Below are 101,382 nucleotides of genomic sequence, written 5' to 3' on the forward strand. Positions count from 1 at the left end.
AACAAAATAATTCCAACTAGCAACAGAACTGTAGAGTTAATGTTAAACCTGCACAATACCACAGAAAACTTGAAAAACAATTTATGTTGTGTGTAGAAGTCTGTGCTCGGAGGTCTATTTGTCAATGTTGTTCATTCAGAATATTACTAGTATATCACTAACACATTCAATATAGTATGAATATAAGCTTTGTGTCAGTTTGTACTGCTCTGGCAAACACTAATGCCAATAATAATAATTCCACCTAAGAAACATTTAGCTTTTTTCCCTCAGCAATTTTCTATCTATTTATAACACTACAAACAGATGCCAGTCTTCCTCTACCATTTCAGTTCAGAGCTGACTGACTTGCTCATGGATATCAAGGCAGTGAGCTAAACATGTACTTTTCCTGTGCGCATTTTTTTGGCAGATTCATCCAGTCTCAAGACCACCTCTCTGTTCTGTAGGCACCCACTGCCCTGTTCCTGTAACCCCCCTGCCTCATCTTTAAGGCACTGAGCTGCTGGCTTTGGCCTGTGTTATAATGAGTGTGACCATGACAAACCGCTGTGAATTCATTGGAATATCTTCTGGAGGTGTTTAGCACTGCCAGCCCACTATCTCGTCACACTAATCTTCAATTAACTGATGCAGCTGCTGATGCCATTTAATGTATTTTTCTTTCTGAAAGGTTTGCTGACACTGTTTTATGGTAACTTTGATTAAGCGTGATACTCTCGCAGTCAGTTTCATTTCCTCTGTTTGACTCGCAGTTCACAGAGTCGTGACGTTCTAAAAGATGGATTTGCAACACACAGAGTTTATAATGCAGACTACAGACATAAAAATCAACTTTCTGTACTTGACATAATGGTTCGGTACATAAAGTCCACACAGACACACAGTAAGTGTAAAGTGTTTACTTCTCGCAAGTTATTTTCCAACAGTTTGTGGACACACACAACAAAATACCACTGACAGCTTCTTCAGACATTCCAATCTTTAAAACTGATTCTTGATTGATCCAGTTTGGTCATGAACTCAGTCTCTGTGTCCAGTGAGAACAAAGAGGTGGCGTTTACGAGTGTGGTGCCTCCAGTCTGAATGTGGACAGAGACTGTGTATCAAAGAATTTTCGTTGCTCTCCAACGTACATTTCTCACTCTTTCATTGATCCAAAATGGCCTACGAAAATACATGTTACATATATTCATATTCTTCCTTTGTATCCTATTTCTTTATTTTTCATTTTGTACTTGTAAAGTACTTTGTAATCTCAAGTTTTGATAAGTTCTATATAAATAAACTGTATTATCATTATTATTTAATTACCAATAACTCATTGGCTTAAGCAATGTGGTAAAAACCCAGGACATTTATCAGGTTTAGTGGCTGCAGAAATAACCTGATGGACATTATGTGAGAAATGAGAGGGGATACTTCTTAACTCTATGTTATGGAGAGCAGAGCACCCTGCATGTTGGACCCACCAACAGACAGCCTCTCCACAGAAATGCATAGAAAAACACAGTGATGGCAGGACAAAGTGAAAAGTCAGTCATGCATTCATTCAGCCCCATGCCTACCGTCCGATAAAGCACATCTAGGTATTTGGTTTACGCCATTTATCTTCTCTAACTTACATTTTCTTTCTCACATTACATCCCATTCTGTAAAGTTGAAGTGATAATACTGAAGCACTTGTTGTTCATCCACACAAACACTATCCCGTTGCTGTATATAAATAACTCATCCTGCTATGCCCCGCTGAAAAACATGTACCTCGAGGGAATGTCAGCTCTTGTCAAAACACCTCTCAGTCATCCAACACAATATCAAAAATATCATCTCTTTAAATGTTAAAGTCTCTGTAGAAAAATGCCTGAAATATATAGATATCAAACATGTACATGTATATTTGTATACAAAGAAAATTTGATGCAAATTATTACTTCTTCAAGGATCCTTTAAAGCTGTAACTATGCCACTATACTGTATCTCTGCATGTTATTGTGAAAAAAAAAACATAGTTTGCATGGCACCGGTTGAGCACATAGATTTTGATGTACAATGAACTTAATGTCTGGACACAGATCAGTGACCACATCACCATCAATTTCAAACCATTAGTTACAAAATACACTGTGATTGTGCATACTGACATAATATTTTCTCCTTATCTGCAGTCCAGCAGAGCTGCGGTTTGCTTGCAGGCAAAGACCTGTCGGGCTCTCCAGACACAAACAATTACAATTCTTAAAAGGCAAATTCCATCGGTTTAGTGGAGCTATTGATTTCCATCTGAGTATGCACAGAATGAAAGTCTGTGTAGACATCAATCAAATACTGGCTGACATCATTTCACCCCATCTTGTACCTCTTCATCTAAACTTGCCTCTTTACTTTTGATGATAGGGTTTCAGCAGCATTCTGAACTTTATTTCAACAATTTAATATGTAACAAAAATATCACCTCCACAACTATAAATGCATCTATCTGTATGCATGGACATACAGTGAAGACTTTCTCCTTCCCCCGTTTCACAGCAACATTACCCCGGCACAACTGTGCCCGGAGGTCGCTCAGTGCTCAAAAGTCAAAGTAAGGATTTGTCTACATGGTCTCGTCTCCTGGTGGTAGAGCGCCAATAGCGCTTTATGTAAAAAGAAATGTTGATGCTTGGCTTCAGCTCTGGCTCCTCGCTCCCTGACTGACCAGGGTCAATCAGGGTATGAAACAAGCATCCCTTCCACTTGTATCTCAAGTATCTCAATGGGCCCTGCAGAGGAAAAAGAGGAAACACATTAGTGTGAATATCTGACTGCACAGAGGAGAGCCACTTGACACAGCAGTCACAGCACCAACAGTCGCTTATAACAGAGCAAAATGAAAATACACCAAGGTATCACTACCCACACACAAGCACCCAGACACGCATACGCAAGTCATCAAAGTTAATAGGACTGAGCCGTCTAACACATTTTCCTCTATGGATTAAAAAGCCTTCCCTTTTGTGAAAAGACAATTGCCCAACCTTGTGTCTCTCCTTAAATAGCTTCTTTTTTTGTGTGTGTTTCCTAGTCAAGACTGGAGTGGTTCAATGAGCAGAGGACCCCATCTGGGTCATTTAGGCTCTTACAAATCTGATCCTGTTGTTGAGATATTGTGTACCTTCCCTGCGTAAGGTGCAGCTGATGCCTCTAACTTTCAACGATCTCCAAAGGAGCGTGAAATCTTCCGATTACGTTTGCTTCACCCCCAAAGCTTTCTAAGTTGCACTGAGCCATCTCAGTCCCTTTTCTCACTCACATGGCTGCATGTACTCATGCATGTCTTTTTCCACTCCCATTCACCTTTAAACACAGGCACATGTATCCCCTTAACATTAAAATGTATGCATATGAGTGTGCGCACACATTTTGACAAGGACAAGGACACACACACACACACACACACACACACACACATGCCCACTCACTTTCCCACATCATGACTTTGTCTGAGTCACAGATAAAGAAGCACCAAGACGAGCCAGTATCCATGCCCAGTGTGCACCAGATTTACTTTTGAATGCTCTGATGTTTGGCAATGTAGGTCATGTCTATTTTGTATTCTAATGAACTTTGCATACAGTATCTCGGTTACAGATGTAATGCATCTGGCACGCAACACCACAATTATTTGGCTTTCATTTTCTTTAATGCTTTCCTCGTAACATTTTCATTTTCAATGATCATAATGAAATGTGGTCGATTGAGGGGAACTAAAATCAAAATAAATGATGCATGCAGAGTGGGGATGAGCAAATAGACAACTGTGTCTCTTGGCAGACTATCACCACCAACAATCAGACGGAGAAACAACAGCTAATTAATATTCACTGGCAAAATGTGCCTCACTCTGACACATTTATTGAGTTTTATTCCACACTGTGCACTTGCCAGGTTGGAAAATGGGTTGAAGACAATACAGTCAGTAGAAGAACTATAAGCACACATTTGACTATTGTGTTATAAGACAACAAATCAGAGTAACAGGTTTACATTTACAAATGTAACTGTAACAATCTAACCATTGAGCTCTTTGAGATTTTAAATTAATTATGGAAGCAGCAGGTTTACTTATTAACCCAATTAAATGAAATGTTGCACTAGTGACGACAGCAGGATGTGGGTTGAAATTAAATGGAGGAGCTACTGTACACAGTAATTTATTAGTGACTGCATAACAACCAGGAGTGGATGGTTTAATTCAAGGTCATTTGTAATTCAAAGGTAAGAAGTGAAGGATAGACAGAAGCTGCTGCAGCTCTGCAAAGAAGAAGTCAGTGAACTTTTTAATTACACATAAAAAACATAATACTGCCAGATATGTTTGCTGTACAAAGTGTCAGATATGTTTTAAGAATAGATACCCCACCCACATGTATATACAGATACATGTGCACAGAGAGATTGTTATGCATACAGCTGCTGCCGAGTGGGAGTGAAACATCATCCAAGGGGAGAGGAAGAAAGAAATAAAGACAGAGAGAGACAGAGACAGAGAGAGAGAGAGACAGAGAGACAGAGAGAGAGAGAGAGAGAGAGGTGGGCTATGAACTAGAGCTGTGAGCTGTAGGGAGTAGGTCAGTACAGTTGAGTCAGTCCTGACTCATAATGGAGGCGGTGAAGATCCACCTCCTCCCTGCCCATTACAACTTCATCCTCAAGCCTGGAGCACTGGAGCTCCGATAGCCATTACAAAAACAATAAAAAACTCCTACACCCATGGTCAGCAGAGCAGTGGTTTCTATGTTACAGGAACAATCTGATAACAAGTCATGGATGTGTTAAACAATGAACGATGAGTCCACAGATGAAAACAAGAGATGGTCAGCCAGTGCAAATGTCAAAACCGCTTCTCCCACCTTCCGCTGTGGGTGCACATTAATGTCTTTCCAACACTCAGCCCACTGAGGTGGCTGTAAATGTTTAAACTGATGTAAGATAATGATCTGAATATGCAATCTAAAATACATTTTGACTGCATATTGGAAGAATATACAGGAGATTATATCTCTTATTTAGATCTTTTATTTGGACTTTTAAGTGGTTTGTGTTTAGACAATATTTTTTTTAATATTATATATTTATATTATACTGTATTTCTTAAGGTTAGTTATTGAACATTTGTTTGGTACTGGTACTGAAACTCAGGTATTGCATCAAATAACTGTACACATTTCGCAACCCAAGTGAACATTTTATCAATGTCTACCAATTTCACTAGTCAAAAGGTCATAAAAAACTACTATAGACCTTTTTCACAGCAACCATTGTAACATGAAATAGTAGGGTAAATGTAGGTGTTACCAATGATATTATTAAAGGTTCTGTTCAATTCAGGTAAAACAAAGAGTCAGGGTGTTGTTATTGTGCATGTTGGCTCACTGGAAAGGCTCTGTTGGACTAAATGAAGCCTAACTTTAATGAGTGTCACTGACACACACCTACGTTTACCCTACTATCTCATGTCAAAATGGCTGGTGTGAAAACATCTATTGTGAGTTGGATAAGGGACATTTGGACAGTGAATGTTATTATCAAAGCTTTTCAAACAACTTTGCGTCTCATTTCTGAGTTACAGCCTGTACCCATCAGCAAGGTCTTTTTTCTTTAGTGTTGCAGTGATTAGTCAACACAATTAAATAAACCTACAGACATCAGATTTAACTTGGTGGAAAACATATAGGGGAGCAAATACTTTTGAATAAAACTAAAATAAAAACTGAAACACTTAAGCTTGGAAGATCATGCAATGCCAGGTCCACCGTGTCAATTTTCCTCGATTCATTGAATGGTGCATTAGATAGTTAGGCAGTTATACAGGAGCAAAATCCTCTACGAGCTGCATCTATTGATGATACTGGCTGCACTCCATTCTGTAGCACACTGCTCCATTCAGCCTGAATGTGTATCTGTGTGTGTGAGCATGTTGCTGCCAGATTCATTAGGATCCATTAATACAAGGTAAATACAGCGAATGTTCTGCACTGAGAGCAATCATCTTGAGAACAAACATGCATCCACTTATACTCCTGCATAGTAGCAAACACAATACAGCCGAAACAGCATGAGCCCCTCCACTGCATTGCCGTTTCTTTTTCACCATCTCTCTCTCTGGCTCTCTCCATCACACATGTCCCCCCTCTCTGTCCCACACTTTCTCTCTCCCTCTATGTCCTTACCCCCCACTCTCTCACTCTCGTTTTTCCACATATCCACTGATCCCTAATCCAGACGCCGATTTTAGATTTGTAAGGCCAGCGAGGTCATGCATTGGATTTAGTCATCAGTGTGTGCTATTTCATACCCTGATTTTCTCAGCCTTAACCTCCTAGCTTCCCAACCCCACAACCCTAAACACAAACACATGATATACATACAGCGGGTAAAATAAGTATTGAACACGTCACCATTTTTCGCCATTCTAGCAGCTTTATTTTCTTTCTCTGAAACCAATTGAGAGTTTCCTTGGCTGTGTGTTTGGGATCATTGTCTTGCTGAAATGTCCACCCTCGTTTCATCCTCATCATCCTGGTAGATGGCAGCAGATTTTTATCAAGAATGCCTCGGTACATCTTTCCATTCATCCTTCCTTCAATTACATTAAGTTTGCCAGTGCCGTGTGCTGAAAAACAGCCCCACACCATGATGTTCCCACCTCCAAACTTCACTGTTGGTATAGTGTTTTTGGGGTGATGTGCAGTGCCATTTGACTTCCAAACATGCTGTCTATTATGGCATCCAAAGAGTTGAATTTTGGTCTCATCTGACCAGACTATATTCTCCCAGTATTTCACAGGCTTGTCTAAATGTTGTGCAGCAAACTTTAAAACGCGCTTCAACATGCTTTTTCTTCAGCAATGGAGTCTTGCGCGGTGAGCGTGCATACAGGCCATGGTGGTTGAGTGCATTACTTATTGTTTTCTTTGAAACAATTGTACCTGCTAATTCCAGGTCTTTAAGCTCTCCACAAGTGGTCCTTGGCTCTTGGACAACTCTTCTGATAATTCTATTCACTCCTCTGTCAGAAATCTTGCGGGGAGCACCTAGTCGTGGCCAGTTTATGGTGAAATTATGTTCTTTCCACTTCTGGATTATGGCCCCAACAGTGCTCACTGGAACATTCAGAAGTTTAGAAATCCTTCTGTAACCAATGCCATCAGTATCTTTTGCAACAATAAGGTTGCAAAGGTCTTGAGAGAGCTCTTTGGTTTTACCCATCATGAGATGTTTCTTGTGTGACACCTTGGTGATGAGACACCTTTTTATAGGCCATCAGTTGGGACTGAACCAGCTGATATTAATTTGCACTGACAAGTGGCAGGATTGCTTTCTAATTACTGATAGATTTTAGCTGGTGTCTTGGCTTTCCATGCCTTTTTGCACCTCCCTTTCGTCATGTGTACTTTTTCCCTGTGTTATTTCACATTGTTACACATAACTTAATTTATGGACATCTATGGTTTGATTTCTTTGCATGTGTGGATTACATGGGTTGTTACAGACATCTGTTGAAAATGTCATGTCAATATCACCTTTAGAAATATATTTACTGAGAAAAATGGTGACGTATTCAATACTTATTTTACCCGCTGTATAACTGTAAATACTGCTTATATAACATCCAGCCACCTAAGCACACGCAACTGCTCCCACACCTCTTTACCTTTCTGACCCCTTTCTTCCTTTGTTAGTTTGCTCTCTTTCCCTGTTTATCATAAAAAAATATGTACAGCAGCAGTCCCGAGCTTTGTCAAGTCTAATGTTGGAACAAAGGCAATCTGAGGCAGTACTGTTATCTCCTGTAGTCTAATTTGGCTAATTAAGGGCATCGCTGCGAGGAAGGTGCTACTATTCTCATCCAACTCCAGGGTATGCTGTCTCCACAAGTCTGCCAAACTGACATGTGCCTTTACACACACCTATGTGCACACACTGTGCACAGACTTACACATATACTTAAAGATTTCTTAACACACTCTGAAAATGATTGCAGACATTATTTTGAATTTTAGCCACATGCACACTTAGTTCGCACACACAGAGGAAACACATGCTTTATTAAATATTAATTAATAAAAGCTAATAAAGTGGGGAATAACTGCTCATATAGACTGAGATGGTATTACATTACTGCTGATTTATATTTCTTTAAGGAAATGAAGTATCCAACACATTTTCTGCCTGATTCTCTCTACTCAAGAGTAAAATGGATTTGCTTACTGTCCCTTTAGTCTCATATCACAGTGAGGGATGGGGGGGGGAAAGACGACGACACATATGGGAGTTGAGTTGCTAAACATGAATTATATAACTACATGATATTCAGGCTTTTTCACTTAGAATTGGCTATAAAGTTATCAGACACAAATCAAAATGGCAATTTTGTCATTTAAGACCTCTCCCTTCTCACCCTCCCTCGCCCACCATGTCACTCTCCTCTCATTTTCTGTTCCTTCATTCGCTCTTACAGTGTTACGCGTCAGCAAAATGGGACTTGTAGAGACAAGAGGTGATGAAGGAAAAGGAAGCACGAACTCACTTGTCTGTCTCACAACCCTTTGTATTTGTAATTGCTTATCTAGGCTTGTGTGAAGGTTTAGGTACTACCTGTCTGAAAATACTTTCATTATAGAACAGCCTTTATTCATGCATATTAAAGGTCGACTAACTAGTCAGAGCCTATTGCGTGTTTTATCATTATTGGAGGTTCTCGGCTGCGATAGTAGTAGGTTATGTTGTTGTGTGTACCTGAGATCATTTACATTTAAATATAAGTTAAATAACACAGCTTTATTCATAAATGATGAGTATGATAAGGATGCTGGTTATAGTACAGCATCATTAATGCATTAGACTGAAGATAACTGCTGCTCTGCCTAAAGCATGGTGTTTCTGTTTTGCGAGCAAGCCTGAAGTGGAAGGCAGAGCAGGAAGTGTGAAAGGAAGAGCAAAGAACAGCGCTGAAGGCTTTTCTCGATGGATGAGATGTTTTAACTCTTCTCCTGACTAGCTTCTGTAACAGTTTGACTACATTATATGGTTCATTGATCTGATCTGTTGAAGTTAGCTAGTGATAGACAGATGGCTCATCCAAACACCTGCTGAGTTTTTTGCCCTGCCCTTTTCCAAAGTTTCCCCAGACGTCCCAGATGGTTCCGTATAAAAACCACCCATCACAGTCAGGTTATAGCGCTAAACCTGAAGGAATATCTGATTTCACACCAAGTCTAACAAGTGGTATTCGTGTCTGGCCTGTTTTCAGTTTTACACTTTGTTCACGATACAAGACAGGCAAACAGGGAGAAAGACCAATTGCCCTTTGGGGAACGTAAAAAGAAACCTGTTACTTTACTAACCAATTTGTTGTTCTCTCTTCCAAATAATCCAGCCCCTGAACTATCCATTCATGCAATTTAAGGATCATACACAAACATTAATGTTTTGAAAGAGAGGCAGTTAACATTGTAAGGGGACGCACAACAGAAATAGTCCTGGCCTGTCATAAACCACAGAACAGCGCATCGCTCCTAAATAGTTATATTCCAATGATGTAATCCATCAAATCACACTTCAGGATGTTTTCTTACTAATGATTAAATTTGGAGTGGTTCATGCAAAAGTAGCCCAAATTGGCAGTTGCAAGTAAATCCTGCATGACAACACCACAAACTCTGACTGATGTTGATGTGATAAAGAGATAATTCACTTTTTAAATAAGATAATTAAGTTAGCTTCTTTGATGCTGATTGATTCTGTCTGCTGAATTATATAGCGTTTTGGCAGGGGTTATTGACCGATTAGCCGCTATTGGCTTTTTACTGCTGCAAACTATGGTCATTACATCGGCCTTTAAAAATCCACTATCAGTCAACCTCTACTTCCTGGCAAAGTTGTGCTAGGGCAATGTTATGGTGAAACTGGGGAAATAGAAAGGCCAGCATGTGTGGTGGAGATGTAGGTGTCAGTGTATGGGAAGATCTTTAGGGCTTTGGATGAAATCGGAGGGAAGCAGGTTTTCTTGTTTCATCCAGAAGGACATGAATTAATTAAAGCCCCTCTCTGAAAGAACTTCCTGAGTTTGAGTCTCGTTAGTACCGAGAGCTTCCAGAAAGACACAGATACAATTTACTTTTAGTGTAGTCAGCAGTCTATTGTGAAATTTTTAAAGTCCCTGTACATTTTTCAGTCAATGCTCACTGCCTACAAACACTCTGAATGCATATGCCTACGCATGCACCCACAAATGAATACACACATGAATATACAGTACATAAACAAATAAACTTGTATGCAGACAGACCCACAGATATGCGTCAGTGCACACATGCAATTCAACACACTTATGTATACACAAACACTCACCGCTTCTTCCTGATCTCTCTGTGTACGTCTCAGCACCCATGGCAATGCTTTTCTCTCTGTTCCACTCACTTCATCCATCCTTTTGTTTCCTATTTCCCAACTCTTCCTCTCTTTGTTTGGATAATCCAAAGTTCAACTGGAGTAGAAAGCGCTCATAAAGTAGAAAACACTATGAATGATTCAAGAATGTTTAAGTTAGACAGAACAAGGGGTTCGGTGTCAAACCGTGGTTGTTGTTGATTTGCGTAAGATTGTTTTCTGGGGCTTGAGGGAAGGCGGGTGAGGAGGCACACAAGGTGGAGGAGTGTTTGCTGTTGGCGGGAAACTGTGGCTGACCGAAAGGCCGCCGTTTTCCAACATTAGTTCGTAAGGAAGAGCATGAGGAGGAGGAGGAGAGGAGGAAGAGCAGCAATGCACTGGGCTGAGTCTCAAGTCGTTCAGCTCAGCCTGTAAGTGTAGTTCTGTGTCATCTACATCATATTGGAGATCACAGTCCGGGCAGTAGCCGTGGTACTGGACCTTCTCACTGAAACGGACGCGCTCCCTCTCACGAGACTCCCTGCCAGGGTTCTTGGGGCATTTGTTCTTTTCATGGCGGAGAAGAGGCATGGGCCGGGGTAATGTAGGAACAAGACCCGACTCAGGGATTCCACTGTCATTAGAAATGAAACACGGCATGGAAGAGAATAAATCCCTGTTTGGCTTCAGTGGAAAACCCCCGCCATTTCTCATTAGAGACCCGGTAGCCTTGGATATATTCCCTGATAACACTAATGTTGGATGAGGCAGATTCTTAATGTTGTGATCCTCGGCTCTCAGCGGGGTAAGTCTGGGTGGGGGTAGAGGAGGGTGGGGTTTCTTGAGTACAGTCAGGACTGTAGGAGGGTTGGCGGGGACCGGGGCGATGGTTGCAGGTAGTTTGAAGATGCAGTCATCAGGAAAGAGCTTCATCTTCTCCAGGCTGGAAGCGGTGGTAGTGGTGGAACTCGAGCTGGAGTTGAGTGTGTCCGTCTTAGAGCTGTCCGTCAGTCCGTCCTCCTCCAGTTGTAGGTCACCAGTCAGGGTGTCAATGTCATGAACAACCTGGTGACAAGAAGAGGAAATGTCAGTCCGACAGCTGACGTCAGGAGAAATTAACAATGTGGCATGAGAGGAAGAAACACAGCCTACAACAATCTAAGTAAAAAACAAAATGACTCTATTAACTGGGACAAGAATGATGATCCAGATAGAAACTTGGAGGGAACAAAAAGGTAGTTGAAAAATTATTTCTTAATGAGCTGATGTCCTGATCTCGTCAAGTTCTAGTTTAATTAATTGAAAACCTCCTTGGATAAGATTTAAAGAAGATGCATGTGGATTTAGGAGATTGGTTAATGAGATTTAAGATTGGTTACTGTGAGATATCGCTATGACAACCACACCAGGGGGAAAAGAAATATCACAACAATTTATGGGAACACCCATGAGCCAGCCAGACTCTGACTTAAGTGATATACTACAACAATCCCACGCACCATCGGAACAGAGATAAGTAACAATATCAACCATATCTTGTAAGTCAAGACACACATAGTATCATTTATGAAACAAAACCAGTGTTAGAAATGAATAAAAAAACACATCCTCTACATAAAGCAAAATAGTGCAGAGGAGGACAATACAAACACAGGGATATAACAAATAGAAAAGGAGGCTGATAAGAAAAATCAATACACTGTCAGTGTCCTATTGGGAAAAATTTGCAAATCAACAATTTCCTGAAATATTCTGCTGAAAGTGAGAAGGTTGGAGATTGATAAGAATTGTTAAAATATAGCAAAAACAAGTACAACTAACTCAATCACACAGAAACAAATGCTATGAGAGAGAAGATCAATTTCTACTGACAAAAGTGTAAAATTTCTTACCAACAGCACAGGAAACAATTCATCATGTCATGAATTAATTTCAAGCAAGCAACCTTGGTACGACAGGAAGGCAAAGAAAAAAACAGATATTTTCCCAAAAGCAGAAGACATGCAAAATCACATCAGAAATCCACTCTCAATGCAATATGAAAGAGCAAACGCTCTATCAGTTGCAGTGGTGCAATAGTGTACACAGTGTGCCAGGGTGGAAAGGAGACAAAATAAATGCACTGTGACATAGCCCAGTGAATATGTTCTGAGAGAGGAACTGGGCCAATCAGACAACTATGTAAATATTTGAATGGATTTGCAATCTTGAACTTTAAGATCATTTATGAATAGAGTGCATTGCTGACCATGACCATGACAAGAAAGAGGGACAATAAACAGAATTGTAATAAAGAGAAAATGGCAGAAATGTTCTGCTCAGTGTAGTAGAAATGAAAAGAAGATTTTTTTCTCAGTACCCCGTGCATACAGTAGATATTTAGATCCAAAGATACTTCCTTTGTCATCCAAGAGGAAATTTGTTTTCACAGCCTGCATAGGGACTTATTAAAGAGCTGCTGGAGCAGAAATGTGGTGTGCTGGCAAAGGCAACAAGCAATACTGGATATAGTTGTAAGGATGCAGCAGCACGAGTTGAGACAATACATAAAACATACACACAGTACATACATCAACACATTTTAGGGCATGGTGCTTAATTCAAGTTGACGCAATAGCCACCAATCTATATGCAGCAAATCAAAGGCAAACAAAAGACTGACTACACAACTAATGAGTGCCATCCAGCGCTATCCTTAGACATGATACTTCAAACACCTCCGGTCACTATCTCCTGTCCCACAACACTTTGTGTACTTAAACCAAGCACTTGCATTGGCCATGGTTACTCTCACATACATTTACGTCTTGCACTGCTAAGACAATGCCTGGAAGAATTGAAATTACATGTACACATAATAAATGTTGCACAAGGAGCCATTAGTAAAGTGGATTGCATTTTTAAAAAGCAGTTTAACAAACACAATGAGCCAACTCTGCTGGGAGTTTTAACTGATATTCAATGATAAAATGTCCATGTTCTGCAGCCAGGTCTGTCCAAAAACCTTCCCTCTGGAGAGGAGTTTCTTCCTGTTTCCCTTCCCTTGGTGTTCAGTCATTATTGCTTCAATGCCCAGAACTGGAGCGCAATGCTGGACATTATATTACTGGCTGCTTGACTATTGAAGAGCCAGCACTCAGTGAGTCCAGAGAAAGTCGAGGCTGAGCGCACCTACGATCATAGATGAAACACAGTTGAAATAACCTGTGAAGAAAGTATTTTTGTTCATAAAATAATTACGACAGTGAAAATATGCGCATATTAATTTTCTGAATTAGCAATGCTCATCTCAGAGTACTCAGTACATTAGGCCACTGCAAAACACCATTGCTATCATCTAAGGGTTTGCAGTGCGTGTCCAAACAGTGGCTTGAAAAGGGGCTTCGAGAGATACAAATACAAGTGGTGAAGAGAGAAACAGAGAGCGAGAAACAGTGAGTGAGAGGGAGAGATGAAGAGAAAGATAGAAGGCTATAGCAGAGAAGGCGATGGAGCTAAACTCTCCATGCCGTCTTTAAATGGATAATTTGTTGGGACACACAGAAGAGGTAATACCAGTATCCCAGTGTGCAGCCTCTGCTGTAGGCCAGGCAGCGTCAGTGGCTGTGCCAAGCATCTGGGCAGGGTCACTCCTCAGAGCCAGGCTCGCTTCCAGCCCTGTATGTGAGTTATAACAGATAACTGCATTTCAAATGGATTACACCCCAAACACTGGCTTTGATAGTAACAGTCCCTCGAGGTACGTGTTTAGTGTGTGCGGTGTCAAAATAACTGATACTCTACTCTAATTTACTGCAAGCTAAAGGAAAGGAAGAAAGAAAAAGAAAGAGGGCACATCACAAAAAAAATCACAATAGACAGATTACAATGCCTTCTTGTTCTCGTTTATCTCTGGCTCCTCCTGTGAGACATTGTAAACTGCTGAAAAACACAAAAGAAGTCTAATTCGGCTCAAGTTATGAAAACAGAGTAAAGGGAGCAGAGAGGCAGAAGGAGACAGATGCTGTGTCGACTACCCATCCATAATGTAGGAACCAGAGGCTGTACGCAATAGGGTTTTATTAGAATGACAGCCAGTCATGTCAGGGCGAGAGACTTTAGCACAGCAGGCCGGATGCCTGGTGTGCCGCCGGTAGAGGAATGTAAGCAGGTAAGACTGCAGGTTATTACAACTGAGGTGGCAGCATGGGATTCAGTGAGTGACTTAGAGAAAACACTGATTTGAAGCAAACACTGTAAAATGTGAATGAGGTGAAAGACAATGTGTCTCTGTGCAGATATTCTTGGTTCTATGAGAACAATTTGCCATCAATAAAAACATTAAACATCTTAATATAATCCCCGAATCCTCCAAAGACCCCCGTTTCCCATTCAATACCCCCTATCTCTGCGTTGCTGAGATTTGAATGGCCAATCAGACAGCTCTGAGAGTTTGATCTTTAACAAGGACTCTGTAGAGAGAAGGAGAAAGAGAGCAGACAACAAGAGATAAAGAAAGAAAGAGGACGAGTGGCTGTGATGAATGCAGACATGTGGTGAGAGATAATGAAAGACAAAGAGGGATGAAGATAAAGAAACACAGAGCCACCGCAAGAGATCCAGAGAGATGTTGAAAAGTGACAAGAAAAGAACAACTGCTCGATTATTTGGCGAGAGATACTTCCAGCAAACAACACTCAGCATTAAGATGATGAAATGCAATGCAAAAGCGCCTCCCTGGTTGAACCAACTTGTCCATTAAATATTAATTGTGATTAAATTTTTCTCACTTTCATTAAAGCCTGTGAGTCAGGGGGGAAGGAGCTGTCCTGTCATTTCACACCCCACATCCTCCTGTGCCGAATGTCTTCATGTTTCATGTTGGAGATAATAATCACATACATTAGTGGGTTGGGGGGAGGGGGGAGGTGCATGTCTGTATGTTTGTGTGTATGTCATAACCCTTTCCAGGCCCCAGTGAGGTGGACGTCAAGAGCATTATACCCAAAACCTGCAGACATAACATAACACATGGTAGGTGTAGTGCTCATGAGCAAAAAGGCGTTGCAAGGTGATTCCTGTTTACCTCTTTAAGCTCTTTGGCTACATCCTTGAGGTCTCCCAGGATGGTTTCCAAATTCTCCACGATTGTCTTGATCTCCTTTTTCACTTGTACTTTGGAGACTACTCCTTCAGCGTCCGCATTTGGTGTCCCTGACATTCTTCAGCGTGTGGCACAGTCTATTTCGTGAAGGATCTAAAGTCTAATCCTTTGGTCGCCACGCTGCCACTTTGCCAACGCATTATTATTTAGTCCTCCGCTCCCTTTCACTTTTTTTTTTCTTCCGTGCTCCTACATCACGGCCAGGACAGAGCGAAGTGGCGTCGGGCAGCGTTCTCTATCTACCACTAGGCATGCGCAATAGAGCGTAACACAAAAAATAACGCTTATGTCAAAATATCGTCTCATAGTGTCTGCGAGAAACAACGGCGCCCGTCCACAGGTTAGTGCACCTTCATGTCCAACAACACAAAAACGACGTGCCACGAATATCCTTCACGTCGAGAGAGCGCTAAATTCAACATTTTTTTTTTGTTTGTTTGTTTTTTTGTGAGACAGTGTCCAACACGAATGCGTTGAAAAACGAAAAGAAGAAAAAGAAGATGAAGAAAAGAGTATGTGGGGCAGTTTGTCCAAACCGTTACACCGCCGGTCGTTATTGTAAAGGTCCATAATCCTCTGGCATCGACAACACTGTAATACACTCCTCCTTTTTCCTCAAATATGCGGTTCCGGTAGTGAAACACCCTGGAAAGCCGCCAGGTAACGACACCCCAGAGGCACTTTCCTCCAAAAAACACCCCGTCAGTTTCATCCTGTCTCCATCGCAGCCTCCTTGGAGAGTCTGAGCAACCAACGTCCGGGCGCAGAGGATGCTCTCTCTCTCTCTCTCTCTCTCTCTCTCCCTCTCTGTCTCTCTCTCTCTCTCTCTCTCTCTCTCTCTCTCTCTCTCTCTCTCTGTCTCCTCTCTCTCTCTCTCTCTCTCTCTCTCTCTCTCTCTCTCTCTGTCTCTCTCTCTCTCTCTCTCTCTCTCTCTCTCTCTCTCTCTCTCTCTCCTCTCTCTCTCTCTCTCTCTCTCTCTCTCTCTCTCTCTTTGCACGGCTGCTGTTAGTTTGTTATTTCATCACACAGGCATGCCGCCATTGGTCTCTCACTTATTAGTTTTATGGCGCTAATTGTTGTGTTTGGTGTGATAACATAACTTATTTACTATTGTAATAATGTCTATATCGATATTGTTGGGAATTACCTGAAGAAGAGGTTTGGTAAATTTACTTAAGCTTGAACAAACAAGTAAATAAGAACCACGACAACCTGCCTAACAACAACCTGCTAACTAATTTTAAACGTGCACAATTTGAGGTCTTTTGTACAATTGTAGCCTAAGAATGTATGAATGAATGTGGTACCCAGAACACTTGTCAAAGACTCTAATAAACTCTATATTAATTTATTTATTCATTCAACGGATGCTGCAAACAAAGGCATGGTTTATCATTTAAATGCAAAAAGGGACAAACAACAAAAATACAGAATAAAATCAAGACAGGTTTGAAGAAACACAGTTTGAAACATCTGGGTAAAACCGATAAAGTATAGTTAAATGTGTCTGTTTATGTTGAACAGACTGGGGTTTCTGGCAATCATTTTCAGGAAAGGTTTTAACTTGAATGACATGAATGATTGTACAGACAAAATAAAAAGCATTTAATTCTCTAATTCTCAACCAGGTGACATTTTCTGATAGCTGATGCCAGGGCCCGAGGAGGGGCCCACTCTAAATAAACAGACTTGAGGCCATATTATGCACAGGGGCCCCTTTGTTAACTCTACTGTGTAGTAGAGTACAGGGGTTTTGTTTCTGGGTTGCTCAACAGGTAAAGTGTGAGGACTTGCATATGTTTTGCCCCAGGGCCCTCTAGAGCCTTAGTTTGGCCATGGTTAATAGGAAGTGGACCTTCAGTAAACACTTTACTTCACCAGAAAAGGGACATGTTATCAGATAAACCTGTGTGTCTTCTATTATTTTTCTCTTTCTACGATAAGTTTCACATGTTTGCTGTGAAAACAGTCATATTACAGAGTTTATAAAAGTGGAATCTTATCTCTTTATATTCCTAGACAATCCTGATTATCACAAAAATGTAGGTATCATACTGGCATAGGCTCCTCATCTTTCTTGGCCAGAATATAAATGGTTAAAACATGGCTGTGCTACCTAAAACACTATGTTTCTTACTTGCAGTCTTTGTGGCATCCACTATGAATCAAAAAACTAGTTAAATGTGGCTGTTGCAGGTTAATAAAGTAATTGGTAATAAAGTATATATCTTCTTCTTCATCTAATAATGAACATCATATCAAATGGCAACCTCTTATTGTTCATTAATTACACAAAACATGTGAATGATAAGCAAAAGCAGTCTTTAGTTTTACAGCTTTTAAAATTTAAAAATGTTTTAATATTAAATAACTCAAAAACAGTGTATTACAACATTTTAACGCAATATACATTCATTTGTTTATTTATTTATTTGTTTCACTAGCATCTACATCTACACCTGCCATCCTCATCACCACAGACATGGTAAAAAGTTCTGTATGGTTATAAAATCTACATATACATAATGTGTTAATGGTGGAGGCTTATAAAATAGATACTGCCATTCACAATAAACTGTTTAAACATTAAAACACAAGATCAAAGTGAACTACATCGACAGTGATGAACCAGGGGGTTAATGAAATGCTGCTTTCTGATTGGTCACTGCTGAGCCCGCCCCCCGCCCCCCTTCGTAAATGCGGAAGTGAAAGTTGTAGTTCACCCTGCTGTCTCTGTCAGACGGTGTTGCTGTTGTAGCCGCTGTCCTGGTAGTATTTGGGAATCAGAGAATAATATCTGATAGGAATGTCTCTGTCATTCGAGGGAAGAGTCGTCCTTGTCACCGGAGCCGGAGGAGGTAACGTTAAAATCAAACACAAGTGAACGTGAAGTAGCTTGTCCTCGCTGCTAACTGTAAAGACTCTGAAACACGGTTTGTAACTTTAGCTCCGAATGCTAATCTGCTAATTTCGTGGATTTGGTAAAACACCTGAGCCAGATTATTATGCCAGCTATTGCATAAGTCTTTCTTTATGTGGTTTGAGCTGTCCAGCTGTTCATCTCGGTATCTTCCTGATCGCTAACAGCTGCAAGTTGCAACTCGTATAAGTAAACAAGCTTAGACCACAGTATCCCCTTCTAGTAACAACGAAACACACTGGTTGATAGTACACCAAGCCCTGCATTGGTGTGACTTGCAATAGATTCTGGTCAGCCTTGCCATTTGAAGAACACAGGGAGCAAAGTACATGAAACGTAATGGCTTATACTCATACCAGTGCAAGTGTGTCAAAGGGCACAGTCAACCACACTGCAACAGTGGTTGTTGATGAAGGTGTTTTTATTCTGTGAAAGTATGCTTTGCATGCATTTTACTCATCTGTCTTTCTTTCTGCAGGCCTTGGTAGAGAATATGCACTGGCTTTTGCTGAAAGAGGTGCCTCGGTCATAGGTAAATAAAAGATCTTATACGTCATTGTTTGGACGGGTGCAGTGAAAACAATGTTTAGTGAGTGCAAACACCTTATGTGCCTTTTAAGAAATGCTTGCTAAAATGTAACAATCGTAGTCATAACTAGTTTTTTTTGGTTGTATTTTGTCTTTGCCATCATGTCAGTGTGCATGGTTGTCAGTTGTTAAAGGCTGGACATCAGTTTCATGTCTCATTAATCAGATGCCCTTCTTTTTTTTTAACAATCATTGAAATGCATTTTTAATTTATATGACAACATTTTTGCATGTTTCACTGTTACAGATGACTTTAGGTTTATGGGTGTCCTGGTTTTTATTTAAGTAGGGATGCACAGATCAGATGCAGTGTATTGGTATTGGCACAGATACTGACACTATTAAGTGGATCAGGTATCAGCCTTGACAAGACTGATCCACAGTAAATGTAGAGTCTTGAATTAAATATACAAAGTCAAAACTGAAGACCCATCTCTTTCTATGTGTTTTGGTGCGTGAGTTACGTGCACCATTTTGGATCTGTAATGCTTTAAACTGTATTGAGTGTGTTTGGATGTGTACGTGTTAACTTTTTATCCTTTTGTTGAACACTTTGAAACCCAGGTTTAGAAAAGGTTCTATATACATAAACTTTTACTTACTTTCTTCCACCAGTTACATGTATTCAGTCACATTGGGCGGCAGACTCAGTTTTTAGTGTCACAGCATTACCTAATCTCATGTTCACTTACTCAAATAAAAAATATTCAGATGACTTTTAAGGAGTACTGGTATCAAATTGGTACTCTGTATTGAAATTGGTATTGGGAGAGAAAAAGTTGAATCTGTGCATCCGTAGATTCAGAAGATAATTATAACTCAAAATGAGGCATGCCATAAAGAAATGTGCAGTGCATTGCATTAGACTACACAGTTTCCGATGTTGGCATAAACATTTGTCTCCCCCCCACCCCCAAAAAAATAATAGCTTTCCCTGGTGCCTGGACTGAATTTGCCCTTGAACTCTGACAAGGAATCAGCTTAGCTGCACTCTTTTCCTAACCTAATCAGTCCTGGAGAATTGCAGAACTCACCCCATTATTGCTAATCTTTTTCTTCTTCTTGCAATAAAGTGAATGACCTTGGGGTAGACACTAAAGGGGGTGGAAAGAGTTCTGCAGCTGCTGATAAGGTGGTGGAGGAGATAAGAGTGAAAGGAGGCAAGGCCGTGGCGAACTATGGTGAGAAGTTTGGACTAGCCTTGTGTTAAGTCTTTTTTTTTCTCTCACACATCATTATCTCCATCTTGTTTACCTTGTACTATAACTTGTGTAATGTTAGACTCCAAAACTGTATTGATTTCTGTCAGTCTGAGTAGCTCACTGATGAAGCTGTTAGTGAGTATTGAAGACAAATGTGTCTGTCCTCACATCTTTGTGCATCTCGCTTGTATAAGAATAAAACCTTGCTTTAAAGAACAAAACATGACAATGCTTTGATCAGTGTGTTTCATAGGTACTTTGAACAAAGCTGATTTGTTTGTGGATGCAATACAAAAGTATCAAAGCTATGATGTGTACTATGACTACTTTGAAAAGGTGACGCATCATATATAATTTCCAGACATACTGAGCAAGTGAGGGCTATCAATTTTCTCTAGTACATAATAAAACTCATGCCTCTCTTCCTGTCAGTTATAGTATCGTTACAATAACTTTATTTCTATCTATAAGCCTAAATGCAGCCAGGAACAATGTAGCCTAGAATCAGATCGATAACTGAAGATAAACAACACATAGATACAGATTTCTGGAAACCCAGTTATGCAAAATTATTTAAGATTCTTCACTATATCAAATGCAAAAATATAAAAAAAAATCTATATTTCTTTTTCTGTCATGCACACAGATTCTGTAGAAGATGGAGAAAAATTGATTCAATCTGCACTGGATGCATTTGGAAGAATCGGTGAGTATTGTCTTTTTAGTTTATATTTATACCAAGTATTACATCAATAAATTATTTCAAATTAAGTGATTGTTATCAATGTGCTTATTGCTGTTTGAACTAATTATTGAACTAAATCTGGTAAAATATCTTTTTTGTCTAGATGTTGTTGTAAACAATGCTGGGTAAGTCATTTCACAGTTGTTTTTTTTACACACTTTCTGCGAGGTCTAATCACATCATCTATTTTTTAGAGTGGCTCTGATTGCAGTTGTGTGGGCCACTTAAATCATGTTAAAGAGAGGCTTAAGTTGTGTCAAAAAGACTGGAAAGACTAAAAGCCATTCCTACTTTTCTATGCCAAGGATACTTCGTGACCGATCGTTTGCCCGGACGAGTGATTTGGACTGGGGTAATTAAATTATTTTTGATCTTTACATTCCTCTCACATTAACTCCTGCTGTGTTTGGGTTAATCTTATATGATCACATTATTTCCTTTTGTTTGTCTCACCTCGTAATCGCACCTTGCCACCACGCTATAAATAGAAGAATGCATTTAACAACAACTTGGGTTTCATTTACTTTCTGTCTATAAAAACAGATTGTCTGTGTGGGAGTTTAAGACTCTACTGTGTGGATCTGATCCACAATGTTGTAATACTGTACTGTGTCATTCTTCTGTTTCAGACCTGATTCATAGAATTCACTTGAGAGGCTCCTTCTTGGTGACACGAGCTGCTTGGAACCACATGAAAGACCAGAAGTTTGGCAGGTGAGGAGCCCATCTACTAACAGCTATTATAGTTGGATAAAAACTGTGCCATCCTCCTATTACTTTAGTAGGATTTTTCTTTTATAGATCCAACAAAGTTACAGTATCCTCAGCAGACGTTGCTGGACTGTAATCAAGAATTTATCTGTATAATTTTATATCATAAAATGCTGTGTGGTAAGATCTGATTCAAGATGTCAGCAAAAGTAGAAAAGATACCCAAATTTTCTTTTTTATGTGCCCCACTTTAAAGGGGCTTTTGAAGATACACACTTGAAGTAATGAGTATATAAAGTATGTCTTGGATCACATTATTATACACATATTCTGACTTTAGTCACTTGATACTTCTTAATATGTTTAGCTCCACTGGTTTCATAGTGTAAAAAAAAAAAAAAATCTGCATATTAATAAAAGCCCAAGACAGCAAATTTAGTATGAATATGTAAATGACCAAAGAATGAAGGAGTTAGTTAGGTTATATTGCACTGTAGGTTCATCTCTGAACAATTTGAGTACTGTTTAAATTGATGACTGAACAAGAAGCAAAAAGATGTCTGTTCAGGCTTAATCTTATTCTTCAGCAGTACACTGTAAAGAATTTAAATATCCACTTGTCTGAAGTTGTCATCTGAGACTCTTGATTTGCCTCTTGAATCAGAAGCGAAACATCCAGTGGATAATTTGTAGTGACTTGAAGCTGTGAGGATGTATGCAGTTATGTGTTGATCATTTCGCCCACTCGGTTGCTTATGGAAGATGAAAACGTCACTGACTTAGACATCCAATGCACAACGTGTTATTTCATTAACAGGGATTTGTTAACAGGCCTTCTCTCTTCTCTCTTGGAGCAACTAATAACATTACTGGTGGTTGCTTAATGCAACTGAACTGAAAACCTGCGCTTCTCCTATTTTGGCAAGTAAAAATATGTGCTGGGAAAAAGAGCCTATTGAGGTTTAGTCTTATGAAACTGGACGATGGGAGCTCTCGGTGTGTACCAATCGTCTGAGGATTTCTAAATTCAAAGTAGTTGCTTGAATGGCTGCCAGAACAGCCGCTAACAAACATACGCCCCCTTACTTCAAGGACATGTCTCACCTGAAACGATGCTTTCCCTCCGTTCTTCTCTGTAGTGAAAAAAACTGAAGTTATGCCGAATCACTCTGTAACAGAGAGAGATTTTCTTAAAGCATTGAAACTGGATGTACCAAGCAACAATGGTATGACAGTGTTTACAAGCACAAGACTTCTGCATGTCACCGCCATAAAAACTTTGGATTGGTTCTGCAGTGCAGGTTTTTTAAAACCAATTGTTTTCAGCCAGTTTTAGCAGTGTAAGCTGAGAAAAAGTCCTCATTCTATATTGAGCGAAGCATTTAGAGACTGGCTTCTGAGTCTAATTGAGGTTTGCATGTTTTGAATTATAATTAGCAGAAGAAGGTCACACAACCTCCCATGATACTCCAGGTAACAGATGCCCTTCACAAGTGCACACACGTTATTCTACATGAATGGTAGAAGACAGTAGTTCGTAAAATGCAAGTGGCATTTTGCAGTTTCACTGCATTGAACTCAAGAGCAGCTTATTACTCAGTAGAATACAGAACAGTTGCAAATCATTCAGTTGGTTTTATATCAAGGTTTTGATGTAGTTTAAAATGTCTGAGGTATTTCATGCCTGTTATGTTGTATGTAGAGGAGCAGGTTTGAGGGAATTTCCTCTAGTGAGAGGTACTTGACCCATTATACATTTCTAGGCCAGACAAGATAGTTTTCTTCAGTCCTATGTTCAGTTGCTTTACTACTGGGTGTTCTTCACTGGTAAAGAGAATTCATCGTAGGTTATTTGAGTGAGGCAGCAACATTTTAAAAAGGACTGCAACCAAAGTTTTGGTTACTGTAAAGGTGTAAAATTATGTGTTCTGTATATCTAATATTATTTATCCTGAAAAGGAGTGTGAACAAGGTGTTTCATTTCAATATATTTTCTTTTACCTGAGAATTAAATGTGAAATGGGGACGTGGGTCGGTGGTGAAAGGCTGTCAGAATATCATGAAAGATTGAGAAAGCATGCATGTATTTTTTAAATATTCTCATCCAATTTCTTCTAGGTTTTGCAAATACATTTACCCTCATACTGCCTGCAGTAAGAGTCATTGCTGATTTCTCTGATTTAGGTCTGCATCCTCTTGAGAGTAGGGGTGTTTTCTCCTGGACTTAGGGAAGTGAAGGAAAGCAGACGTAATTCTTTTTTGCTTATATTCCAGTCATCTAAATATCACTCTCACCTGGCAGATAACTCTGGGTTATCCTCATGACATTAACCACTCCTGTAGTTCAGGGCGTCTATCCCAATTAGAGAAGGGTAGAAAACAAATTGTGTTGGTGAGGTCAGTACACAGATGCTTGGCTCTACTGCCGTCTAGAGAGGTTTGTTTTTACCATGGGAGTACAGTTCTTTTAGTTTAAATTCAATCTTTGTGTGCAGTCACCCTCAGCAAAAGTTGCTGGTGTATTTAAAGGTAAAACCATAACAGGAGGAATGGAAAAGTAGAAACCCTCATGGCATGACTCTTGACAAGATATACAAGCCAATGTTGTTGCAACATGCAGACATAATTATTCTCAGTTCTCTAATGCACAAAAGACAGTTTGTCTGTTTGCTACAACATTTTATCTTCTGATGCTCTCTAAAAACTGAAAGATGTATTGATAGTCTGAAAGGTTTCCTCAGTAATTGAATCGTAGACTTTAGCACATAAAGTTATTGATTTGAAAAATATTTTATCATTGCCAATCCTCTGGTTCCATTGTAGTATACAATATGAGCGTGCTGTGATATGGATCATTGCTTTCTGATGACCAGTGAGAAAGCGTGTTTCAGATGTCTCCCACAGTTAATGTAGCGTTGGTGGTTAACCTCATTACTTTTGCTTGACTGAAGTGAACTCTTGTTCTGCGTGAGATTACTAGCAAAATTGTATGTGCAAGACTGTGTCTGCTGTGCATACATGCATTGTTTCCTGCATAAAGCCTGTGCTTTACAGTTGTTTAAGAAAATGTGCAGTTCAGTATCTGTGATGAAGCAGTTGGGGCTAGATGCTTACATATGTGTGTTTATGCATGCAAAAAAAACATGTACTACTTTGTGAGATTATGTTTGTGTGTGCATTGGGCCTGTCTGTGTCTCCTATTACTCCATAGAGATGCCTGTCATTGACTTGTTGCCTCTGGTTGTCTGTGTCCAGAATCATCATGACGGCTTCAGCCGCAGGCATATATGGTAACTTCGGCCAGGCCAACTACAGCGCTGCCAAGCTGGGCTTGCTGGGGCTGGCAAACACCCTGGCCATTGAGGGACGCAAGTACAACATCCACTGCAACACTATTGCCCCTGTTGCTGGGTCACGTCTCACAGAGACCGTCATGCCCCCAGGTAAGCAGAGCGATTAAACAACATACATAACTGCATGGAGTTGTCTGTATTATGCAGACTGTGGGATGTGGGTGCACACATTCTCTCACATATAGGTTTCTTTGTGGACTCGCAAAAATAGGCAAATAGAGCAGCTGCATAATGTAATGCCCATGTAAGGGTGATTTACAAAATTTGAGGCAACAGCAGTCCCGTTTGACATGCAAATTTGTCATCTAATATTCAAGAGCTGTGTTTTTTTTTTTTTTTTTGCAGCCATGATGAAACCATGCACCCTGTAAGTGCTTTAAAAGTCCTTGATTTAAACAGATGGCTCTGGCCTCCTTATTTTACTGTAGGTGTTAGCTGTGCTCCAAAATATGTGAGTAAGTATGCTAATGATACATTTAAATTTTTTTTATGTTAAAAATGTTTGTCGAGACAGAAAGTAATGCAGTATTGGATTCCTACAGTGAACAACATGAAATATAGCTCAGAACAGCTTATGATGTGGGTTAAGTATGTTGTATATGAACATTACATCAAACAAAAAAACAAAATATCAGCCTTTAAAATGACAACTTGTCAGTGATTTTAAGAAGGCAATAATATCTAGCACTACTCTCTAGCACTGTCTGCTCATAAATATGGGGAATGTTTTTCCAACCCAGTATCTGTAGATGTCTATACATCATGAGCATATTGTGCATGCTCTGTGACAGCAGCCCTGTTGACAGGGGTATAAAGTGACAGATTAAAGGAATGGTTTTGTAATCCTGCCGTGTTGGTCTACAGTAGCATCTGTCACACTGCAGCGTGCCAACTGTCACAGGATGGCCTCACCTTAGTAAATGACTTGGTTCCATATGTTAGCTTTCACTGACTCAGGCCTTTCTAAAAAAAACAAACAACAAACTCATCTTGCTAAACATTGCAGAGAGCAGTGAAACAGAATGTCTGTTCTTCTGCCACCATGTTTTGTTGATTGAAGGGTACAGATATTTTCAGCCCTCGTATGGTGTCTAACTTTACGGGTTTATACAGGGAGTTAAAAGCCTGTGCCATATTTACTTGACTTCATTCCAGCATGTTTAGGAACATATTATTTGTACTTAAGGCTCGTTTTCAGTGTTTACTAATTTTCATCTAAAAAATACACAGACCTTTTTAGAGATCACTTTAAACTATAGATTGTGACTGGTACCTATGTTCTTATTCATTCAAACTCTGTGCTGTTTTCTGCTATTTGTCTCGCAGAAGATTATCTTAATAAAGCACACAGATTAGTATGTGGTAAACAGTTCATACTGTGTAATTACAGGGCGGTGACATAACAAATATATCGCGTGGTTTTTTATAAATTAAGAGCATGATTTCAGACCATGTTGATTCATCATGCACATATTGTCTACTTCAATGCTAGTAAGGTATATTCAAAAATAGAATGAAGGGTATTTTTTCCTATAAATCCTTGTCATGCAACTTGGCATGTCTATTAGCTCTGTAGCAAAAGGAAAAAAGCTTGAGGCTTAAAACAGACCATGTACTTGTAGTACTTTGAAACTGAGCACATTACACAATCGCAGCATCCTTTTAATTATACACTAACTACCAGACAGGGACAGTGAAGCAGAAGAACCCTTTTTCTGTTTAGGTCAATAGTATAACGGATGTGCAATATAAAAGAAGCTCTTCTGTAATGTATTTATATATCTTTTGTTTTATTTAGACCTTGTGGCGTCTCTGAAGCCTGAGTATGTTGCTCCCATGGTCCTCTGGCTCTGTCATGAACAATGCCAAGAAAATGGAGGACTGTTTGAGGTATGCATAAAATTTTTTTTGCCTGTAGCCTTGTGTCTGCTTTTTTTATGTTGTCATTGAGAGCAGTATTGTACCACTGACACATTCAGTTTCCACAAAGAGAAAATCTTTATTAGTATCTGTTTGTTTGCTCATCTGCTCACGTTTCATGTCCTTTCAGGTCGGTGCAGGCTGGATTGGTAAATGTGAGTACTGTGTCTTTTTTCCTGAGGAAGTGTCTGTATGCATCTATGATATTCATTAGCCCCTGGTTCACTAGTATTGTATGTGTGTGATTTTCACTATGCAATGACCTCTTTATTTGTGTGTGTCCATGTGTGCAGTGCGCTGGGAGCGTTCTCAGGGCCACACTGTGAGAGAAAAGAACCAACCCATGACTCCCGAGGCTGTCAGGGACCAGTGGGATAAAGTCTGTGATTTTACAGATGCCACCAAGCCTTCTACCGTACAAGGTCAGTAATGCATTGGGTTGAATACACGTTCTCACAATAACCTACAAAATATGGGTGTATGGGTGCATGTGTGTACAAAGCGTACATACTCTGCATAAGTACCATACAGAAGATGCCATGTTAAGATTTTCTAGTCATTTATATCTTTATGAAAACGTAAACCACATTTATTAATTGGGGAATTAATGTAATTCCTCTTGTCTGTTATGGCCATTTATTGTTTGGAGTTGAGATGTCACTAAGATTTTAATTTTTACACACATTTTCTTTATTTGAGTCTGAATCTGAGTTGGATCCCCCTCACCCTCCTCATAGTGCTTTTGGTGTGCTTTCACACTTGTTTGACTCATTCTGTGTTGAATCAGAATGATTCAGATTGCTGTATCTTTGAACTAATCAAAGCCATGACATACTAACAATGAAGTAAGCATGATTATTGTGCAGTTTGTTATTTGGCTTTGTGTAGGTAACTCTCTGGTTGTCTAAAGAAACTTATCTTTCATGTTTAAAAAAGTGGGACAGCTCTTTAGCTTCATAAAAGTAGTACTGTTGCCTCCACAAACTCATGAGAAGAGAGAGAGAGTGTGTGTGTGTGTGTGTGTGTGTGTGTGTGTGTGTGTGTGTGTGTGTGTGTGTGTGTGTGTGTGTGTGTGTGTGTGTGTGTGTGTGTGTGTGTGTGTGTGTGTGTGTGTGTGTGTGTGTGTGTGTGTGTGGACACCCAGAAATGTGTGTTAAACAGGGTATCTGCAGGTGTGGAAAAGTCCTTAACCTTAACGGAATGTTTTGTTCTTTATTATTGGACTATTGACAGCTATTTTAGTATGACTGTGTGGCATTGGTAGAATATTCGGATATGAGAAGAAAACAGGAAAGTTGGTAAATACATATAATTAAATGTGTAATTAGCCCTTGGTGGGGTGGACCAGAAGGCGTAATCCGAACACCACCTTTTTTTTTTTTTGGCCTTTATGCCTTTATTTGACAGAGACAGCTAGGTTGTGATTAAGAATGAGGAAAAAAAGCACATGGTCAGTGTAGGCGTCATGTAGTCACACTGTATGACTGAGCTTTTGTGAGAGTGAGAATCTTCTGAACCAACATGAGCCCTTTTTACTATCAGCTCAGCTGTATTTACAGAGAGTTCGGTAACATCGAGCGAGGACAAGATGGTGTTGGTGATCAAGTGAGCGAGGAGGGGAAAAGAAGTGAAGGTGAACACAATGTTGTTCCCAAAAGGTCTCATGCAAACAAGCGGGTGGCAAATGTTGATTATTATTTCTCTCCGCCCCCTCCATCCCTCTCCACGCTCTCAGATGTACATTCGAAGAAAGGTTAACATTAACTGAACGAGGGTGGTAGTCCCACAGGGCGCTAGCTGGCCTCATTAGCATGGCTTTGTAGTGCCTCCTCATTTGTAGGTTATTACGGAGACTTGTTGCTGCCTCTGTTCTGTGACTGCCTGCCACTGAGTGACGATAATTAGTGGCTGTGGTCCTTCCAGTCTCCCTCTGTTTCTGTCCCTCGGTTGTCTCAGCTGTCTTTCTTTTGTTTGTTTTGGCTGAATCTGCATAGGTATTCATAGCTTTTGTTACCTGGGTGGATATATTTACATTTTATTTTTAGGAAAACTAAAAACACACAGTGTTGACTCAAGTGTTAAGTATGTAAACAACTAATGTTAGAATAGAGAACTCGTCACATTTATTCTAGGGCTGTAAAGCAAAACTGAATTGCATGCTTTGTGATTATTGAATCTAAATTAATCGCAGATATAAATATTTGTTATGGGAAGCATTTAAAAATATTGTATATATAATCTGTCACAGGTTCAAGTATGGCTTGATGAGTGGTTGCTCACAGTAGCCTCAGGAGCTTCAGCGTTGCTAGGTCTGACCTATGAGCTCGCTGCAAAGGGTTGTTTTAAATTATAATTTTCCATTCGCTCGCCTAAGAAACGTTTGGTTATCTGCATCCGTCATAGAGCGCAATTAATCTGCATTCATTTTTAGTGTTATTTTTTTCTGTAACTAATTCTTTAGTTTTTTCTGCCTTTGTACATCTACTAGTAGAACACACACATTACATCAAAATATACAACTGCAGAGGAGGGGTAACAACGACTAGTAATGCAGTTATCAGCTGGATCAGTATGTGTTCTTATCATGGGTTAACATCTCCCTGGAATTCTATTTAAATTTACCTCGATCCATTTAACTTGAGATTAAAAACTCTGAGCTGTCAGAGCAAAAAATCCTTAAGCTCATGCAAAAGAGCAGGTTTAATGCTTGTTATCAGGTTGATGTACACCATACGTGAAGAAATTCTCAGACATGAGGGACCCCTACACTTTCTATCTGAGGCACCAGTATCATGATTTTAGATGAAAGCACCCACATTATTCTCTTGGTGTGATTGGTTTGTACAATTTGACAAAAATGTATTCTTGACAATAAAGAGTTGGATACAGTTACATCCTTACACCGATCAGCCATAATAATATCATCACATGATCAGTGTTATTCACTTCATCTGCCAGTGATCCTTATGTTATAGCTATATATAATAATATGAATAAAATTACGGTGTAATGGGTGGCACTGATGATGAATTTGTCACCTCATCTTTCTGTGTTTCGGTGTCTTGTTCTGGTGTGCTTCCAATCATCTGTCATCTCTCCCCATTGTGTAGAGTCTCTACAGTCGATTGTGAGTGTGCTGTCTCGAGTGGAGTCGGAGGGAGAAGTCGATGCAAATCCGACAGCAGCTGCAGCCTCAGCTTCAGGGATCAATCCTGTGAGTAGAGATGGCTATTGCTGCTATTGCTGCCTTGAATAGTTCTGTAAGACTGATGTACGCAGAATTGTTAGAAAATGTATTTATATTCAATTGTGGGCTGCTGGGAGACACACCTCTAAACTAAAAGTGGGACTGTTTCAATTGTGTACGCAAGAGGCTGTTTTTTTGTGGTGTTTCAGTCAGTGTCATCAGACCTATAACCAACACTGTTAGCTACAATAGGTACTAGGGAGCAGAAACTCAAATGAAGGAAATCATTTTTATTTGCTTAATCCATTTTCTGTCGTTTATCCAGGTTGTATTCATGTAATTACTTTATCATTAGAAGGAAGTAAAAAAATGCGAACAAATAATTGTAGGCCGTATCGTCCCTGCAGGTTATCCATCATGCTTTCATACTTTGGCTGGGATGATTGTGAAACAAGTATTTTAGATTTGAATCTATGTGGTAACACGTATTCACAGTAGTGCAGAAACAGTGATGTGAATACATGTTTTTTTAATGGGGTGCAACAACTTGGGTTGTGCTGCAACAACTTGGTACATGGGGTGCCAGCTCTACAAGGTGAGCTATACGGCTCCCGATGTTGAGCCTGCATGTGTGGATCAGGCTGGGATATGCAAAAAAGGGATTCCTAGTTCAAGTAAACATTAATGTGACCTGAGTATAATTTGCATATGCCTGACCCTCTTTTACCAGTTTTTTTTTTTTTTTCACGGTATCTTATTCTTCCACTGTCATCCTCCTTTTGTCCCTTTCCTTTATTCCTTCACTATTTTAGGGTTAGTTCTTAACCTTATTTTCACCGCTGTTACATGATGTCCATTCATGTTTTTCTCCACCTGATTTACACTCAATCATTCCTCCTACTGCGACTGTAGTAGCAACTTTTAACGGTTGGTTGATAATGACTTCTGAAAGTGTGGAGCTGTAAAATCTCAGGCTGTTTCAAACATGGCAACTCATGACTCTTTAATACCAGCACACTGTATTTAGTAATAACTTTCTCAGCAAAGCTCCTACAACCTACATAGATACTTTGATGTCTCCTGTAAATATGAAACAGTGATGCACCAGAGAAATGCCAACTGACTTTAGCTTTTCAAATGCGATGTACAGAAGATGGCGACTGCTCCCTGGTTGGGTGCTCCTTCACTTCACTGTGTTCTCTATCACTGAATCACAGAAAGTCAACCGGTTACAGCTCACACATGGCTGAGTTGCTTGAATAAAACATTGCCACAAGTATAAGTGTTAAAGTGTATCACATAAAATAATTATCCCCAGAAACGGTCACTGTTCACTAGTTGTGCAGCATGCAATAGCGAGACTACATCAACAGATTAATCTGTATAATATTACTAATAATATTCTAAAAGGAACGGCTGATTAAGCATATTTAATGAATGAAAGTTTAATGAGGATGAATGCTTTGTTTAGTGCAGTGTGGAGACTCTGTTAACTTATCAGTATCAGGCAATAATTGCGTAAGAATATTACTCTAAGCTGAACTGATATCAAAATTATGCACAGTGGCTGCGTCCTAGTGGTTACACCATATAACCTTAATGTCCCTGGTTTGAGTCCAGCCTGGGACCTTCGTTGCATGCTATACCCTTCTTTTTTTCTATCTTTCTCGTCTATATCTATGCTGTCTGAGTAAAAGGAGAAAAATATTCTACAAAAATAAATCCTAAAATATGTGTTTTTTAAAATATTTTCATAATGTAATCGTGTATAGAACCTGGTCTGTTGGTTTGGTTGAGTCATACAACATCTTGTACATAACATACGTGTCCAAAATATTACTTACTAATACAATAAACGAACAAATTCAATCCAACAAAGTATGAAATAAAACAAACAGAATAACACATTACACTAACAAGGTGCTATTCAACTACTATAAATACAGACAATCTGTATGTAACAGATAACATTCAATATGTTGCATATTCGTTGTATTGTCTGCTTTTGGTTCTTTTTTAAATCAAATCCAAACTTCCATAATACGCCATAGTAAACTTTACGTTCAAATCAAGGCCTGTTTTGTATTGCAATCTAAAGTCTATGATGGTAGTAACCAGATATTAACTTTTTAAGAAGGTGTATGACTTACATTTGTTTTTACGTCATGTGAGACATTAATTCCGAGTGTGTGTGTGTCTCTGGAGTGGAGATTTGGAGCAGAGTTAAAATGTAGCCTCAAGACAAACATCACCATTGTGTCCTCAGCTGACATAGCTTTGTGCTAAGTGTGGGTGTGTGTGGATTGTGTATATTTGTGCAATGCGACTACACACATCTGTTAGTGTGTTAGTTGCATTTGTGTCTTTGTCCTTGTCATGTTGTTGTGCTACTGCTGTGTTTATATTTATTTCCTCTCATGCACCTCTCGCATAAAGTATGTCTAATATTTACAGTAATTTAACATTTTTGTTTATGTAATTAGGTACATGCAGCAAAAAATCTGGAACGTCACATTGGCTATACCACAGTTCACAGTGCTCTGCAGTCACACGTGCTTGTGTGTCTTTTGGTGGAGTGTTTATGCAATGTCCAAATTTTAATTTCCTGTACATGCAAGGTAAAAATATGGCTACAGTTTTTATATTAGTTCATTAGTAAACAGACAGAGAATGAATCAGCAACTATTTTGCCCCCCCCCAAAAAAAATATTTTTTAAAAGCCTAATTTTTATTTTATTTTTTCTATCTCATCTCATATATCATTATATCATAAGTAACTGACTCACACCCACATGTACCACTTCTTCTTTTTTTTATACTAGCTCCTCAAATCCCCAGTACAGGGAGGTCAGAATGGTTCATAAAACAGAGTAATTCCCACGTCTGCATTTAAATGCTGTTTTAATGAAAAAATAGGCCTGGCTTTATAGTGACTTTCGACCAGAGAGGTGGTGTTATGCAGTGTGAATCACATCATTCTGCCAAGCAATATCGTTTTGGACCATTCACTCAACACAGGGGTTGGTAATACAACAAATGAGTAACCACTGGCCTGCAATGACTGTAATGTTCTCACAGATGTATGTTTATTGTGTGCTTTACAGGATATTTGAATGTGCGATATGGGAATGAGTCAGATTTGAGGGCAAGAAATATCTCTTTATAAATCATTCATCTGATTTAATTATCCTACTTGACGTGAAGGAACCAGCTGAAAGGTGATTTGCATTGGTGGATTTAATGTCCCTGAAAGCTCACTCTGAATTATCTGACCCAGCCCATTAATATACTGTTGGTTTGTACTCCTATGTGGAAGTTAATTTTGTTGTCGTGTCAAGTTTCTAATACACCCTGTAATACTACCACCGCTCCTATCAATGCAAGGTAGCACTAAAACTGAGACACTGAGGTCCTGGGGGTTTTGGAAGTTTTGCAATTAAAAGTTTCGCATTTTTTAGTCTGCTTCTAGTATTTTTATTACACTTTTTATAGTTAAATTTGACTAATTTTAGGCCAACTAAATAAAATAAATCAATATTAAAAAAGGACTCTTTATGTCTTCATCAGAATCTAATTCCTGGCCTAAGTTTCTTATTTAGGAAGTTCAGCAGCTCCATAGCATTTAGATGCTATTATTTTATTCCTTGGAAGTTGCCTTGAATGAACTATGTAAACTGGTACTAATGTATGGATTTCCAGAACAAACATTCAGGCTATGGGTCAGCAAAAATATGTTAAAATAATACCGTAACACATCATATTATTAAAAATATAGTATGAAAAAATAAATAAGATATTAAGGACAGATGAATGTAAATATTCTATAAATTGTAGAAATGAGTGTTGATGTTATTTATGTTACAGTGAGTTTCGTTGGTCTGAATTATCAGAAAGCTCTGCCAGAGGATCTGAGGCTGGGATCGATGAGGGTTTTAAAACATTTACAATACAACTAAGGGCTCCATCTTCCTGAGCTTTAAAAGGCTTTTGTGACTTTGTGTCATTAACACTTGATTACTGCGATGTTCTGTTCAGGAGCTTCAGCTAATTTTTTGGGTGCTCGTTAACAGAAGTGCAAGCACAAATTGAACGCCGCTCCATTTCTGGCCTCCCTGTACTGGCCTGTAGTCAAGATCTAAGTTTAAAATTGTGCTGATCACTCACAAAGCTCTGCCTATTCCGGCCCAGGAGAACATTTCTGAACTGCTGATTCTTCCTAACTCTGTGAGATCCCACAGGTCCTCAAACTAATGACTAAAACTGATGATCACAGATTAAATCAAACAGGCGTTTTGCTGCTTTTTAGATTGTATCTAGTTTCCTACCTGTATTTCAGTTTTTTGCTTTTATTTTCTTTCCTTATATCGGTAAACAAGTCTAAGAGTATACTACTAAGCTAGACTTACTCCTACTTTTAATGAATGGATCTGTGGTATTTAGGCAGGGGGGTGCTTTGATTTAAATGCTAACATGTTCACAGTGATGATGCTGAAAATGCTAAAGGTTAAATATACGAAATTCACTTGCCTGGATGCACTAGAACACCAGCATCTTAGACCAAAAGTCTAAGTGGGAAAGAAATAAAATAAAAATGAGCAAAATCGTCTTTGTAAGTCCACCCACAGTTTATCTTCAACAATCACTAAAGCTGGTTTGGTCAAAATAAACCCTCAATTCACAGACATAGATGTGAAAATGTTTGTGAAAAGGGCTGCAATAGCATGTTAATCCTTGGGGAAATGCATCAAAGTATGTCCACTAAAAGTGGACACCCTGTGTTGTTGTTGTTGTTGTTGTTGTTAATTGCTACTGCAGCAGAATCAGTTGCCCCTCAGGGATAAATAAAGGTGTTGAACTTGTTATGAACGTTATGGAAAGCATCTTCACAGAGATAGACCTTTTTGTTTAACCAGAAATAGCCGTAAATATCACTAGCGCTTGCTGTACTCCATAGACAACAGTAATTTTACCTTAAATATCATTGTAACATCACAAAATGTATTCAAGGTGGACAGAAAGAAAACAAAAAAAATACAACTTTTAACAAACCACAGAGAGGCTGCGATAGCAACACAGGCAAAGGGAGTGTGACGTTATTCTCAGCAGGACACCAATGACTTCAATTTATCTTTACATAACAAATAGTTGTTTGCTACTATATTAATGTTTTAAGTCTCATATGTATATATAACCTTTATGGTATAATGTGTCCCATGTTAACCATGAAATCCATCCAACAGTTGCTGAGACATTTCACATAAAAACACAAATTTCAGCCTCTTGGCGGCTCTAAAGGACAGGTCAAGGGGTCATCTGGAGTTGTTAGGATTTCTCATCTGGGGACCATGAATGTCTGTACAAAATGTAATGGCAATCCATCCAATGGTTGCTGAGATATTACAGTCAGGACTACAGGGGTCAACCGCCTTATTTATTCTGTTAGTGTCTGTGTTCCACCTATATGATATTAATAAGATTGATTAATTCACTGTGATTGCATGTGTAGTGTTTTATTAAAGCATTTGTATTCAGGGGTTGAGCTGTGGAGTCAATCTACCATGGTGTGAACCTTTTTTATTACTTCTCTGCAAACCCCGAAAATTGCATATTCATATTCTCTGACTGAATTACAGGACAACTTTTCTATTTTCTGGCCTCAATATGCTGTTTATGTTATGTCTAAAAGCTCTCCTCTCCTCTCCGCAGACTGAGGCAGTGGGTCAAAAACTACCACCAACCACATTCAGCTTCAACCACACTCAGTGCATCCTGTATGCACTGGGGGTCGGCATGTCCACAAAGGACCCAGACCATCTTAGGTGTGTATCTCTGTATGTTTGTGCTAATGACTGTAACTGCCCTAAAGGGTCTGAAAAGTCGACCTGTATGAAATTGAAGTGAAAGAAATTATATTCACAGTATTTTTACCTGCATGGACGAAAAGAAACCCACTAAAATGTATCCAGGCTTACAAACGTGGGCTTGTGCAGCCATCCTTCCCATCAAAGTGGGATTTTTTTCACAGTTCACTAACATTTTCATGTAGGTTCCTGTATGAAGGCCATCCAGACTTCGGCTGCCTCCCTACTTTTGGGGTCATTCCCTCCCAGGCAGCCATGATGGATGGCGGGCTGAGCTCAATCCCTGGACTCAACATAGATTTTACACAGGTTAGAAAACATACATGCAAAATGTGTGTGTGTGTGTGTGTGTGTGTGTGTGTGTGTGTGTGTGTGTGTGTGTGTGTGAGAGAGTGAGACATGGTTGTGTGACATGGTTGTGTGACATGGTTGTGTGTTCACATGCATATTTGTATCCATATGGTATATTTTACACAATCTTGCACACAAGAAGAACAATAGTAATGCACACATTACTCATGCTAATGAGGCTTTCAGTCGTTTGAATGATAATGTATTACAGCTGTTGTAATGTTTTGTGTCAGGTATTGCATGGAGAGCAGTATCTGGAGCTTTACAAACCTTTACCAACCTCAGGTATTTCCTTCTCTGCTATTAAAGTACATATAATTCATTGTATATATGGACTTAATCAAATTACTGTTATACTGTTACTGTAGATTTAACATTATGAGTGCAATAAAAAAGCTATTTTAAGAGCTTCACTGAGTCATTTTACTTTGATTCATGTTTCTGTATGCCTCCAAGAGCAGGACCTCTGATTCAGGCCAGTTTACTGATCAAGCCATGACAGATTTTAAACTGCATGATTATATTCTATAAGAGGATGCCTATACTGAGGAAATGACTATATGGACCACTCTAGCCCCAGTTTGTGTCTCTCATATGGTATCAGTACTTACAAGTCACAGAGCTAAGCTTTTAGTTTTCTAAAATATAAATTCCTGATGAATCAAAAGCCCAGTGTTATAGGCAACAGGGCGATAATTTCATTATTGATTCATTTGCAGATCACTTTTTAAAATCAATGATTAATTGTTTGGTGTTTAATGTGTTTAATTTCCCACATAATTTTTTTTTGTATGAATGACCCAAACATATTCAGTTAACTGTGAAAAAAAATGGGGAAAAATCTGCACATTGAAGAAGAATTAAAAATGTTTGAGCATATTTGCTTAAAAACTGACTTCAAACATAGTGTGAGGCATAAAGTGGAGCTAGGCACAGTATGAGATGAAGTACAGAGCTAGGTTCAGTAACATTAAGTATATACAGGACTAAATGACAATGCATTTTTAAAGTAAATGGGTATAATACCGTTTCAGGTGAACTTACCTCTGAGGCCACCATAGCAGACGTGTTGGACAAAGGATCTGGAGCTGTCATCCTGTTGGATGGTGAGTTTCACAACTTTTATCATTGTGTATTTATTAATTTGTTTTCATCTCACTTCAATGTGTCTTTTCCTCAAAGTTGCCTCTCAGGCTGAATTAATGAAAGTTAATTTACAGTCTGTGTCTGCAGGGATTGAAATAATGGACTGAGAACTGCTCATATTTTTGTTTGACAATTCTATTGAGATGGATGATATTAGAACCACTCTGATCTATAATTAATCCGACTTAAAACAAGTAACATGGGACCTAAAGTTCCCAGAGGATTCGCAGAGGGAAACTCAATGTAATTTCGTTACACACGCTAAAACCAGTCAGCTTGTTATCCTCCTCGAGTGAAAGTTAAGTTATTTCTGGGTAAGATGACGCGTCACAGTAATGTCCTGCAGAAGCAGCCTGGTTTGTGTTCATGCCTGATTATTTTTTGAATTGACCTAATGAAATTAACCAGCCAGTATGTTGACAGGACTGTCTGGATTTGATTCCTTCTGACAGCTGCTAATTGTCTCCTCACAGTCAGTTTCCATGTGGCTGTTCCTCCTGCTCTAATTTTTACTATAAATGTGCTGTAATGAGAAAATGTGACTGAAGCAGGTGTTTTCTTCATCGTGTTTATTATTATACGTAACTGTGTTAGGTTGAGTATGGTACAAAGTGATGACCAGGCAACAGACTTAAAACAGTAAAATTAACTTTTGTAGTTTATTTGTCTGATGCAAGATTTACCTTAACCAATTAACCCTAACTAAGTCCCACCCCCTTTTTGCTCTGTGCTCCAATAACAGTTGAGCAAGCTTCGCTCAACTTCTTCCTTTCCTCTACTGAGAGATGCTTTGATGTGCTAGACTAATGTTGAAAAGACAACCAAATTAATTAATGAAGCTGTTTAAAAGTGTCATAGTCATATCTTAAGTTAGACAAATGCTTGCTTAGTAACATTTGATAGCTAATGTTAGATAACTTACGATGTGAGTGTATATGTTGTATGTTGCTTTTATCTTTTTAACCATCTTAAAAATTTGGTCTTTTCAACATAAACGATTATAGCACAGGCAATTTACTAGAGTATTTCCTTTTCTACTAATTTAAGCTTATATTTTAGAGGCAAATATCATAGTTTTTACACCAGTACATTTATTTAATTGTACCCCTCAACGCACTCCCTTATTTCCTGTCATCGCTCTAGTGTCTATAATAAAGGCAGAAGATTATCCCCCAAAAAAATACTTGTTAAAAAACTCAACTCACATGGAGGATACATTTCAATAGTTGATTACTTTGGGTAAAACATGACATTACTTTAAAAGCACAGGATCATTACTTTATTAAATATGATGGATTTTTGCAGATTAAACGGCCCCAAAGTTAAATAAGGCTCCACTTCAACCCTCTACAACATTACTGTGCTGCATACAAATTAATTATGCAGTAGTAAAAATCCAAAATTATAATTTATAACAGTATAGCAGTGTGGTGCATTGTGAGTACTTTTATGTTTGATGCATTAAGTACAGAGGTGTTATCAAGAAATTGTACCATTATTTTTACCATTATTTCACTGGGATATTACTACTTTTACATAAGTAGAGGCTCTGAATACTTCTTTTGCTTTACAGTGAACACCTACAGTGGCTCCGAGCTGGTCTGCTACAACCAGTTTTCAGTGTTTGTGGTCGGAGCTGGAGGGTTCGGAGGGAGGAGAACCTCAGAGAAAGCCAAAGTACGTATTCAATATCGGACCTATGTTACCAAAATGGACAAAATAAGAAGTCACGACTTAATGTTGTCACATATTTGATTTGTTTTATTTGTGTTTTACTTCCTTCAGGCTCCTTTGCCTCCACCTAAACGGGCACCAGATGCTGTGGTAATTGATTCCACCACAAGAGACCAAGTGAGTGTGTCTGTGTGGGTTTAGTTTGCAGAATAAATCCGTTGCATTGATAATATGTGGGAGAAAATAGGACATATTGTTTTGTGCCTCTGAAATAACCACAACGTTCTAGACAAAATGTGAAGATGCGGCAGAAGTGTTGAACGAGGTTTTCCATACAGTTTTAAAAAAGAACACTGACTGTATGATGCAGCAGAAAATAAAAAAGAAAGGGGAACAAAAAACTAAATCCCTTGAGCAATTTTAATGACTGCAACCGTATCACTTCAAAGACATTCTTATTTTAGGTATCTCTTCTATCTCTTCATGATAATTTAATTTCATCCCACATCTGTGTATGAGAAGTTCAGGGGTTTATGAATTAGATATAGATCTAAACAATTTTCCGTTTCCCCCCGCGGTTACAGGCGGCCCTGTACCGTCTGAGTGGAGACTGGAACCCTCTTCATATAGACCCCAGCTTTGCTGCCATGGGAGGTGAGAGTCTGCGTATCTGTTGGGGCTTGATGGGTGTCGTTTTCCATTAGAACATTTCTTAATTCATTTTGACTCAATATTTGCCCCGGGATCTTAGGTCAAATGATGTGTTTTGGTCTCTTCTATACTTAAACATGCTGTACTTAAAAATGCTCTTTGCTCAGGCTTCAAGGCTCCAATCCTCCATGGCTTGTGCTCATTCGGCTTTGCTGCGAGACACGTCCTCACGCAGTTCGCAGACAACGACCCCTCCAGATTCAAGGCTATCAAGGTAACCTGTGATTTAAACATACATTGCACTCATTGGGGCCTCATGCAAGTGAGTGACCACTTGTATGAACAGGTTTGGTCTTCAGTCGCAGACTTCAAGTAATTCAAGAGAATTTAGCGCGTTCATCAAATTTCTTGTATTGACAATTTTTATTTAGATACGAAGGGAAAATTCGTATTTATACTCCGGACCTTTTGTTCAAGTCATGTTTCTCAGAATAGGGAAAACTATTCTGGAGTTATGTTACGTCCACATGACCACCCCCCATTTTAGTAATGGACCGATTTGATTTGATGTGACATTTTTTAAAATCTAACCAATCATGATTTGATTTGGGTTCCCTAATGTAATATAATACAGACACTTTATCGGTCATGCGTTTTGTCGTGTGTTCATGTGTGTATTCGTCTGGACTCATCATCCTGATATTTTTTTAGGTACATTGATAATGATGATGATAATGATGATGTATGCCCAAAGACCTCTTGTGATTGTGAGGATTGATTTTATTGACTGCTCTGTTTTTTACCGCCACTGACTGCTGCCGATCTGCTAGGAACAACGTACGTGGCGTTCACGTTAGTGTGATTATGTTCTTGGCATTTTCACTTTGAAATTGACATTTATCATCGCTGTGTGGTTTGGAATTGGGAGTTTTGTCTCCATATAGCCTGTCTACTGTGGATACACCTTGATTATGTAACCTGCATATTGTCTCCCCCTCATTCCACTACACTCATGCATACTCACTGGACACACAGCCTGTTTCCCACCCACAAACCCCCAGACACACCTGGCGAAGATCTGTACTCTTCTAGTTTTCATCTGCCGATTGCTGTACACAATCCTTCTTTTCACTCCTGGATGACATCTTCAGGGCTTTGATTTTGCAAATGAAACCTGAGAACATCTACACACGGACAGCTGGAATTCATCATTAAAACAATTCTGTGCAGTTTTAGAGAATTTGGGGAATCTGAGTTGTCTTATGACCAAAGGTCAGAAAAAAGTAAGAGTGGTTCAGCATCAGAATACAAAAATGTTGTGGCGTGAGGCTCCATTGACGTCTACATTTTTAAGGTTTTAAAGAACCCTGTAGATTGTGGTTGCACATTGGAGAGGAGGAATATACACTTGAATAACAATGTTTCTCAAGCCTGGTTGAATGTTAAATAATATTTGAGCTACAGATCCACAGACTCATTAATCTCATGTCTCTCTTTCACAGGTTCGCTTTGTGAAGCCGGTGATGCCTGGTCAGTCGCTCCAGACCGAAATGTGGAAGGAAGGCAACAGAATTCACATCCAGTGCAAAGTCAGTATTTAGTATTAGTGTGGATGTCAGCCAGATTTGTGGATAAACAAGTCCGACTCGTCATTTCAGTGCCTTCCTCTGTCCTTTTTGTGAATGTTCTGCACGTGTCGTTGTGATCAGCGCTCTTCTCTTTCGCCCAGGTGAAGGAGACGGATGCCATTGTGCTAGCTGGGGCCTACGTGGATTTACACAGCACATCAGAGGACTCTCCAGAAAATCTCACTCAAGTACGACAGTAATCCTCCTCCTTTTCCTTTTATCAAATTCAGCTACACGAAGCCCTGAAGCTCCTTTCCTTTTAGTTCTGTAGACAATTTGGACAAAATAGAATTTGCACTCCAAACATCTCATGTCGAGTGTTTCTGTTACTTCTACCTTTTGTGCAGGGAGGAGGCCTTCAGAGTGAGCTGGTGTTCGCAGAGATCGGCCGTCGTATTAAAGACTCAGGCTCGGAGTTGGTCAAGAAAGTCAATGCTGTGTTTGGCTGGGAGATCACCAAAGACAGCAAGAACGCTGCGCAGTGGAGTAAGCCCGCTGAATTCTGAACAAACGCTTTAAACACGCTACTAATTCAGAGGCACTGCGATGTGGGAAACATATCGGCTCAGTTGAGATCTTTAATTGTCCCACAGAAGGAAAAACACAGTAAAATAATAAAAGACATACAAAGTGCTGGGAATGTACACATGATAGAGAATATAATAAACGGTTCATGTGATCAAAGCAAGAGAAAAGGGATGGGTTAAAGTGCTGCAGAGAGCCAAGAGGCAGTTTAGGCAGTATATTTTATATACATTGGATAATTTAAAACTTGAACTTCTGACAGGAAAGAAGGATGTCAAGTTCCTTTAAAGAGGATGTTCAAGATATTCTTAGATGGATTTATCTTTCAGTGAGATTTGTCTGTATCCTTCACGGCTGCTGCTCACCTTGACATCGTAGCCTAGCTGATTTCTGTTTCGCACAGTTAAATACCCATAACAACAACTCACGAGTAGGTCAGGACTGATGCTGTGATGGATTTGTAACACAGTCAACCTCCCTGTCGACGTTAAATTATTCAATTTCTGCTCGCCAGATTGTCTCGCCCTAAATTTGTTGGTGATGTTTTCCACCATTAAACATGTCAGTCCCTTTTAGCGCTCACTAAGCTGACAAGTTAATTTGACCCAGATTGACATGTTGCCAACAAGCTGCCAAACAAACCATATTAAAACTAGGACAAAAATCTGTGCTAATGACTGAATCATAACTCTGAACAAGTGAGTTGCAAGGCAGACAAAGCCAACCAACCCAGGGAAACAGTTGTCAAAGTGTTTATGATTTATTCCGTCTTCCATCTCTGCCCCCCCCGCGCTGTCTTCCTCTAGCCATTGATCTGAAGAACGGCAGCGGCTCTTTGCATACAGGCCCTTACAGTGGGAAGGCGGACGTGACCTTCACAGTGTCAGATGAAGACTTCATGGAAGTGGTGCAGGGGAAAGTCAACCCTCAGAAGGTAACACATAAGTAGTCGGGCCTATTCAGTCGCAGCAAATCTGTTTGTTTACCCGCTGTACTGTAAAGGGACTTATTCTCTCTCCCCACCCCTCCCCCCCTGCATGTTTATTGATGTGAAATATACAGTGTAACAGTATATCAGCACAAGGGAGCTCTGTAGCTGAAGTTTTGCAAAAACAGATGCTAAACTGGTGAAAAACAGTAGCATCGTAGCTTCAATCTCTGCTTTTTCCCCCTCCCAGACGTTAAAATCACTTCTTACACATTCTAATTAGAGTGAAAGTGCCTTTGAAGAGCCCTTCAATCTGTAAGAACTTCTCCCTTGATCTCATCATGTCGGGAAGAAAAATGGAAGGCAATGATCTATCAAACCAAGTTCAGAAAGCACTCAGCGAGGGTAATCAATCGACACTGCTTGTTATGTCTGTAGCATCTCATCTGTCACAGGGAGTGGCCATCAGTGGACAGAATTTCTATGCTTCCTGGGGCGCTTGATATTGATCTGAGGCCAGTGTGTGTGTGTGTGTGTGTGTGTTCGCTCCCTTACAAAGAGCACCAGCAGGCTGAAGGATCCCTCCAGGCGGGGTCTTTTCCAGCTTCTCAGACGATGAAAGGAGCAGCTGGAGAAAGATTAGTTGTTGGAGTTAAAGATGACACTGCTAACTGCCATCCAGGATCGTCATGACCGCCGTCCCCTCCGATTGATTTTAGCAGAGTAAAAGCGCTGCTCATCGTCAGTAGTCCCAATAAAGAGACTTTCTGCTGTGTCTCCCAGCTCTGAACCTCATGAATATGAATATTATCTCATTGTTCTGCTGCCAGAGCACCAATATTCACATATTCCCTTTTGCCCAAGACTTGGCCTGTTGCTTTTTCATTTGTATGAAGTGTTAGCCACAGGCGTTTTTGGCCCCATTTTACTCCCTGTGTACTTGAAAAACAACTAACAGCCAACCAGCTAGAAATCAGGAGACTTTTTGTTTTCTTTAAAAAAAATAAAATAAAAAATGAATTCCTCAAGTGTGTCCATGTTGTTTCGCCAGGCGTTCTTCTCTGGCAAGCTGAAGGTTAGAGGGAACATCATGCTGAGTCAGAAGCTGGAGGTCATCCTGAAGGACTACGCCAAGCTGTGAGTTCCTCGAGCCAACCAATCAGACGACTTGAGGAACCAACCAGCCTACCAGCTCTCTCCTTCTGTCTACTTTTTCTCGTCCTGATTCATGTGTGTGTACATGCTTTGCTTCTCGAGGGAAAGGCATGAAAAATCACTGAGTACCATTTGTACTACTCCAGAATGAATTCTCATATAAATTAACTTTCAGTGTAGTCATAAAATGTACAGAGATTGTAAAGACTTGTGTTTTCAGTTACAGCCCAGTCACTTCAGCTGGTTGCAGTTTACTTGGTTGGCTCCTTTATAGTCTGTCCTTGCTAAATGTGCACTTAACACACCTGCCTTCAAACATCCAAATAGGAAATCAACCACCTGGTTTGCATAGATTTGATCCAGTTTCACTAATAAGTTTCCATTTTTATTAAATAAGGTATTGTATTGTGTTTGTAGAAACAAGCGTCTACTACATCGAACCAAAAATCTTGCTGAACCCTGGGCAAATGTAACAATTACTATCTTCTTTTAACCCTAAACTTATAATTCAGCAGTCTGTCATTATGACTAATTCACCAGTCTCTTAAGTCAGAAGCAGCTTTATGTCCCTGATACTGCAATCTCAACAAACTGTATGAAATGTATACTAATGTAGTTTGATAGTTATGAAAATAATGTATAATAATTGTAATGAAATTCAACGGTTGCTCTTCTATGTAAAGGAAATAATTCAGACTAAAAGCTCGTTTCTGTATGTGTAATATTTTAGAGTTTTAGCCCATTGTTAAGCTGTCCTACCACAACTTTTACTGTCTTTGTTCCCCGCTCTCATAGCAATCATGTCCAGCAGCAGCAGGCAGCCATTTTCAGTGCAACATCCTTAAAAAACTCCACTGTACGCTACCTGCTCAGCACCAAACAGCAGACAGGTGTAGTTAGCAAATAGCTGGTGAACATATGAGGAGCTTTCAGCAGCTACAGAGCCAGATTTTTCCCTCAGGAGTTTGTTGAGACATACAACAGCTAAAAGAGGGAATACACGACTTACATTCAGCTGGTAGACAGAAACACAACTCCAAATGAATGATAACGTCGCTCCATTAGCGCTGGATGTTTACTCGCTATGAAAAGTACGATTTTCACTTAATTGTTAATAGTGCAATTATGACGAACGTCAATGGTTTTTGTTTGCCCTTTAATGGAAATAAAGTTATGCAGACTAAAAAAAAAGCTTAATTATTTTAATACTTACTACTATGAACAGTAATTGTTTAAATAAATCTGTATCTAATAAACATGTGGTTCTTTAGTTTGAGATGTGGCATTTTCCATCATTTACTATATAGACACACACAAGGTTTCCATATAAAGTGTCAAAAATGGGGAGTTACCAATATGTGAGAGACATTGTGTGGATGTTCTTATATTTCCCTGCGTTTGCTGAGACAATGACGACGGTCACCTCAGTTTTCAAAATTACAGAAACATCTGCTCCTGTTACATCATTTTTATTACATCGGTACATTTTCTGTATATAATACATCGATTTACACAATATCTTCATTATAAAATTAGAAGTATCTGGTCAAATTCACATTTGTAAGATTGAAGGGGGAAAAAAGGGAAGTAAAGAGTTGAATGTAATTATTTTTTTGATTTAGTCAAGTGAGTTTCGTTTAATCTACTCACACACCAGCTATACCCGACACCCTGATTCAGTTATACACATCCGTTCGTGATGAGTCTTTAAAGGAAAATAAGCAGAATTTGTGAAAAAAAAAAAGCACTTGCTTTGATAAAATTTATTTAATTCTCCAGTTTCTCTAGTACATATAGTTTGGCTTTGATAAAAATTAGTTTATTCTCAAGTTACTGCAGGAGTACACATCATTTTCCAACCACTTTGATTTGAACATGGTTGCTCAAGCCCACATCAGGAAATTATGAGAAACAAGAAAGACATAGTAAACTAATAAGAGAAAATAAGATTACACCTGCCTTTTGATCGATCAGTCTATAATCCTAAATATGAACATATTTCATAAATATACCTATATATTTGTACAGAATTATATTCTTCATAAAGTGGCTTTTGTCGTTACCCACCGTTTATCTACGACTAGTCATTATGATTATGCAGTCATTATGAGAAGCCTTGTCTATGGATCTATGTATGTACATAACTGCAATAAATCTGCTTTATCTAAAAGGTTTTCCTCAGTTTATCCTCCCTGAAATCAAAGCTAATGTACATTTGTTTCCCTACAGCAGCACAACAAGGTTCTATGGATTAGAACTAAGGATTATACTCCTTCAGACTAAACAGCTACAGGACAGTTGAACCCCTTCCTTATTTATGTGGAAGACACATCATATTACACACCAACCTAGATTACATTTTCCAAGCATGTACTGAAGGCAATGTGCAGCGTTAGGATGAAATAAAGAAACTGAATGATAAAAAAATAAAAATAAAAAAAAGTAATTACCAGAATTGTGACAAAGAAACTTAATAGCAAGCCAGATAAAGCAAGTCTGCTAATAAAATTAAGATGACTACAAGGCAAACAATGTTGCTTCCAAGGCAGTTTTTCCATCATGGTCCGTATGTAAAATGAAAGTTTGGAGTCGATGAAAGAGAAGAAGTGCATTGTAATTGGAATAAAACATTTCCACAACAAAATAGAATATACATTAAAACTTGTTTAACCTCCCCACCCCAACCCCCTTTCCATTGTCAACAGCAAAGTTTCCTGCTACATGTTCTGAAGCGTAATAGTGAACATTTGAAAAGAAAAAAAAAACGCACCCAGGAAATTATTATCCATGATGTCTCACACCAGCTGTTAAATTAAAGCTACTTTGTGCAACTTAATATCAATAATAATCATCAGGACCAACAGTACTATAGTACTGTGCCAGCATGGCAGAAGTAGTTTTCAGAGCTTAAGGACACTTAATAATAATACCACTGGTTAAATCTAGGCCTGGATAAACGAACATCGTACTATATATATATATTAATCTTTTTACCAAAGGCATGGGCCGCTTTCCCGACATCCAGCCTTGAATAGTTATATGCATTACACTACATATAATTTAGCTTAATTTTTATGTGCAAATAGAGTAAGAGAAATGGCGCATTCATTCATTTAGTCCATTAAAACTAAGAAAACGCTCGGTAGTGGCACACATGTAAAGCCAAGTCACAAATTTAAGATTATTTCTACACTTTTGGAGATATGCTTTTTTTAAACACCTAGTTAATCCATAAAACTGATTTTTTTTTTTTTGCTAGCCAGCTGCTGGCTGTAGCCTTTCGTTTAAGGGACTACCAGGAGAGCGATAGCAACCTTCTCATTTAACAGCTAGAAAGCAAAATGCCAAACTATTGCTTTAAATTTAAGATTGTGTTATTTCCATATTTATAAAAAAAAAAAAAAAAGTTTCATGAGTTCATTTCAAGTCAGGCTGGGAAAGGGCATCAGCCTAAAATTAAAACATTAAATAATAATGGTGATATGAAACTTCCTAAAGTGTGGTTTGATCGTGATGAACACCTGGTCCTCTGCTTTTCATTTGTGTTCAGAAATGTATATGGAGCACCGCAATGCGCCGAGAATCTTTGTGACTGGATACAATGTGCTTTGTACGACGTCCACTGGCCTTACTGCATTGTGCTGAGTGGGTTCAACAGTGTCGTACAGTATCGTGGTGACGTTCAAACCCCTAAAAGGGATCACTGATCATCCCTGTGCGAAACACTGCATACACGGTTCTGTATTTTAAATCACCTTAACAGTCCAGCAGTGATTCCAGAAGAGTTTCCACTATCATGACTGCTTCACTAATACGAACTGAGAGATATGGTATGAGAAGAACAATGCTGCAGCTTTAGACTCTTCACAGTCTCGTCACTCCTGCTCCTTCTACAGCTTCTCTTACTGTGCAAAAAAGAAAAGAAAAAGAAAGGCTCTCCGCATGCTGTTCAGTAGACAGAGTTTGTTTAGGAGTGTCTCCGGCTGGGTTTTTGTCTCTCTTACGGTTTATTTCGATTGACCGTGCCATCGGTCGTTACCCTGTGCCCCAATTTAACTTCCGCTACTGTTTAAAACACATGTAGAGGCTCCTGCATTCGGTCCAAGTCCCACACAAAGCACGGCAGACGCGATCGTTTTCCATGCGTGGTCACTCTTGGGCCCCGGGATCAGACAACACACTCTCACTCTGCCAGAGTCTGTAATTCCTATGAATAATCCACCTTCATTTACACTGATAACACTTGACATCATTGTTCTTGTCATGGCATCGTTTTCCCAAAAAATGAACCCATGATGGTATTCAGGTAATTCCACAGCTGCTCGATCATAAAATGCACTTCACATTATTCAATTAAATTGCTTTTAACACCTTATTTTTCTACATTTGTCTAAATGATGAACTTGACATCGTTCTTGAGGTTGCCGTGGTTGTTGTTGTTGACAACACTGAAGCGGTTGGGGAGGACCCTCATCTTCATGGTTCCGTCGGCGCCACAGGAGAAGATGTGATTGGTCGGCCCGACCTCGATCTGCATGACACCCGTGCCAAGGTTCCTGAACAGCGACTGGCGAGCGTGTTCGTTTGGAAAGGTGTAGAGTGGACACTGTGTGGTCAGGCTCCAAACCTGGGGAGGAAAGAAAGGGACCATTTTTAAACTGAAGAGTTAACAGAGATTCTCTTAAACAGAACAGAGCATTGAAGAATGAGTCTGGTAATATTCTGCATTCTTCTTATTGTCAGCCAAAAAGACCAACAATGAATTGTTTGCATAGCCAAAGCCTGATAGAGCTCATCGCTCAGTGATTACAATGAACGTGAGCACTGCAATTTATGAGTTATACCATTGATTTTGATTGGCTGGAAGCTGTGGATTATTGTTTAGACAACAGTGAGGCTTTGCACAGGGTTAACCAACCAATGTAAATAACTTTATATTTGTGTGAATCTGTCTGTTCAACGGTAGGAGGAGGAAAGAGAGGATGTCAGAAATTCATGTTAGCTGCGGTAAAGCGGTGGCTCTGGCGGGGGAAGGAGAGGACCGGAGAGGAAATGTGACCAAAGCTGAACAGAAAGTAGAGAGATGAGGTGCAGTCATGGGTAAGAGTGAGAGAGGAAAAGAGAGACGTCAATAGAGAGCTATCAGAGGGAGAGGGAGAGAGGGAGGGAGGGAGAGAGAGAGAGAGAGAGAGAGAGAGAGAGAGAGAGAGAGAGAGAGAGAGATAGAGAGAGAGACAGAAAAGATGAACCACTGTTTTCTATTCTTGTGAGTTGAGTGTGTTCAAGCAATCAGTAAAATTTCTCTTCTTCTCTCCAGACTTGTGAGCGCTTCCTGTTAAGCTAGATGTTGCCAAGCAACGTAAACAGCAAGAACTCCAGGAACCAGCTATATGGTAAATGGACCTGTACTTGTATAGCGCCTTTCTAGTCTTCCGACCACTCAAAGCCACATTCACCCTTTCACACACATTCACCCAAAGATGGCAAAGCCCATCGAACAGAATCTAACTCATTCATACACATTCACACACCGATGTGTGTTCAGTATCTTGCTCAAGGATAGGGAAGGACTTCGACATGTGGCACCAGGAGCCGGGGATCGAACCAACAACCTTCCGATTAGGGGACGACCTGCTCTGCCTCTGTGCCACATCACGATGTTAAAAACAAGTTAATTAACAACTGATATCTATTTTACTTAATTACATACAACATTTTGTTGGCAAGTGGCCATTATATAATCAGGATATGTTCCAGATTCTGATTCTATAGCGGCATCACAAGCTCTGGAATGAACACACACACACACACACATACACACACACACAAAAAAAAAAAAAAGACATCTTCAGTCTGAACCAACGAGGGTCCACCGAGATACACGCTGCACTCTGGGCAACTTTACATTATTTGATTGGTATTCCCAGCCTGGGATCTTTATTATTTGATTTGACTATTTCACACACTGAAGTTTGTACATATTAGTTAATCTTCCTGTTCCATTAACTCACATCAAACACTTATATATAAGCTTATATATCTGCAGCACCCATGTTAAATTTTCAATCAGCCAATATACGTTTAATTACTTCAGATGAGTAACATCACACACAGCTTTGGAGGTTTTTGTGAGAAATCATCCAGAATGGAAGTCATTTGAATTTCAAGCAGATGTGCACTGCACCATTTCTCGTACGTCTGTGTGACACAGAGGCTTCATCCTCGGAGTGACAGCTGTGTGATCTGCGCCAACATATTCAAGTCAAAAAGATGAAAGACCTGCTGTCTCTGGAAATATATTAGCTGAATACGGTCACATCTCCTGCCTGTTCAGTCAGAACACCTTCCTTTGCCTTCTCATGTGTCACTTTAGGATAAATGAAACAGTCATCCGATTGTTGATGTGGAGGAGAGACATTCACACCTGGGAGCCAAACGCCCTGCAGGACTGTTGTGTCAGCTACAGGTTAACTATGTGCAGAGGAAACAAAACTGTTTTCGTAATCCAAGTTTTTTAGAATTACTGCTCCCAGTGAAGCTCTCATATAAAATTAATGATTTCTCAAAAAAAAGAAGAAGAAAAGTCACAAAACCTCTATGAATTTTTATCCTTTTTGGGAGATTCTCTAACAGTGCAAACTGACCTTGAAAGCCGTCAACAAATGCTAATAAATATTTATATATTCCCCTGTCTGTAATATAACTCTCAACATTTCATATGTATTCAACAGACATTTATTTAAATCGCATTAATAACTTTGAGATGCTAAATTATGAAAGTTAAGAATACCTTGATGTTGCCCTCAGATGATCCACTGATAAAGCAGTCCTCAGTTGGATCGACAGCCAGTGCTTTGACCGGCGAGTCGTGGGCCTGGAAGCTCTGGCGTTGGTGCCTGTGGGAAAGCTCCAGGACACTGATCCAGCCCTTCCTCCCGCCTGTGATAAGCAGCTGCTGCCTGGGGGCCATCGCGAGCACGGTAGCACCGGACTCATGGCAGCAAAAAGCTGAGGAGAGAGACAAAGCAGAAAGATGGGATATCAAGGAGAATAAGAAGGAACTGAGAGAAGCATTCAGAACAGAAATAAAACAGTTGGAGGTATTGTGGAAAAAATATATAATATTGAGGGAAGGAGTCAACTACCTTTACGATCAAAAGAACAAAAGAATCTGTCTGGAGCCGCAAGTATATTTGAGCCTTACAATGCTAATTTCTCAACGCAGATCAAGCAAACGAATCCATCCACGTATTATTAAATTCTACATTTTCCTCTGAGATTTTCTTTAACCATAGCTAGCCTAGCTAGGGAAACTCAAGACTACCAGCTACCGCTAATGAGGTCAGGATGTAATGCAAAATTTAATTTGGTATGTAATGGCTAAAGATTAACTGCAGAATGTAAGAATCACTTTAGACTTTAGGCCTACAAAAATGACAAATTAAAATGTAGAAAAAAGAACCATTATTGATTTCCATAATATTTTTTGTCAAAGCCACAAGGAGCTACTGGAAAGGGGCTAAAGAGCCACATGAGGCTCCGGAGCTGCAGGTTGCCTACCTCTGAGGGCCTAAATCTACAATTATTAATTAATTACTTTTCTCAAATCATCAGAGGCTGGAAGCCAAGGTCTTTGCTTTAAAAATAACAAACAATTATGAAAATTGTTTCTGATTGCTCAGCTGATTTCTCAAGGAGGCTGTTACAAAATAAAAACAGATGCTCTTCTTTGCTGCATCTTACCATGAACAAGACTGTTTGCAGGAGTCACCAGAGTGTCCCACAGACACACGTTCCTGTGGAGTCAAAAATGACCAAATTACTATCTATTAATCAAAGGACATGTCATTATCCCTGCTGGCCACAGTACAGTGGCTTTTAATTAGAAGTCCATGGAACAATTCATTAAATTCTCCTTCCAAGTCTCTCATACCTGTTGTCTGTCGAAAGACCCGCAGTGGCAATGAGGGAGGAGGAACCCACAAAAACAAAGTCGTGAGCGGTCTTGTTGTGGCAGTGCAAAGTCTGCCAGAGAGAAACAAAGGAGACGTTTATTAATAGTGACAGTAATAGAGAAGCAGGAGAAGAATAAACAGATATGAGAATGACAGGAAGAAAGCAGGAGGACACAATACTAAAAACAAACATGTTGGGGAGGGGGAAGGTAGCTCTGTGAGTTTCTTACCAGGTATGGTTTGGGTGCATTCCCGCTTGTGTTGGTCTGCCAGAGACTCAAACCTCCATCAGCGTCTACAATACCGAACTACACAAAACATTCAGAGAGCAGATATTAATCAGAAATTAATTTAGAGCTATCTTTTATTTTACATCAGACAGACATAAATATACTGTCAGCCCTTCCTGTGTTTGCACCCCCATTGGGAACCTACTTCCTTCAGGTGATTTGGACTGTGCTCAAATTATCTTCCAAAACACATCAACAGCCTCATAAGTCCAAGCACCACTTGCATAACTAAAATCAAGTGCCCTGCATGTCCTCCCGTTCCCATTTTTTAAAGCATATTTCACTCTTTTGGTCAGTACTGGCAGATGAGATAGCACTGGCACAGGAGAGACACCATCTGAGAAAATGATTAGCTTGAGGCGAGTGCCTGAGTTCAGAGCGGTTGAATCACTCCGCTGAAGAACAATGTGTGCTGAAGCCAAATTCCCCACTGTGGTTCGAGCCTGAACGGCAAAGTTGTGAGAGGAAGTGTGAAAATGTGGCTGAATCTGACAGGCTCACATTATAATGCAACTGTGCTGCAAGGCAAAGAAAGGTCTGGCATCTGTATGGTGGTAGTTAACTGTCCAACGTGTTCTGCCCATACAGTACGAGTGTGGCTTTGTTACCTTGTTTCCCTGGTGGTTGAACCGTATCCTGGTTACTCTGGAGTTGCCTGGACTTCTGAAGCAGATGATCTGCTGGGAGTGACCCCACTCGAACATCCTCACGCTACCGTCCTGAGCTCCTGTCAGGTCTAAAAAACAGAAATAAACAAAATATGACATCAGTTCAGCTCATTTTTCAGTGCATTCTGGTCCCAACAAAAGGTTTTGGCATTTCTTTGTTCCCAAAATTATCTGCTATAATTGATGAAGGAAATATTTAGCACACGCACACACGCACACACACACACGCACACGCACACTGGGACCAGAAGAAATAAAACAACTTTGTCACTTACTAAATAGAGTTTCTATACAAGAGAAACTTTATGGGTGATGTAATCAGCCCCTGAAGGCTCTTCTTAACATGAGAAATATGATGTCTGAATAGCACCTTTATGAGGCAGATTCTCGTCTAATCTACGCAAGATATCAGAGTCGTACTTACAGTAAGGCAGTGTGGGATGGGAGGTCATTCTTCTCACATTGTTGATATTTCTCTTGATCATCTGGGAGAAGGAAAGTGAGGAGGAGGAGGGTTTTTAGTAAGCCAACATTAGTAGAAAACAATGCAAAACTTCATTATGTTAAAAGTGTAATTCTTTACACAGGGACAAGTAACTGCTGTCTACTAGCCCAAAGTTAAACAATATTACAATATTCTATAGCCATTTTCCCCACAGAGAATACATCCATTGCTGGCGTCCTTTATCTGTGAAGGTTTTTTTTTTCCCCACAATCCGTGATGAAACTGGTCACAGCACTGACAAAGATCAAGGACGTCATTCACATCCTACGTCAGAGACCATCCTTGAACAAAGACTGGTGTATAGTCTTTGTTAACAAGTGATAATAACTAACGGATATGCTTATACAAGATGTGTGTTTTATGTTTCTGTGCCTTTTTAACCTTAACGTTAATGTGACTTCATTAGAATCAGCCTTAAGCCTCACAAATGTTACTTGGTCTGATCTAGTAAGATTGTCATTAATGTAAAAATGAACAGGGCCATAATATTTATACAATAAGGTGCACGTCTGTAGTCATCTTATAGCATACATTGTCTTAATATACTGTAGCTCAGTTAGTATTTTCTGTCCTGTATTATGACTGGTGGCCCAGCGAGGTTGACATTAACAACGTCTGCCAAGCATTTTATTTATTATTGTCTCTAAATGTATTCTGCTCCAACCTTGAGTACACTGCCTGACTGGTTGGTAAAATAATTACCATGCAGAGTGGCTCTTACTGTCCAGTCTGCATATCAAGAGCAATGAGTGAGCTGGTTAATATCAACAAACATGACTCACAACTATTCGATTCAAAAACACTGCTACCACCAGAATTGAATCACTCTTCCCTCCTAACTGCGAACGCCAAGTTTCTCTGCTCAGTAAAACAGCTTTCAGACTTTTCCATTTTAAAAAAGGCATAGAAAGGGGTTGGGCCTGGTGTCTCATGAGCTGTAGGAGTCAGCAACATCTTTGTTCCTTTGTAAGTCAATGAGGGAAGCTCATGTTAGCAGCCATGATGCTTTTGGCAAACTAAACCCCAGACAAAGATGAATTATTAATTGAAGTCATTTAAACTGCTTTGAGGATTTAGCTTTGAGTACAAAGAAGGGCAGATCAGACAATATCAATTAATTCCAGAAAAGCAGTGAGGAGTGCATCAAACCCACGAGTAGCGTCACTGTACTGTGTGTGGAAGCTTGAGGGACCATACTGCTGGGTTTTTATTTTAGGTTTAGTTGAACAAAAAACTGAGTTTACTTGATATTGCAGCTGAACATTATTGTCCAAAGATTAATTTTCAAACTTAAAGACTTAAATTAATTTCAGTATTAATTAATATGCCGATCATTTTTTTCATTTTTTCATCAAATCGTTGTTTGACCTATAACATGTCAGAACATAGTGAAAGATGTTTTTCAGGCCAACAGTCCATATACAAAGAATTTAGCTTACTATCATATAAGACATAAAAGGCATCTAATGTTCAGATTTGGGAAGCTGGAACTAGGGAATATTTGGCCTTTTTGCTTGAAAATATGTCTTTGATCACCTACATGCTGCTTATCACCCCTATCCTACTGGCCCATGTCAATATGTTGTATAGACCGTATTAGTATGTTCTCACACACCCACACCCACACCCACACCCACACACAATTTAGCTCTAAGGGTACAAAGTAGTACGCCGACTATGTAAGGTACTGGCAATTTGCAGTTAATGGTCGAAAACACAAAAAACAGCTCGAGTGGTCTTTTAATCAAAGACTGAGATCAGAAACAAAATTTGGAGGAGAACAGAGGAAAACAAATAGCTCGGGTAATACAATCACATACAAATTCGGGTCTTGAGCTCACCACAGATGCGCCCCGGCCCGTCTGCACTCCTCCCAGCCACGGCATGTTGATGGGTGTGCCGGGGCTACTGTGAGTATACGGCGTGGTGCCGTGGAGGGCGGCGAAGTCATCACGTGCATGGACCACCAGGAAGTCATCACCACCAACACTACACAGACAGAATAATAATTAATTAAGGGTATAAGTATTTTCATGATAGGAACATGTTAAAGGAACATGTTATGTTAGATTATGTTTTTAATGTTAAAGGGATATATTTAGCAGGAAACACTTGATCAAGATTTTGGCAAATTTGGTCGGATCAATAATCCTTAGCAGACATTTCAGCCAAAATGATGCTTGTTCATTAGAAAACAGTTTTAAGTTAGCACAGTGTGCATTTACAGAGAAGCTATAACAGAGTAGGGTATGCAGGTCAACTCATACTGACAGAAACCCTCTTCTACTAGTATCTCATAAGGTAGCAGTCACACACAAACACATAGATTATGCTGCACATCCAAACATGGACACCACCTACACAATCATTACTGAACCAATCACATTGTCCCCCGCCCACACTCTATTTAGCTTTATTGGTATGAGGGTGAAAAGGTGACTTGATGTTACTCTGGATGAACTCTCACAGCTGTCGGCCTCAACACGCACAGTAGGCACACGCAGACACACAAACACACAAAGATTAATCTCTTACCCTTTGGTTTCAGCCTCATCGTCATCAATCCATGTCAAGATCTGTGTGGCCAAGATGGATGACACATCCAACTCCTGAATGTCATGAGTTGAGGCCATGACTAAACAATTACGATTTGCCTAGGAGAGAGACAGAAACAGGAGGTGGGGATAGGTTGAGGTGGGTGACAGAGATGATAAGGGTAAAAAAATAGGGCAAGGCTTAATGTATGTGCAAAATTTTAAGAAGTTGGAAGCTCCATAAGAGTGAGACAAAGACTTTTACCAACTCTAGATTTTGTCACTTTGCTTTAATGATGACCTGAGGTGCACCTTCCTTTGATTGTTGTTGGGAAGAAACCAGCACCATTGCTTTCCTTTGAATAAACAGCTATATTCAAGCAAGAGTATCACAGTGTGAACCTCTTCGTATTTCAAACAAAGAAAACACAGCCTCAACAACATCAAAGGGGCTATGATATGGCGTAAGAGTTGTGCCACTGGCCAGAACAATTTGATATTTCTTTTGAATTTGAATTGTGTGCTCTGACTTTGAAGGTGCATTGGTCAAAGTGAAGCTATGCCTTGAAATTCAGTTTTTTTTAATTTTTTTTTTTAAATTGTGTTTGAATCATCCACAGTTTAAAACTTCAAATTCAGAATACATATTTTCATTGTATTTGGCAAGTCAAACATCTGTTACACCATACAGGAAAGCATTGTTACCATGCACAGCTGGGCTGCACGAACTTAACCTTGGGCACGCACAACACTGACATATTTTCACCTTAATTGGTAAACATGTTGACAAACAGTTCGCGTATTTACAGGTCAAGCAGGCACGGAGAAACCTTACCATTTATTTTTTTGTTTCTGGCCACGTATTACTCCAATATACACTGTCCCTAACCCTAAGTTTTAGTCTCCACCACCTCCTGTGGGAAATATCTGACTCTCTAGCTGCTTAAAGCTCCACTATGTCCGAAAGCTATTTGCTAACTTTGTCTGTCTGCTGTTTGGTGCAGGGCAGTTGGGGTACAGTGAGTTTATCAAAGTTGTTTTACTAAAAAGCTGGAGCTGGAAAAAACAGCTGATGAGACCAGTAAGGCTGAATCAAATGATTTAAGTGTGTGTGTGTTATAACTGACAGACATTCGACCTACTATTCATCCTAAAATATTGATGAGAGCAGCTTTAAAAAGGTTCTCAAAGAAAATGAAAGCGAAAGTCTTTCACAGTAAATGGTTAATATATGGCACCTAAAAAGTAATTTATTAGGCGTAAACAGTTTATTCAATGCAGTTTTCCAATAGATACAAGTATGGTTTGAATATATCTTTGCACTGAAAAATGTGTGTATATGTACCCACATTACTGCCTCCATAGTGCTGATTAATTATGATATTACTAAACAAATATACATTATACTGGATGGGGACATTCTGAGGTTTAAATAAAAAGACTGGTATTGACCAGATAGAGTGACAAACCAATGGAAATACAGCATGCTTTTTTTAATAGTATGTGTTGTTCAGTGACATCTGTGTAAAAGAGTTGTACCTTGTTGATGGCAAAGGCTGTGATGATGTCCGATTCCTTGTGGATGATGCGTGCCTTTCCGCCGGGAGAGCCCTGATCTGACTCAGTCTGCACAGAGTAACACACACACACACACACACACAGACACACAGACACACACACACACACACACACACAAAGGAGATTCAATCATTACAGCTGAAACGTTGGTAAACATTTCCCACAGACAAATAACAGCCATATCAGATACATTTCCCTTCACGCAACTACACAATATGTGCACTCTATGTTTATGTGCTTGTTTGTCTTGCCTTTCAGGGTTAGGAGAGGACATGAGAGATGCATCAGACCAGTTAACCACAGCCACACTCAGAACTGGGTTAGTGCCATTAGACAGTATGAGCAACCCTTGAGCAATGAGCACAAGCACACGCTGTACCATAGAGGTCCTATGGGATGTATGCAGAGCTGGCTATACTGTGGCTCTGCATATTGTATAGAGATGTTACATTTTGATGTCAAACTTGCTCAAAATGAGACAGGCATCCTTTGAGCATGAGATCGAATTAAAGTCTTTTCTGCATTTATTCAAGGGGAAAAGACCATGTCTTTCTCTGTCAGACGGAATAAAGTAAAACTTGACTTGCAGAAATCTAAATATGGTGGTTTGCCATTTTCGCGGAGCACATAATCCCTGTGGGACGCAGATTCACTGCGACAGTGTTGGGCCCATTAATCAGAAGCTATTCAGCTTCATAGCTTGTCCTCTGAGAGACTGGGTTAATTAACACTGAGCCAAATGGAGTAGCTACAACGTGGCAGCTTGCACAGTGAGAGCCAGAAGATTAGAAAACCTCTATGAAGCATCAGTGTACAGTGCAATTTAAGATTTATGGCTCATATTCACATGAATATTTAGACAGCTAAATGTAAGATTAATATCAAACACTGACGGGAACATACAGACTTCACGGACCAGAAAATACACGTATTGTACTTGTGCAAGATCACATTTTAAATGTTTCTTTGATTATATGTGACAGGCCACATTTATTATTCTACTGTAGGAGGCAAATGCATGTTCCCATATCTAATCAACGGTAGAGTCTGTACCACCCACACAACAGTACGGTGATGTGAAGTATGTGTCATAAGGTTTCACAACATCTATACAAAGTAAAATGTTATTTATTAATTGGCCTTGACTTAAGTATTGTTGTTAATAATTAAAAACACACACATGCAACAAAAACTCTCAGATAAAACAATGCCATTTTCTGCTGCAGGCTGATTCTTAGAAACTTAGATTTATAATTCAGAGTTTAGTTACCAGAGAGCATGAACAATCGTATACAAATCTGAATTACAGTTTTAGTTTCTACAACTGATCAAACTGGATTTTGGTGTGATACTGACCCACTGATCTGTCATATACTGTAAAGAACTCTGGTGAACTGTGTGACCAATCATGCAGTTTTAAAATCACACCGATTTCACTTTTGTTACTATATTATTTTCTATACTATAGTATTTTCTATACTATAGTATTTTCTGCAATCTGCATGTCACAGTCATGAAGCCCTCCAGACATGCTTTAATGACATACTACAAAAACAAGAAAATGACATGGTTTAAAATTAAATTCTCAGGATTATAATCGCCCAGGCCCTACCACAAGAATGTCAGTCCCACCCCTAGGGCTGGGCATTGTTTGAGTTCAGATATCAGTGCCAATACCTTACTTTACTAAATATAATACTTCCAAAAACAAGAATTCTTCATAATATATAAAATTTGAAAAATATTTTGAAATTAGGCAATATCTAATCTTATTAAAGAGTTAATTCAGTAATTTGGGTTCTTTTCAGTACTTGGTCCTATGGACACAATTTAGTCAGTACTGACATTTGGACTCCAGCCCATTCCCCAATAACATGAGTCAAAATGTATCTGAAGCAGCAGTACCTGATGGTTTCCTGTCTCCTCCATTCCTGAATATTTCATATTGTCAGTCTGGTCCTCACCCGACTTTAATGATTGGGGAAGCGGCACAGGGTAGTCACACGCGCACAAAACACACGCAACACACAAAACAACCAGTGATGAACCATGCAGTCAAACACACACAGAAACTGAATTATTGTGCTGTTAATCAAACAGGGAGTAATTATTTAAATAAAATTACAGCATCAACATGCAACTGGGGGCAGTAATAATCAAGTGGTTGGCATGCGGAACAAGCACAAGCGTGCCAACAGGGATGTAAAAGCAATAATGATGCAGTTTCCCTGGGGGTAAATACCAAGAGATGTTTTATATGTAGATTGATGTATGATGTAGATTTTATCATAACAAAATAGTTAATGTGTTATTCAGTGACAATTAATACAATGCGCTAGCTGTGCAACATAGAGACAGCTCATGCAGTAGGTTGATAGTTGTAAACTAACTGTTAAACTGTGTACCTCATTCGGGTCCCGTTTCTTGGTAAAGATGTGTCTGATGAAAGTCTCCTGCACTTCTTCCTGCTTGACCAGAAACTGCCACAGTCGCTTCACTGGCAGCGCTGATGGGTGGTTAGTCCTGAAAAGAAAAGAACACCTCCTGCATATTAACACTAATGCTCATTAAATCACTTGTATCTGTTCACTGAAGCACAATAAAATGTGTTAGAAAATATTATTTCTGATTTGGGTCGTTGGTGCTGTTCTGAAAACTCCACACATCTGGAGCTTAAGGCAAAACACATCAAATGTACATACAGTAACTGCTGTTCCCCAGAAGAGCAGTAAATCCCTTCAGTACGTACTGTACAAGCCATGCGGAAACCTACAGGGGTCACATCAGCTGGAGGGTATAACTTCTTGAGGAACGATTTCTAAATACATTTTACTGGTATGGATGCGTAGTACACATATAGCTGATGCTGAAGGCAAACTAATCAACTGAACAGCATCATGTTCTAAGTAATTCAAGAAGTTTAAAAGCTGAGGGGTGTACCTTGAAACACTAGTATAAAGGATAAGTCAATTGCTTCGTATACTCACAAACCATCTTGTTTAAGGCTTTGAGTGAATTCAAACATGTAAATCAACAAACACACTAAGACTGACAGATCTCAAATTCAATCTAAATAAAAAATATTATTTAAAACTTAGCCTATAATTTTTTTAATTCGAGTTAACCAGCTCGTGGGGTTACCTGAACGGGGTGTTGGACGGTTCATACAGGGCCTTGTGTCTGAGCAGGGCAGGACCAGGTGTGGCTGTTTCATCCTGGAGGTGGGTGGAGATGTACTTGGAAGGGGGGCCCCCGAAGATTTCCAGCCTTTTCTGCAGCACCTGCTCCCAGCGCTGCAGCGTCTTCAGCACAGCGTGACACAGAGGAGAGCCCACAGGCAGATCTGCGTTAAATAGAAGCATGCACAAACAAGCAGGCAGTAAGATTAGCAGAGACATGCAGTGAGAAATGGGGCAGCACTTATCTACTTCCTGGATGTTCGTACATCAGAGGGTGTGTGTGGTGTATTTTTGTGTTTACCTAATAGATCATATCCTGCCATTGGGTAAAAGGACTTGAGGTTAACCAACACCAGTTGGACCATTGCCAGACGCATCAAACACCAACTGGGAGGAGAAGAAGCCATCAGAAATCAGATTACAGTTCTGAACATAAATGCTCTAAGTGGTTACAAAGTTGCCTTCGGAGGAACTGGGGCTATATAAGTAAAACAAACAAAGTCAACAGAAAGACAACAGAAAGACACAAACAGCTGTTAACACATGCAGGTTTACTTTAGGCAGCTTGAACTGAAGGGAAGAGTCATTCTTTGCAGTGATATCCATTCAGCGCTGTGTTGTTACCTGTATGAATTGTGATTTGAATGCTCTCTTTGCGGTGAGTTGGGGTCAAACAAATCTTCATATTCATCATCATCTTCTTCTTCGTCGTCTTGACTGCCCTGGCTCTCCTCCGAGTCATATTCAATTCTGCTTTCTGAAGGTGGCAGTGAAGGCTAAAAGACACAAACACAATAACAACAATAAATAGGACAGAAACACACACAAAGAAAAAATAAATATACTTCATTTTTTCCCCCTTTCATTTGCTGTCTGTCACCTTTAGCACGTTTATTATTATAGCAGATAAACATAGTTAGATTATTAAATTCCCAGCATAACATATTAACAATAACAGAGTAACAATATGTTATAAATATAATTATGCTGTTACACATAAATGCTGCATATGTAACATCACAATGAAAAGTCAATACACTCAAGGTAGACTAATAAATGAGAGAAAAGATATGATTTAACAGATTTTTGGGAGGTAGTTATTGATATTGTGGATTACCTTGGCAATAAAGTAATCCCAAATGCTGAGGTCTGGGGGGACAAATCGTTCTTTAAAGATGGAGGTAGCTTCTTGTTCAAACGAAGGGCCATGCTTGAGACTGGAAGGGCCCTCCCGCTCTATCCCGGATTCCTCTCTGGATCCATTGCGCGATGACAGAAGCCTGAATCGTCTCGTCTTCCTCTCTGAGCCGCTTGGTGAGGCTGGGGGGTGTCGAAAGAAAGTGTCTTAAATTTCTGCAACTTTGGTTTCAGCTGCTGTTACAACCATACCCACTCGTGAATTTTCAAAGCTTTAAATATAGAAATATCTTCCTAAAAACAGTCATTCAATATGCCTACAGTTTGTTTAATAAACAGGAGTTACAGTTGCATTACATCAGGTTTCTTCTGCCAACCACGAGAGAGTAGCACAGACAGGGTGTGAGGGAAACAGCTCCCACACTAATAGGTTGATGGATTTCACTTTGACCTAGAGACGGGAACCCAATTAATTTAGCAGGACTGATTTGATTTAGCTACTGGGTCACCTCCAAAAGAAAAACCCCACACGGAGAGACGGCCACTCAGGAAGACTGGCCAAACTAATCCCTACTAACCTGGTGGGGGTGTTCTTGATGGGCTGTTGGGTTTCTCTATGACAGGGATCCGGGCGCCTCCTCCAAACACCGTCACCCAAAGCTTGCTGTTGAGGGGGTGGGCCATGATGCGAAACAGCTCGTTGCTGGAGTGAGTGGCCATGCCGTGAACAAACAGACTGAGGAAGACAGCAGTCAGGATCTCACAGAGCAGCACAGCTAAACCTGGCTGGCTCTCCTCACCTGCTGAGTTCAACAGGCGAATCAGAGAAGTGATGCCTGGAGAGAGGGATGAGAAGAAAGGTTAGCAGGGAAAGGACAGAAGAGAGACAAAGAACACATTGTAAGACTTACTGATGAATGCACTGAAAAGGTTTAATTAAAGCAAAAGCCTGAAAGATGGATAATGTGCAATACAACCCCAGTTGTAGGACAAGAATTAGCAAACAAAAGAAAAGGAGAGGTTGTCTACATACAGACATTTACAATCTCCCAAATGTTTTTATTGGTGCAACATTTTGACCTAAAAAAAAAGGTCTTTGACAAAAAACAAAGTATTTTTTTCAGTTTTTTCTCACTTTGTACAGACAACCCTTGCCTCAATAGGAAAAGACTGACAATTCTTGTGTTTTCTTATTGTGAAAAAAACTTATTAAAAGACCAAAACCAACAGTGAATTGATTCTACTAACAAGTATTGTCTGTGTTGTCAAATCCTGATAGGACTTCTTCTGTGCCGAACACCTCCATTGATGTCCAAAAACGATTAAAAACACATCAAAGAGCCATTGTTGCACTGGGTGACATGTTCCTTCATTATAATGAACATGGACACTGTAGTTCATTTTGACTCAATCCCAGATACACCATCCTGCTGCTGCAAAAACTCACTAGAGCACCAAATATGTGTTAATCCAGAGCTGAATATTGTCCCCAGCAAATGCACTGTTTGTTTTGTCAAAATCTACAATTCCTAGCTTTCTAAGGAAGTTACAGAGCCTTTAAAAAAATGCAACTTCACATTTATGATCTGTATCAAACAACTTATATCCTCAGTAGGAATTGACCTAGAACATTTAACTTGGAGCTGAACGACACAGACAAAGCAGGGAGGTTGGTAAGTAATGAGAGACTGACAAACACATTGTTGGTTTGGGTATTTTACTTGTCAATAATACAATAACATTTAAGAATTTAACAAATGCTTTGTTTCATTTAATTCAGGGAGAAAGTGTGTCTGGTTTGGCTGATTTACCTGGCCATTGTCCAGGGGAAGTGTTGGGCTGAACAGACTCATCCATGCTGACGGTTCTGACTGGCTGCTTCTGAGACAGCAACACACTCTGATACACGATTCCTGTGAAATGGTTCACATGGCTGTGGGAGATTCAACAGACGAAAGAAAGCAACCGCACACAGTCAGTACGAGGGCACAAAACAAAACATTTATATTAAACATAAAATGCTGGACTGAAAATTGAATTTTTAAAAAATGGGTTATGTGGTGTAAATATATGTCTAAATGTTTTACTTTAAATGTTCTAACTTTGTTCTGAAATCTGGGATGATCTTTTTAAGTTAGCTGCAATGCTGTCAAGCTTTGTTCTGTCAAGACATGAAATACTAATGGGCTGCATCGCAGGTTACCCTATCTATGCTGTTTGGTAATGGAGAAGAAATGAGAAGAAAGAGAAACGTCAATGCTCAAGTTTTCACGTCAAGTGGCTTTTCAAAACATGCACACAAAAAATCTTGGATGGTTGCAGAGGAAATTTTTACAGAGAATATGAAACCCACAAAGGAGTCTATTACGTTTCTAACATCCAATAAGTCCCTTTAAGCTTCTGTGAAAAACCAATTGCCTCCACATCAAAAAGAATTCAAAAGTCAAAGTGAACACCATTCAGAAGGAGGAGCAGTAGTCACTGTAGTCTTAATGTACTTCACACAATAAATTAACTCTAACACAACTCTTATGCTTTCAGGCTACATATGGATTTACCTGTTGACAGTCAACTAAATTAAACTGAAGTTCATATGATAACAGAGAGAGGAAAAAGCAGAATGTGCATCAAAATACTGTCAACTTGGCAGCAACACAAAACTCCCGCAACCTACATCCTGAAATGCCTTTTTAAAAATTCACACACTCTTACGCTCGCTCTCTCGCTCACACATTCAAAAGGGAAAAACAGAAGCGCAATTTCATCAAACGTCTGCAGCGTCACACCAGGAGAGTTTAGATCATAATTACCATAACAAAGACGGTGTTAAATTAGAAATAGCTTTGCTAATTTAGTTAGACTGTTCAGCTAACAAACAGTGTGGCGTAGATTGCTGTGATGTGAAGATAGAAAACAAAGTTCTCATTTAATCATATCACTTAAGAGTTGTGTGAGGTTTGAAATACCAAGGTCAGAGAGTTTGCTCTGAAAGAATAATTAATTTTTTTCTCTATTAGCTTAGAAAAAAACCCCAAAAACTCTATTTTTGACATATTATTTATCTGATACAAGCAATTCTATCTCTGGGGTCTCAGCACTGTGGCTTTAAAGGTCCCAGTCTGGTCAAGCACAAGTAAAAAACTATTCTGTACAACATCAAGCATCAAACAAGCAATCTGGCAGAACCATGACAGGAACTCACACAGCAGCACAGCTGTAAGCCAAATGGGTTATTAAAAAAGAAAAGAAAAAAATCTCTCTCTCTCTCTCTCTCTCTCTCTCTCTCTCTCTCTCTCTCACACAGTCAAAGTTTAAATCCTACTGGGTTGTTGTCAAAGTGATCGGGAGTTATGGTACATACTCGTCTTAAATAAACAATGTTCCTCCCATCTGTCAAAATCAAAAATCTAATTAAGTATTTACAATAAGAATGACAAACAGCAGCCTTCATAAATCATTCTCAACACAATCAAAACAGACAAGTGACTGTCATATTTTTGGTTAGCAAACTTCAAACATATTTTTCTTTTCCCAGGTCTTAAATCACACTACTATAGTGCTTTGTAAAACCAGCCTAAAGCATGTGCTAAGATGATCCTAAGACATGTTGAAAAGCATTTTCCACTTTGGTATTACATTTGTAGTGTTTGACTTTAGATGTGTATGTGCATTACCCTCTCATCATAAAGTATGCTTGGTTACCAGCAGTCATGTCCCTTCCCCCTTATCTCTTATCATTCTGCTCCAATAAGTCTAAAACCCTCTAACACACACACTCACACACACACACAAATGAAACCAGAGGACACAAATTAGTATTATATTTGCCAGCATTTTGTCTTTGAAATGCTAAAGCTAAGAAAAGGAAAACAAAGTCAGATCACTCTTGATAGATAAATAATCTAGTGGTGGCTAGTGCTGTTAATGGAGTCGTGTCAATGTGAGTGTGGTGGAAAATGAAGAACTTGTATCAAAGTTAAGCATCGCTTGAAGTCACATAAAGAATTCAAGACGCTTGCTTGGAGAGATACTGCACTGTAGACACCCACTGTAAACTCAAACCTTTTTAAGTCAGGTTGCATAAAAGCATTTTTTTGAAACACTGTGCTGGGATCTGCAAAGATTTATTTCCCCCAGATCCACAAATTATTGTTAAAGGGATAGTTCAGTTTTTTTTTTTAAGTGGGGTTGTACCAGTATGGAAGCTAAGCAATGCATTGCTGTGGATGGTATGTGTTCGCTATATTTAGAATATTTTCACTCTTTACCTTGCTATCAGACATTCCTTTCCGATGGGAAAGTGAAGCCATTATATTGTTCTCTCCAAAGCCACCAGGCTCCTTTGACATTTCAGTTTCCAGCGAGGTGAAAATACTCTAAATATAGCATAAACTAAAACAAATACTGATTTTTTTTTAGGTGGCTAAAAAAAGTTTTTCTGCTGACCCCAACCACAGCAGTAGATTGTCAAGCTTCTTTGCTGGGACTCCTGTCTGTTTCTCCAAACTGGGTGCTGTCTACTACGGGTACAGTATGAAAACAGGTCTGTGCTTTATTAAAGTACAGTATGAAGCTGCTGATTATGTTGCTTTGTAGAACAGTCTGACAGCTTTGAGGGTTAATAGGGTTATTGTTAACAGGTGAGGCAGGTGAGACACATACCTGTGGGTGTGTCCATCACACAGACACTGATATATACAGGCTGACAAGGAGGCAGCCAATGTGTGCATCACATAGATCTGAAATAAGGTAAGGGATAAAAAAACAACAAAGCATTAATTAGTGTTTCAGTCACAAATAAACACTTAGAACAAAATTAAACTTTGTGTCCAAGCAATCATTAAACACTGATGCACAGCTTTACAATTAATTCCAAAGTGAGTGGGGCAGTTTATAGTTGAAAGAAAATAATTGTTCAATAGTGTTCCTGTTTTGCAATTTCTTATTTTATTACTTTGTTACTGGCTGACATACATGGTAATACGGATATATCTGCAATAAACTAATATTATTCATTAGATCCGCTCGGATACAGACACTTCTATCCATTGAAATTTGTCTAAAAAATTTCTACAATACCAATGTGAAAAGTTTATACATGTTGGTGTACTTGTCATTGAACAAATTCCACAGGATCATCGTCCTCCTTCAGTAAAATCAAATGTATAGCCTTTACATCAAGAGGAAATTCCATTTATGCAACCAGCAATACTAGAAATAGAAATGGATCAACGAGACCAGAGACTGCCTTACCTCATTGTTAACTACATCGGGATGTGGAGGAGAGTCAAGTGTGTTGATGGTTTGCAAAATGTCATGAGCGAGGTTGGTCAGGTAGACGATGGGATTGGCCACTACTGTCTTTACGTTGGCGGTGCAAGCCATCAGAAGAGGGATAGAGGTTTGCTGACAGCATGGCGTCACCGCTAATTGGATGGAGTCATCCTGTTGGGAGAAAGCAGAGAGAAACATATTTAAATGTGGGTTGAGTCAGTACAGTATATCTGCAACTACACATCACACACCACAGTAACCTTAATATAATACCAGCAGATACATTCAACATTCAACTTTCTCATTTTTTTTTTTTTTTTTAGAGGAAAAAAAAGGGAGACAGCGCACAAAGGGAGCAGAGAATTGACAGGTGCTGCTTTGAACTGTGAAGCAAGAGCCTTTTCCTAAGCCGTAATAAGTCATACACGATCCCGCATGATGTGTTTTCTAGTGTACGTGTGAATGACGTTTAAAGAGCTATAAAGAAGAGATAGGCAGCCTAGTTGTGTGTGTGAGATCCCTGAACATGACTCCCCATGTGTAAGAATACCACAAGCTTATGTTCGTCACACTTGATGAATCACATTTTCTTGTTGTTCACCTCCTAAACAGAAGCTCTGCACACTGGCTGAAGTTAAGACAAAAGAAAATAAAATAAAAAATCCTCAAAAACAATGGAGAAATCTGACAACCATGGGACCAGAGCTGGGACAAAAGGAACTGCTTTTATTTCAAAATCAAAGTAGAAGAGAAGAAAGGACTCCCAGTGGCCATCGACTGTGCTAACATTCAGGAACGTTGTTCCCAAGGCGGCTCATTGAGTTGTTTACCTCCTAAAATTTGACTCAACCTTCTAATAGTCAGCCTAAAGCAAGACTTCCCTCAGGAGCTTGGAGAATCAGCACAGTCTGTCAGCCTACTGCTGGAGGTGTGTAGATCGCCAGTGCACAATAAGTAGGTCTGAGTGTGTGTGTGTGTGTGTGTGTGTGTGTGTGTGTGTGTGTGTGTGTGTGTGTGTGTGTGTGTGTGTGTGTGTGTGTCTTGGGAATCTGGCTGCATTAAGACAAGCTTTCAGATGGCGTCATGTTCGTCTTTCATTTGTACTTTGCCCCTCATCTGCTCAGTATCCTTCCCTTCAAAGAGAATGTGAGATCACTTAAATAATACTGCAGCTCTGCTTGCCAGTGTGAATGTTTTTACATGCAGCTGATGGTTATTATCTTGTTGTTCCTATTTAAGTAATTAGTAATAATTAATACAAATAATGTCATACATAGTTTGTGCTGTCAGGAACCTCTGACAGATAAAGTTTGGAAATGCTGGACCACCTTTAATAACCATTTGTTTGTGATGAAAATGTCCTGGTTGCAAATATGAAGCAATTAACTAAGGCTGATCAGACTAATATTTTCATGATCAATTATTCTTTTTCAATTAACTGTCATTACAACTTACAAGAAACATCCTTTTATGTTAAAGTTTTACTTTGACAAGTAACAAAAAAAGTACCATTTTCATAATAAGAAAAAACAAAGTCAAGCAATGCTCTTGTGAAGCTGTGAGTGGCAAATGTAACATTTTTAATTTAATTGAAATATATTACACTTTTCATTCTCTATGTGGTAATAGACACAAAATCAAAGCACTCTGAAATAAATTTGGAAGGATGTTTAGATTTATTTGATGGTTCTTCAATTGACAATTGCCAAATGAAGCTTATTGATTAAAAGGACTGTTTTATCACATCCACCAGCAACCTAAAAATCAGTTAGCACAGTTACTTAGTGGCAGCTACAGAGGCAGACTATAGATTGCCATGCTCTGGCTATCAGTGGCCTTAAGCGTGTATCTATGCATGTTTTAATTACCTGGTGGGACTCCTGAAGCAATAATATGAGCTCCATGCGTACAGATGCCAGTCCTCCACCATGGGAGCCATGCAAGCTGCAGTAGCTCAGAAACATCCTCAGTAAGGGCTGGTTACTCTGCAGCCAGTGTCTCCTGCTCCTCTGGCTGTCACCAAGAGGACTTCCGGGCTGGAAAACCATTTTTACTTTATTAGTTTTATAGACAAATCAATTAATGTGCTTGTAAATATGCCGACGTTATCCAGCTGGCTAGTGTTCAAACAAAAGCCCCACAGTGCTAAAAACAACTAGGTTTTAAAACAATGCACATTAATCTGTCAACAATAAAACTATAAACAATAAACAAAATAAACTACTGGGTCTATGAAAAGTAACTTTGATTTGTAAATACACAGTACGTGTATTAGGCTTAGATATATATGTATAATTAGGTTTGCTGCAGAATCTGAAACAACAGAGCAACATTTAGCATGTTATTTTTGTAACTCGACAACAAAAACATATCATATCATATCATATTCAAAGTAAAATTGTGCAACAATCTTTACAATAAAAATGTTTTTCAAACTATGTCAAGACACGCTGTGCTGTTGTCTTAATTTTTTATTACAGCTAGTGTTGCATCGATTTTGCCGCACAAACATCTGACAAATCTAGATGCAGCCAGCTATCTACGCCCACCTGTTCCTCCTCCACCAACCCAGAAACAGGGGCATCACCCTGGACAGACAGCTCTGGCAAGCAGGGCTTGTAGCTGCAGCAACGCTGGAGAGCCACCACCTGGGGAAAACAGAATTTTATCTTAGAATCAATTTATTAAGAAGGGATTTTATCTTGCATGTGTGGGAGTGAAAGGAAAACATTTCACCAAATTGTCAAATAGTCTTCACAGGAAAAGACAAACAATTTCATGAGAGAAAACCACTGGAGTTATTACCAATATGATGTTTATATGCTGTGACACAATGCACACAGAGAGATAAAATCTTGAAATAGTGAACGTGAAGACAGGAGAGATGTGTGGGAGTTATGCAAGTTATAAAAGTTTTATTGAGTGAACCGAAGGGTGAAGCCAGACTAATGCTTCACCACACAGATAGAGTTTATAACTATTTTAAAACAAAAAAAAATATTATTGATATGACCCTTAAGTCTTAAGTGTGTAAGTGTATAAGTTACGTGTGTGCTATTACCTCTCTCTCCAACCACTGGTAGAGCTGGTAACGTAGCTTCCCTCCATCCAGTTCATACCCTGTCGACAGGGTCCGGAGCTCATTGGTCATAATCTTCAAGCAGGCAGTAAACTTCAGCTGGGCTGCCAAGATGTCATTCGTTGGTTCTAGGAAGTCATCACTGTCCTCACTGTCCTCTCCTGTCACTGTCTCCATTAGCGGCGACATGGTATCCTGCGTGTCCTGGAATACGCTGCTGCTGTCTGCAGTTCTACCGCTCTTGAAATTTTTTGCTTCTTCTTCATCCTCATCATCATCTTTGTCACTGTCCCACTTCAAGTCCAGGGACTCGTCTGGAAGTGTCAGCGACGGCTGGCTCCAGTCAAAACTTAACACTGAATCTGACTGGCTGTTTTCATTGGACTCGTAGCCATTCAGAGCCGGCTGAGACCAATCTGGGTCTGATGTTTGTCCGTTCTTGCTCCCAACACTGAGTTCAGTAGCAATGCCTGTGTCCTCCTGGGTAGTGAGTTTGGAATGCTTGCGGACTTTGGGCATCTTGGAGAGGACTTCAAGTGCTAGCATGGGGCAGCCAGCTTGCAGATGTGCGTATGCAGCTGTGAAAAACAATCTTCTCTCCTCCAGGCTAATGGAGTCAGCCCTGCGACCCTCAGCAGTCAGGCCAACTTTAGCCTTGTCTGAAGAGCCAAAATGGCGTCGAAGTAGAAGTGGGTGGGTACGAAGGTAGGTGTAAAAGTTAAAAACCTCAGGGTTACATGTAGACACAGGAGAGGAACCTGCCATACAAAGAGACATAAAACACATTTTATCACTGTCTGTAGCACTACTACTATGAAAGCTACATTTCGTGTTTTGACCACAGTACCTGCAGGGACAAGCTGCATATTGGATTATATTGAATCTTTGTTAAAGACAATTGAAGGCATGCAGCTAATGTGAGCACTTGCACACTGACAAACTCTGTTCTGTTGTCCCTTAAAGGCGAGTAGAGGGTGTAGTTGGGAGTTGAAATACTGAAATGGCTGGTGGAAAAAAAGGTGATGCATTAAGTTCACTCTTGTTCATCTAGGTCTAAACAATGTAAAAAGGACCAGGCAACTCATACTTAAAACTCAGCCAGGACAGCACATAATCTATCAAGTAGAAGAAAACCATTTCCAACTTTCTATAAGCCAGTGTTTTCTTTTCTCTAAGCATATTAAATGTGCTTTGAGAGCATCATTTATGAAAGACATGTAGCACAGGGATGTTAATCTGGGACTGTCTTGGCTTTTAAGTCAAAGTGGGGTTCATATTAAGTTCAGTTCTTCATTTACTCGTAAGGCAAGCGCTGTATTTTTTCTTCAATTAAATGGTCTTCTGTGTCCAGTAGGCTGCAATTACGTCTGCAATTCACATACTTAAAGGACCAAAAATAGTTGCAAAGCTGAGGCATTTTGTAAAAAGCAGAGGATTCAACCTCACAGTGCCGAATTACAATTGGCCGCACTTATAGTTTATTGCCGTGGTTTTACCTGCACTATCCACAAAGAGAACAGCCTATTGAGATATTTTAAAAAGCTTCTAAAATTACAGACTATATCTTAAAAACAAACTAGCCAACAACACGTATTACAATACTAGCAGTCAGAACATGTGGCATGTGTGAATTTCTTTTGTTCTCATAATTGAGTATAATTTATATACGAACGTTCCGTCATTGGTAAAAAAAATTTAGAAATGACAACATAGTAGTGCAATGGTCATGACATTTGGCAAGTGCATAAAAATACAATACAATACAATTTTACCAAACCTCTGAATAAAGGTGAAGAAAAAACAGATGCACACAGAGCACTGCCGACCTACCAGCATCACATTTGCTCACAGTGGACCCAGAGCTGGCGCTGCTAGCAGGCTGCTCGAGTAGAGTGTCCAAGGCCCTGCTGTAATCTTCCAGGACCCAGTGAGCCATGCTGCGCAGGAACGGGTCCTGGTGTGCTTGAATCTGAAATATACCAATAATCACAATAGCTTATTCTGGTTTCTGTGGTGTATTAATTATAAAAATGCTGGAGAGTCAAACAACAATAGGTAGGTTGTGGAGGTCGTGGTATACACAAACTCTGTACCTGTTTGTCTTGTCCCAGAACATGTCTCTGGAGGATCCTTTTGTAGGTAGATGCTGTCTCAAACTCAGACTCATACAATCTGGAGATCACCAGGGCCAGCTGTAGGTCCTGCATTTTCTCTATACAAACCTGGAGGAGGAAATGAAGCACAATATTTCAGCCCAACATTTAAAATGCATTTTGAGCTACTGGCACAAATATTGACAAATAATGTATATTCTGGATGCACAGTAATCCAGCAGGACATGATTTTCTGTTCAGTAATGATCTGATTTCTCAACCAAAAAAAAGGTGAAAAATAAAAATATTTGCACATAGCAAAGAGTTAGTGGATAGCTCAAGTTGTTGTAGTTGCTCCCAACTGATAAGGTGTGAGGTGCATTTCAATGAGACTGATCTCCCAGACAGAGAGAGTAAGCAAAGTCAGTGATAGCCCTTTGCCTGGGTGACGCTCATCTCCATAAAATGCTTAGAGAAGCTCCAGTTACTCACACAGATGAAATAATGTGACTCATTGCTCTAGGGACTTTCTAAACAGAAGTAACCTTGATGAATAAAAGGTTAGGCAAACACGCTGACCAGATGCAGTCCTCTTAATATGTGAACAAAAAGACAGCAAGCTGTAGGTTTTCTGTGGCTTAACTTACCCCTGATAGATTGCAGAAATACTAATGCCTACATTAAAAAACAAAACTTAGGCAAATATATTTTTTATGAAATGAAGGTAGTGTTCCAATTTACAAAGCTTCAACAAGAGTGTGGAGTTGTGTGTGGGTTTATGAATGTGACAACATGCTATTGAAAATTCTCACAAAAAGGAAGAAAGGCAGCAACACCCAAGAGTCAACTGCCAACATCAAGTTTTTCAGTGCATTGTGCTAAAAGACACCACTGTGGAAATGCACTGAACTGTTTTAATAATAAAAAGGATGCTACATACTACAGAAATACTGGCGGCGAAGACTGTTCTTGTGAATGTGGTTTCTCTGGTTTGTACTATACCATTAAACACTGCCATTGACTATGAATGGTTGAAATTACAATGCTACAGACATTTTGTAAATGTAAATGAGCAGCTCTTGACTGAAAGCAAAGTTTCGATTAGCAAGCTGCCAAGAGGCACTTGCAGTTGAAGGAACAACTGCTTCTTGCAAACAGTGTGTCATGTCTATTTTCCACTTGCCTCCACAGCATCCTTAAGGGAGCCAGCTAGAAGGAAGAAAGCCGCAGAATGCTGGAACCGCTGCTTTCCCAACAGAGAAAAGGCATTTTTCAGTGCTGCTTTCCTCCACCGGTCCTCGCTGAAGTTGTTGCGGAAAAACTCTGTCATTTTGGCATTCTTCTGAGACCTGGAGAGAAAAACATGAAGGATTCAAAACAATACTGGTGTCATAGGTCTTCAGTCATCTGTCAGAGATAATCTTGCTTAAGGCCAGGAGCAAATAATGTGATGACTATATTTCATATGCAAAATTCAGTCAGTTTTGCCTACCTGTACAATCCCCAGACCACTGCCTTCTTTTTCATTGCGAGGTAAAATATAGCTGCATCCAGAGGATCATTGTTTCTCTGTAAAGAAGCCCTGGCAACCTGACAAAATAAATGAAAAAAACACATTCAGCTCAGGCCTCCTCAGCCTATACAGTTTTGTCCACAGAACAAGTTGTAGCTTTATGGGTCATTTCAGGGAGAAGCTCTACCTCAGTTATACTGCTGTATTTTACAGCAACCACAGCAAAATTTCACTTTCACCTTCTGACAGCACTTCATTTATAAATAAAGCAATCGATATGAAGTACGCAGGGCCAACAGCCGACCTCCAATGCCTTTATGTGGTGAATTTTGATGTGATTAACATCTTTAAAGTTGAAGGTTTGTAGAAAGAACAGGGAGACAATCTGGGTGAAAATGAGTTCAATCTATGTGCTGCTTAGTGTCAGACCACTACCGAATAAGACAAAGAAAAGCAGCAAATCCTCACACTAAACTACAAGTAGAAGATGTTGGTATTTTTGATTGAAAACTGACTGCAACTATTTTGATAAGTGATAAATGTTTTAGATTAGTTTTTGTGTCTATAGTTTTAAAGAAAAGAACTTCATATACATTTCCAAACCCTGAACTATATCATGATTTGATGATTAAAACAAGACTAGAATATGCGAGTCAAAACTAAATATTAAACTAAACTTCACTTCACAGAGGTACTGGTCTTTCCTACCTTTTCTTTTACACACGCAATGGGTCACTGTTTAGGATTTGAGCACAGACACCCAAACTGATGCTAATTAACAAATATCATTAACCTCCTCACCTTCTCAATACACCTGCGTAGTTTGTTGGTGCTGCGCAGCCACCACCCCACACCCATGGAGCGCAGCTCAGGCCAGGTAGGCTCTCCCTTCTGTAAGGCAGGCACCATGTTCAGCAGCTCCTCCTCAGCTTCAGAGTGGAAGGCCCAGGCATAATGGCATGTTGACAGGCCTGCAGAGAGGAGAAAAGGACATGTCGAAAATGGGGATTTTTCAAATTAGGTGGCACATAAGGAGAAACTTCACAGATTTCTAATCTTAAAAATCCACACACTACAAGATTTGAAAATACTGGCGCATCACACCCTAAAGGATATTATTATTATTGTGCCAGAGGGAGCAATACATGTGTTGTGATCGCATGGGGAAGCAGGTGTAAACAAAATGGAGAGTGTTGTAGCAGAACAACTTTCTGTGGTAACGTTAATGCTTTGCAGTGAGAAAAAACAAAAGCAGAGGGCTAAATGAGTCTGGATGAGAAAATGATTGGGTATATTTGGTCAGGACGAGTTGTCTCTTCTGTCAGTTTTAATATCCGTCAACAGTCGTATGCAAGCTGATGTTAGCCTCAAGGGCTAAAAAGTTTACTGCTGATTGGCAACACCTCTCTTTCACTTCTATACTTTATAGATTTTTATAGTCATAAAATTCAAATCATCAGTAACCTCCTCTCTTTCTAGCTTTAGGACCCTTTATAGAATTACTGCTCTGATACCTAGGTGGGCACTGAAGGAGTCTGAAGGAGTGCAGGGAGACAGCTCTTTAGGCAGCAAGCTGGAAACTTACATAAACTCTTGCAAGACCATACAAGGTAGTGTGCTAATTGTGAGGGATATCTGACTTTCTAATAAGTTTATCTGTAACTTCTGGTCTTATTAGATTATTTTTATCGATGTAATAGTGGCCCTGTACAGTGTGCTGAATGCTACAGTCTGTTCCTGCTTGTTTGTGTCAGCTCTGAAACGCCCCCAATGAAAAGTCTGAAAATCACTATCCTGTAATTGTACCTTGGCGTAGCAGCTGTGCTCGGTGTGCTGGAGGCAGGGAGGTAGAGAGGAAGGTATGGAGTCTGACGGCCAGCAAGAATTTCAGACCACACTCATCCAGCGTCTCTCCACCTGTTAAGTCAATGACAGTCAGCTCTTACTGCTACTTCAAAACATAATTACATAATGAAGTAGAATCTTATCTACTGCATTTCTATTCATTCAAAGAGCCCTTATTTTTTTAGTTTTCCTTTCCCTGCAGTACCTTTGCTCTTGCCCTGGCTGTCCTTGAGGTCTGTGCTTGTGGTAGCGATGGTGTCAGCCAGTGCCATGAGAGACATCTGCTCCATACGGGTTAAACCTGGTAAACTGGAATGAAGGAGGTGACTGGACAGAACCTGGGCATGTTCTGGACCAAAGTATGTCGGGCTGTACTGGGACAGGTCAATGACCTACAGACCAGGAACAAGAAAGAAGACAATCTGTAAAATGTTATGGTATTTCTAATTTATAAGACAACACACTAATTTCAAAAGAAACCAACCTTGTTCCCCGTTTCCTCTTGATTGCTGTCCAGAGGGTCCAGGTCCGCTATACTGGGTGTTTGAAAGAGCTCATCATAAGCGTCAGTGTGACTGGAACCATGCCCGCTGTCTCCACTCACACTGCCCACTTTATCTGTATGGAAGCACAAGACAGGGCTAAATTCCACAATAAATGTATTTCATAAGAGATGTGCACAAAATCTTCCTGCTGGTTTTCAAAGATTACATTATATTAAAATACTAAAGAACATTAAATGTTTTTACTGTATATGTGTTTCTGTTTTCATTCTTCTCACTTTGTATCCCTAGACAAACAATGAGGAATAGCTAGAAGACCAGTAAGTAGAATATTGTTCTTTCTCACACTTTGAGGCCGGGGGCTGAACATGGTATTTGCTTTTTCCATGTTTTTCTCTTCATTTGTTTATGTACCTGCTTAAAAGCATGCCTGATAACTTTTGTTGTTGAAGTTTTTTTAGACATAACGTACACTGACAAAGTTACAATCTTCAATTCTCAATTCAACACCAAAGTAAATCCAACTCCAGTCTACCCTAATAAGTAATTATCCACAAGTGCAGTCTTTGATAGTTATTATAGTCCAGTCTCAAACCATGATTGACTTGCAGAGGCATAGTCTTAGATGAGCACGTAAAAATGCTAGATTAAAAAAAGAAACACAAAAATCTAACATCTGATGCCTCTTTGGCTTAATGTAATGGGATTGGTATTGGAATCAAATTACAAGTTAACATCCTTAGTCCATGATTATTGTCATTTTCCAACTATGCTGCCTATGTACTACTTAAATAAAGTTTACCCTTATTTTATTAACTACTGAATATTAGTATTCTAAAACCACATGTTTTATACCCACCAGGTTTTGGTGACGTATCCTCATCAGCTGCCAGAAGTGCATACAGAGGCAGGGGAGGGATGGAGCTTATCTCTGTGTAGTCGGGGCTTGAGTTCTCTGCCTTGCTGAACATCTTCCGGTCCCTGGCTGTGCTGCCTCCAGCGCTGATGGTTCGAGAGCGTACACGCTTCTCGGGATTAGAGTTACTGTCTTTAAGTGCCACAATTTCTCCAGCAATGCATTTTACCAGGTGAGAGAGGATGGCTTTAGCACGGTGAACCTTAAGATAGACAAGTTATGTTACCCGTTTACATTTTAAAACACAAGTCATCTTATATTACGATTTTTAAAGCAATCACAACTCATCGAATTATTTTAAAATGTATTAGTCTGTTTTACTAAAGCTTCAATTCAATTATAGTAACTGACAAAACTGCCCTGTTATATCAACTGGAAAATATGTTCAAATATAGAACAAAACAATCAAAAAAGATAAAATATATCTTTTATAGATATTACTTGAGTAATTCCTTCAACTTACCTTCCCTAGATCCATGAGCTCCAGTAACTGTACAGGATGGTATTGGGGCAGAGTGGGAAAGAGTTGGTGAGCTGCTTCAAAAAGCCCAGAATCTTCCATCTCTAGAGGCAGGTCATAAGCTGTTCTCTTCCCACTGAGTTTCTGAGCCAGGCTCATCATTGATCTTGTCAGGGCCCTTTTGGGAGGGGCCAGTGAAGACATGGGGGCCCCAGCGCTGAGAGCATCCTCCTGGCTCTGTCTAAGGGCTGAGGTTATGGAGGAGATGCTGCTGCTGATGTCTGTATCTTGGGCAATTGTGCCATTGGATTTGGGTGGTGCTGGGGGCTGCCACTGGGAGTAGACATGCATCTCACAGTCCATACCTGCTACCAAGATGCCATCTCTTACCCAGGAGAGGGAGACTGGAATGGGTAACGAGCCTTCAACAGAAGAGACCAGATCCACTGTTCGAAGCAGAACCAGTCGAGAGGAGCTCTGGTCTCTACTGGCATCAGATGACAGACAGAGTTCTGGAGGTTTCCCAGAGAGACAGCCGTACAAATAAATCTTTGTGCCAATACCAACGGTCAGAACATGTGATCCATTCTCCTGGGAGACCCAGTCCAAATGAACCAGGCTCTTGCTAGTAGAACCATGGCAGTTCTCGTTGGGTATAGAGAAGTCCATGTTACTTGGAACATTGGCACTTCCAGTTGTGCTATTATCATTGTTAGCTGTGTGATCTGTGCTGTCCAGAACTATCGTCTGCTCTAGAATCCACTGCGACCCACCAGTGGACTCACACTGGAAGATGTCAATGTGGACCAATGGTTCTCTAGTGTTTGCTGGGTTGGAGGTTGGAGTGAGATTTGGGCTACGCTGTACAGTCAGGGTTGGGGTCAGGTGAGTGTTTGTGTTGTTGTAATTCACATAAGGGGTGGAAGCCAGGCTGGGAGGAGAAGTCAGCAGTCCATGTGAGTTCAGATGAGGTGTTAAGTTCAGGGGTGTGTTTGCCGTCTGCCTGTAAGCAACTGCAATCCGTCCAGCGTGACAGCAGCTGACCTCTATAGGGCGACCTTGCACGCTTACTGCGCTGCTGTTGGGAAACCTCTCCTCCACCAGGAGAGGCCACTCCTCCCATTGGTACACCAAGTTGTCGATACTGGAAGGCTTTGTCGCAATGACATTACACCTCCAGAAGCGCACCTTTCCATCAGAACAGGAAGTAGCAAGGAGGTAAGGCACGCGTCCAGCTGGCAGAGAACATGATGCACTCAAGTGACCTAGGAAGAGAGTTGAGTTACACTGTTAGGTAAGGATGTTTATCTTAAACTCTTAATTGTAAAATTTAATTTTTTAACCCTTTAATATCGGTAAATGTCTTTGAATTGATTAAAGATAGATTTTTTTATTGGATATATAAGTGCAAGTGAAATAACAGCTTTTTTGTGGGCTTACCACAATACACAGTTGAAAATCATTATGCATTTTGAGTAGAATTTCAAATTGTTGAAAAAACATCTATCATCATCACTTTGAAAGTTTCTATTTTTCTTTCCAAAGATAATGGAAATAGCTTTTTATTAGTCGATAAACAAAAGTCTATACTTGACTTCTATACTTGAACTTTAAAAAGGTTATCTGAATCAATGTTTTCAATCATTTGTTAACTAAATGGACCATTTCTTTAGAAATGAAGTTCCATGGCAACATAAAATTTACATTTCAGTCTGTGCTGGTGTTTGTAAATTCCGCAGTAGCTGCTAAATTTCTTTATCTGTGCCCTGCTATAAGACTGGCATACTTGCACTGAGGACACTGCTTTAATTCACACAAAATGTAAAGAAAACTATAATTATTACACTGCTGCTACTACAATCAATATTGCACTTTTTCACACATGGAACGCCTTGTGTTGTGTGATGTTTGTCTCCTGCATTTCACTACAAGAGAAAGTTATAGACTTACATCATGTGTATGTGCATTGTCCTCACCTGCTGAGGGTGTAACACTGATGGCTTCCACCCCTTCTGGCAGAGCCATCTCCTGGCTGTATAGCCTGTGTGTTGTGAGGCTGAGGCGACATGCACTCTGCAGATTGGAAGTGCAGGGTTTACTCTTCTGAGCTACTGGAGAACTGAACGTGTCAAAGTTAAACTGAGAGCTGTTCAAAGGAGAAGCTGTAGTGGCATCCTTCTCTGTCATGGTCTCGTCTGTGGGGACATAAACAGGAAGAGGGAAATATTATAAAGCCAAGACATTTTTTTGGGTCACAACTCAGTGAATGCAGTGACAGACACTGCATTTGAGTCATTATTTGCATTTGACTTTAATATCTTTTTGGCAGATGTACAACCGTACCAGTAAATTCAGTTCAGAGTACAGTACTATTTCTACAAGGTAAATAAAAACTGATACATTTAAGAACTTCTCAGCAGAGTTATTGCTTACTAACATCACAATTTTGTCAGGTTTCTAGTTCTTGTGACTTTCTCTGGGGGTAAAACTGTCCTTTAAAGCTGCCATTAATTTGGTTATGGTAACAAGATAATTGATAAAAGTGTTTATCCTGAAGCAAATGTGGCAGTGAATCAATTTTTTTCCTGTGAACTTTGAGTCTTTTGTTTAAAGTACCCACCCATGGTGACCGGTCGAGCAGCAAGATGGAGATGCCACATGTGGAGGAGCGAGCGACCTGTCGGGGTCAATTCGACCACCACGAGGAAAAACCGTGCCGAGAAGGCTGGCTGGCTAGAGGCTGCAGGGAAACACACACAGACAAAGAGAGATTAATGAGCAGTGCCACTATGGTGGTGTACATTTTCAAACACTGAGTTAGAAGAAGTCATTTTGGCCATACCAGTGTGGGGAGAATCAGGAGTTTCCTGTGTGCTTTCTGCTCTCTCACTGCCGAGGATCAGATCCTCCTCAAAAACATGCAGGAGCTGGGTCTCCTTCCCCTGCTGTAGAGAACAACAGCAGCTATCATTAAACGGAATCAGATGCAGCCACTGAACAACATGCTTCATCCACTGTGAAGCCGATACGCAAACACACAAGTTGTGTTTGTTAGTCTTAGACAGACACACACACAGGAAAACTGCCTGAGGGGATGAGAGAAGGTTTACTCTGCACCCGTTTGTTGTCTCATGGTTGACCTTTTACAGAGACTCAAAAAGTCTACTGCAGAAGGTTTTCTGCTACCAATAAATAAATATATTACAGTTTATATATCCTTTATTTCAAGGGAAGGTTTCTGTTAGTATCCTCTTCATCCAAGATGTTTACAATGTCTCTCTACTGTTAGCTGTTGATCAGAGAGAGAGCAGGAGCAAAGGAAATATGTTTGAATACTCTTGGTCTTGGTATGTATACTTACAAAACCAGTGATGGTATCCAGCTCGATAATACATCCTGGTTTTGCTGTGGATTGCTGACTGATGATGTTGAACACCTCCCCGACATATTTCTAAAATGAAACAAACAAAAAAATGTTCATTAACTGACCACTATTACATTACGCTATTACACAGTCAAACAAACATAAAGTTAATGTGCCAATTGTGCTTCTGAAAATTAAAAATATATAACCAATATCTGCGCCGTCATTGACGACACTTTATGAAAACAGTGAGCTGTTTATAAGCAGTGCAAGAAAGAATGTCCTTAACAGACTAGTTATGAACTTTCTTGTTCATAACTCTGCTCTGTTATGGACTAATAATAAACCTCCACTTCTTGCTGGATTCTACTCTGCTCTATTTGGTTAGAAGGATCACTGCCATTCATCTTATTTCTCTTCTCTTGTTAGTTAATTGTGCTCCTATGTAATTTTCCTACCGAGTCATCCAAGGCTGACACTAATGAAGTGGCAAGACTGCAAATTAACAGCACCTTATTACCTCACTGATTCTGTTGGGTGCAAGGGGAAACACTGATGTGCTGTTATTGGTGTGCATAAAAATAGTTATTGCAAGTTTGCAGTTTGTTGGAGTTTGGGAATCCGGTTTGAGGGCTTACCGATATCTCAGGATTAGAGAGCTCACTCAGGAGTTTCTTAGCTTCAATAACAGCCTGATACAGTCTGAGTGAGTGGCCGTCACTTGCCACAAAGCAAGCACTTGGAGAGTTACAGTACACACCTACAAACAGAAAGAACATTGAACAGTGTTTGCTATTATGCTTAAATAAACATAAAATACAAATATACAGAATACTGAGTTACAGTACATGTGACAAACAAGCAAATATTAAAGACTCCTGTTATAAAGTCATACAGACCAAGTACACTACAGTAACAATTTGATTTGGAAATTTAAGGCCTTCGTGGATTTTATGGAGTTGAAATGAGTTGTTTTCACAGGAATTGTTTATTTATATTCAAATTAGGGAAAATGTACTCAGACTGTTCTAAATTATTACCTATGGGGATTTCATGTCCCAGAGATCTCATTTGGTTATTTTTTTGTTCAGTAATATTCCTTCATATTACTGAACCAAAATAACTGGAATTATGAAAATGAAGTTGTGCCAACTAAAATGGTTGATTGAAAAAGAAAGAGAGAATAAAGTCTTCAGCAATCTCATATATGTTTCTCACCTAAACAGCTGCTGGGAATGAGCGTGGGCAGCCAGGCTACATTAGCAAATGCTGATGCATGGAGAGAATTGATCCGAGCTAGCTCGGAGACCCCGCCTGACAAAGACAGTGGGCCAACAGGGTCCACTCTCCACAAAATCAGCTCACTGTAGATCGCATTGGGATCCTGGGAAACGACACCCAGGGACACCCGGCTGGGCCGTGACCCACGCGGCAGAGAGGCTGAATGAGGGAAACCAGAGAAGCAGGCGTCCGGAGGAGCCAGGATGTTGTCTACCTCTGGTGTCCTCAAGGCGTTGTGGTGTGAGGTGGTGAGGAGGAGAGGGAGCAATGAGTGACAGGCAAGGTCATTGAGGTGGAAGCGGTGGCCACAGTACCGTGACTTGTGAGAGACGCTGAGCACAGTGGAGAAAGCAGAGTCCTCTGCGAAGCTGACTGCCCACTGGTTTAGGGAGCCATCGGCATGTTTGGAGATCATAAGGACGTTGGGGGTGAAAATGCTTAGTCGAAGACTGCTGCTGGATGCAGCTTTTCCTTGACCACCGTAGCTTATTAGAGCAGATTTGGTTTGAGGCAATGTGCTCCCAGGTGGTCGCTGTCTGCCATGTTGGATAGCTAGATCCACGTTCTTGTTGCAGGCATACATAACCACACTGTGGCTCAGGGAGATTGCATCACCTGTAGGGAACGCTACAGGGATACGGGACACAAACGACACCTGAAAGAGAGATATCATAGCAATGACATCAAAGCAACTAAAACGTACAGCAGCGAGTGAGTGATAAGAAGGATTCAGTCAATTAAGTAATTCTCTTTTAGCTTGAAATAAGCATACATTATGAAACAGCTAAAGTTCCCATGTGAATGCGGTAAGGACACCTATGGCAGTGAAGATCATGAGCACCCTTTTCAAAAGGGTTAGCTAAAAACAAAGGGCTGTAATTCTACTATTCTCCATTCAGAAGCTGAGAACTGACTTTGTGAAATTAACTGGGCCACAGTGATGGAGACTGGAGGGATACAGCCTTCTCTTCACTTGCTCCTGCCTCATATATGTAAAAAAGAATAATGTTTAACAAAACTTATGCTAATAATAATACCGGTATCTGTCTGTTTTATCTAATTAAAGCAGCCAGGCCTAATCAACCTGAATGTCAATGAAACTTGGGATTCTTTTAGCTGCCCTGCCCGACTGACTGACTGCTATGTCACAAGGTACTCATTATTTCACCGCTAATAAAAAGGCATCAGGGGACTTTTGAATTTGATTTTGAAGTCACACATAATTAGAATATAATTGTCTGAACGGCTGAATGAGAAGCCATTAGAAAAGGAGCTGGACCATCACAGCTGTCAAAATGATTCACAACCGTATTGAGATGATAAATTACTTCACTCCCCAAGAAACACTTTGTGAAATTGTGAATACAAACAAGTTGTTTGCAAAAGTGACCAAAGAAAAGTCTTCTTTGTTCACAGTGTTCATTAAATTATACAGTAAAAATATAATTGATCTTTGCTTTACTGCAGTTTTCCCATCACAACACTTTTGTGTTACTGTGCTTCTTGATCAATCTCTCAAACTATGATTATCAACATTTATGAATATACCTATACAGGTAAAAAGGTGAGGGATTAAGTTCATTAAACATCAACATCAGTTTTGTTGTTGTTGTTTTACATAAACATAAACTACATTTCCAGTGAACACACCTGAGCTTGTCTGAACATGCCTGGCTGGTATTCATCTAACCAGTCTACATGCCAGACTAAGAGAGAGCCGTCCATGGGATGGATACTGAACAACATGTCTGCGCCTTTGTTCCACTCCTCTAACAACACTTCCACCTGGTGCTTCACTGCTGCCAGAGGAAGCTCCACAGCCTCAGGTCCTTGGGAGTCACTTGGCCCACTATTATTATCTTCTTCGTTAAAGTTATCTTCATCTTCAGCCTCTGAAAGAGAATGAAAAATCATAGTGCCAAAATTTTAATTTTGAAAATGAGTATGGAGATTAATGAAAAATGTAAAAAGTCTCACTTTTTGATTGGAAAGTCAGAGTCTAGATTTGAAAGCATTAATCTTGCTTCATATGCAGTTCATATAAATTGTTAATGTCTAGTCTAAATATTTGTTTGTACCTTCTTGGGAGCAGTCGTTCTGTTGCTCTAGGCTGCCTCGGAGCTGCTGCAGGAAGACCTCCATGGCTAAAGTGAAATGAAGCTCTTTGTTGTTGAGCCAGTGGACAGTAAAAAGACCTCCAGGCTCCTCGTCATCCACGCCACTCAGAGAGGAGATGGAGGGAAGCAGAGGAATGTCTGTGATAAAGAATGCAAGTGATGTTAAAACGTTTAGAAAAAGATGGCAAAGAATAACAGAAATTAACATTACATTAGATTTGGGGCATGCAGGGCAGAGAGACATCTGCTGGAGCAAATTAACTTTCATGAATATGGTTCGAAGTATACTTAAATATTATTCAAGCATACAAATACAATCCTACAAGACTTCTCAGCCTCAAGGCTGAAAGAAGATTTTGCCCTGATTCAATTCAGCATAAAAGCTTATAGGGATGTTAAATAAACAACCTCAGGCAATCTACAAATTTTAAAGCATTTTTGCCATTAGAAACACAGGGGTGAAGCCCTCTGACCTCAAGCTGATTATATTCAAGCAGAGCTAACTATATATGTAGTGTCTATGGTTTACAAATAACTAATGATTTCTATACTGTAGGTGTGCTACATTATTTCCTTCTCTTTAAGAAATATTTTGAAATATCTTGTAGCTGCAAATTCTTCAATAAATTGGGAGCAATGGCTTGGTGTTTCAACACAATGCTGGTAACGAGGATCAACAGGATTATTATCAATAAGTAACAGAAACTAATGTGCTTGAATCTGACCGGTGGCAGGGTTGATGCTGGCAGCTATGTGGAAGTGGCAGAGAGCGTTGGCATGGGGCATGTTGCTGCTGCTCTTCTTGTGGTTGTAGTGTCGGCTCTGATGGTGAGGCAGGCAGCCAGTCAGGGAGGGCTGAGGCACATCCCGATAAAAGGAGGAGTGCAACGAATCTTGAAAATTCAACTGTGAGGAAAACATAGATTATTCAGGTTAGATAATTACTAAACAATACTTAATGCGTTATGTTCTTACATGCTAAAGTTCTGATACCACAAATGTGATGATTGTTTTGACAAAAATGAAATCTATATCTTATGAATGTAGACTGCCTTGAGTTTATCAAAGTGATTTTCTCATAGATTATAAATGTATGTACAAATCACAGAGGCAATGATGTCTTTAAAGAGATTAGATCTTCTTAAATAAACTGAAAAGCAACAAAAATGTTATAGGGTGAGGCAAGGAGGTGAAACACCATTGTTTTCTGATAGCCCTTTCAGGTTGACATAGCGATGCAGGTTAAACCTGATTTTGGAGGCTGATGTGAATTACTCAACTTGTACCAACAAACAGGACTTCACTGTTCTCCTCCGAGCCTGAGCTGAGCTACTCTCCACCAGTGTTACTCTTAGGGATGGGAATTAATTTTAATGTTGTTGATGTTTAAACAACATTTAAGTTTAACTGCCCAGTTTGTCTAAAAAAGCCAGGGAGAAAGAGGCAGCACAGAAGAAGAATGGCTGAGATAAAGAGAGGGGCATGTAAAGGGAAGTGAAATGAAACCTTAACTTAATTTGGTACTTTGGTTATGTAATTTGGTTTTTCCTGTTGTTTCTCAGTAACGTGTAAAGACCTACAATTTGAGACTTGAGCCTCTGTGAATGCACACGACAAGGTATTAACCCGTTACAGCAGTCTCATATGAATGATCTGAAAGACAGAGAATATTAAGTTTCATGGAGATTATTTAACATAATAAATGGTCCGAATTTTGCTGATTTTATGCAGCTTCTCTGATGTAGAATGAGTAACTTGAGCCGTAAGGCTGCAATTTCTCCAAGTATTATTGAGATTAATGCGCTCATCACTTCCAAAAAGCAGTCCTTTGCGAATATTGATAAGAAATGTGTGTAAATTCACCATTTGAGTATGCATCTGCCAAAGCAGATACACATACTTTAGAATGGGTTTATAGCTATGTAGAAAAAATTGATTGTAGTGGAAATCCCATATCACTGTTTCCTCTGGAGGCTCTCAAACAGTATCCTTATCAAGAAACTTTGGGATTAATTAACTTCATTGATTTTGCGAGAAATCTTGTACTGTTCATCCCTCCCTGAGGCATCATATTAAAATGGAGTTTAAAATAGGGCTCTCTCAGTATTGTCCATCCATTCAATTTTGGAGGGGGAGAGTTACCTCAGACTACTGCCTGGATGATCCAGCACAGTCTGTGATTTTTAATGAATAATTCCACACATGTACTCTTACAGACTATCCTCAAGGCACAGTAGAGAAATTTGCATACCTATTTTTCCTGTAATCTAATGTGCCCTGAGCTCTGTAAGTGCCAGTGAGACCCATAACCATTTAAATGTCCATATTTAAATGGATGGAAGTTTTGTGTTTGAGGCCTAGCTAGGCTATCAGCTACAACACTAGTCACTTAAAGCAGAAGACACCACCATTACAAATGTGAGTTAGCAACAGCAAAATGAAACATAAAAACAACCATAAAAAAAGTTATAATTTTGAGGTGTTTCAAAGATTACAGAAAGGAGGCCAATATTTTTCACTGATCCTTTTCTTAAGCCCTGCAAAGCTTCAAACGCCATCATCATCATGTCTGATAGCCAATTAATTTTCCCTTTTAACTACTCTAAGCCACTGTTTTTCTATCTTCTTTCTCAGTCTCCCTTTGCTCTTGTTCCCTCATCTCTGCAGCACCCTAATGTCCTACATTAGCAGTGGTGAAAATATAGTAGCCTGGCTTCTATAACAAGGCCAAGTGGGGCAAACCACAGAGCACAGCATTTGTGCTACTTATTTTCCCACTGTTTATGAAATTATGGTGATTTTTGGGGGATTTTATAACCAAAATAGACAACATTCTCACTGTGAAACAGCTTTATAAATAATGCCTTTGATTCAGACCCAAACAAATGTTGTTGACCCCAGCAAACACTTCTTTGACCCTAGTTTTCTGATATAGGGTTCAAGATGAAAGCTTTTCCAACGGTCTCAATCTGTGTGCTACATTGTCAAATTATGGCAATGATACTGAAATTGGAAAGAAAGAAAGCAGATTTAGAACAACATTTTGAATTTTAAGATATATTACATATTATTATAGTATATATTTTTTATGATGTGATTTGGATTCTAACTATAAACCCTACCTTTATTAAATGTATAATGTTATTTGTTGAAACTGTTTGTGTGTCAATTTAATGTTAATTTTTGAAGTTACATTCCTGCTGAATTATACTTATACTATACCCCATTCATGTTGGTATGGGTAGGTATGGGCACTGCAAACTACAGCCTCCTTAATGAGCATAAAGTTGAATTAACACCTCTCTTAAATAGACTTAACAAGCACTGAATGTAAAACCCTCATAAAAGGCCTTTATTATTATTCATTACTGACTGTTGTATTAGACAGAGTTGGCAGTCAATTTAGGTACAACTAGCTAAAACAAACAGAGCGTATTTATCTTTAGCAAAAACAAAATGACAATGGAGTTGCTTACTTCCTGTGCTGTTCCTCCTTGTGTCTTGCCATTGCAGGTGTTTTTCCTAGGGCCAGCACATCTGAGTGTGTCACTGTGTTGGCCAGAGGAGTGGTTGTTATGGTAACCAGACAGGAGGCTGTCACCCGGCAACAGTGTCTCAGCCCAGAGCCGACACACGCTGTCCTTACAGCAGGTGAGCAGAACGTTACAAACTGCACCCCTGTTAGGAGAGAGGGAGGACAGCAAAGTGGAAAAGAAAGGATAAAGGCAAAATGTTTAGGCTGAAGTCTGATGCTGGGTACTGAACTCTTCAGTTTTTATCATCTAACATAGTACTATTCAGTATCAGGTCAAAGGAGCAACACCTGCAGAGAGATAAGTTAAAGTAAAGGTCAAACAATGAAGGTTAACAGGAGTAGTAATGACACTGGTGATAAAGAAATGACTGAATCTAATTTTGTCATTAATGTAGGCCATGATTACAGAGCAAGATGCCAAAGGTAAAATAAGAGATTTCCTAAATGCTAATTTATCGAAGCAAATAAGCTTACTGTGAACTCTGGCATAACATTACACTGTTTTACTTTCTGTTTCTCTGATCTGATAAGCAACAGTTATCTCTTCCTGGTAATTTCCCAAATAATATTCCTGTACGCCAAATCTGCCATGAACTGTGTCAGATCATAATTTCAGACAGAAAACAATTACAGGCTACATAAGATAAGCAATGCTGTAACAAAGCAAGGCAGAACTGGGAGTAACAGTATAGTGTGATACAGCCTTTAACCTATTGTTTGTGCTTGCTTGTGAGAGCTCATTCATTTTTATTCAACCCACAAATACAGTATATTGGGCGGCTAAATAAACAGAAAGAGATACTCCCTGTTTACCCAGTGAAACAAGCCTAAAAAACAGGTTATGCGAGTTGAGTATTGTTTTAGCCATTATTGTGCAATTGGTAATTTGTGATTTTATAATTGGTGTACTCAGCTGTGTCAGCCTAGGTGAAAACTAACCAATTAAAAATATTTTTTTGTGTTTGACAGTGTCCATACCGTGGCATGTACTTGCTGGTCTTCCTCCAAGAGAAGCCTGTAACAGAGCGGGGATGGGCCAGGTAGACAAAGGAAAAGGCCAGCTCTCCCTGGACACCAACATTGGGTTCTGGAGGTGTGAAGAGACTCGCAACACCTGACTTCCACTTACTGGTGCTGTACCAGACCTTTACTAGGCAGTCATCCTTAAGAGGAGAGACAAATAGGGATATAATGGATGCCATAATGTAGGATGTGCTATTACAAGTTAAAGCAATTAGGCTAAATGTTTTTTTAAAACATTAAAAGGTAGGCGCTACTCATCTGTTACTTTACAATGACATGCAAGTACAGTACAGTGTTTGGCTAAATAGAAATGCAAACATGACTAATTTGCATCCAAATTCATACAGGTTTAGCATCTCCTGGTACCAGCCACTTACCTGTCCAGCAGTAGCAAAGAATTCCCCGTCAGGAGAGAACTTCATTAAACTGACTGGAGAGGCCGTCCTTCAGACAAAAAATACATAAATTACATTATTTTCAATATAGTCAACACAAGAAAACTCTGCATTTTCAGATATAAAATATATAGCAAGTAATGGCAGCTGATTAAGACAGAATAAGGTTAAATTATTATATCACTATTGGAATATAAAGAAATTTTATTTCTGTATCAATCACATCTGTACACAAAAGCTGTATATAGTGCACATATAACTCTTATTATTATTTTTATTATTTCTATTATTATATATTGTATTTCTCATTCTATTTTTTATTTAATGTGTATTTTCGTAACTGTTGTGTTGTATCTAGAGCTGCTGTAGTCAGTGAAATTCTCCAGTGTGGGATCAATAAAGTATCTTTTATCTTAAATAAAATCTATAATAGCTGGCTTTGTTTAGTATGTATTTAGTGTATAACTAAAAATAGTGTTGATAAAGTATTAAAGTTATCCACAGAGCAATAAAAATCCCTCTCTTGAAGTTATAGATGTAGGCAGTATCATGTGCAGATTTTGTACTTCTCAGTTCTTACTTGCTCTGCCAGATGCAACTCCAGGCTGAATGAGTGTCTCTTATGGTCATTTCTGTCTGCTTTCCTTCTTTTTCAGCTTCATCTTTTACTCCATCAACATGTGACCACAACTGGAGGCTACTAGAGCCAGTTAAGAGAGTGCTGCCTAGAGACACAAAAACACATTCACATTCTCAGGACATATTCCACCCATTAATTAATTAATCATTTGTTAAAAAAAAAAAGGAACCCAAAACTTTTTAGGACACAACTATAAGTTTTTGTGTTACTTTAAGAGAGCCCTATATATCACAGTACCTGTGGGGTGCCAGGCCAGGTTCCGTACCATAGACTTTAATACAAATTGACCGGTCTTCTGCCATTGGCAATTCACCTTCTGTACACACAAAATAAAAACATAATTTTAAAAGAATATCGAATGATAAAAATAGCACAGGTTCTGTAAGAAATCATTCCGTATCAGTAGTTCCAACTGCCTAACATTAACCAAAAGTGAAGCTGCTCTCATGTGAGCCACATGTGATCAGGCCACACAGACAGCAGCTGTAATACCAGGGAACTTCTGCAATGAAAGAGGTACTGAGTTGTGTTTAGGATGTGTAAAGCTTTTCCATTCCTTATGACTATTCTTTGACATCTAAAAACAACAGAAGGCTGCTCAACGCTGACATACAAACCTAAGACTTCTGTATTGTACTCCCAAGAATGGGAATAAACAGTAAACATGGCAATGCCAGCAAGACTTCATTCAAAATTTCCCTAGGAATGTGCATGTCTGTTGGAAACATTTGTGCTTCCCTGGCGACTTGTGATGGGTTTCAAATATGAAAGTGGCCTGAAAAAACAAAGGTCTAATTTTTTCAGGATGATCTGAATAAATGGATGACCAGACTGTGACTGGCGAATGTAGTCTACTCACAGTCAGAGATGTGTCTTTTTGATCTGGGTGCTGAACAGGCTCAAAGATACACACAATGCTTCCATAGGAAGCCGCAATCTGTCCACAGAAAAAGAGAAACATGTTAGATATCAAGACATTTTGTTTTCTGATACAGAATGAAAAGGTATCACCCAAAACACAACCATGTTATTTCACACATTCAATTTCTAAATAAGCAAAACTAATTAAATTTCTTGTAGGGGAAAAAAATCCTTGTTTTGACTATTTAGGCTGAGAATAATGAGTGTGGATCCTTACACAAAATATTAACTGGGGGTAAATAAAAAAAATATTATATAAACCATGACATGTCTCAACAGTAAAGGAGTACAGTCCTTGGACAACAAATCAAAAATACGTATACACACCTCCCATTCAGGCATTTGTTAGAGCTGCACATACAAGTGCTTTCCATGGGAGCCACAGTCATAATGTTAAACAGACTGAATGGGTGACATTTCTATGGCAGTGACCACAAATACCAAGCTTAATAAGGTCCCGGTCTTGAGTACAAGCTGTGTCTCTATTGGGATAAATAATATGCCGACTGTCATAGAATGAATACCGTGAAGCAGTCAGTCACACTCTCACACGTGCAAATGTGCATGTATTAACACATACACACACATGCAAGCCATTACAGGCACAAACATGGTCTCATAAAATATTTGACAGACAGAGGCTCATGGCATGTTAATACATAAGGAAAATATATCATTTGTTTATAACGGTTAATTTTTAATTAGATTCCAGTGGAGAACAAACATAAGAACTAACAATATACTGAGGCTCTAGCATAGGGAATAAAGTTGTCAAGTCAAGATAGGCCTGTTCTTAGAGTGGCAAAAAGAAAAAAGTTCTCCCCCTTTTGTCTTCATAGTGTTGCTCTGCACAAAATCTAAATAAACAAAGGAATTCTTTTAGTTTGTTTTGTGCTAAAAATAAATTTCTCTTCATGAAATTAAGCAATGCAAAGCTCTGTAGAGTCTAACCTGCTGCATCACAACATAAAATATAGTATAAAAGGCCCAATGCAGGTTACTATTCTTATCAGTGATTGTGTCGTTTGCACTAATTGTATTCAAGTGTCACAATAATGTGGTATTCTTTAATTAAAACAAATTGCACCTTCAATATAATGTTTTAAGAAAATACATGTTTCATGGCAGTGGGTCATTAATGCTAGTGGTCAAAATGCATCTGAAGTGCTACAAAATGTATGAGTGCAGGGGATGTGTGTGAACAATACTGTGTAAATAGCATTGCAAACAGAGTGGACAGAGAGACAGTGAGGTGGAACTGGCAAGCATAACAACTGAGCATGCTTAAACAGATGCTAGACCATGCTGGAGGCATGTGAGGTTCCTTCAGGCCGGACTGAATTGGATTAAACATCACGAGGGGAGGTGAAGGATTGGTGGGTTGGATTAAAAGGATAGCTTTTTTAACATTTGAATTAAATCAGGCCTTTCTTAGACAAGGCAACCACCCCTGTTTCAAAGAATAAACCCAAGTTAAAAGTGATGACCTCGCAATGATGACTTCTGCCTTGAAGATCTCTAGTAATTTATGCAGATTAAGTAATCCTGGATCTTCCCTTTTTCATTTGTTTGCAGCATTTTCACTCAGTAGCTAAGAGGAATAATGAATACTGTGATGCTGTAATAATAATGCAGGATGGGTTGCTTTGGCTTCCACTGAAAAAAACAGCACTCTTTCAAGCTTGAAAAATATGGAAGATGATCATTAGCTTAGTCTGCGGAGATGCTACAACTTGTGGGGTTTTATGAGTTTTGTTTTAGACCTAAATACAAATTTGGTTGTAATTACTACCACTGATAATAAAACAATACAAGCGAGACATATTATTAGTAGTAGCAGTAGTAGTAGTGTTATTAGTATTATTACAAACAATCCCTGAAGATATTCAGTGAGATTCAGACATGACCTTTTGCAGCTTTGCAGTTAGATTTTATGGCATCTGTTTATATTATAAAGTCCAAAACTCTCTCAACAGAGAGAAACTACTCAAACAACAGGTCTGAGTTTGGACTAACAGTGGGTCAACTAGTGTCAGCAAGTGTTGTGTTCAATCTCAAGTTTTTTAGCTTTTTTTAAACTTTTTAGACAGAAAATAATTCAAAACAGTCAAAACAGTCAATTCCAAATTTAAGAATATAAAGTATAATTCTTCATTCTTGCAGCAACTGGGACTAGTCCAACCCCCTTCTTTCACAAAGTTCACCAGAAAACCAGACAATACAAGTTTAAAAATCCAGTTCTACATTTATACTATCCCTGTAGCAAACTGAAAGTGTACACACAGGCAGTTCTCTTGTTGTCTTTGTGCCACAGATGGACTTGGAACTGAGTTCAATTAGACCAGATCACAAAGACCTCATAACAGGAATTCACTATTACAGATCTGTCCCAGATACACTTTATAAACACTTCACAACAGCTCTTTTGTTTGGGCCAACAGTTAAAACCACTCTGGGGTCATTACAGGGATTATCAGGGGCATTATATCAGTGTATGTGCCTGCTGTACCACTACTTGCTTTTCGGGGTGATTTTTCCCTCACTTGGAGTTGATGACAGGAAGCTGAAGTTCATTAAACAGCCACTGACGTTGCCAACAAATCTTTTTCCTGAAGACATAAGCTGCCCACAGTTAATAAGAGGGCAACTGAGTGCCACTAATGTGCCTTGCAAAACAGTTACAGTTAATCTGTAACAAAATCTAAAAAGAGTTGAGTCGTGGGCATTTTAGCTAAATTTAGATAGGATTCATTAGATAAGTATGCATTTGCTGACACTCTGAACTGAGCTTGCTTACCACACTTGATCAAAAAACACATTCCACCAATCCCTGTTGGGTCGTCAAGTGAATTAAAAACGAAGGAGAAATGTACGTCATGGTGCTGTGCAAGAACAGCCCTAGCGCCCTCACTTCTTTTTTAACTGATCCCCTCTTTTTGCAGTTTGAACTGTGTCAAACCACCGGATGGGATTAAGGGTCGGGTATGAATATGGTGCATTATTCATTTAAACTGCAATGTTTGTATTCAACAATGGTGTGGTGTTTCAGGAACATCCTGATTTACACATTAGCCAAAGGGCACAAAATGACAGAGGACCACTCCATTAGTCTTACCTGTCCACCCTGCAGTGAGCAGTCGACACAGCCGACCTGGATGTTCCCGTGTTTGGCCCCTGGGATAATCTGCAGTCGCTCAAAGTCACTGCCCAAAATTACCACATCACAACCTGACGCGTAGGCCTATCAAGAGACAGGAAAAAAAGAGATGACAATGACACTTAGATCTGCCCAGAGAGAATAGCACGCAGGGTTAGTTGAACTGCACTTGAGCTGGAGCCAGTGTCACTGCATCAACATGCCAAATATGACAGCTCTGGAGTACAAATAGATAAGATTAGAAATCTATGCTATATTTATGTGGCACTCAGGAGATCTTCACATGAGCTGTGATTCACTGTGGCTATGTCTCCTTCACAAGAGGACATAAGGACAGAAATAGTTCTCCTATTGATCCATTCCCTAAAGCGCACGGGAGTTAGTATCTCGTAGAGTTTGCTTTCAGATCACAGAGTGCAAAAGCAGTCAGCAGCACAGCCTTTGTAATTCAGACATGCAGCACAGTCCCAAAACCTAAACAAGGACTTCTTGCAAATGAGGAATGAGCTTTTGCTCTATTAAGTATGACCTTAATTATACAGCATTTAACACAATACAATGACATACATTAAATTAAAATGTTAAGTTAAACTAGCACTGATATAATTAAGCATTCGATCAAGCTAACACATCCCTAGTATCTGAGTGATGGAGGGCCTCATTGTGGCCTAACAACCCACATGGGAGAAAAAAATGTGTCTGTATAATAACCAAGTCTTTATTCAGAAAAATTTGCCAAATGAGCTCAATTACATTTTTTAAATCACTTATCTGTAATGCAATTTTTAAGACAACAAAGAGATTTTTTTCCCCCACATTGTTCTTTTGCTCTGCTTTCTGAAAAGCAAATCAATGAACAAAAATATGTTCTGATAGATCACTTTGGCGAACCCCCTAAGAATCATAGCTCGTAAATAGCTGGGAGGGAAATATTTCCAGAGCTTGAAATATCTTACCGTGAATGGCACATTGTTGACGTTGCCTACAGAGAAACAATTGTCTCCAGGGTTGACAGCCCCTGTGAGGACCTGATGGAGATTCATGACTCTTGTTTATAGTACCCTTGCGCTCGTTCCTCTTCTCTCCTTTCTCACAACACCCTCCCAGTCCAGCTGAGATTCATGGGAAACCATGGGAAGGATGTGTTCATCTTTACTACAGACTTGCTGTTTTGAAGATAGGAAGGGAGAGATAAAAACATGACATGTAAAGAGAAAGTTTTGGCTCAGTAAGCTTCACACCTAGGGCGTATTACTAACACATGTATATTGACAGCAGATTGATTTAACACTCACACTATTGCAAGTACACAAGTACTTGCAATAGTAACAAGGAGGAAATAGATGATCTGCAAATTGTTGTTGTGCATATATGGCATCAAGCGTTCTTATACCTCTTCTGCACCAGTTCAAAACTGCATGAAATTAGTCTCACAATGGGACTTGATGCACAAAAGCATACTGGTATTGTGAGAGGACCCACTACGAATAAGCATTAAACCTATTTGGCACAGAGACAGCTGAAAAAGGCATATTGTCGCCAAAGCTCATTCTGTCCTGATGGCCTATCATAAAATCCGTGCCATTTAGCGCATCAGCCGTTTTAGAGGTTATCATCGAGAGTTATTTAGCCACAAAACAAATGCAGTCAGCTTGTTTATTGACAAAATATTTAGCAAGTACAGGAAGCGAAATGACCACAATGGTGGGTAGGCACCTGTGGGGTAAAAGAGGGCTTTCAGGTACCTAAAAAAAAAAAAAACTGGACAAGCAAGGTGATGGTGTTAGTAGCCGTCACAAATGCCGTACAAGTACACCGTCACATTATCTCTACGGGGCTTTCTAGCAATGTGGCATCAGCTTATGTGGACTGTCCAGGTGCAGACTGCTTCTGGAAGTTTTTAAAACGATAAGGCATTTCAAATGCATCACAACTTCTCCCGGAGGGACTTAAGTAACAGAGATAGGACAAGTTATTGGGTGGATAACAACAGGTAACACAACGGCATTAACTTTTAAAGAAATGTCTGTGTATGTCCAGTGTTTTACCTGTGTACACTGGCAGTAAGTTCAGTCCAATAGACATAAAAGGGTCATTATTAAGAGAAGTGCAGAAAAGAGTCAACACAGTGCAGCCGCCTCACTACAACAATATAAGTGCGGTTGATCCACTTTGTCTTACTTGTCTTAGTCCAACTTAACTTAATTAGAGTAAAAAAAAAAAACCACTCACAGAATAAAAATACATACATACCAGGTGTCTTTAAGAGTTACTGATGTGACCTTATCTCACTTTTAGGTTTAAGGTACCTAACTTGTCATTTTAACAACACAATAAAACGTCTTTTTAGTTAATGAATCTCAAGTCCCTGAGTGTCCAACTTTACGCCTACAGCATTAATATAAAGTGCAGCAGCAACGTTGAGTTATGTTGTAAGTGGAGAAAATGTGACTGTTTCCTGTGTTGTGGCAACTCACGTGATAATGTTTCACACGCCAGCACATTAAGACACAACAGCAAATGACACCACATCTGACTAACGCCGTGTCACCCGTACAGATCAAAACCTAGAATGAGTTAAGTGTCCCGATGAATTAAAGCAAACACTTCATACATTAGCTAACATGTTTCCAAGTCCTCGAATCACACGCTAACTTAGCTATCAAGTTTAGCTAGCCATCTGCATTTTACACAACAAGCACCGTAACCCGACCGGTGTTCACAGAAAGTAATTAGCTACTTACTTTGTGATGTTTCTTTGTAGCATGTCTTGTAGGTGTAAGGATAACAGTTACCCCCTTTTCCAATATCTCTCCGACGTTAAATGTTACGGTCTCATCAGTTAGCTAGCGTTAGCGCGTACTAGCTTGTGAAGCGCTCTTTTTAGCGAGCTGAGCTAGAAAGCTAGCTGTAGATCACTTATGACACACAGTTAAACATGACAGTGTCTGCTCGCCGATGCGAGCAGCTTTTAAAACACTTCCTTAACTGCTAACCATAAGAAGGAGCCAACCTCTTTCCAAGGTTAGCAAATAAAACGCTTCCAAGGAGGAAGCTTTTCCTTATGCTGAAGATGTGTCATGATAGTGACTGTTTCGCCGCAATGCATTGTGGTCCTTGTAGTTGGCTTTTTGACAGCGACGCATAAATTCAGCATGGCACACACCTGCCTGCAGTTGAAGACGTAGAGAGGTTTTCCGTGTGTTTTTGGTGTTATTACTTACTGCTTAGCTTAATGGACATGGTCTGGTTGTGTTTGTTTGCACATGTTTGAGTGACTCTGCTCAACCTGACCTGCCTTTCTCAAATAAATGTTCAAAATGTCAAAAGGTGAGTTTGTAAAGTTGTTAGTCCAGCTGTTTTTGTTAAGGTAAAAAGTGGTACTGTGCCTATTCAGAATTGGAAATATGTGTAATTGTTCCCAGATCTTCAATTAAGTACAATACCAGAGTCCATAAATTGGTGAAAATATAGTTTTTAAATAAACAACTTAATTTAATATATTACTATTGTTTACCTCATCCATGGGTGTCAAGATGAACATGATCATCTGTGAACTCAGATCTGTGGAGAAGTAAAATAAACCAGAAAAAAAGTTTGGCTGTGCTCAGGCAACCTGTAACCACACACAACAGTGATGTCATGGTGTACTGTGTATGATTCAGTATGTATCAATACTATGTTTCTGTGTCACTCATGCTTTTCTTATTTTTTTTCTTAAAGAGCGAGAAATATTGGACTTTGGTCCACAAAATCTATCATTTAAAACTTCTAACCTTACAGTGAGGTTAAATTATATTCCACAATGTTCGCTAATTAGATGTAAAATTAATGTAAATGTATCATTTATGGACTATTCTTGTCTGAGATGAGGGAAAGAGATGTGGTTAAAGTCCTTGCATTAAGCCTAAATAACCACAGGGTGTCACTCTTGCTCAATACACTGGATTCCAGTTTACTTTGATCGCTCCAAATGGTTGAGCTATATGTACGATATATACATATATAATATGTATTATGGTATTCCTGAATACACTTTTACATCCTAGACATAAACATGTATACATATTTCACATATTACTATATTAGTAAAAAATAAAAACATGGAGAATGGTTGATATCAGGTAGACTGAAAGGTGGCTCTAAATCTTGCAAAAATAAGACTAGTTTCTTGCAATATGACATTTAATGAACACAGAATAAACACAGAATTATATGTAATCTTATATACACTCATAATATTTAGCGTCTCACTTTTTTTCCCACTTGCACTGTATTTCTGCACATTTGGCACAATGTAATGGGCAAAACACTGTTGAATGGGCAAGTAAATGAGGATGGGGGTTGTAAGCTTCAAACTCAATTAAAGCATGTGGAGATAAATGGGACAGACACTCACCATGAATAATTAAAATGGCTGACATGTCAGTGACATTGGGGAAGGTTGGTGATGTTTATTGTCATGGCAGTTGGATGGTGGTGATGATGAAACTGTTGACTTCCCGGTCAGGAAGTAGGTCACAGCTTTATTAAAGATGTAGCTTAGTAGTATAACTGTGTTAAATATTACATTGCCTCTCAGTTTTGACATACACATGCACGACCACCGTATTACTGCACAGGTTACATTTATGTGCACTAAATGTAGAAAATTGACATAATATTTTTGCATACAGGCCTGTGCACACACCCACACTCTCACGCACACCATCCATCCTAGTGTAATAATGTCACCTTCCCTCGTTTTAACATCTCAGTTTTCTACCTCTGGGTTTGACTTTGAGCAACATTCACGGAGAAAATAAAAAAGAATTCTTTTATAGACAAACTCTAGTCCACGGTGTATAAACGATACTGCTGTTCAGTGTGATATTGAATTTTCTGATTTTGTGTAAGAGTGTGTAACTCGGTTTCTTTTTAGTGGAGACACCCAAAAAGAAAGAAAACACTCTCTGTTGTACACTGGAAAAACTATGATAAAGTTTAGTTTAGGTTAGTTATGTGTTAAAGAACCCTCCTGTGCCACGATATGTTCTTTGTGAAAGTGTTATCTTGTGTAAAGAGTTTTCAGTTATGGTGAGCTTGTACTCTCAGCCAAGCTTTTATTTCAGTGTTAGAGACAGAGAGCTGAAAGTTAGATGAGGTCCTAAAAATATCTGATAATCTCTGTGCCTGGTCCAAGACATATTTGGCAGCATCCCTCAGAACCTTCAAGATTGTTAATCTGGAGAAACCTGGCATGAAATGTGAGCACTGTTTTAAAATATTAACAGTAAAAATAGACAGTAAAGACTCTATATACAGTACATGTAAGGGTAGTTGTTGATGTTTAGGTTGATGCACAATGTCTTAGCCTTTACCTCCAGTATATTTTGCATAAACATTGATACATAGCTATGATATCTGCTGTCCATCATCATTTATACATTAGTTGCACGTTATTTTTGCTAGTACGTATGGGGTAACTGTATTTTATGCTGCTAACTTTGCAGACACAAGATACCACCACCCACTTCCATTTTTGTCTCAACACAATTTGTGTGTGCAGTATTTGGTCTTTCGTTTTGTCATGCTTCATGTTGTGTTTTGTATATGCTCATATAATGTTTATAGTATATAAGTTACTCTTCTATACTATGCATCTGTTTTTGTATTTCCGCTGCTGTGAGACAATTTCCCATGAGTGGGGTTGATAAAGTTAATCTTCTTTTATCTCTCTAAAAGAGAGAATTGGAAAGAAAATAAGTAAATAACTTCATGTTCATGGGTTTCTGGATTTCTGGTGTGCAAATTGATTATATTTTGATCTAATTGGGAGAAGAAAATTATATAAAGGAGAAAATAGGAATAACAGAATATTTACACTGTAAGACAGAAGAGGGCAGTATTGAAACATATAAAAATCAAGGGTGCGGCGAGGCTGTAAGCCTGTCAAGGCGCTGCAATTTAACCTCATGGCCAAACTAACACTTTGCTGCTGCATAATCCTATTGTGAAATAAGCACTGCTCTGCAAATGCAAAATACAGGCTAGTAAAAAAAACACCCCAAACCATTGGCCTGCTCAGTTTTAACAATCATGTAAAATTTATTTTCAAATTACACCAACATAGATCTTGATTATCAAGTATGGGTCTTGCTCCAGATAACATGAACTGAGCCCCAGCTGCTTTGGAAGGTTGAATCAGTCCTCCCTAATGCATAATCCATGAGTTTTTATTTTTCCCCTGAAATGTGAGTTGTCTCTTTGAAGTGTTTTGTGGTATTATTATACTGTGGTTTGACGAGTAATAATGTTGATGTCTTGTATGAGCTGTAATTACTGGATCTGGAGGTAGGAGGGCAATGCCAAAATGGGCTTGAAGTTTCAGTGTGGCCGTGCTTTGATGTTTCATGGGTGGCGGGTAGGGAGGGTGAGTGAAGCGAAGCAGCTTTTCCACAGGAGAAAATACCCACAAGTTGCTGAACTTTTTGTTACAGGGACATGAGTAACCATAATGAAGCATAATGGCAAATAAAACAACAGTTCTTTTGAAGAGACTAGCCATTTAGCATTTGGCTTCAGTAATCACAAAATGATAAATACTCTCATCTCAGGGTAATTATGTGTATCCTTTAAACACTCATCAAATGATAAGCTTTCATTTTGGTGTATGTGTAAAACTGCACTGAAAGGGATAATGGGCTTTGTTTGCGCCGAGTAAACCAAACCAGCTGCACTGCACTGCATGATAATACTGTTTTTTGTTAGTGCCATCTCTGGCACACTTTGTGTTTGTAATCCACCGGCTCTTCCTTCTCTGTCATATAATTTCAACACTGTCCTACATTTCTGCGTAATACAGTGACCTGAGTCAAAGCGTCCTTGGCTGTGAATGTTGTTGAGTCAACTGGAGGTGTGTTTATACGTGTGTGTTTTTGGCTGTCAGCATGTGTGAAGGCCTGCGTACATCAGCGCATGCATCCATCTGTGCGCTCGTGCATGTGAACATGTGTGCGTCATTATTGCATGAGGTGTCTATGAGTGTATCTCCTGTGTGTTTGTGTTGCTCTCGAGCACAGCCTTGTCCTGCAGAGGTGATTGTGCAACGATGGGAACAGACTTTACCGTCGGAGGAAGAAGGGTTAGCAGGCAGGCTGCAGGATATCCCATCACATTAGGACTGCTGCTGCGCCCACTTCCTTCAACTCTTCCCAGCGAGAGGTCAGCAGAGGTCAAGCGAGCTCCTCCCTCTGTCATTATCCTTCAATCACCTGCCGCCCTCACTCACTGCTGACAACAGAACTTTCTCTTCTCCCTCTTCACCCTTTACTCTCTGC

At 39.5% G+C, this 101,382-nt stretch overlaps 3 protein-coding genes across 7 annotated transcripts; 1 reads left to right on the forward strand and 2 right to left on the reverse strand.

The window, feature by feature from the left end:
- Positions 1–887: 887 nt before the first annotated feature.
- Positions 888–16,348, reverse strand: prr16 (proline rich 16). 2 transcript variants are annotated; one of them, XM_051422615.1, is made up of 4 exons: positions 15,479–15,624; positions 15,183–15,259; positions 10,396–11,478; positions 888–2,762 (listed from the first exon to the last, which is right to left on the reverse strand). In XM_051422615.1, exons 2-3 carry the CDS (start codon positions 15,186–15,188, stop codon positions 10,615–10,617), a joined length of 870 nt encoding a protein of 289 aa, XP_051278575.1. In that variant the 5' UTR covers positions 15,189–15,259; positions 15,479–15,624; the 3' UTR covers positions 888–2,762; positions 10,396–10,614. The 2 variants fall into 2 exon arrangements, with proteins under 2 accessions (XP_051278575.1, XP_051278574.1); XM_051422614.1 differs by lacking the exon at positions 15,183–15,259 and having other exon boundaries at positions 15,479–16,348.
- Positions 16,349–18,247: 1,899 nt separating this feature from the next.
- Positions 18,248–45,377, forward strand: hsd17b4 (hydroxysteroid (17-beta) dehydrogenase 4). The gene is made up of 25 exons (XM_051421444.1): positions 18,248–18,414; positions 18,955–19,008; positions 20,138–20,245; positions 20,913–20,972; positions 21,115–21,136; positions 21,317–21,363; positions 21,641–21,725; positions 24,978–25,165; positions 26,874–26,965; positions 27,126–27,150; positions 27,289–27,417; positions 30,106–30,209; positions 35,889–36,001; positions 36,229–36,352; positions 36,628–36,679; positions 37,429–37,500; positions 39,114–39,217; positions 39,326–39,391; positions 39,799–39,868; positions 40,033–40,139; positions 41,368–41,454; positions 41,595–41,681; positions 41,841–41,979; positions 42,825–42,952; positions 43,998–45,377. Exons 1-25 carry the CDS (start codon positions 18,363–18,365, stop codon positions 44,085–44,087), a joined length of 2,205 nt encoding a protein of 734 aa, XP_051277404.1. The 5' UTR covers positions 18,248–18,362; the 3' UTR covers positions 44,088–45,377.
- A 472-nt stretch (positions 45,378–45,849) lies between these two features.
- On the reverse strand, positions 45,850–97,158 carry dmxl1 (Dmx-like 1). 4 transcript variants are annotated; one of them, XM_051421441.1, is made up of 51 exons: positions 96,808–97,158; positions 95,020–95,229; positions 94,022–94,147; positions 90,845–90,922; positions 90,223–90,301; positions 89,926–90,070; positions 89,328–89,394; positions 88,906–89,090; positions 87,869–88,070; positions 85,118–85,298; positions 84,354–84,530; positions 83,926–84,167; positions 82,213–82,930; positions 81,633–81,754; positions 80,992–81,081; positions 80,473–80,575; positions 80,251–80,370; positions 79,607–79,825; positions 77,634–78,895; positions 77,114–77,372; positions 76,236–76,369; positions 75,957–76,143; positions 75,713–75,823; positions 74,708–74,877; positions 73,886–73,983; positions 73,577–73,742; positions 72,394–72,522; positions 72,131–72,269; positions 70,283–71,058; positions 69,771–69,869; positions 69,090–69,257; positions 67,201–67,392; positions 66,610–66,686; positions 63,759–63,880; positions 62,526–62,783; positions 61,928–62,130; positions 61,435–61,586; positions 61,112–61,197; positions 60,773–60,974; positions 60,037–60,154; positions 59,537–59,599; positions 57,593–57,679; positions 56,055–56,173; positions 55,361–55,508; positions 53,439–53,499; positions 52,955–53,082; positions 52,287–52,364; positions 52,035–52,126; positions 51,845–51,897; positions 50,892–51,109; positions 45,850–48,728 (listed from the first exon to the last, which is right to left on the reverse strand). In XM_051421441.1, the coding sequence occupies exons 2-51, from the start codon at positions 95,104–95,106 to the stop codon at positions 48,492–48,494; spliced, it is 9,333 nt and encodes a 3,110-aa protein (XP_051277401.1). In that variant the 5' UTR covers positions 95,107–95,229; positions 96,808–97,158; the 3' UTR covers positions 45,850–48,491. The 4 variants fall into 4 exon arrangements, with proteins under 4 accessions (XP_051277401.1, XP_051277400.1, XP_051277403.1 ...); XM_051421440.1 differs by having other exon boundaries at positions 55,340–55,508; XM_051421443.1 differs by lacking the exon at positions 59,537–59,599.
- Between the last annotated feature and the right edge of the window lie 4,224 nt (positions 97,159–101,382).

Source organism: Dicentrarchus labrax, unplaced genomic scaffold, assembly GCF_905237075.1.
Source record: "Dicentrarchus labrax unplaced genomic scaffold, dlabrax2021, whole genome shotgun sequence".
Lineage (NCBI taxonomy): Eukaryota > Metazoa > Chordata > Actinopteri > Moronidae > Dicentrarchus > Dicentrarchus labrax.

Coding starts and splice junctions, on each gene's coding strand:
- prr16 (XM_051422614.1), bottom strand. CDS start 15,613: ATGTCAGGGACACCAAATGCGGACGCTGAAGGAGTAGTCTCCAAAGTA. Junction 11,479..15,478: donor TAGCCAAAGAGCTTAAAGAG/GTAAACAGGAAT, acceptor TCTTGTCACCAG/GTTGTTCATGACATTGACAC.
- dmxl1 (XM_051421440.1), bottom strand. CDS start 95,106: ATGAATCTCCATCAGGTCCTCACAGGGGCTGTCAACCCTGGAGACAAT. Junction 80,576..80,991: donor TGGATACCATCACTGGTTTT/GTAAGTATACAT, acceptor TGTTCTCTACAG/CAGGGGAAGGAGACCCAGCT. Junction 57,680..59,536: donor AGGAGACAGGAAACCATCAG/GTACTGCTGCTT, acceptor TACTCTGTGCAG/ACTGAGTCAGATCAGGGCTC.
- hsd17b4 (XM_051421444.1), top strand. CDS start 18,363: ATGTCTCTGTCATTCGAGGGAAGAGTCGTCCTTGTCACCGGAGCCGGA. Junction 21,726..24,977: donor AAAGACCAGAAGTTTGGCAG/GTGAGGAGCCCA, acceptor GTCTGTGTCCAG/AATCATCATGACGGCTTCAG. Junction 41,455..41,594: donor GAATTCACATCCAGTGCAAA/GTCAGTATTTAG, acceptor TCTTTCGCCCAG/GTGAAGGAGACGGATGCCAT.